The 129,587-nt window shown below is 46.6% G+C and overlaps 5 protein-coding genes and 1 long non-coding RNA gene across 12 annotated transcripts; 4 read left to right on the top strand and 2 right to left on the bottom strand.

The window, feature by feature from the left end:
- Positions 1–13,282: 13,282 nt before the first annotated feature.
- Positions 13,283–54,291, top strand: LOC310711100 (uncharacterized protein). Its single transcript, XM_083512573.1, has 18 exons — positions 13,283–13,563; positions 14,602–14,816; positions 15,893–16,020; positions 16,954–17,063; positions 17,909–18,108; positions 19,048–19,290; positions 20,901–21,184; positions 22,708–22,920; positions 23,348–23,450; positions 28,233–28,333; positions 41,339–41,448; positions 42,294–42,493; positions 43,809–44,051; positions 45,662–45,945; positions 47,491–47,703; positions 48,131–48,233; positions 48,501–48,694; positions 53,641–54,291. The coding sequence occupies exons 2-18, from the start codon at positions 14,621–14,623 to the stop codon at positions 53,938–53,940; spliced, it is 3,225 nt and encodes a 1,074-aa protein (XP_083368699.1). The 5' UTR covers positions 13,283–13,563; positions 14,602–14,620; the 3' UTR covers positions 53,941–54,291.
- On the bottom strand, positions 28,635–31,455 carry LOC310712532 (guanylate-binding protein 7-like). The gene is made up of 3 exons (XM_083515687.1): positions 31,167–31,455; positions 30,107–30,300; positions 28,635–29,318 (listed from the first exon to the last, which is right to left on the bottom strand). The coding sequence occupies exons 1-3, from the start codon at positions 31,279–31,281 to the stop codon at positions 29,247–29,249; spliced, it is 381 nt and encodes a 126-aa protein (XP_083371813.1). The 5' UTR covers positions 31,282–31,455; the 3' UTR covers positions 28,635–29,246.
- A 4,288-nt stretch (positions 54,292–58,579) lies between the features above and the next one.
- On the top strand, positions 58,580–86,934 carry LOC310712455 (guanylate-binding protein 1-like). 4 transcript variants are annotated; one of them, XM_083515527.1, is made up of 11 exons: positions 58,580–58,826; positions 59,699–59,913; positions 60,944–61,071; positions 67,632–67,741; positions 69,351–69,550; positions 70,120–70,362; positions 72,151–72,434; positions 74,579–74,791; positions 76,205–76,307; positions 77,696–77,889; positions 86,281–86,934. In XM_083515527.1, the coding sequence occupies exons 2-11, from the start codon at positions 59,718–59,720 to the stop codon at positions 86,482–86,484; spliced, it is 1,875 nt and encodes a 624-aa protein (XP_083371653.1). In that variant the 5' UTR covers positions 58,580–58,826; positions 59,699–59,717; the 3' UTR covers positions 86,485–86,934. The 4 variants fall into 4 exon arrangements, with proteins under 4 accessions (XP_083371653.1, XP_083371654.1, XP_083371655.1 ...); XM_083515528.1 differs by having other exon boundaries at positions 58,582–59,099; XM_083515529.1 differs by lacking the exon at positions 59,699–59,913 and having other exon boundaries at positions 58,595–58,826.
- An 8,946-nt stretch (positions 86,935–95,880) lies between these two features.
- LOC310712034 (adenosine receptor A1-like) lies at positions 95,881–99,983 on the top strand. Of its 3 annotated transcripts, none has more exons than XM_083514538.1 (3): positions 95,881–96,086; positions 96,755–97,046; positions 97,764–99,983. In XM_083514538.1, exons 2-3 carry the CDS (start codon positions 96,904–96,906, stop codon positions 98,500–98,502), a joined length of 882 nt encoding a protein of 293 aa, XP_083370664.1. In that variant the 5' UTR covers positions 95,881–96,086; positions 96,755–96,903; the 3' UTR covers positions 98,503–99,983. The 3 variants fall into 3 exon arrangements, with proteins under 3 accessions (XP_083370664.1, XP_083370663.1, XP_083370665.1); XM_083514537.1 differs by having other exon boundaries at positions 96,591–97,046; XM_083514539.1 differs by lacking the exon at positions 95,881–96,086 and having other exon boundaries at positions 96,149–97,046; positions 97,764–98,069; positions 98,779–99,983.
- A 336-nt stretch (positions 99,984–100,319) lies between these two features.
- Positions 100,320–102,245, bottom strand: LOC310712568. The gene is made up of 2 exons (XR_014528948.1): positions 101,269–102,245; positions 100,320–101,042 (listed from the first exon to the last, which is right to left on the bottom strand). It is a non-coding gene; the product is annotated as an uncharacterized lncRNA (long non-coding RNA).
- Positions 102,246–103,260: 1,015 nt separating this feature from the next.
- Positions 103,261–113,428, top strand: RPS19 (ribosomal protein S19). 2 transcript variants are annotated; one of them, XM_083515683.1, is made up of 6 exons: positions 103,261–103,346; positions 104,878–104,948; positions 108,319–108,419; positions 110,708–110,891; positions 111,634–111,688; positions 113,362–113,428. In XM_083515683.1, exons 2-6 carry the CDS (start codon positions 104,878–104,880, stop codon positions 113,386–113,388), a joined length of 438 nt encoding a protein of 145 aa, XP_083371809.1. In that variant the 5' UTR covers positions 103,261–103,346; the 3' UTR covers positions 113,389–113,428. The 2 variants fall into 2 exon arrangements, with proteins under 2 accessions (XP_083371809.1, XP_083371810.1); XM_083515684.1 differs by having other exon boundaries at positions 103,344–103,368.
- The last annotated feature ends 16,159 nt before the right edge of the window (positions 113,429–129,587 follow it).

Raw genomic sequence — 129,587 nt, 5'->3', positions numbered from 1 at the left:
AGAGAAGGGAAAACAGCAGCAGTGGTGGACCTTGGGCTCTCAAATTCCAGCAGAGCCCTGTGCGAAGCCAAAATTTGGTTCCTGCTGTGTCTTGGGACTCCATTCTAAATGATAGTTGTGTCCTCTGCGGTGCTTCCAAAGCTCTGCACCCAGGGCGACTGAACTGGTTGTGCTCTCCTAAATGTGCCTCTGGCAGCAGCCTACCCAGCCATTCTGACTGAGGTCCCCCTGCTGCCACCAGTTCCTCCTTTAGGATGACAAAAATGAATGTGTCCCTCAATTTGCCCTGAGACCTGCAAGCTTCCCTGCTGCCTTCATGTGTGGTGGAGGATGCTGCCTTGTTACCAGCGTTTAAATAATAGTCAGCTGCCAGTCCAGTCAGCTACTGTATGTGGACTGTGCCTCAGGTGGCAAAATGTCTTGGGCCAGCCCTGGGAGCAGCCGGTTCATTAGACTTCTAGCCTTCCATTTTGCTTTATCCTGTGTCAAAAGTTACCTCTCCTTTCTCAACTGTACTATTTCCTCAGTGTGATGAGAGCTCCTCAAAAGGAACCCAAAGAATCTTGGGAACTGTAGTATGCCCACACAGAGCTGCAATTTCCAACACCTTTAACAAACTACAGTTCCCAGCATTGGGGGGGGGGGAGTTTTGTGACACCCCCAAATCAGCTGACCATAAATCATAAAGCCGATGCCATGTCTGTGAATAGTTGAAAGGCAGATTTTTACAGCTTTTGAGCCATCTTTCTTTCCTCAGTTTGGAGTTTTAAGTGCTAATGTGAAAATTAGTGCCCCAGAAGGGTGTGGACCATGGGTAGGCAAACTAAGGACCAGGGGCCAGATCTGGCCCAATCGCCTTCTAAATCCGGCCCGTGGACATTCCGGGAATCAGCGTGTTTTCACATGAGTAGTGTGTGTCCTTTTATTTAAAATGCACCTCTGGGTTATTTGTGGGGCATAGGAATTCATTCATTGTGTTTAAACCAAAATATAGTCCGGCCCCCCACAAGGTCTGAGGGACACTGAACCGGCCCCCTGCTGAAAAAGTTTGCTGACCCCTGGTGTGGACGCTATTTTTCTTTTGCCTTCCCCTGTGTCAAAGTTATTTACCCAGCTCTCAACAGTATTGGTTTTTCCCCCAGTGTGGTGTGTGGGCCCTTCAAAAAGCACATCCTCCCACTCCAAAGAATCCTGGGGGCTGTAGTGGAGCCCTCACAGAGCTACAATCCCCAGCACCTTGAAGAAACTACAGTTCCCAGGATTCCTTGGGGAGTGAGTAAGACCTGCTTTGAAAGTGCTTGGAAAGCAACAGAAGCAACAACACAAATCTCAAAGCAGCTGCTTTGCACATGCAGGTCCCAGAGGAAAAGGCTGCAGATAAGAATGGGGCATCAGGATTTTGGGTATCCGAGGCTTGGGATGAGAAGTCTTAAACAATATCTGTATCTGTTTCAGGGAGGCATGGAGAAGGATTCATGGGTCTTTGCCCTGGCCATTCTTCTCAGCAGCACCCTGGTGTATAACAGCATGGGCACCATTGACGAAACAGCCGTGGAGAAGCTCCAGTATCCTTTTGGGGGCACCATCAGTTCCAACCAGCCCCACAAGATTGGGAAGGCAGCTGGATGTCTGTGTAGGACAGCACTTCCTGGGGGGAGAAAGCTTTTGGTGTAGTCGCAAGTGGAGCAAACCTTCCCTTTCCAGGTCTGCCTTGGAACACAAAGTGCTGGGGGAGTGCAGGGGTGGGGTGGGGGCAAGGAAACATGCAGGGCATGTAGCTGATGGGGGTGGGGCAGCCAGCCTGCCAAGGATCAGGTGGGCAGGTCACTGGGGCAGAGCAGGGATGGGGAGCCTGTGGTCTTCCAGGTGTTGGTGGACTCCAACTCCCATCAGCCCCAGGATGGGAGTTGTTTGCTCAGCCACATCCGGAGGGCCAAATGTCCACCCATCCCTGGGTTTGTGCTTTCAGAATGAATAGATGAGGGTCAGACCACCCATGAACTCAACTGGATAGTTGAGTACAGTGGTACCTCGGGTTACATATGCCTTGGGTTACATACGCTTCAGGTTGCAGACTCTGCTAACCCAGAAATAGTACCTCAGGTTAAGAACTTTGCTTCAGGATGAGAACAGAAATTGTGCTCCTGTGGCGTGGCAACAGTGGGAGGCCCCATCAGCTAAAGTGGTGCTTCAGGTTAAGAACAGTTTCAGGTAAAGAACGGACCTCCAAAACGAATTAAGTACTTAACCCGAGGTACCACTGTATAGGGTCCGCATTCTCCACAAAAAAGGAAAACAAACACCTGCCTGGTGTCTCAATCCAGAACAGGACTTCAGTATGGAGAAGCCAAGGGCTTTGACCAGTTACCCCTGCTGTGGTCCTGATTCAGATTGGATCAGGATCTGGGTGCGTATAACCTGGAAAAGAGGAGACCGAGAGGAGACACGATAGCCATCTGCAGATCTCTCAAGGGCTGTCGCACGAAAGAGGGGACAAGCTTGTTTTTTCCGGCTCCAGAGGCTAGGACCTGTACTAATGGATTCAGGTTTCAAGAAAGGCGATTCCGACTTAACATCAGGAAGAACTTTCTGTCTGTCAGAGCTGTTTGACAGTGGAATGGTCTCCCTCCCTTGTGGACTTTCCTTCCTTGGATGTTTTTAAGCTTCTGTCATGGATGCTTTAGCCGAGTTCCCTGCATTGCAGGGGGTTGGACTAGATGACCCTTGGGATCGCTCCCAGCTCAACGATTCTATGGCATATCACAATTTGCATGGCAAAAAGGCACCATTGAAATGACTTGGATCTTTGCCCCACTTTATTTTGCAGTGCTTATTGCAGGTATGAGGCTCCTGGTCAAGACTGGGATTGCAGGGAGAGCAAAGGGTTAAATGTCTCCTGTCCCAGGATCCTGATCTGTATCTCTCACACTGCACTGACAATTTGTGTGTGAGTGGCACACCTTGCATTAAATGGCAGGGCTACACAGTTAAGGTCCTGTAGTTTCACCTTCAGCTGCAGTTCCTGTTGGGAACTCCCTGAAGTGTGCTTCATTGGCAGGCAGCTAAATAAGGGCATCTAGGAACCCCGGAAGCAAGCAGGAATGGGAATGGGCCCAATTATGTGTAAAGCAAGATATGCCAGGAGGGGTTAGGGCCAGGTTCAGCTGCAAAGCCTTGCCCAGACTGTGGGGGTCAGATGGGATGGCCAGAGGTGCAGTCACCAGGGGCTTTAACAAATGAACCAGGGTCTGCTAGTCCTCACGATGACGAGGTACAGATAGGGAACCCTGAGATGTCTGGGACTCCATCTGTTCCTGACGAAACCCCTAGAGCAGCCCCTCTACCACAAGTAACACCCAATCCAGAACCTGCAACACCTGTTGTCAGGAGATCAAGTAGAAGTTGTAGGACCCCACAGTACCTGAGAGATTACGTCTGCTGTGCTCACTAGGGGGGGAGGGGTGTTGTGTATTGAGTCAAAGGATTTTATATCTGTATTATTATTGTCTGTATTTGCATTAGGGTAAAGTAACTGCCTTTTGGTTCCAGAGGGTACAGCTACTATTGGTTCATTTAAGCTGCTGTATTTGGATCCTCTGTCTTATTGGTTCCCTCCAAAAGGCAGGACTGTGATTGCCTGATATTGTTCCCTCCAAAATGTATCCTTTCTTGCTAGTTCCCTGTCCCTATAAATGTAGCTTTCCTCTCCCCAGTCTTTAGTCTTGTTGCTTTAATAAAGAAGTGTTACTAGAGAACTGTCTCCAGCATGTTATATCAAGAGAGCTGAAATCACAAACCCCACGTCACAACAACTGGCGACGAAGGTGGGATCCGGAATGCTGAGGAGCGGTTAAACGCAGCCCTGCCTCAGAGTCCGGATTGCAGCTAAGAACAAGACTCACTGGCCAGCTGAGAAGACGACCCTGCCACAGGACAATGGAGAGTCCAAGGGTATTGGAGCCCTTCCAGCCTTCAGAGCCCCACACGTGGGAAGACTACGTCGAACGCTTCGAGTTCTTTGCAGAGGCTCAAGGGATCACCAAATTATGAAAAATGGAGCATGCCATTGTGTCAGCGATGAAAGCATTGCTTTGACTGGGCTTGATTCATTGACAATAATTTCTGATCAAATCCCACAAGCCTCTGCACCTCTGCCATTTTCTTTCTTTACAACTGACAGGCACGCATTCTAAACACAGACCAGCTGTTCACCAGGCATCCTGGGTCATAAAGATAGAAGGTAGCTTTTGTTAGTTTTGTTAATCTAAGGGCCAGGAGGAGAGTTCACAAGGAGATGATAAAGATGCCTATCTTTCCTTGCCATCCTTCCTTTCCTGCTGTTTATGACCTCCGGCGTTTGCTAAAGGCATTCCTCCTTGATTCCTATTTTATTTACTCTGAACTACGTATGCATACTCAAGTAGGAAATATGGTAGTTTCTTTGTAGTTAGAAGGATTTCTTCTGATCTGACTTTGTCCCATGTGAGGTTTTTTTAAATGCTCAGAGAAAATCTGATTGGTTCTTACGAACACTGTGTAAAAAGTTCTTTTGTGAATATAACGACCTGGGCCAAGGGGTGGACAGATTATTATTGGCGCTTTGTCACACACGACCTCGAAACAGTTTACATAAAAATTAAGCGTTATCATTAAAAACACAGATTAAAAATCACAGCAGAAGATCAGTGACACAAACAGTAAAACCGCAAAAATCGGTGCTGTAAAGCAAATGTTTAATGTTTTACTGTGGCTTGGAAGTTGCCCACCTCATCAAGGTGTCAATGAACTCAGGGTTTGGGGAAACCCTGATCTGGACTTTTGAACAGGGTCCCAATCTTGGGTTTCCAGCTGGTTCTGGACTACAATTCCCATAATTGTAACCATTGGTCCTACTAACTAGGGATGATGGGAGTTGTAGTCCAAAAACAGCTGGAGACTCAAGTTTGGGAAACCCTGCTTTAGAACCTCACCATGCTGTTATCTTCTGGACACCAATTAAAACCTTTGGTGTCCCCACACTTACAGTGGCATTTAATCTGTGGCATTCATAAATTATAATATAGCGCTTCTGTTTCCCCAAATCTGTACCTTCAATTTCTTTCTCTTTGCCACTCAAGGCATCGTCCATGTGAAGGTTAGATTTTGCCACCGTCTCCTTGGATTTCATGAATTCTTCAAGAGCTCTGTCTGCCTGATAATACATTGGGAGCAAAAGTTATTAATTTTGCCAAAAGATGAGGAAACTGAATATTCTGTCCTGTTGGGATTAAAGACCCAAAGGTAGTATATGAAGTAAGCGAGTAGTTTATTGACACGCTGAGAAACTGATGTTGTTTACTCACTGAAAGATATATATCCAGCCTGAAGGTCCCAGGCCACAGAGAGGTTAGGCTGGCCTCAACTAGAGCCAGGGCTTTTTCGGCTGTGGCGCCAATCTGGTGGAACGCTCTGTCACAAGAGACTAGGGCACTGCGGGACTTGACATCTTTCCGCAGGGCCTGTAAGACAGAGCTGTTCCACCAGGCCTTTGGTCAGGGCACAGCCTGACTCCCTCCTTTGGCAATCTTCACAGAACTTTAGCCTAATGGTTGCCATCAATTTGAGTTGAATTAATTTTATAATGAAATGATTTTAGAATTTTGTACTATTTTATTGTTGTTAGCCGCCCTGAGCCCGCCTTTGGCTGGGGAGGGCGGGATACAAATAAAATTTATTATTATTATTATTATTATTATTATTATTACAGATAGGTAGCCGTGTTGGTCTGCCATAGTCAAAATAAAAAAATTCCTTCCAGTAGCACCTTAAAGACCAACTAAGTTAGTTCTTGGTATTAAGAACTAACTTAGTTGGTCTTTAAGGTGCTACTGGAAGGAATATTATTAATTATTATTATTATTATTATTATTATTATTATTATTATTATTATTATTATTATTTTAGAACAGAAGTCCTCACAAAACAACAACTATATCCCTTAAAATGAGCCAGAAAAGAACAGTAAAAAAAACCACACCAGTGATGTAACTGTTAGGATTCTTGCTCTGTGTTTGCAGTCATGAGATTGTTGTCTATCACATGACAGTGTATGTTTTCATTCCACAGTGTGGGAAGTGACAGAGAAAGGATGTTTTGGTATTACTGTGTTCCATGAAGTGGGACTATTGTCCTTTGTTCTTTCTTTTTGCTGTCTGATGAGAAATAGGAAGGAGCTAAAGCAGACTGCACCGAGTATATTATATAAAGTAAATAAAGTAGATTAGCCAAAATGCTGTGCTACTGTGTTCCGTTACGCAAACTGCAAATACTCTACAGGATCCCTAAGTGTGCTGATGCTTCTTGATATCAGTGGCTGTGATGTTCGGGCTTAAGAAAGCATTTGAAGCTCCCAAACGATCAACCAGGAGGGAGAGAACATGCCAGTCGGGCATGTGTCTCTGCCATGGTCCTACACACAAGAAGGACGATCCTAACAATAACAATTGATAAAAGTTAATAAAATGTGGATCGGCATTAAAAATGTTTTGAAGTATTTGTAAAACTCACTAAGGAGGGGACAATTTTCAGACACATTTGTGATTGCTATCAATCCTGCAATGAGAAGATTCCTCTTCAACCAGTTTAGTACCTTTGCATCTTTACCACCAACTGGTGAATTCAGTGGGACATACTCCCAAGTAATCATGCATTAGATTGCACTGTAAGTCTGCCCTCAGTCAGCAACAGGATCCCCACCTCTCTGAGTGTCACAGAAGTGCTGCTCCTCCTGTCCTACCTGAACCCCTTTTCCATCAAATGCATCATACTTCTCCTCTATTTCGTTCATCTTGGCAAGGAAGTGCTTATAGCCTTCAGGCACTGCGTAAATCCCCTCCTGGATCTCAGATACCAGGTCCTGGGAAAGAAGGCGCAGCACATCACGGCAGCGGTCCAAAGACACCTTCTCATTTCTTTCGCAGAATGCCTTCTTTTTCTGATTCAACTTATTCTACCGGACGAAAACAGAACAAAGCACCAGAAAGATGACACGTTAGCAATGATGAAACGTTTCCTCCCCAGTGTACTATACAATGGGAAGACATACTAAGGCCACATACTAATACGTTTTTATATTTGTTAGAAGCTGCCCAGAGTGGTCGGGGCAACCTGGTCAGAAGGGAGGGGTACTGTTGTTGTTGTTGCTGTTTACACTACAAAATTCAATCAGTGTGAGATTGACTTAACTGAAATAGTTATGTCAAGACACCCCCCCCCCAAAATGTGGGAACTGTCTGCGACTGCAGTAAATAATAATTTATTACTTATATGCCACCCATCAACAGTAACCACTTCTGGGCAACTTCCAAGCCACAGTAAAACATTAAACATTTGCTTTACAGCACCGATTTTTGTGGTTTTACTGTTTGTGTCACTGATCTTCTGCTGTGATTTTTAATCTGTGTTTTTAATGATAACGCTTAATTTTTATGTAAACTGTTTCGAGGTCGTGTGTCACCAAAAGTGATGTATAAGCATATTAAATAAATAAATGGGCATGGGCTAAAGTGCAGGCAGCTGACAAGGCACTAAAGAGAACACACCTCAAGCTCCTCTTGAAATTGTTTAATGTTGTCCCCAAAGGCACGGGCTATGAAGACGTCAATGGCCTCCCTCTCACACTTGGCATGTGCCCTCAGCAGCTCTTCAAGAGTGTCGGTCGGCAGCTGCAGCAGCTGCTGCATCCGTTCTTCATAACAGGAAATGGAGTCATGCACAGCAGCCGAATTCTCGATCTGGGACAAGGCCAGCACTGCGTTTTGCAAGCAGGGCACGTCCCCACCGTTGATGGCATTGACATAGGTCTTTGCCAGGCTTGCGAGCACTGAAAAGGGAAAGATTGTTGAAGCCAAAGAATCAGAGATAATCGATGTGGAATGCACGGCTTGATTAACTTCCTTACGTTGAGAAAGAATTTGCAGACCCAAACGGCCTTGAAGTGTCCGCCCACATCATCAAGAGAGTGAGGACCAAGTATTCTCTATCTCTTGTGGGCAACTTCCACTGCACACCAACCCCTCTCGCTCTCCAGGCTTCAGCGAAAGCCTGCATTCTCCCCATAGGACGCACACACATTTCCCCTTCATTTTTGGAGGGGGGAAAGTGCGTCCTATAGGGCGAAAAATATGGTATGTTGTAAGCCACCCAGAATGGCTGAGGAAACCCAGCAAGATGGGTGGGATATAAAATTTAATCATCATCTCCAGCTAGGATAAAGTGTTTTCAGAGAGCCCCTCTCCAGCATGCTGGGAAATGCATGTTTATTTTGTAACCAAAGGCAACGTGGGCCTTGTGACCCAAGACAGGCCTGATTCCACCGTGAGTTTGTATCTGTTGCCCTCACTCATCTGTTTTCTCAGTTGAACAATGACTGTGTACTCCTTGTCTCTCTAGGGGCTGCTAAGACAGAGGTTTTTGCTGATGGCCATGGAAACAGAAGTGGAGCTCCTAAGTCTCAAGGCATAAAGGAACAATACCTCAGGGCTTATGCTTACTGCAGAAGCTGTCCACAGTGGAGTTTTGAGGACCAAATAAAGAGGCCTGGAAGTCAGGACATAACCGCAAGGCTGGACAGTTGGAAACTTCAAACTAGTGCAGATTATGGCAGCCTGCTTGTTAACTGGCATGAGCTGTTGAATACCACATTGCCTGTTTTGAGCCATCTGTACTGCTTGAAGTATCATTTCTGCAATCACTTTGAAGTGCTGATTATGACTTTTAAAAGGTGATCAGCCTGGTTTCCTCAAGGGATGTCTCCTCCCATATGAGCCTCCCTCATAGGAAGAACTTACAACAATGGCTTGGTCCAGCTTCTGTCTAATGAGGAAGTCATAAGAGGAACTGCTTTCCAAGAAATGGTTCTACTGTCACAGCCTTCCTGCTGGCTAAATAAGAAAAGCAAAGCAATAACCCTGTTTATTTCAGCTGGCCTGTGCTGTTTTGTGTTTCTTTCTCTTATTGCCCAGCTTCAATGGGGCATTGTGTTGTTGTTGTTGTTGTTGTCGTTGTATTTTAAATCTGTAAACCACTGTGATATAGTTTATGAACAGATATATGTAAATTTCAAATAAAATAAATGTGCAGTCCTGAGTGTGTCTATTCTGAAGTCGTATTAATTTCAGCAGTTACTCTCAAGTAAGTATGCATAGGACAGGCTGCATTCTTACACCATATATAGAATCATAGAATCATAGAGTTGGAAGAGACCACAAGGGCCATCGAGTCCAACCCCCTGCCAAGCAGGAAACACCATCAGAGCACTCCTGACATATGGTTGTCAAGCCTCTGCTTAAAGACCTCCAAAGTAGGAGACTCCACCACACTCCTCGGCAGCAAATTCCACTGTCAAACAGCTCTTACTTTCAGGAAGTTCTTCCTAATGTTTAGGTGGAATCTTCTTTCTTGTAGTTTGGATCCATTGCTCCGTGTCCGCTTCTCTGGAGCAGCAGAAAACAACCTTTCTCCCTCCTCTATGTGACATCCTTTTATATATTTGAACATGGCTATCATATCACCCCTTAACCTCCTCTTCTCCAGGCTAAACATGCCCAGCTCCCTTAGCCGTTCCTCATAAGGCATCGTTTCCAGGCCTTTGACTATTTTGGTTGCCCTCCTCTGGACATGTTCCAGTTTGTCAGTGTCCTTCTTGAACTGTGGTGCCCAGAACTGGACACAGTACTCCAGGTGAGGTCTGACCAGAGCAGAATACAGTGGCACTATTACTTCCCTTGATCTAGATGCTATACTCCTATTGATGCAGCCCAGAATTGCATTGGCTTTTTTAGCTGCCGCGTCACACTGTTGGCTCATGTCAAGTTTGTGGTCAACCAAGACTCCTAGATCCTTTTCACATGTACTGCTCTCAAGCCAGGTGTCCCCCATCTTGCATTTGTGCCTCTCATTTTTTTTGCCCAAGTGCAATACTTTACATTTCTCCCTGTTAAAATTCATCTTGTTTGTTTTTGCCCAGTTCTCTAATCTGTCAAGGTCGTTTTGAAGTGTGATCCTGTCCTCTGGGGTGTTAGCCACCCCTCCCAGTTTGGTGTCATCTGCAAATTTGATCAGGATGCCCTTGAGTCCATCATCCAAGTCGTTGATAAAGATGTTGAATAAGACCGGGCCCAAGACAGAACCCTGTGGCACCCCACTAGTCACTCTTCTCCAGGATGAAGAGGAACCATTGATGAGCACCCTTTGGGTTCGGTCAGTCAGCCAGTTACAAATCCACTGAGTGGTAGCAGAGTCAAGACCGCATTTTACCAGCTTCTTTACAAGAATATCATGGGGCAACTTGTCAAATGCCTTGCTGAAATCAAGGTAGGCTACATCCACTGCATTCCCTTCATCTACCAGGCTTGTAATTCCCATTGTAGATGTGCACCTGATTTAGGGAATAATAACCATTGGGAAAAGTTTGAATAGGTTCATGGAAAGCGAGGGAGAGGAGGGTGCTTGGTGCTACAGTCAAACCTCAGTTGTCAAACATAATCTGTTCCGGAAGACTATTTGACTTCCGAAACGTTCGACAACTGAAAGCGGAAGCCTCAATACAATAGGAAAACTCAAAACGGAAGCTGCGTAGCATGTTCGGCTTCCGGAAATCATTCGAAAACCGGAGCAGTTAATTCCAGGTTTTCGGTGTTCAGGAACCAAAACGTTCCAAAACAGAGGCATTTGGGAACCGAGGTTTGACTGTATCTTTCCCGTAAGGCTGTGGCAAATATTACAGCCAAGAACAGAACCAACCAGATCCCATGCCCAGCAAAGTGGAAACACAGAAAACCAGCAGCCATTTAACATCATCTCCTTCATGTCCACTGAGCTCTCAACTGTGGAGTTAGCACTTTTGCAAGTGCCTCACATGATGTTTGTTCTGGTCTTGCAAGGAATTCTTTACCAGATTTAGCTGTTGACAGAATGATGCCTCCCTTTGTCTGCAATAGATAGGGAGGGTCCCTGACCATGGCTCTGTTTGTTCAGATCTTCTTCTATTGTGTGTGTATTTGGGACTGTTTGGGTGAAGTCAGGACCCACGCAGATAGCAAACTATCTCCTTCCCTCGTTTCCCAGCCCCCAAATGCCAAGGGTTTAAGTCAAGCAATGGAGCTATGGATGTGTGGAGTTTAGCATAGGCACAAACTCCTAGGGGCCGAGGTCCATTTGCCCACCCCCCTTAAAATATGTGAGGGGTCCAGCTCCCCCCCCAACAAAAGTTTAAATGGTGTGTGAGCACCATACCATGTGATCGATTATGTGGAGTGGGGCTTACCTGGGCCCCCAATATTTTATTCAAGTTGGCACCCCTGTAGTGTAGTAACTACAAAGTGGGCCATATGCCGTGGCAGATTGGGGTTATAGGGACACCCAGCAGCTGCCCGACGTGTATCACTTCCCACTTGCTTCTGTGGACTTGCATTTGTCAATTTACCTCTCATTCACTTTGGAGAGGTTCTTTCTCAGCTCTTCATGCTCTCTCTCTCTCTCTCTCTTAAGGACCCTGAGCTATTTAGTGTCTTAGGAAACTGGCCCGCCCCTCCGCCCACACACCCATTGCTTAATTCTTTCTCAAGCTCTGGGAGGAAGACCTTTCATTGCCTGCAGACAGCCACCCAATCTTAAACAACTCCTCACCCACAATAATACAACAACCTGACTTAACATGGACACTGGTACCAGAGCCTGCAATAAAGCCAGATGCCAACTTTGCTGTCACATACACCTGGACAACACCATTACTGGCCCCAACAACATCAAACATACCATCTCAGGACTATTTAATTGCTCATCTTCTAACATTGTGTATGCCATCAAATGCCAATAGTGCTCTTCAGCTCTCTATATTGGATAAATAGGCCAAACCCTATGCCAGGGGATAAATGGGACATACAGTGGTACAGTGGTACCTCAGGTTACAGACGCTTTAGGTTACAGACACCACTAACCCAGAAATAGTACCTCGGGTTAAGAACTTTGCTTCAGGATGAGAACAGAAATTGAGCAGTGGCAGCATGGTGGCAGCGGGAGGCCCCATTAGCTAAAGTGGTGCTTCAGGTTAAGAACAGTTTCAGGTTAAGAACGGACCTCCAGAACGAATTAAGATCTTAACCCGAGGTACCACTGTATCAGGAATCACAAGACAGAGAAACCAGTAGGAGAACACTTCAATCTCCGAGGACATTCTATACAAGATCTCAAAGTAGCTGTCTTATTACAAAAGAATTTCAGAATAAGTTGCTGAATTGCGACGCAGGTGGTGCTGTGGGTTAAACCACAGAGCCTAGGACTTGCCAATCAGAAGGTCGCCGGTTCGAATCCCCGCGACGGGGTGAGCTCCTGTTGCTCAGTCTCTGCTCCTGCCAACCTAGCAGTTCAAAAGCACATCAAAGTGCAAGTAGATAAATAGACCTCCAGCGGAAAGGTCAACGGCGTTTCCGTGCGCTGCTCTGGTTCACCAGAAGCGGCTTAGTCATGCTGGCCATATGACCCGGAAGCTGTACGCCGGCTCCCTCGGCCAATAAAGCAAGATGAGTGCCACAACCCCAGAGTCGGCCACGACTGGACCTAATGGTCAGGGGTTCCTTTACCTTCACCAAACTTAAAACCATGGAGATACCTGGTATGAATAGAGACATTGGATTCTTATCTCATTATACATGATAAAGCTATTTTTAGCCATCTCACCCCTTGCTTTTTCCTGTAAGACCAATTGCAGTCGTTAACCACACCTATCAGGCAATCACCCATTCCCACCACCCTTCTGAGTAATACCCCTCCCCACCCTCTCACTATATATAAGCAGTGGCGTAGCGTGGGTTGTCAGCACCCGAGGCAAGGCAAGTAATTTGTGCCCCCTAACCCGTGGATTTGCGCCCCCTAACCCGTGGATTTGCGCCCCCTAACCCTAACCCCCAGATGTTGCGCCCGGTGCGGGCGGCCCCCCCTGCACCCCCCACGAAACGCCACTGTATATAAGGGTCTGGTGACTTCTGTTTCAGTGTATCTGAAGAAGTGTGCATGTACACGAAAGCTCATGCCAATAACAAACTTAGCCGATCTCTACGGTGCTATTGGAAGGATTCCGCCCTCCCCCCCAATTGCTTAATTCCACCTGCCTTTCTGTTTGCTCGTTTCCCAGAATCGCGCTCCTTTCAGAGAAAGAGGGGCGGAGCCCGGGCACTTTCGCTTTCGGTCCTCGCATATATTGAAGCCCTCGCCAGGGCAATAAAGGAGGCTGATTGGTCGCCACGACCTCCCATTTCCTGAAAGAGCAGCTGGGGCGCTGCAAGAGTTTTCGAGCCACAAAAGCGTCTTGCAATTCCCGAGTTCTTGCTCTTACCCCGAAGGCGAGGCTTGAGCTTCTCCTGCCGTCCCCTCCCGCCGTCTCCGCTGGGAACTCCGAGCAGCGCTCTCTCCCTCTTCCTGCCGGCCTGCCAGCTCGTCTGCAAGAGAGAACCCGCAACAATCGAGTCCGGTCAAGACCCATCCTCCCGAGGCCCGTCCCTGCAAAAAAGAAAACAACACCAAAAAGTAAGAAACGGCAGCTTCGCGATGTCGCTGTTGTTGTTAACCCCTAGCTCTCTTTTCTTTTTGCAAGGTAAACACGGCGCGGGAATCTTAGCCGAGGGAGTGTAGGAGCCAATTCGGAGGGGCCGAGGGGTTTTTGCTCCCCCAATAAAATATTTGAGCCCTCACCCCCACCCCAAGTTGAAGGGCATTGTCATTCAAATGGGGTGTGTGCACCGTGTCATGTGATCGATTATGCAGGGTGGGGCTTACCTGGGCCTCCCCAATATTCAAGTTTTGACACACCTGCAAGGAAGGGAATCCTAGCAGCGGGGAGGTGGCTGGCAAGGAAAGGAAAGGGTTAACCAAACATGTAAGTCCCGTGCCGCGCCCTCCCCGCCCCCCGCACTGACCTTTGCAGTGGAGACTTTTGCTTTCAAGCCTGCAGCGTGCAGCTAGAACTTTTGCTTCAACTTTTGCCGATAGTATAAATAATACGTGGCTCTTGCAACAGAGGCACGGGAGGGGCGGGAATTAAAATGTTGGCACGCCAGAATGTATTCTTAAATGGGGAGGGGGGCACTTCTGCCGGCTTCACATCAGTTCCGATAAAATGAAAGCCATAGGTGTGGTGCTGGGGGGGAATGGTGACAGCATGGACAAAGTCTATTTCCAGGTGTGCATGAAAGAAAAATGACAGCATCTAGGACAGATGTAGACTTGTCACAACTATCCTGAGAATGTCCAACTGGGTAACTTTCAGGTTCCAGAAGATATCTGGGATCCCAGTGAGGCGAAACTGAATCGTGATTTGTGCCCTTCCTGAACTCTTTTTCCAGTCAGGTTTCACTCATTCACAGGCTCACAGGCAGAGACAAACTTGAATTGAATTGGACTACAACTCCCACCATCCCTAGCTAGCAGGACCAGTGGTCAGGGATGATGGGAACTGTAGTCCAAAAACAACTGGAGACCCAAGTTTGGGAAACACTGACTCACTAATAGGCAGAGACACACTTGAGTTTCCACTGTGTTGTGAGCTCCTCTGTTTTCCTTTTGCAGACCCATCATCTTTTGCACGATGGCCCCAGGGCAGGTCCACATGGCGGCTCCTGTTTGCCTAATTGAGAACATGCTGGACGGGAAGCTTGTGGTGAACCGGGAGGCTGCAGAGGTGCTTGCCAGGATCCGCCAGCCGGTGGTGGTGGTGGCCATTGTGGGGTTGTACCGCACTGGCAAGTCCTACCTCATGAACAGGCTTGCCGGCAAGAGAAAAGGTGACTGGCTTCATGAATATTCCCCGTTATTCAAGGGAAGGGCTGGAGTCTAGCAGCTTCGCATGAGGAGCAAGGCAGTGGAGTCTGGTGTGTCTGGAACAGGGTATCAGAGCCCCTGGGTTTTCTGCCTAGCCTGGGGAGAAGCATGGAGGAAGAGGTGTAAATTAATATTTATACAGAACCAGAGGGGAGATAGGACTTTGAGGCAGAGGTTTGGGGTCCCCACTCAGCAGAATTCACAGGAGGGTCCAGAAATACGACAGGTTATTTTTTATTACGTATATATATACCCCAAGTTTCCTCCAAGGAGCTCCAGGTGGTATTCAGTTTTCCCCATATACATTTTATGCTCACAGAAACCCTGTGAGGTAGTTTCAGCTGAGAGACAGCAACTAGGGTAGGCAACCTAAGGCCCGTGGGCCAGATGCGGCCCAATCGCCTTCTCAATCCAGCCCTCAGACAGTCCTGGAATCAGAATGAGTAGAATGTGTCCTTTTATTTAAAATGCATCTCTGGGTTATTTGTGGGACATAGGAATTTGTTCACCCCCCCCTTCAAAATATACTCTGGCCCACCACAGGGTCTGAGGGACGGTGGACCGGGCCACAGCTGAAAAAGGTTGCTGACCCCTGAACTAGCCCAATGTCTCCCCGTGTGGACTCCAACTCTGTTCTTCCACATCCTAGTCCCAAGTTCAATGTGCACGACACTTTACAGCTTACATAGGTTCTTCTTTGTTATGTGCACTTAAGTTTTCATTCACTAAGGGGACAGGTGCTAGGGGTTTAAACCAGAAAGAGTTCAACATCTGATCCCTCTTTACGCAGAAGTCAGGTCACATCTGCACCATAAACCTAAAGCCTGGGAACTGTAGTTTACTACTTGCTGAGCTACTGTTCCCAGCACCCAAGCAAAATACAGTTCCCATGATTCTTGGGGGGTGAGTGTGCTTTAAAGCTATGATGGGGCTGTGACAAATGTTTCATTGAGTTCAGTGGGGTTTCCCAGTGCCCTGCGCCTTAAGCCATGGCACCTGTTGTTTTCTCTCTCTGAATCATTGCCTGCTCTTTCCTCAGGTTTTTGTTTGGGTGCCACAGTGCAGGGGCTCACGAAGGGCATCTGGATGTGGTGCCTCCCTCACCCCCACAGGCCTGACCTCACACTGCTGTTGCTGGACACAGAAGGGTTGGGTGATGTGCAGAAGGTGAGCTGGGGGAGATGGTAGCTGGGATGACAGCGGAAGACTAGCCCTTTCGAAAGAGCCTTGTGGCAAAATATGCTGACCTGGTGTTAAGAATACCACAACACACACAGTAACTAGCTGTAAAGTAACATAACATTATATAATAACATTACAGTGGTACCTCAGGTTACATACGCTTCAGGTTACATAAGCTTCAGGTTACAGACTCCGCTAACCCAGAAATAGTGCTTCAGGTTAAGAACTTTGCTTCAGGGTGAGAACAGAAATCGGGCTCCGGCGACATGGCGGCAGCAGGAGGCCTCATTAGCTAAAGTGGTGCTTCAGGTTAAGAACAGTTTCAGGTTAAGTATGGACCTCTGGAACGAATTAAGTACTTAACCCGAGGTACTACTGTATATATAATTGTCATATCAAAAAATTGCAAACCACAGTTCCTGGTGGCAATAACATATCATATTACTATTAACCTTCTATATGTTTTTATTGTAACGTCCAAGGATAGTCAAGTCCAAAGATTGCCAAGTCCAACGATTACAACGTACGGTTCCTGTGGGCAATGACATTTCATACTGATATCTTCCTTCTGCATCATCCTATGTCTTAAGAGTGTAACAAACAGAACTACTTAGTAACAATAAGGCAGCTGATGATAGACCAGTTCTCAGGATACAGCCTTGTTTCACCCATTGGGCTTCTTCAGTGACAAGGTTTCCAGGAGGTTTTTTTCAGCCGAAATAGTCCACAGGAACGCAGAAGTTGCCAGTCAGAGACAAGTGTGTGTTGTGGTATTCTGAACATGATTTTTGTAATGAAGCAATTGTGGTGTGTGTTGACCTGGTGTTAATGGCAATGGTGTCTACCAGAGAGGTGGCAGAACTGAGTTCCGGCTGAAACCCCCCCTGGTGGTATCTGATATTTATATTTCTGTTTCAGGGAAACACACATAATGACTCGTGGATCTTTGCCCTGGCCATTCTGCTCAGCAGCACCCTGGTGTACAACAGCATGGGCACCATTGACCAAAATGCGCTGGAGAACCTGCAGTATCCTTTTGGGGCATCGGAAATCCCAGCTGGACTTGTGTGCTTGGCCTGGAGGATCTAGGAGGAGGCAGTTGAAGGTTGTCCCCCTAGGAGTTTCACTCCATGGGAGAAGCAGGTGGGATGAACTCTCCTGTTCTGAGACTCCATGATGCTTAGAGTGGTCTGCATGATGCTGAGGAACGATGGGGTGGTGCAGGAGGAAACACAGAGGGGATGCAGCCGATAGAAGAGGCAGGCAATCTCCCAGGATCGGAAGGTGGGTGAGGAGCTCATTGGGACACGCTGTGAGGGGGGTGGATCAGTGATTTACAGCTGCAAATTGGGAACCTCCACAGATATGTTTTACAGATAGATAAGGGGGTGGGGGTGCAGGCAGGAACTCCAGAAGGCATAAAATTAGGAATTGGCCTTAAGGTGTGAAAATGAGAGATGTCAGCCCCTTGCCACAAAACCCTGCCTAAATTACAATTGCAATACAGTCGTACCTTGGTTGCTGAATGCCTTGGAACTCGTGCATTTCTGTTCCCGAGCGATCGAAAACTGGAAGTAAGTGTTCCGGTTTTTGAATGATTTTCGGAAGCCAAATGTCTGGCACGGCTTCCGATTGGCTGCCAGAGCTTCCTGCAGCCAATCAGAAGCTGCATTTTGGTTTCCGACCGTTTTGGAAGTTGAACAGTCTTCCAGAACACATTCCGTTCCACTTCCAAGGTATGACTATATGTGGTCTTTCTGTAGTGTAAATCTCTCTGCTCAAAAGCTGTATCATCATTTCCGGCCAGCCCACAACTGCAGGTTCAAACAGGCCCCAAACCAGCCCTGGAATTGTTTTCCTTAGCATTCCCCAGCTACGTCACTGAGCTGACAAAAAGGATTAAAGCCAAAGCTTCCTCCGGGGAAGATGAAGAGGAGGAGAACTCTGCCGAATTTGTCCGTTTCTTCCCAGACTTCATCTGGGCAGTGCGGGATTTCACACTACAGCTGGAGATAGATGGACACCCCGTCACTGAGGACGGGTACCTGGAGAATGCATTGAGACTGCAGAAAGGTACAGTAACTGCAAGGGGGGAAATGCAGTGTCTGAGATGGAGAGAGGACACCGCTAGTTTAGAGGTGCACAACTGATCTAAGTCAAAAAGGCCTAATATTCAAGTGCGTGAATGTATCCAGTCACATAGCCACTGAGGGCTAAAGAGGTTTAACTCATTTCCCCTGTGCTACATGGAGCAGGACACAGAGATATATCCCACCGGGTCCTGAGGCACATGTCTCTGGCTGCAGACTGCATTAGTAATAACTCTTCAAGCTAATCCTCAGTTGTGTTCCCAGGGAGGTTTACAAACGCCCTACAACAATTACAATGCCAATACCCAAATTGTAAAAGCTAAAAGCCACAAAATTGTGAAAATCCTCATAGCACCAGGTTAGTTGCTTGTACAGTTGGACTGGGCTCCCTGAAACTCCTATGGCATAGGAGTCTTACCCGCTAATCTCAAATATACACATGTGAGCTGTAAGTGCGCTATGAAGAGGGAAATATATACAGTGGTACCTCAGGTTACAGACGCTTCAGATTATAGACTCCACTAACCCAGAAATAGTACCTCAGGTTAAAAACTTTGGTTCAGGATGAGAACAGAAATCGTGCTCCGGTGGCAGCGGGGAGGCCCCATTAGCTAAATTGGTGCTTCAGGTTAAGAACAGTTTCAGGCTAAGAATGGACCTCCGGAACGAATTAAGTACTTAACCCGAGGTACCACTGTACTCAGAGCAAGGCCATAACATTGGAGTGCTGAAACAGAGAGCAATATCCTAACTCTGTTTACAGCAAGCCCTGGGACCTCAGGTGTCAGTCGAGTTGGCATGGAGAATTGAATGTTTACAGGGAACCAGGTGAGTTTGCTCCACCAGGGAGATGGTTGGCACATTTTCTGTGGAATTTGGTGATAGTAACAGATTGTCTTGTGTACTCTCACTTCTCCCCCAGGTAATAGTGAGCAAATCCAGAGGTGCAACATGCCCAGGTCGTGTATCCGCAGATTCTTTCCTTCGCGGAAATGTTTCACGTTTGACCGCCCAGCTAGCAGGAAAAAGTTGTCTCGGCTGGAGGAACTGGAAGAAGATGATTTGGAGGAAGATTTCTTGGAGCCGGTGGCTCATTTCTGCCAACACATCTGGGAGACATCTCGACCCAAGACAGTCCCGGGAGGCCAAGTTGTGACAGGGAGAAGTAAGGAACATTTTTAAAAGATTGTAGGCTGGGGTTGGTGGGTAGGGAACCATTCTGAGTAAAGTAATTAGTTTTACCCAGTGCCATTCTAATAATACTAATAACTGGTCTCAGTCTGGGAACCCCATGGATGGGGGGCTTTTTCCTCCAGAGCAGTTTGGGGGTGTAGGAAGCTGTCAGCTTAAGGTGAATGGTGTTACTCAGCTACCAGTCAAGAAGGGATCAGGTGACATCAGAAACCAATAGTGACCCACCTGACTGTAGAAAATGCTTTAGTTTGCCTTGCTCTGCAGTTTGATAATTTCTTTGTTCACGTCCAGGCTGAATTGTATGTAAACTGCTCACTTGATTGCCTGCTGAACATCATTTAGCTAGAATTTATTTTGAAAACTATATACACAGAATAAAATACAGTAACGATTCTGTGATGGAACCCAAATTCTACTTTCAGAGAAATTTGCTTGCGCCCTTTGTGCAGAAAGCAACATTGTATGCATTGTTTTAAACTCTTACATCATTTATTATGCTTCTGCAGCAAGCAAGGACTTGAACCCATGACATTTGGCTACTAAAAAGCCTGTTCACCCCCTCCCCTTTTATTTATTGAGAATTGATAGACCCAAACACTTCCATGCCTATTTCTGCAGAGTTAATTCCCCATGGTGCCGCTAATATAGGGGCTTTGTTCTTTGTTTTGTTGATGTTTTATTTCTTGTATTCAATAAAATATTGGTTCTGAGCTGGGTTCTGAGCCCAGTTGTACTGTTTCGTACTTATCACAGTGTGGCCCCACGGCTGCAGGATACACACTGTGCTGACAATGAGTTATGGATTGGGCTGCTTCCAGTTTTGGCAAGAACCAGAAGTATGGAAGGCAATAATACATATGCAGCATAGAGGTAAAGGCAAAGGGACCCCTGACCATTAGGTCCAGCCGTGACCGACTCTGGGGTTGCGGCGCTCATCTCGCTTTAATGGCCAAGGGAGCTGGCGTACAGCTTCCTGGTCATGTGGCCAGCATGACTAAGCTGCTTCTGGTGAACCAGAGCAGCACACGGAAACACTGTTTACGTTCCCGCCGGAGCGGTACCTATTTATCTACTTGCACTTTGACGTGCTTTCGAACTGCTAGGTTGGCAGGAGCAGGGACCGAGCAATGGGAGCTCACCCCATCGTGGGGATTCGAACCACCGACCTTCTGATCTGCAAGTTCTAGGATCTGTGGTTTAACCCACAGCGCCACCCGCGTCCTGTAGCATAGAGAGGTAATAATAATTAGGAATGAGATGAGGGTGCAGGGCGGAGAATAGTAATCTCTGCTTTTTAAGCATTCCCAAGTGCTTCCTTCATATTTCAGGTTATTTTCTACAGGCATGAGGGCTACAATATTACTTTTAAAAACATGTCTTCTCAGCCTCTTGTTTTGTGCAGAATATCTATTTCTTTTCTTTTATGAGAACAGTGGATGATGTGTCCCCAGTTATAGTACAAACGTTTGAAAGATGTTTGACTCGGGATACATTTCCTTGGCGTACAAAAGTTAAGCAGGATGGGCATCCCTGTTCTGCCATTTCTGATCTGGTGACTTTGCCCAACTCTTCCCTCTTCAGTGCTTCAGAACCTGGTGAAGACCTATGTCAATGCTATCAACAGTGGGGATTTGCCCTGCTTGGAGAATGCCGTGCTGGCCCTGGCAGAGATTGAGAACGCAGCAGCTGTGTGTGATGCCATTTCCTGTTACGAAGAGCGGATGGGGCAGCGGTTGAAGCTGCCCACGGGCTCCGTCAAGGAGCTGCTGGCGGTGCACACAGAGTGTGAGAGGGAAGCCACTGGCATCTTCATGGCCCGTGCTTTTGGCGATGCGTTGGTAAAAAAATCACAAGAGAAGCTTGAGGTAAATCTGTTCTCTTTTTTTAAAAAAAAAACCACACCTCTGCCAGCGTGGGATATCAGGGAGTCTCCTCTGCCTGAAGTTGTGTTGAACTGCTGCCAGTCAGTGCAGAAAGAGTCATAGAATTGTACAGTTGGAAGGGGCCACGAGGGTCCTCTAGTCCAACCTCTGCAATACAGGGATATTTTTACCCAACATGGGGCTCAACGTGGTTGCTTAACATGAGACAGGATTAAGAGTCTGATGCTCTACTGGCTGAGCTGCCCCAAGGATAAACCATACTGGTCTGACTCTGTATGAGGGAGCTTCCTGTGTTCCTACATATATGTTAATTGGCTGAAGGAAACGTTTAGAAGAAAATAAGATCTGGAAAAAATAAACAAAACTTAGCAGAATACAGTGGTACCTCAGGTTACAGATGCTTCAGGTTACAGACTCCGCTAACCCAAAAATAGTACCTCAGGTTAAGGACTTTGCTTCAGTATGAGAACAGAAATTGCGTGGTGGCAGCGGGAGGCCCCATTAGCTAAAGTGGTACCTCAGGTTAAGAACGGACCTCCAGAACGAATTAAGTTCTTAACCTGAGGTACCACTGTAAACACTTACCTAGCGTAGCTCTGAGCCTCACAGCTAGGAGGGCCTTCCAAAACTCGCAGAGTTTTCTAAAAATCTCACTTCAGAATGGAGACAGCCTCTTGTTATCCAAAGGCAAAAAGGAACATAGAAAGGTGGCATAAAGCAGGCCAGTGTAAATTAAGCTGGTGTAAAATTATACACCAAACTCCATTGAGCTACTACTTGCCTAGCAATCTTAAGCCTGGCAGAGGTAGAACAAACCTTTAAAATAAGTGTTTGAACTGCACCATCCCCTTGGCCGTCTGAGTTTTCATTGGGTTTCCAGGTCATATGACTGAGCAGAATAGACTTAGGATTCCCCCCCCCCGGTCCTGCCCCCATCATGCCCCTTAAATGCCCCCCTTTCAGGCTTTAGGCCAGCTCGAGATGTGAGTCATGGCTGAACCGGGATCAGGGGGATACTCTGGAGTATCCCTGACTGAACCAAGCATGAGGGAGCGAAGCCAGCATAGCTTGCTTGTGTGGGGAACTTCCTGGCTCAGCCAGAGATCCGCTGGATCCTAGCCCGTTCATCATGGAGCATCTTGCTGTAGGATTGCTCGCTTAGTTACCTGTGAAAGACACATTCTCCAGATGAAATGGAAGACAAACACATATCCCAGAAGACTGGTAGGATTGCAATTTGATTGGGTACACACTTAGTTTTAAACTTTAGGAAGGGTGGAGCCAGACAATTTAAACTGGCCTACATTTTAGAAATGCAGCCGTTCTAGATCATTGGTGTCGTAGCCAGTTCCCACGATTTTTGGTGGGAGTGGGGACAGCTAAGTCAATTGAAATTTGTACTGTAGTTTTGATGTGGCCTTGTTAGTAAGTCTTTCCACTGAAGAGGAAAAGCTTTTCATCATTATTAACAGATCATCTTTCTGCCAATTTTCTGTCTCTTGTAGCAAGAGCTGAAGCAGAAAAAGGAAGAGTTCTGCAGGAAGAATGAGCAGGCGTCTTTTGACCGCTGCTTTGCCGTGCTGACGGATCTTTCCCAGGAGCTAGAAGATGAGCTCCGGATGGGAATTTATTCTGTGCCTGGTGGCTACCAGCGTTATCTGAAGAAACGGGACGAAATAGAGAAGAAATACCACTTGGTACCTGAAAAAGGAATTCAGGTAGGGCAGGAAGCCAGCATTTCTGTGATATCCAAAGAATGAGCATTCTTATACTGACTGAGGACAGATCCAAACTTTAGACCTGGAGTGCAATACTGTGAATATTTTCTTGGGAGAAAGCCCCACTGAATTCAATAGGGCTTGATTCAAAGTGAATTAGTTTGTTTGTCTACTTACCAAAATGAATAAACTCTGTTCAATGAAAAATATATTAAATTGGTTTACATAAAATAGTTTAAAAGACGTTTGACTTGTAGGCTATGTGAGAAGGATTAGGGACCACTATTATCAATTTCTCAGCGCCTCATTAAGATACAATTATTAATTTACTATACACCAATTTTTGCCCTTAATCACAATATATAATCTCGTCCGTCCCCCCATTATACTGTAAAATGAATAACTTTTGCTCTCAATGTGTTATCAGGCAGACAAAGCTCTTGAAGAATTCCTGAAATCCAAGCAGACGGTGGCAAACTCTCTCCTTCAGATGGACCACGCCCTGACCGACAAAGAGAAGGAAATTGAAGGTGCATATCTAAATTATATGTATTAGAAAGTAAACGTCCTGGCCTTCTCTGGCTGGGCTCTGAGTTCCCAGGGAAGGGTTACAGTTGTGGTACCTTTTTGCAGAACGGCATAGCGACAGATGTAGTATTCTCATCTTCAGGCAAGGAGAGAACATTGAACAGAACACAGGGTGAAGGGGAGATAGCGGCGGGGGATGGCAGCCCCCTCAGTATTCATGTTGTCTCTTTTCCTTCGCTGGCCCCCAGCCCAGCGCGCTAAGGCCGAAGCAGTCCAGCTGCAGCAGAAGCTGTTGGAGCAGGAGCAGGTCAGACTGAAGCAAATGGTGGAGGATGAGAACCGAAGCCACAATGAACAGCTCTGGCTGTTGAAGGAGAAGATGGAGAAAGAGAAGAAGTTGATGGAAGAGGAAACAGAAAAGATGATACAGCATAAACTCAAGGTAAAGAGAGCTGAGTCAGATGCAGACTGACCCACTGGAAGATTCAATATTTAGGCCAGGGGTGGGGAGTCTGTGGTCCTCCAGATGTGGCTGGAGCCAACTCTCTCCTTTCCCAGTCAGTATGGCCAGTGCTCATGGACCAGAAAAATCTGGAGGGTCCCATTTCCCCTGCTCCTGCTTTCTTTTTAGGATGATGCATAGAAGCCGAATTCTTCCTCCATTCAAGGCCAGATCTAGTTCACAGATAGCCTCCTTTACCCTTCTAAATGTCTCAACATAAACTATACATTCCCGGATATGCCATCACCCTCTTTATACAGGCCACATAACCCTATGTCTTTCAAGCAAAATCAAGAACAAATTACCGTATTTTTCGCTCTATAACACGCACCAGACCATAACACGGACGTAGTTTTTAGAGGAGGAAAACAAGAAAAAAATAATATTCTAAACGAAATAGTGGATATATGATTTTTGTGGTTCATGCTGTGGCCACAGACATGTGATCTGACAGTGAGTTTGGAGTAGCCCAATGCAAAAATCCTGAGGATCCATGTGGATGCATGCTTTGTAACCACGGAGGAGGGAAGGAAGAGGAACCATGGATCCTCTGCTCACGACTGCAGCAGATCCCCCCGCCACCCGCAGGCATTCACTCCATAACACGCACAGGCATTTCCCCTTACTTTCTAGGAGGAAAAAAGTGAGTGTTATGGTGCAAAAAATACAGCATTTAATGCTTTAAAGGTGATTGCCGTCACCTTGATTTGTGCCTGGAAAATCCCTAACTAGAGAACCTGCTTTAAAATGGGCATAATATGCTCTTACAGGCAAGAAAGCTGCACTGTCTGGGAGCTTTTCAGTGACTCACTGTGGCTTGGTAAAACCTAGGTTCCATATATTCAATAGACGTTAGCTGGCGTTTCTACAGTACTTTTCCTGAGTGTTCAAACAACTTCTTATACAATTCCTTTGTTCTCTTTATAACAACCCCTTCAGGTGGGTCAGGATCTAATTTTGCCCATACAGTATAGGATGGAATAGTCCGCATAGTACCCTCCAAATGTTAGTGGCCTCCAGCTCCCATCGGCCTCAGCCAGTGGTCATGGATGATGAGAGTCCATTAATATTTGTAGCGTTGACTGTATCTCTTATCTGTGAAGGTATGGGTCCAGCTGGGATTGAGAGATATTGGCTTGCCTGAGGACACAGAGCAGGACTGAGCTGAATTTTGTTTGTTGCGCACAGCCAAGCTTCTGTTGCTGTTAACCACGTCATTTTTGCACAAATCCCTATATGCTCAAAATAAAAAAGCAGGTTTTGTTTGGAAACAGTTGGTTTTATGGGAGGCCATTTGGCAACACAGTGGGAAATGCATTGGTTGGCTACGAAAACGCAACTGCCACACAAAGTGGTCCAGGTCTGGCCTGATCCCATCCCTGTTCATAGATGCTGACCCATTTCTTATCCATCCATCAACTAAACTGTCTCTGTGTGCTTCTCAACTTCCCAGGAACAAGAGGAACTGCTGAAGGAAGGATTTCAGCAGAGGGCCAATGGGATGGAAGATGAAATCCAACGTCTCAAAGAAGAAAATAATAACTCCAAGGCGGCCCTTATTCTGTCTGCTATAGAAAAAGGGGGGGCAGCTGTATCATCTATAGCAGCACAGTTTTTGCACTACCAGGTGCACCGTATCATGTTTTCCAGTGCTCTAAATCAACAAAAGAGTGAAAGTGCACCACAGAGTGTAGGAAGCACACCAAGGAGTGAAAACCCACTGTTGCAAAATGAGAGTCAGACAGACAAGTAGAAGGTGTCAAGCAAGTAACTCTGCCAGGTGAAAAACCTGGGAGCTCTTCTTTTATTGAATGTTAACAAGCATTGCAATGGGTGTGCTAGTTGCTGATTGGTTGTTACGAAGACAAAGAAACTCATTTCTTATTGGGTAGTATAGTTACAAGGAGGGATTAAATAAGTATGTTAATCTTCAATACATCAAAGGGTAAGAAAGAACTTGAGCTCAGACACTTATGACAACTCCTTATCAAATTAAAACTAGAGATTGATTATAGCATGACTTAAAGCAATTACTAATTATTTAGCATAACATAAAGAATATAATTGGGAGCGAATAAACATCACCTTTTTGACCTGTGCACAATGAGGAGAGATCTTTGGTATGTGGCCTTGGTACGTTACACACTTAGTAGCAAGAAGAGAAATTGTTAGCAAGAGAGAGGATTATAAATGAGATTTCCCAGAATGCAATAGGAAGAAGAAGAAGCAAGGCTTCCCATGATACAACAGTTTATGTTCGAAGACTTCCATTCAACCCACCCAGGAATGTAAGGAGCACACCAAAGAAAAAGTAGTTCCAGCATGGGAATAAATGGGGCTAGTTGTCCTTACTTTTCTGCTGGCTTCCCTATCTTATCACCACATCCACACCTTCATTGCAGTGTTATGTACAGATCAGTGTTTGAAATTCGCCAAGCGCATTTTGCACCCGGTTACTGGCCACTTTAGGACCAGGGGAAGGTGGATGCCTGGGGATCCTTGGCTCTTGCCTGTTTTAAACATCCTGTAGAATTCTCTGTAATATTTTATCTGCACAATCAGAACAAATTTCAGGAACCAAAAAGTTGTATTGAAAAATATGACTTTTGAGCTGCCTGGCCCCAAAATGGCAACCAGACATTCTGTTTTTGGCGACTGTAACCTGTTAGCATTTCCCGCCTCCAATGCTACAGATGAGATTGGTGTAAATCACATGCCTGTCTGGGAAGAGTGTGGGAGCAGAAGGCGGTCTTATCTCTTCCGCTGTATGTACTGTTTTAAGGAGCCATTTGGCGCCCAGCTTATATATCTGAGTTTCTAACTGGCTAGAGAACTGTGAATTGTTGTGTCCAACTTGTTTTCTTATATGCTATTTCTTTTCAGGCATGCAAAGCTGTATAGAAAATAAATAAATAAAATAAATGGCCTGGTTTCTGCTTATAGCCTTATGACTTTATGCCTCCTTCCAGCAACTCCTGCAGCCAAGCTGGTGCCAAACACATTGCTCTGCTTTCCTTTGGACCACATTAGTGAGGCTGAGAACCAGGGTCTTGTCGTCTGGGCAGCCCAGGACCTCCATGCACACTGCCCAGGGTTGCATCATGGAGAGCTCACTTCAGTGCTTCTAATGCAGCAAAAACAACACAGGAGACAGACGTTTAAAAGTTACCGGTCTCTGCAGCCACAACCAGTGCTGTGATTTTCCAGCGGGTTGGCTTCACCCCCGGAGGTGCACTCCAGTGTCTCTTGAGACAGATGCCAACAAATGGCACATGCAGGGGAAATAGCAGAGGACAGGCATGAAAACTGGGCAAAAGCGGGGAATTAGGCAAAACCACAGAGTACTAAAAAAAAGCCTGGTTGTCACTCACTGTTTTCTGTTCAGGGATTAATGGGAAGTTTTTTCGCTGTATGAAATGTGAAACTTGATCGCTGATAATCAGGCATTTGAGACTGTACAAGTAGATGACTGGCCCAGCCCTGTCAATAGGCGGAGTGACACGGGTGCCTCCGTAGGCAGGTGGTGGTGAGAAGGGAAAACAGCAGCAGTGGTGGATCTTGGGCTCTCAAATTCCAGCAGAGCCCTGTGCAAAGCCAAAATTTGGTTCCTGCTGCCTCTTGGTAAGGGGGAAATACGGCACAGCAGAGAAAGGAAAGGAATACGTACGTCAAGCTTGTTAGGAGACGGTAAATGTTCGCTGGTTTGCACAGACTGTTAACTGCTTCCTAGGAAACAGGAGGCCCATTAGAACCAACAAGATAATCCTACTGCCCAAATTGGAAGATGTGGGGAAAATAAAAACAAACCCAAAGCAACCCAGTCTCTAATTCTGTTTCTTAGCTCTTAATTTTGTCATGTTTAAGGTTGTGAAATTTCTTGTACACATTAGAAATCAAAGCAGCCACGAATGCTTCTCCATTTGCTAGCCCACTGCACTCAAGAAGTTCTCAGTGAACTAAATCCAGCAGAGATAAAGAGTTTTTAATAGATAACAAATTGGATAATTAAAAAAGATGTGGATTACACAGAGTAGTAGAAAAGCAAACAAACCAGGAAAAGCGTGGAAGGGAAGTCATTTGGTATTAGTATACATGCTGTGTTTGGTACGAAGCTGTAAGTGGGACAGAGGGAGGGGGTTAAATAGGCTCTCTCTTCCTGTTTCTGTAAATGCAAATAATAATTTTTTAAAAAGTAGTTCTCAGTAAACTGGACCTGTTGTTCTGGTCCCATCAAACTGGAACCACAGGGATTTAAAGAATGATGGGTTTCCCTCCCCAAAAGATGTCTCCTTCCCCTTCCTCACAAATTGCTGCTGCAGTCGCTGTTACCTGTGCGGGGAGTGCTATAGTGACAAGTGGCAGTATGACAAGTACTACAGCGATGTATTTAAAACATCTGCCAGCACATGAAAAGTGGGGACATAAACATGATAAAAACTAAAAGGAAATACCCAGGTGTTCCTGTCAAGAGAAGAGCTATGTTTAAACACAAATCTGCATTTTCAACAAGGTAAACTAACACATAATGATATATGTATTGTGTGAACACTCCCTTAGCCAACCATGGTATGAATTCAGTGTTATGAGATATGGTGTAAGAATGCAGCCTGTCCTATGCACACTTACTTGAGAGTAACTCTGCTGAAATTAATATGACTTCAGAATAGACACACTCAGTATTGCACATTTATTTTTTATTTTTTTATTTGAAATTTACATATATCTGTTCATAAACTATATCACAGTGGTTTACAGATTTAAAATACAACAAACAACAACACAATGCCCCATTGAAGCTGGGCAATAAGAGAAAGAAACACAAAACAGCACAGGCCAGCTGAAATAAACAGGGTTATTGCTTTTCTTTTCTTATTTAGCCAGCAGGAAGGCTGTGACAGTAGAACCATTTCTTGGAAAGCAGTTCCTCTTATGACTTCCTCATTAGACAGAAACTGGACCAAGCCATTGTTGTAAGTTCTTCCTATGAGGGAGGCTCATATGGGAGGAGACATCCCTTGAGGAAACCAGGCTGATCACCTTTTAAAAGTCATAATCAGCACTTCGAAGTGATTGCAAAAATGATACTTCACGCAGTGCAGATGGCTCAAAACAGGCAATGTGGTATTCAACAGCTCGTGCCAGTCAACAAGCAGGCTGCCATAACCTGCACTAGTTTGAAGTTTCCAATTGTCCAGCCTTGCGGTTATGTCCTGACTTCCAGGCCTCTTTATTTGGTCCTCAAAACTCCACTGTGGACAGCTTCTGTAGTAAGCATAAGCCCTGAGGTATTGTTCCTTTATGCCTTGAGACTTAGGAGGTCCACTTCTGTTTCCATGGCCATCAGCAAAAACCTCTGTCTTAGCAGCCCCTAGAGAGACAAGGAGCACACAGTCATTGTTCAACTGAGAAAACAGATGAGTGAGGGCAACAGATACAAACTCACGGTGGAATCAGGCCTGTCTTGGGTCACAAGGCCCACGTTGCCTTTGGTTACAAAATAAACATGCATTTCCCAGCCCAGCATGCTGGAGAGGGGCTCTCTGAAAACACTTTCTCCTAGCTGGAGATGATGATGATGATGATTATTATTATAAATTTTATATCCCACCCATCTTGCTGGGTTTCCTCAGCCACTCTGGGTGGCTTACAACATATATAAAAACACAACAAAGCATCAAATATTAAAAAAACAAAATATCCTACGCCGGCAACAAACAAACAAACAAATCAATAATAATAACAATAACAATAATAAACAGTTTACAGTTATACCCAAATTAAAATAACCGCCAACCCCAACAAAACATTTAACCAACATCAACCCGACAAAAAAAAACACAGAGAAACCAAAATTGGAACCGTTTAAAACATTTTAGCCAATTGCCCCAACCCAAGAGCTGTTCCAGCAATGTCCCTCCAGCTTCCCAGGAGCCTCTTTTGGGAAGGACACAAAGCGGCTTCAAATCAGTGTGAAGGTAAGTACAAATATGCATCCATGAATACAAGGGAACAATACAAAAATGAAATTAAAACAACAGCGACAATGTAAATGGAAAAACAATTGTACTGTGTATTTTGAGTCCATGGATCACAATAAAGGGTGTGTGTGTGTGTGTAAATAAAAAACAATACAGTGCCATGCATTCCTCTCATTACCTTGCGGAAATCCCTCTTTCTCCTTTCAGCCTCCTCTTTCATCTTCTTCATCTCTTCCTCCCACTCCTCCTTCAGCCGCTGGATGCCTTCCTCATTATGTCGCTTGTTATCCTCCATCATTTGCTCCAGGTTGGCCAGCTCCTGCTCCAAAAGCCTCTGTTGCAGCTGGGTTGCTTCAACCTGAGCACGCTGGGCTGTGGTCCAGGGAAGAAACAGAGGCAGTGATTTGCTGGCAGTCAGATCAGGCATCCAAGGTGAATAATCTGGAGGAACCCTCTACGCTCATATGAACCTGGCTGTCTGTGTGCGCTATAATCATCTGCTCAGGCCTCCCTCTGGGGCTTGCCATTGCACTGGTGGATCTAGGCCAAGATTTCCCCAAGTGGCAGATGTTAATCCCCTGGGATCAACAGGAATGTGCAACAGGTAAATAAAGACCAAGGGGCAGAAAGGTGGTAGAAAAGGGCCTAGGAAAACACAAGAGGTTTACAAGGTATAGAAAAAATAAATAGGAACTATTTGGGTACAGGGTCCACCTTCCTTGCCAGTGAGGAACCCCTGAATTTAATAAGATGGTTCCACAATACAGTACAATAGTATTCTCAGAGCATGCTGCTTTATTGCTAAAAAGTGATGCATAGGTGCAGTGTTTTACTTTTTAAATAATCGTTTTTGCAGCGTTTTTGCACTTTCCCCTCATTTACATTCCTAAGAAGCAGTCAATTACAACTTTATAAACTCATCAAGGTGTCAATGAACTCAGGGTTTGGGGAAGCCCTGATCTGGACTTTTGAACAGGGTCCCAATCTTGGGTTTCCAGCTGGTTCTGGACTACAATTCCCATAATTGTAACCATTGGTCCTACTAACTAGGGATGATGGGAGTTGTAGTCCAAAAACAGCTGGAGACCCAAGTTTGGGAAACCCTGCTTTAGAACCTCACCATGCTGTTATCTTCTGGACACCAATTAAAACCTTTGGTGTCCCCACACTTACAGTGGCATTTAATCTGTGGCATTCATAAATTATAATATAGCGCTTCTGTTTCCCCAGACCTGTACCTTCAATTTCTTTCTCTTTTCCACTCAAGGCATTGTCCGTCTGAAGGATAGATTTTGGCACAGTCTCCTTGGATTTCAGGAATTCTTCAAGAGCTCTGTCTGCCTGATAATACATTGGGAGCAAAAGTTATTAATTTTGCCAAAAGATGAGGAAACTGAATATTCTGTCCTGTTTGGATTAAAGACCCAAAGGTAGTATATGAAGTAAGCGAGTAGTTTATTGACACGCTGAGAAACTGATGTTGTTTACTCACTGAAAGATATATATCCAGCCTGAAGGTCCCAGGCCACAGAGAGGTTAGGCTGGCCTCAACTAGAGCCAGGGCTTTTTGGTCTGTGGCTCCAATCTGGTGGAACGCTCTGTCACAAGAGACTAGGGTCCTGCGGGACTTGACATCTTTCCGCAGGGCCTGTAAGACAGAGCTGTTCCACCAGGCCTTTGGTCAGGGCACAGCCTGACTCCCTCCTTTGGCAATCTTCACAGAACTTTAGCCTAATGGTTGCCATCAATTTGAGTTGAATTAATTTTATAATGAAATGATTTTAGAATTTTGTACTATTTTATTGTTGTTAGCTGCCCTGAGCCCGCCTTTGGCTGGGGAGGGCGGGATACAAATAAAATTTATTATTATTATTATTATTATTATTATTATTATTATTATTATTATTATTATTATTATTTTAGAACAGAAGTCCTCACAAGGTAACGGAGAGAAATCATTACAACTAAAAACAACAACTATATCCCTTAAAATGAGCCAGAAAAGAACAGTAAAAAAAAACACACCAGTGATGTAACTGTTAGGATTCTTGCTCTGTGTTTGCAGTCATGAGATTGTTGTCTATCACATGACAGTGTATGTTTTCATTCCACAGTGTGGGAAGTGACAGAGAAAGGATGTTTTGGTATTACTGTGTTCCATGAAGTGGGACTATTGTCCTTTGTTCTTTCTCTTTGCTGTCTGATGAGAAATAGGAAGGAGCTAAAGCAGAATGCATCGAGTGTATTATATGTAAATGAAGTAGATTAGCCAAAATGCTGTGCTACTGAGTTCTGTTACGCAAACTGCAAATACTCTGCAGGATCCCTGAGTGTGCTGATGCTTCTTGGTATCAGTCGCTGTGATGTTCTTGCTGAAGAAAGCTTTTGAAGCTCCCGAATGATTGACCAGGAGGGAGAGAACATGAGAGTAGGGCATGTGTCTCTGCCAGGGTCCTACATACGAGTAGGACGATCCTAACAATAATAATTGAAAAAAGTAAATAAAATGGGGATCGGCATTAAAAATGTTTCAAAGTACTTGTAAAACTCACTAAAGAGCCAGTGTGGTGTAGTGGTTAAGAGCGGTAGTCACGTAATCTCGGTAACCGGGTTCGCGTCTCCGCTCCTCCGCATGCAGCTGCTGGGTGACCTTGGGCCAGTCACACTTCTGTGAAGTCTCTCAGCCCCACTCACCTCACAGAGTGTTTGTTGTGGGGGAGGAAGGGAAAGGAGAATGTTAGCCGCTTTGAGACTCCTGAAGGGGAGTGAAAGGCGGGATATCAAATCCAAACTCTTCTCTTCTGCTTCTTCTAAAGGACCCCTAACAATTAGGTCCAGTCATGGCCGACTGTGGGGTTGCGGCGCTCATCTCGCTTTATTGGCCGAGGGAGCCGGCGTACAGCTTCCGGGTCATATGGCCAGCATGACTAAGCCTCTTCTGGCGAACCAGAGCAGCGCACGGAAACACCGTTTACCTTCCCGCCAGAGCAGTACCTATTTATCTACTTGCACTTTGACGTGCTTTCGAACTGCTAGGTGGGCAGGAGCTGGGACCGAGCAACGGGAGCTCACCGCGTCACAGGGATTCCAACCGCCGACCTTCTGATCAACAAGCCCTAGGCTCTGTGGTTTAACCCACAGCGCCACCCGCATCCCTCACTAAAAAGGGGAAAATTTTCAGACACATTTGTGATTGCTATCAATCCTGCAATGAGAGGATTCCTCTTCGACCAGTTTAGTACCTTTGCATCTATACCCCCAACTGGTGAATTCAGTGGGACATACTCCCAAGTAATCATGCATTAGATTGCACTGTAAGTCTGCCCTCAGTCAGCAACAGGATCCCCACCTCTCTGAGTGTCACAGAAGTGCTGCTCCTCCTGTCCTACCTGAACCCCTTTTCCATCAAATGCATCATACTTCTCCTTTATTTCGTTCATCTTGGCAAGGAAGCGCTTATAGCCTTCAGGCACTGCGTAAATCCCCTCCTGGATCTCAGATACCAGGTCTCGGGAAAGAAAGCACAGCACATCACGGCAGCGGTCCAAAGACAAAGGGACATCATCAATAAGGAACAGCAGCGGGACACAGTGCTGGGATAAGGGACTTTCCCACCAAATTAGGGGCAGTTGACAGCTATGCACCTGATGCCTGCTGGACTGCTAACTTCAGCCATCTACAATGGTCAGGCCAACAGCTCCTTACACCTTCATGTTGCTCTGGTGACAAAGTGTCCCTCCACCACCAGTTTGACAGCTGTTATTGATACCATAACAAAGCTGGGCAAAGCTATATTGGGCTTGATTCAAAGTGCAACACAGGTAATTGACCAACACGAAAGGGTTGACGAGCACAAATTAAGACCTCTGTGACATTGCAGCACAGTCAATACACTGCTCCTTATGGCTTCAATGAAAGAAAGCTTCCTACATTCCCCAAGCCTACAATTTTGCTGAAGCTTCCTTACTCGTTCCAGTCACAACTCAGTCTCCTGGGATCATCTTGGGTCGTGACGTCTCCCAGATGTGTTGGCAGAAATGAGCCACTGGTACCAAGAAATCTTCCTCCAAATCCTCTTCTTTCAGTTCCTCCAGCAGATGCAACTTCTTCCTGGTAGTTGGACGGTCAAATACGAAACATTTCCGTGAAGGAAAGAAACTGTGGATGCATGATCTGGCCATGTTGTGCTTCTGGATGTGCTCAGCATCACCTAGGAGAAAAGATGAAGAAGGGGTGTAGGTATGGGGTGGTGGTGCAGTTCTTTGTTAGTATTGTGCCGACCTAAAGTTCCAGAATGCACCTCTTGCAAAACAGTGACAGTCTGCAGGTGTCATTTGGTTTCTCTAATCCAGGTGTAGGGAATCTGTGGCCTTCCAGATGTTGCAGAACTACAACTCCCAGCAACCCTGGCAAGCATACTCTGTCATCAGCAGGTGGCGATGCCCAGAACACCTTTCAAAATAAAACAAAATCTCCCTGCTGAACAGAAAACTCTAATCGATTAGAAGGAGGTAAGTGGAAACAAGAAGGGCCAAGGAAGGATCTGTCCTGATGTTGCATTTGGTTTCGGCCACCGCACCTTGCAGAAATCTCAAGGCATTCTCCAGGTACTTGTCTGCACTGATAGGGCGTCCGTTTAGCTGCAGCTGCAGTGTGAAATCCCGCAAGGCCCAGATGAAGTCTGGGAAGAATCGGCCAAATTCGGTGAAATTCTCCTCTTCTTGGCCATCCCCGGAGGGATATTTTGCTCTGATTGCTTTTGTCAGCTCGGTGACATAGCTGGGGCTTGCTAAGAAAAAGGACTGCAAGGTTAACGTTGGGCTTTGCAATCTGAACTTCTCCCAAGTCATGCATTGACTGTGGGCACACAGTAGTGGTCTGGTGTTGCGTTCCAAAAGCAAGGAAGGATTGGACTCTGATTAATAAAATACACACGAGGCTTGACCATAAAGACTCTGGGACGAAGCGCCAATAATAATCTGTCCACCCCTTGGCCCAGGTCGTTTTATTCACAAAATAACTTTTTACACAGTGTTCGTAAGAACCAATCAGATTTTCTCTGAGCATTTAAAAAAACCTCACATGGGACAAAGTCAGATCAGAAGAAATCCTTCTAACTACAAAGAAACTACCATATTTCCTACTTGAGTATGCATACGTAGTTCAGAGTAAATAAAATAGGAATCAAGGAGGAATGCCTTTAGCAAACGCCGGAGGTCATAAACAGCAGGAAAGGAAGGATGGCAAGGAAAGATAGGCATCTTTATCATCTCCTTGTGAACTCTCCTCCTGGCCCTTAGATTAACAAAACTAACAAAAGCTACCTTCTATCTTTATGACCCAGGATGCCTGGTGAACAGCTGGTCTGTGTTTAGAATGCGTGCCTGTCAGTTGTAAAGAAAGAAAATGGCAGAGGTGCAGAGGCTTGTGGGATTTGATCAGAAATTATTGTCAATGAATCAAGCCCAGTCAAAGCAATGCTTTCATCGCTGACACAATGGCATGCTCCATTTTTCATAATTCCTCACAGCAATCCCATCTGACCCCCACAGTCTGGGCAAGGCTTTACGGCTGAACCTGGCCCTAACCCCTCCTCGCATATCTTGCTTTACACATAATTGGGCCCATTCCCATTCCTGCTTGCTTCCGGGGTTCCTAGATGCCCTTATTTAGCTGCCTGCCAGTGAAGCACACTTCAGGGAGTTCCCAATAGGAACTGCAGCTGAAGGTGAAACTACAGGACCTTAACTGTGTAGCCCTGCCATTTAATGCAAGGTGTGCCACTCACACACAAATTGACAGTGCAATGTGAGAGATACAGATCAGGATCCTGGGACAGGAGACATTTAACCCTTTGCTCTCCCTGCAATCCCAGTCTTGACCAGGAGCCTCATACCTGCAATAAGCACTGCAAAATAAAGTGGGGCAAAGATCCAAGTCATTTCAATGGTGCCTTTTTGCCATGCAAATTGTGATATGCCATAGAATCATAGAATCGTTGAGCTGGGAGCGATCCCAAGGGTCATCTAGTCCAACCCCCTGCAATGCAGGGAACTCGGCTAAAGCATCCATGACAGAAGCTTAAAAACATCCAAGGAAGGAAAGTCCACAAGGGAGGGAGACCATTCCACTGTCAAACAGCTCTGACAGAGAGAAAGTTCTTCCTGATGTTAAGTCGGAATCGCCTTTCTTGAAACCTGAATCCATTAGTACAGGTCCTAGCCTCTGGAGCTGGAAAAAACAAGGTTGTCCCCTCTTCCGTGTGACAGCCCTTGAGAGATCTGCAGATGGCTATCGTGTCTCCTCTCGGTCTCCTCTTTTCCAGGTTATACGCACCCAGATCCTGATCCAATCTGAATCAGGACCACAGCAGGGGTAACTGGTCAAAGCCCTTGGCTTCTCCATACTGAAGTCCTGTTCTGGATTGAGACACCAGGCAGGTGCTTGTGGTGGGTTTTTTTTGTGGAGAATGAGGACCCTATACTCAACTATCCAGTTGAGTTCATGGGTGGTCTGACCCTCATCTATTCATTCCGAAAGCACGAACCCAGGGATGGGTGGACATTTGGCCCTCCAGATGTGGCTGAGCAAACAACTCCCACCCTGGGGCTGATGGGAGTTGGAGTCCACCAACACCTGGAAGACCACAGGCTCCCCATCCCTGCTCTGCCCCCGTGACCTGCTCACCTGATCCTTGGCAGGCTGGCTGCCCCACCCCCATCAGCTACATGCCCTGCATGTTTCCTTGCCCCCCCCCTCTGCACTCCGCCAGCACTTTGTGTTCCAAGGCAGACCTGGAAAGGGAAGGTTTGCTCCACTTGCGACTACACCAAAAGCTTTCTCCCCCCCAGGAAGTGCTGTCCTACACAGACATCCAGCTGCCTTCCCAATCTTGTGGAGCTGGTTGGAACTGATGGTGCCCCCCAAAGGATACTGGAGCTTCTCCACGGCTGTTTCGTCAATGGTGCCCATGCTGTTATACACCAGGGTGCTGCTGAGAAGAATGGCCAGGGCAAAGACCCATGAATCCTTCTCCATGCCTCCCTGAAACAGATACAGATATTGTTTAAGACTTCTCATCCCAAGCCTCTGATACCCAAAATCCTGATGCCCCATTCTTATCTGCAGCTTTTTCCTCTGGGACCTGCATGTGCAAAGCAGCTGCTTTGAGATTTGTGTTGTTGCTTCTGTTGCCTTCCAAGCACTTTCAAAGCAGGTCTTACTCCCCAAGGAATCCTGGGAACTGTAGTTTCTTCAAGGTGCTGGGGATTGTAGCTCTGTGAGGGCTCCACTACAGCCCCCAGGATTCTTTGGAGTGGGAGGATGTGCTTTTTGAAGGGCCCACACACCACACTGGGGGAAAAACCAATACTGTTGAGAGCTGGGTAAATAACTTTGACACAGGGGAAGGCAAAAGAAAAATAGCGTCCACACCAGGGGTCAGCAAACTTTTTCAGCAGGGGGCTGGTTCAGTGTCCCTCAGACCTTGTGGGGGGCCGGACTATATTTTGGTTTTTAAAACATAATGAATGAATTCCTATGCCCCACAAATAACCCAGAGGTGCATTTTAAATAAAAGGACACACTCTACTCATGTGAAAACCTGCTGATTCCCGGAATGTCCACAGGCCGGATTTAGAAGGCGATTGGGCCAGATCTGGCCCCTGGGCCTTAGTTTGCCTACCCATGGTCCACACCCTTCTGGGGCACTAACTTTCACATTAGCACTTAAAACTCCAAACTGAGGAAAGAAAGATGGCTCAAAAGCTGTAAAAATCTGCCTTTCAGCTATTCACAGACATGGCATCGGCTTTATGATTTATTGTCAGCTGATTTGGGGGTGTCACAAAACTCCCCCCCCCAAATGCTGGGAACTGTAGTTTGTTAAAGATGTTGGAAATTGCAGCTCTGTGTGGGCATACTACAGTTCCCAAGATTCTTTGGGTTCCTTTTGAGGAGCTCTCATCACACTGAGGAAATAGTACAGTTGAGAAAGGAGAGGTAACTTTTGACACAGGATAAAGCAAAATGGAAGGCTAGAAGTCTAATGAACCGGCTGCTCCCAGGGCTGGCCCAAGACATTTTGCCTCCTGAGGCACAGTCCACATAAAGTAGCTGACCAGACTGGCAGCTATTATTTCAATGCTGTAACAGGGCAGCATCCTCCACCACACATGAAGGCAGCAGGGAAGCTTGGAGGTCTCAGGAGGGACACATTCATTTCTGTCGTCCTAAAGAAGGAACTGGTGGCAGTAGGGGGACCTCAGTCGTAACTGCTGAGAAGGCTGCTGCCAGACGCACATTTAGGAGAACATGACCAGTTCAGTCGCCCTGGGTGCAGAGCTTTGGAAGCACCGCAGAGGATACCATAACTTTTATTTAGAATGGAGTCCAAGAGGCAGCAGGAACCAAATTTTGGCTTTGCACAGGGCTCTGCTGGAATTTGAGAGCCCAAGGTCCACCACTGCTGCTGTTTTCCCTTCTCTTCCTCACCACCCGCCTACTGAGGCACCCGTGTCACTCCGCCTATTGACAGGGCTGGGCCAGTCATCTACTTGTACAGTCTCAAATGCCTGATTATCAGTGATCAAGTTTCACATTTCATACAGCGAAAAAACTTCCCATTAATCCCTGAACAGAAAACAGTGAGTGACAGCCAGGCTTTTTTTTAGTACTCTGTGGTTTTGCCTAATTCCCCGCTTTTGCCCAGTTTTCATGCCTGTCCTCTGCTATTTCCCCTGCATGTGCCATTTGTTGGCATCTGTCTGTCTCAAGAGACACTGGAGTGCACCTCCGGGGGTGAAGCCAACCCGCTGGAAAATCACAGCACTGGTTGTGGCTGAAGAGACCGGTAACTTTTAAACGTCTGTCTCCCGTGTTGTTTTTGCTGCATTAGAAGCACTGAAGTGACCTCTCCATGATGCAACCCTGGGCAGTGCATGGAGGTCCTGGGCTGCCCAGCCGACAAGACCCTGCTTGTCAGCCTCACTGATGTGGTCCAAAGGAAAGCAGAGCAATGTGTTTGGCACCAGCTTGGCTGCAAGATTTGCTGGAAGAGGCATAAAATCATAAGGCTATAGGCAAAGACCAGGCCATTTATTTCATTTATTTATTTTCTATACAGATTTGCATGCCTGAAAAGAAATAGCATATAAGAAAACAAGTTGGACACAACTATTCACTTAGTTCTCTAGCCAGTTAGAAACTCAGATATATAAGCTAGGCACCAAATGACTCCTTAAAACAGTACCCTGTGGCACCCCACTAGTCACTCTTCTCCAGGATGAAGAGGAACCATTGATGAGCACCCTTTGGCTTCGGTCAGTCAGCCAGTTACAAATCCACTGAGTGGTAGCAGAGTCAAGACCGCATTTTACCAGCTTCTTTACAAGAATATCATGGGGCACCTTGTCAAATGCCTTGCTGAAATCAAGGTAGGCTACATCCACTGCGTTCCCTTCATCTACCAGGCTTGTAATTCCCATTGTAGATGTGCACCTGATTTAGGGAATAATAACCATTGGGAAAAGTTTGAATAGGTTCATGGAAAGCGAGGGAGAGGAGGGTGCTTGGTGCTACAGTCAAACCTCAGTTGTCAAACATAATCTGTTCCGGAAGACTATTTGACTTCCGAAACGTTCGACAACTGAAAGCGGAAGCCTCAATACAATAGGAAAACTCAAAACGGAAGCTGCGTAGCATGTTCGGCTTCCGGAAATCATTCGAAAACCGGAGCAGTTAATTCCAGGTTTTCGGTGTTCAGGAACCAAAACGTTCCAAAACAGAGGCATTTGGGAACCGAGGTTTGACTGTATCTTTCCCGTAAGGCTGTGGCAAATATTACAGCCAAGAACAGAACCAACCAGATCCCATGCCCAGCAAAGTGGAAACACAGAAAACCAGCAGCCATTTAACATCATCTCCTTCATGTCCACTGAGCTCTCAACTGTGGAGTTAGCACTTTTGCAAGTGCCTCACATGATGTTTGTTCTGGTCTTGCAAGGAATTCTTTACCAGATTTAGCTGTTGACAGAATGATGCCTCCCTTTGTCTGCAATAGATAGGGAGGGTCCCTGACCATGGCTCTGTTCAGATCTTCTTCTATTGTGTGTGTATCACTTCCCACTTGCTTCTGTGGACTTGCATTTGTCAATTTACCTCTCATTCACTTTGGAGAGGTTCTTTCTCAGCTCTTCATGCTCTCTCTCTCTCTCTCTCTCTCTCTCTCTCTCTCTTAAGGACCCTGAGCTATTTAGTGTCTTAGGAAACTGGCCCGCCCCTCCGCCCACACACCCATTGCTTAATTCTTTCTCAAGCTCTGGGAGGAAGACCTTTCATTGCCTGCAGACAGCCACCCAATCTTAAACAACTCCTCACCCACAATAATACAACAACCTGACTTAACATGGACACTGGTACCAGAGCCTGCAATAAACCCAGATGCCACCTTTGCTGTCACATACACCTGGACAACACCATTACTGGCCCCAACAACATCAAACATACCATCTCAGGACTATTTAATTGCTCATCTTCTAACATTGTGTATGCCATCAAATGCCAATAGTGCTCTTCAGCTCTCTATATTGGATAAATAGGCCAAACCCTATGCCAGGGGATAAATGGGACATAAATCTGATACAGTGGTACCTCAGGTTACAGACGCTTTAGGTTACAGACACCACTAACCAAGAAATAGTACCTCGGGTTAAGAACTTTGCTTCAGGATGAGAACAGAAATTGAGCAGTGGCAGCATGGCGGCAGCGGGAGGCCCCATTAGCTAAAGTGGTGCTTCAGGTTAAGAACAGTTTCAGGTTACGTACGGACCTCCGGAACGAATTAAGTACTTAACCCGAGGTACTACTGTATATATAATTGTCATATCAAAAAATTGCAAAGCACGGTTCCTGGTGGCAATAACATATCATATTACTATTAACCTTCTATATGTTTTTATTGTCGTAACGTCCAAGGATAGTCAAGTCCAAAGATTGCCAAGTCCACCGATTACAACGTACGGTTCCTGTGGGCAATGACATTTCATACTGATATCTTCCTTCTGCATCATCCTATGTCTTAAGAGTGTAACAAACAGAACTACTTAGTAAGAATAAGGCAGCTGATGATAGACCAGTTCTCAGGATACAGCCTTGTTTCACCCATTGGGCTTCTTCAGCGACAAGGTTTCCAGGAGGTTTTTTTCAGCCAAAATAGTCCACAGGAACGCAGAAGTTGCCAGTCAGAGACAAGTGTGTGTTGTGGTATTCTGAACATGATTTACATAATGAAGCAATTGTGGTGTGTGTTGACCTGGTGTTAATGGCAATGGTGTCTACCAGAGAGGTGGCAGAACTGAGTTCCGGCTGAAACCCCCCCTGGTGGTATCTGATATTTATATTTCTGTTTCAGGGAAACACACAGAACGACTCGTGGATCTTTGCCCTGGCCATTCTGCTCAGCAGCACCCTGGTGTACAACAGCATGGGCACCATTGACCAAAATGCGCTGGAGAACCTGCAGTATCCTTTTGGGGCATCGGAAATCCCAGCTGGACTTGTGTGCTTGGCCTGGAGGATCTAGGAGGAGGCAGTTGAAGGTTGTCCCCCTAGGAGTTTCACTCCATGGGAGAAGCAGGTGGGATGAACTCTCCTGTTCTGAGACTCCATGATGCTTAGAGTGGTCTGCATGATGCTGAGGAACGATGGGGTGGTGCAGGAGGAAACACAGAGGGGATGCAGCCGATAGAAGAGGCAGGCAATCTCCAAGGATCGGAAGGTGGGTGAGGAGCTCATTGGGACACGCTGTGAGGGGGGTGGATCGGTGATTTACAGCTGCAAATTGGGAACCTCCACAGATATGTTTTACAGATAGATAAGGGGGTGGGGGTGCAGGCAGGAACTCCAGAAGGCATAAAATTAGGAATTGGCCTTAAGGTGTGAAAATGAGAGGTGTCAGCCCCTTGCCACAAAACCCTGCCTAAATTACAATTGCAATACAGTCGTACCTTGGTTGCTGAATGCCTTGGAACTCGTGCATTTCTGTTCCCGAGCGATCGAAAACTGGAAGTGAGTGTTCCGGTTTTTTAATGATTTTCGGAAGCTGAACGTCTGGCACGGCTTCCGATTGGCTGCCAGAGCTTCCTGCAGCCAATCAGAAGCTGCACTTTGGTTTCCGACCGTTTTGGAAGTTGAACAGTCTTCCAGAACGGATTCCATTTGACTTCCAAGGTACGACTATATGTGGTCTTTCTGTAGTATAAATCTCTCTGCTCAAAAGCTGTATCATCATTTCCGGCCAGCCCACAACTGCAGGTTCAAACAGGCCCCAAACCAGCCCTGGAATTGTTTTCCTTAGCACTCCCCAGCTACGTCACTGAGCTGACAAAAAGGATTAAAGCCAAAGCTTCCTCCGGGGAAGATGAAGAGGAGGAGAACTCTGCCGAATTTGTCCGTTTCTTCCCAGACTTCATCTGGGCAGTGCGGGATTTCACACTACAGCTGGAGATAGATGGACACCCTGTCACTGAGGACGGGTACCTGGAGACTGCCTTGAGACTGCAGAAAGGTACAGTAACTGCAAGGGGGGAAATGCAGTGTCTGAGATGGAGAGAGGACACCGTTAGTTGAGAGGTGCACAACTGATCTAAGTCAAAAAGGCCTAATATTCAAGTGGGTGAATGTATCGAGTCACATAGCCACTGAGGGCTAAAGAGGTTTAACTGATTTCCCCTGTGCTACATGGAGCAGGACAGAGATATATTGTTAGGATATTTCCGTTCCACCTTAAAAGGGAGCAGGCTTTGTAAGTAACAGAGTCTGCGCATGTCCTGTTCACAGGATGTTTATGCTTGCTGTTTCCTTTCGATTTCAGTTGGTCAGAGACGCTGACACAGAACGGTCATGTTTTTCTTTGTTCTGTTCAACGCTAAATAAACTGTAAATATGCTCTTCTGCGGTGCAAGCTTTCTGGCTGTTTTATCTGCTGATAATCAGTGTGCACAAGCCTGGAATGTGGCAGAGGCTTCGTGTCGCTAACTGCTGGATCTGCCTGTCTACGGGAGATCGATGGACGTCCGGCAGCCGGCTTGGGGCCATGATGGACAATATCTCCCCGGCAGTTTCCCAACATATATCCCACCGGGTCCTGAGGCACATGTCTCTGGCTGCAGACTGCATTAGTAATAACTCTTCAAGCTAATCCTCAGTTGTGTTCCCAGGGAGGTTTACAAACGCCCTACAACAATTACAATGCCAATACCCAAACTGTAAAAGCTAAAAGCCACAAAATTGTGAAAATCCTCATAGCACCAGGTTAGTTGCTTGTACAGTTGGACTGGGCTCCCTGAAACTCCTATGGCATAGGAGTCTTACCCGCTAATCTCAAATATACACATGTGAGCTGTAAGTGCGCTATGAAGAGGGAAATACACATACAGTGGTACCTCAGGTTACAGACGCTTCAGGTTATAGACTCCACTAACCCAGAAATAGTACCTCAGGTTAAGAACTTTGGTTCAGGATGAGAACAGAAATCGTGCTCCGGTGGCAGCGGGGAGGCCCCATTAGCTAAATTGGTGCTTCAGGTTAAGAACAGTTTCAGGTTACGTACGGACCTCCGGAACGAATTAAGTACTTAACCCGAGGTACCACTGTACTCAGAGCAAGGCCATAACATTGGAGTGCTGAAACAGAGAGCAATATCCTAACTCTGTTTACAGCAAGCCCTGGGACCTCAGGTGTCAGTCGAGTTGGCATGGAGAATTGAATGTTTACAGGGAACCAGGTGAGTTTGCTCCACCAGGGAGATGGTTGGCACATTTTCTGTGGAATTTGGCGATAGTAACAGATTGTCTCGTGTACTCACACTTCTTCTCCCCCAGGTAATAGTGAGCAAATCCAGAGGTGCAACATGCCTAGGTCATGTATCCGCAGATTCTTTCCTTCGCGGAAATGTTTCACGTTTGACCGCCCAGCTAGCAGGAAAAAGTTGTCTCGGCTGGAGGAACTGGAAGAAGATGATTTGGAGGAAGATTTCTTGGAGCCGGTGGCTCGTTTCTGCCAACACATCTGGGAGACATCTCGACCCAAGACAGTCCCGGGAGGCCAAGTTGTGACAGGGAGAAGTAAGGAACATTTTTAAAAGATTGCAGGCTGGGGTTGGTGGGTAGGGAACCATTCTGAGTAAAGTAATTAGTTTTACCCAGTGCCGTTCTAATAATACTAATAACTGGTCTCAATCTGGGAACCCCATGGATGGGGGGCTTTTTCCTCCAGAGCAGTTTGGGGGTGTAGGAAGCTGTCAGCTTAAGGTGAATGGTGTTACTCAGCTACCAGCCAAGAAGGGATCAGGTGACATCAGAAACCAATAGTGAGCCACCTGACTGTAGAAAATGCTTTAGTTTGCCTTGCTCTGCAGTTTGATAATTTCTTTGTTCATGTCCAGGCTGAGTTGTATGTAAACTGCTCACTTGATTGCCTGGTGAACATCATTAGCTAGAATTTATTTTGAAAACTATATACACAGAATAAAATACAGTAACGATTCTGTGATGGAACCCAAATTCTACTTTCAGAGAAATTTGCTTGCGCCATTTGTGCAGAAAGCAACATTGTATGCATTGTTTTAAACTCTTACATCATTTATTATGCTTCTGCAGCAAGCAAGGACTTGAACCCATGACATTTGGCTACTAAAAAGCCTGTTCACCCCCTCCCCCTTTTATTTATTGAGAATTGATAGACCCAAACACTTCCATGCCTATTTCTGCAGAGTTAATTCCCCATGGTGCCGCTAATATAGGGGCTTTGTTCTTTGTTTTGTTGATGTTTTATTTCTTGTATTCAATAAAATATTGGTTCTGAGCTGGGTTCTGAGCCCAGTTGTACTGTTTCGTACTTATCACAGTGTGGCCCCACGGCTGCAGGATACACACTGTGCTGACAATGAGTTATGGATTGGGCTGCTTCCAGTTTTGGCAAGAACCAGAAGTATGGAAGGCAATAATACATATGCAGCATAGAGGTAAAGGCAAAGGGACCCCTGACCATTAGGTCCAGCCGTGACCGACTCTGGGGTTGCGGCGCTCATCTCGCTTTAATGGCCAAGGGAGCTGGCGTACAGCTTCCTGGTCATGTGGCCAGCATGACTAAGCTGCTTCTGGTGAACCAGAGCAGCACACGGAAACACTGTTTACGTTCCCGCCGGAGCGGTACCTATTTATCTACTTGCACTTTGACGTGCTTTCGAACTGCTAGGTTGGCAGGAGCAGGGACCGAGCAATGGGAGCTCACCCCATCGTGGGGATTCGAACCACCGACCTTCTGATCTGCAAGTTCTAGGATCTGTGGTTTAACCCACAGCGCCACCCGCGTCCTGTAGCATAGAGAGGTAATAATAATTAGGAATGAGATGAGGGTGCAGGGCGGAGAATAGTAATCTCTGCTTTTTAAGCATTCCCAAGTGCTTCCTTCATATTTCAGGTTATTTTCTACAGGCATGAGGGCTACAATATTACTTTTAAAAACATGTCTTCTCAGCCTCTTGTTTTGTGCAGAATATCTATTTCTTTTCTTTTATGAGAACAGTGGATGATGTGTCCCCAGTTATAGTACAAACGTTTGAAAGATGTTTGACTCGGGATACATTTCCTTGGCGTACAAAAGTTAAGCGGGATGGGCATCCCTGTTCTGCCATTTCTGATTTGGTGACTTTGCCCAACTCTTCCCTCTTCAGTGCTTCAGAACCTGGTGAAGACCTACGTCAATGCTATCAACAGTGGGGATTTGCCCTGCTTGGAGAATGCCGTGCTGGCCCTGGCAGAGATCGAGAACGCAGCAGCTGTGTGTGATGCCATTTCCTGTTACGAAGAACGGATGGGGCAGCGGTTGAAGCTGCCAACGGGCTCCGTCAATGAGCTGCTGGCGGTGCACGCAGAATGTGAGAGGGAAGCCACTGGCATCTTCATGGCCCGTGCTTTTGGCGATGCGTTGGTAAAAAAATCACAAGAGAAGCTTGAGGTAAATCTGTTCTCTTTTTTTTAAAAAAAAAACACACACCTCTGCCAGCGTGGCATATCGGGGAGTCTCCTCTGCCTGAAGTTGTGTTGAACTGCTGCCAGTCAGTGCAGAAAGAGACATAGAATTGTACAGTTGGAAGGGGCCACGAGGGTCCTCTAGTCCAACCTCTGCAATACAGGGATATTTTTACCCAACATGGGGCTCAACGTGGTTGCTTAACATGAGACAGGATTAAGAGTCTGATGCTCTACTGGCTGAGCTGCCCCAAGGATAAACCATACTGGTCTGACTCTGTACGAGGGAGCTTCCTGTGTTCCTACATATATGTTAATTGGCTGAAGGAAACGTTTAGAAGAAAATAAGATCTGGAAAAAATAAACAAAACTTAGCAGAATACAGTGGTACCTCAGGTTACAGATGCTTCAGGTTACAGACTCCGCTAACCCAAAAATAGTACCTCGGGTTAAGGACTTTGCTTCAGGATGAGAACAGAAATTGTGCGGTGGCAGCGGGAGGCCCCATTAGCTAAAGTGGTACCTCAGGTTCAGAACAATTTCAGGTTAAGAACGGACCTCCAGAACGAATTAAGTTCTTAACCTGAGGTACCACTGTAAACACTTACCTAGCGTAGCTCTGAGCATCACAGCTAGGAGGGCCTTCCAAAACTCGCACGGTTTTCTAAAAATCTCTCACTTCAGAATGGAGACAGCCTCTTGTTATCCAAAGGCAAAAAGGAACATAGAAAGGTGGCATAAAGCAGGCCAGTGTAAATTAAGCTGGTGTAAAATTATACACCAAACTCCATTGAGCTACTACTTGCCTAGCAATCTTAAGCCTGGCAGAGGTAGAACAAACCTTTAAAATAAGTGTTTGAACTGCACCATCCCCTTGGCCGTCTGAGTTTTCATTGGGTTTCCAGGTCATATGACTGAGCAGAATAGACTTAGGATCCCCCCCCCCCGGTCCTGCCCCCATCATGCCCCTTAAATGCCCTCTTTTCAGGCTTTAGGCCAGCTCGAGATGTGAGTCATGGCTGAACCGGGATCAGGGGGATACTCTGGAGTATCCCCGACTGAACCAAGCATGAGGGAGCGAAGCCAGCATAGCTTGCTTGTGTGGGGAACTTCCTGGCTCAGCCAGAGATCCGCTGGATCCTAGCCCGTTCATCGTGGAGCATCTTGCTGTAGGATTGCTCGCTTAGTTACCTGTGAAAGACACATTCTCCAGATGAAATGGAAGACAAACACATATCCCAGAAGACTGGTAGGATTGCAATTTGATTGGGTACGCACTTAGTTTTTAACTTTAGGAAAGGTGGAGCCAAACAATTTAAACTGGCCTACATTTTAGAAATGCAGCCGTTCTAGATCATTGGTGTCGTAGCCAGTTCCCACGATTTTTGGTGGGAGTGGGGACAGCTAAGTCAATTGAAATTTGTACTGCAGTTTTGATATGGCCTTGTCAGTAAGTCTTTCCACTGAAGAGGAAAAGCTTTTTCATCGTTATTAACAGATCATCTTTCTGCCAATTTTCTGACTCTTGTAGCAAGAGCTGAAGCAGAAAAAGGAAGAGTTCTGCAGGAAGAATGAGCAGGCATCTTTTGACCGCTGCTTTGCCGTGCTGACAGATCTTTCCCAGGAGCTAGAAGATGAGCTCCGGATGGGAATTTATTCTGTGCCTGGTGGCTACCAGCGTTATCTGAAGAAACGGGACGAAATAGAGAAGAAATACCACTTGGTACCTGAAAAAGGAATTCAGGTAGGGCAGGAAGCCAGCATTTCTGTGATATCCAAAGAATGAGCATTCTTATACTGACTGAGGACAGATCCAAACTTTAGACCTGGAGTGCAATACTGTGAATATTTTCTTGGGAGAAAGCCCCACTGAATTCAATAGGGCTTGATTCAAAGTGAATTAGTTTGTTTGTCTACTTACCAAAATGAATAAACTCTGTTCAATGAAAAATATATTAAATTGGTTTACATAAAATAGTTTAAAAGACCTTTGACTTGTAGGCTATGTGAGAAGGATTAGGGACCACTATTATCAATTTCTCAGCGCCTCATTAAGATACAATTATTAATTTACTATACACCAATTTTTGCCCTTAATCACAATATATAATCTCGTCTGTCCCCCCATTATAGTGTAAAATGAATAACTTTTGCTCTCAATGTGTTATCAGGCAGACAAAGCTCTTGAAGAATTCCTGAAATCCAAGCAGACGGTGGCAAACTCTCTCCTTCAGATGGACCACGCCCTGACCGACAAAGAGAAGGAAATTGAAGGTGCATATCTAAGGCAATGAGTATATGTTATAAATCATATGTATTAGAAAGTAAACGTCCTGGCCTTCTCTGGCTGGGCTCTGAGTTCCCAGGGAAGGGTTACAGTTGTGGTACCTTTTTGCAGAATGGCATAGCGACAGATGTAGTATTCTCATCTTCAGGCAAGGAGAGAACATTGAACAGAACACAGGGTGAAGGGGAGATAGCGGCGGGGGATGGCAGCCCCCTCAGTATTCATGTTGTCTCTTTTCCTTCGCTGGCCCCCAGCCCAGCGCGCTCAGGCCGAAGCAGCCCAGCTGCAGCAGAAGCTGTTGGAGCAGGAGAAGGCCAGACTGAAGCAAATGATGGAGGATGAGAAGCGAAGCCATGATGAACAGCTCTGGCTGTTGAAGGAGAAGATGGAGAAAGAGAAGAAGTTGATGGAAGAGGAAACAGAAAAGATGATATGGCATAAACTCAAGGTAAAGAGAGCGGAGTCAGATGCAGACTGACCCACTGGAAGATTCAATATTTAGGCCAGGGGTGGGGAGTCTGTGGTCCTCCAGATGTGGCTGGAGCCAACTCTCTCCTTTCCCAGTCAGTATGGCCAGTGCTCATGGACCAGAAAAATCTGGAGGGTCCCATTTCCCCTGCTCCTGCTTTCTTTTTAGGATGATGCATAGAAGCCGAATTCTTCCTCCATTCAAGGCCAGATCTAGTTAACAGATAGCCTCCTTTACCCTTCTAAATGTCTCAACATAAACTATACATTCCCGGATATGCCATCACCCTCTTTATACAGGCCACATAACCCTATGTCTTTCAAGCAAAATCAAGAACAAATTACCGTATTTTTCGCTCTATAACACGCACCAGACCATAACACGCACGTAGTTTTTAGAGGAGGAAAACAAGAAAAAAATAATATTCTAAACGAAATAGTGGATATATGATTTTTGTGGTTCATGCTGTGGCCACAGACATGTGATCTGACAGTGAGTTTGGAGTAGCCCAATGCAAAAATCCTGAGGATCCATGTGGATGCATGCTTTGTAACCACGGAGGAGGGAAGGAAGAGGAACCATGGATCCTCTGCTCACGACTGCAGCAGATCCCCCCGCCACCCGCAGGCATTCACTCCATAACACGCACAGGCATTTCCCCTTACTTTCTAGGAGGAAAAAAGTGAGTGTTATGGTGCAAAAAATACAGCATTTAATGCTTTAAAGGTGATTGCCGTCACCTTGATTTGTGCCTGGAAAATCCCTAACTAGAGAACCTGCTTTAAAATGGGCATAATATGCTCTTACAGGCAAGAAAGCTGCACTGTCTGGGAGCTTTTCAGTGACTCACTGTGGCTTGGTAAAACCTAGGTTCCATATATTCAATAGACGTTAGCTGGCGTTTCTACAGTACTTTTCCTGAGTGTTCAAACAACTTCTTATACAATTCCTTTGTTCTCTTTATAACAACCCCTTCAGGTGGGTCAGGATCTAATTTTGCCCATACAGTATAGGATGGAATAGTCCGCATAGTACCCTCCAAATGTTAGTGGCCTCCAGCTCCCATCGGCCTCAGCCAGTGGTCATGGATGATGAGAGTCCATTAATATTTGTAGCGTTGACTGTATCTCTTATCGGTGAAGGTATGGGTCCAGCTGGGATTGAGAGATATTGGCTTGCCTGAGGACACAGAGCAGGACTGAGCTGAATTTTGTTTGTTGCGCACAGCCAAGCTTCTGTTGCTGTTAACCACGTCATTTTTGCACATATCCCTATATGCTCAAAATAAAAAAGCAGGCCTAGTTTGGAGACAGTTGGTTTTATGGGAGGCCATTTGGCAACACAGTGGGAAATGCATTGGTTGGCTACGAAAACGCAACTGCCACACAAAGTGGTCCAGGTCTGGCTTGATCCCATCCCTGTTCATAGATGCTGACCCATTTCTTATCCATCCATCAACTAAACTGTCTCTGTGTGTGTTATGTAGTGTAGTTTCACCCTGGGCCAACAGGGGGATACTGTATATAGTTTTCACTCAGGTCTGTAGATAGTTTTCACTCAGGTCCGCGGCAGTTATTTTAGGCGGGAACTCTGAGCTGTTGTGGTTACAATGTTGTCAGCCGGCTGCCTATAAATACAGGCCGGCTGAGCTGTTCGCAGTCAGTTCTATACCAGCTTACCATAATAAAGAGCTACTTGAAGAAATCGCTGTGCCGGCTGCTATGTCAACCCACGACTTAACACTGGCGACGAGGATGGGATTGATGGACATCAGAGCACAGCCAGATGCGGCCAGCCTCTGAACTGAGCTGAATCACTGAGCTGAATCACAGAGCGAAATCACTGAGCGAAATCACTGGGCAGAACCAATTCAGAGCTGACTTTTCTGGCCAGAGCACTGTGTTCCATCCATCGCCCTTCACGCCGGCATCGGAATCATGGCTTCATTTGTGCCTCTACCGCCGTTTGCGCCAGCCTCTGAATCATGGGACTCCTACCTCGCTCGGTTCGACTGCTACCTCCAAGCCAACGAGCTGACAGCAGTATCAAAGGATCGGAAGCGGGGCCTATTCCTCAGCCTCTGTGGGCCTGAGGTGTTTGAGACGGCCCGAGCGTTGGTTGCGCCTGAAGCAGTCCAGGCAACACCATGGGACACGATCCAAGAGAAGCTCCGCAACCACTACGCACCAAAGCCGTCCAAGATTGCTGCCCGCCATGCGTTCTACCACCGGAACCAGGCAGAGGGGGAGTCAATCAACAACTACACCACCGCCCTGCGACAGGCTGCAATGCACTGTGAGTTCCGAGACTTAGACGATGCCCTGATGGATCGAATCGTCTGCGGGGTCCAGGACATCCATCTGCAACGGCGCCTCCTAGCCAAGCCAGACCTCACGCTACAGAAAGCCATTGAGGAGGCTGTGGCCTCAGAAGCTGCTGAACGCTCCGCCCAGGAGATCCGCAAGTCCAGCAGCCCGCGTCTTGCTAGGGAGCCAGTTCCGGTGCATCATGAAGAGGCCAGCAGTGAGGAGGCATCCTCCAGTGAAGACGATGACGTGCACCAGACAAAGCGGGAGCGCAGGAAGTTCCAACAGAAGTCCAAGGGCCAACCGGGATGTGCTGGCTGCGGAGGCAACCATTCCCGTGCCAAGTGTCGATTCAGAGACGCCATCTGTAGGAAGTGTTCCAGAAGGGGCCACATCACTAAGGTCTGCCGATCGGCTCCGTCTGACACCCCCCCTTCATCGACTCGCAAGTCCAAGTCTTCACTCCAGTCTGCCAAGGAAAGTTGTTTCGCTCTCACCAACTGCCGCTGCCCGTCTGGAACCACGATTGGCCAAACCGACTCGCCTACGCGACGCAAGCTGAACGTCACGGTGCTCATTGAAGGAGCTCCATGTGACATGGAGATCGACACCGGGTCTGCACTGTCCATCGTGTCATGGAGCACCATCAAAAGACTGGTACCCAGAGTGTCCAAAAGGCAACTCGACTCTCACCGCGTACACCTGCGAGACTACCAGGGAAACGACATTCCCGTGGTAGGCGTTGGCCGGTTCCGGATCGCCTTCAAGGATTTTTCGGGCCTGCTCCGGTTGGTGGTGGTCGAAGGTCAGCGGCCAAGCCTCCTAGGGCTAGACTGGTTTGATGCCCTCGGCCTGGAAGTCACCGGCATCAACTGCATCTCTAACGCAGAGACTGAGGGTCTGGTCAAAGACTTTGCCGAGGTTTTTGACGGCACCTTGGGCCAATATACAGGTACGCCCATCTCCTTTAGCCTTGATCCACAAGTCGCCCCCATCAAGCTAAAGCCACGCCGGGTTCCCTTTGCTCTCAAGGCTAAGGTGGACGAACAACTGGACAAACTGATCGCCCAAGGAGTTTTGGAGCCGGTTGACCACGCAAAGTGGGAAACCCCCATCGTCACGCCTGTCAAGCGTGCCAAGAGTCGAGGCCTGCACCACCGGCAGCTAAGGGACACACCAGGGAGACGCCAAAGACACCCTGGTCGAGGGTGCACATCGATCTGGCTGGCCCCTTTCACGGCCGGACCTTTATGTTAGTGGTGGACGCCTATTCCAAATGGCTGGAGGTCGCCCTGATGCCCACCACCACTACCGAAGCTGTCATCCGGGTGCTGCGAGGCCTGTTTGCAACGCATGGGTGTCCTGATGTCCTTGTCTCTGACAACGGACCGCAGTTCACGTCAGGCACGTTTGAGCGGTATCTTTTGGGACTGGGCATCCGCCATGCCCTAACGGCACCCTTTCATCCATCCAGCAACGGGCAAGCGGAAAGAATGGTGCGCTCGACAAAAGAGGCACTGGCGCGCCTGGACCGGGGAGACTGGCATGAGCGGGTCGCCGAATACTTGTTCGTGCAACACATCACCCCTCATGCGGCCACAGGGAGGAGTCCTGCTGAACTGCTTATGGGCCGCCGCCTCAGGTCACCGCTCGACCGGCTACACCCAGACTTTGCCGTGGCTGAACCCCCAGGCTGTGCCAACGCACCACGGTCATTTGTCCCAGGAAACCAGGTCTTTGCCCGGAATTATGTGGGGGACATCCCTTGGGTGCCAGCCACAGTAGTGGGAGTCACTGGACCTCGCTCGTACCAGGTGGCACTCGAAGACGGACGCTTGTGGCGACGGCACATAGACCAGCTTAGGCGCAGGGTTGGGGACTTGGACACTACCGAGGTGCCCCCAACTGCGCTTGCGGCTCCAGAAGAGTCACGTACAGATGGCGAGGCCCCACCTACACCTCCCTCGCAAACTGCCAGCGTGGAGCCGAACCAAGCCGTTTCAGAACAGACTCAGACCACTCCACTTGCGGAGGCTCCACCCACAGCAGCGGATCCAGGGGAGTTGGTTCCAACGCCACCTAGGGTCGCACCACAGCCTCAGCGAGAACTGTGTGGCCCTCCGGACTTGGCTACCAGTCCCCGGCGGTCTGGCAGAGTTTCCAAGCGCCCAACTTATTTAAAGGACTATGTTGTTGGACAGGTATCACTGTTGGTCTAAGTATGGGAAATGTAACCGATATGCTTTTGTGCTTAATTGAACCATTACGCGTAGTGCTGTATATAAGGAAACCATTACGATTGTAACTAACGCCTTATCTCGGTGGGGAGGGGTGTTATGTAGTGTAGTTTCACCCTGGGCCAACAGGGGGATACTGTATATAGTTTTCACTCAGGTCTGTAGATAGTTTTCACTCAGGTCCGCGGCAGTTATTTTAGGCGGGAACTCTGAGCTGTTGTGGTTACAATGTTGTCAGCCGGCTGCCTATAAATACAGGCCGGCTGAGCTGTTCGCAGGGAGTTCTATTCCAGCTTACCATAATAAAGAGCTACTTGAAGAAATCTCTGTGCCGGCTGCTATGTCAACCCACGACTTAACAGTGTGCTTCTCAACTTTCCAGGAACAAGAGGAACTGCTGAAGGAAGGATTTCAGCAGAGGGCCAATGGGATGGAAGATGAAATCCAACGTCTCAAAGAAGAAAATAATAACTCCAAGGCGGCCCTTATTCTGTCTGCTATAGAAAAAGGGGGGGCAGCTGTATCATCTATAGCAGCACAGCTTTTGCACTACCAGGTGCACCGTATCATGTTTTCCAGTGCTCTAAATCAACAAAAGAGTGAAAGTGCACCACAGAGTGTAGGAAGCACACCAAGGAGTAAAAACCCACTGTTGCAAAATGAGAGTCAGACAGACAAGTAGAAGGTGTCAAGCAAGTAACTCTGCCAGGTGAAAAACCTGGGAGCTCTTCTTTTATTGAATGTTAACAAGCATTGCAATGGGTGTGCTAGTTGCTGATTGGTTGTTACGAAGACAAAGAAACTCATTTCTTATTGGGTAGTATAGTTACAAGGAGGGATTAAATAAGTATGTTAATCTTCAATACATCAAAGGGTAAGAAAGAACTTGAGCTCAGACACTTATGACAACTCCTTATCAAATTAAAACTAGAGATTGATTATAGCATGACTTAAAGCAATTACTAATTATTTAGCATAACATAAAGAATATAATTGGGAGCGAATAAACATCAACTTTTTGACCTGTGCACAATGAGGAGAGATCTTTGGTATGTGGCCTTGGTACGTTACACACTTAGTAGCAAGAAGAGAAATTATTAGCAAGAGAGGAGATTATAAATGAGATTTCCCAGAATGCAATAGGAAGAAGAAGAAGCAAGGCTTCCCATGATAAAATCACATGCCTGTCTGGGAAGAGTGGGGGAGCAGAAGGCGGCCTTATCTCTTCCGCTGTATGTACTGTTTTAAGGAGTCATTTGGCGCCTAGCTTATATATCTGAGTTTCTAACTGGCTAGAGAACTAAGTGAATAGTTGTGTCCAACTTGTTTTCTTATATGCTATTTCTTTTCAGGCATACAAAACTGTATAGAAAATAAATAAATGAAATAAATGGCCTGGTCTTTGCCTATAGCCTTATGATTTTATGCCTCTTCCAGCAAATCTTGCAGCCAAGCTGGTGCCAAACACATTGCTCTGCTTTCCTTTGGACCACATCAGTGAGGCTGACAAGCAGGCTCTTGTCGGCTGGGCAGCCCAGGACCTCCATACACACTGCCCAGGGTTGCATCGTGGAGAGGTCACTTCAGTGTTGCTAATGTAGCAAAAACAACACGGGAGGCAGCAGCTAAGTTACCGGTCTCTGCAGCCACAACCAGTGCTGTGATTTTCCAGCGGGTTGGCTTCCCCCCCCGGAGGTGCACTCCATTGTCTCTTGAGACAGATGCCAACAAATGGCACATGCAGGGGAAATACCAGAGGACAGGCAAGAAAACTGGGCAAAAGCGGGGAATTAGGCAAAACCACAGAGTACTAAAAAAAAAGCCTGGCTGTCACTCACTGTCTACTGTTCAGGGATTAATGGGAAGTTTTTTTCACTGTATGAAATGTGAAACTTGATCACTGATAATCAGGCATTTGAGACTGTACAAGTAGATGACTGGCCCAGCCCTGTCAATAGGCGGAGTGACACGGGTGCCTCCGTAGGTGGGTGGTGAGGAAGAGAAGGGAAAACAGCAGCAGTGGTGGACCTTGGGCTCTCAAATTCCAGCAGAGCCCTGTGGAAAGCCAAAATTTGGTTCCCGCTGCGTCTTGGGACTCCATTCTAAATAATAGTTGTGGCGTCCTCTGCGGTGCTTCCAAAGCTCTGCACCCAGGGCGACTGAACTGGTCGTGCTCTCCTAAATGTGCCTCTGGCAGCAGCCTACCCAGCCATTCTGACTGAGGTCCCCCTGCTGCCACTAGTTCCTCCTTTAGGATGACAAAAATGAATGTGTCCCTCAATTTGCCCTGAGACCTCCAAGCTTCCCTGCTGCCTTCATGTGTGGTGGAGGATGCTGCCCTGTTACAGCATTGAAATAATAGCTGCCAGTCTGGTCAGCTACTTTATGTGGACTGTGCCTCAGGTGGCAAAATGTCTTGGGCAAGCCCTGGGAGCAGCCGGTTCATTAGACTTCTAGCCTTCCATTTTGCTTTATCCTGTGTCAAAAGTTACCTTTCCTCTCTCAACTGTACTATTTCCTCAGTGTGGTGTGAGCTCCTGAAAAGCACCCGAAAGAATCCTCTTAATCCTGGAGAAGAGTGACTATTGGGGTGCCACAGGGTTCTGTCTTGGGCCTGGTCTTATTCAACATCTTTATCAACGACTTGGATGATGGACTCAAGGGCATCCTGATCAAATTTGCAGAAGACACCAAACTGGGAGGGGTGGCTAACACCCCAGAGGACAGGATCACACTTCAAAATGACCTTGACAGATTAGAGAACTGGGCCAAAACAAACAAGATGAACTTTAACAGGGAGAAATGTAAAGTATTGCACTTGGGCAAAAAAAATGAGAGGCACAAATACAAGATGGGGGACACCTGGCTTGAGAGCAGTACATGTGATAAAGATCTAGGAGTCTTGGTTGACCACAAACTTGACATGAACCAACAGTGTGACGCGGCAGCTAAAAAAGCCAATGCAATTCTGGGCTGCATCAATAGGAGTATAGCATCTAGATCAAGGGAAGTAATAGTGCCACTGTATTCTGCTCTGGTCAGACCTCACCTGGAGTACTGTGTCCAGTTCTGGGCACCACAATTCAAGAAGGACACTGACAAACTGGAACGTGTCCAGAGGAGGGCAACCAAAAAGGCCAAAGGCCTGGAAACGATGCCTTATGAGGAACGGCTAAGGGAGCTGGGCATGTTTAGCCTGGAGAAGAGGAGGTTAAGGGGTGATATGATAGCCATGTTCAAATATATAAAAGGATGTCATATAGAGGAGGGAGAAAGGTTGTTTTCTGCTGCTCCAGAGAAGTGGACACAGAGCAATGGATCCAAACTACAAGAAAGAAGATTCCACCTAGAAGAAGAAGAAGAGTTTGGATTTGATATCCCGCCTTTCACTCCCCTTCAGGAGTCTCAAAGCGGCTAACAATCTCCTTTTCCCTTCCTCCCCCACAACAAACACTCTGTGAGGTGAGTGAGGCCGAGAGACTTCACAGAAGTGTGACTGGCCCAAGGTCACCCAGCAGCTGCATGTGGAGGAGCGGAGACACGAACCCGGTTTCCCAGATTACGTGACTACCGCTCTTAACCACTACACCACACTGGCTAAACATTAGGAAGAACTTCCTGACAGTAAGAGCTGTTTGACAGTGGAATTTGCTGCCAAGGAGTGTGGTGGAGTCTCCCTCTTTGGAGGTCTTTAAGCAGAGGCTTGACAATCATATGTCAGGAGTGCTCTGATGGTGTTTCCTGCTTGGCAGGGGGTTGGACTCGATGGCCCTTGTGGTCTGTTCCAATTCTATGATTCTATGAATCTTGGGAACTGTAGCATGCCCACACAGAGCTGCAATTTCCAACACCTTTAACAAACTACAGTTCCCAGCATTTTTTGTGGGGAGAGAGTTTTGTGACACCCCCAAATCAGCTGACAATAAATCATAAAGCCAATGCCATGTCTGTGAATAGTTGAAAGGCAGATTTTTACAACTTTTGAACCATCTTTCTTTCCTCAGTTTGGAGTTTTAAGTGCTAATGTGAAAGTTAGTGCCCCAGAAGGGTGTGGACCATGGGTAGGCAAACTAAGGCCCAGGGGCCAGATCCGGCCCAATCGCCTTCTAAATCCGGCCCGTGGACATTCCGGGAATCAGCAGGTTTTCACATGAGTAGTGTGTGTCCTTTTATTTAAAATGCATCTCTGGGTTATTTGTGGGGCATAGGAATTCGTTCATTATGTTTTAACCAAAATATAGTCCAGCCCCCCACAAGGTCTGAGGGACACTGAACCGGCCCCCTGCTGAAAAAGTTTGCTGACCCCTGGTGTGGACGCTATTTTTCTTTTGCCTTCCCCTGTGTCAAAGTTATTTACCCAGCTCTCAACAGTATTGGTTTTTTCCCCAGTGTGGTGTGTGGGCCCTTCAAAAAGCACATCCTCCCACTCCAAAGAATCCTGGGGGCTGTAGTGGAGCCCTCACAGAGCTACAATCCCCAGCACCTTGAAGAAACTACAGTTCCCAGGATTCCTTGGGGAGTGAGTAAGACCTGCTTTGAAAGTGCTTTGAAGGCATTGTGTGTAAATTAAAGGTAAATGGACCCCTGACCATTAGGTCCAGTCGTGACCGACTCTGGGGTTGCGGCTCTCATCTTGCTTTATTGGCCGAGGGAGCTGGTGTTTGTCCACAGACAGCTTCCGGGTCATGTGGCCAGCATGACTAAGCCGCTTCTGGCAAACCAGAGCAGCACACAGAAATGCCTTACCTTCCCGCTGGAGCGGTTCCTATTTATCTACTTGCAATTTGTGCCTTTGAACTGCTAGGTTGGCAGGGGCTGGGACCGAACAACGGGAGCTCACTCCGTCGCGGGGATTCGAACCGCCAACCTTATGATCGGCAAGTCCTAGGCTCTGTGGTTAACCCACAGCGCCACCCGCGTCCCCAGCGCCATCTGCGTCCCTGTAGCAGCCTGTATAATGCAAATAGGACGAAGGAAGGTCTAGTTGGGAGAGGACTCCCCCCCCCCCAAATCCTAGTACCGTAGTTGCCGCTGCCAGCCAGTGTAGGTAATACGGAACCAGATCGGTCTGACTCGGTACACGGCAGCAACCTCCTTAACGCACCATCTCTGCCACTTAAGAGGCGCACGGCCCCCTGTCAGGGCTGCTTTAGTTGAGACTGCGGCATTGCAGGGGGGTTGGGCTAGATGACCCGCGGGATCCCTTCCACGTCTGCAATTCTACGATCCCAAGAAAAGCATGCAACTGCGGGAAAGCTGAATTCACGGTATCGCTTGCCTTTCCGAGAAAAGGGCAGCCGGCGAGCTTTCGCTTTCACTTTTTGGCAACGGGAAGCCAGTTTTTCGGGGAAGGGTGACCCGGGTAGTGGGTGCAATTTCTGAACCTTTTTCCTGCCCCGCAACCGAGACAAGAGGCGGAGCTTGGGGGATCGCTCCCTCTCTGAAGACCCAAGGCAAGCGGAGAGCGCTTTGCAAACCGCCCGGGAAAACTTCGAGCTGGGGGAGAAGGAAAAAAAAAAGCGAAACATTGTAGCTTTGGTTTCCTCGCCGCTCCTCTCTTTTTGCGAGGTAAACGCGGCGCTGGCATGTGGGCGGGAGCCAAAGCTGGCGAGGCTGGGAATCCGCGCGGGGTAGTGGTTGGCAAGGGAAGGGTTAAGCATTTCCTCCCTCCGCCCCAAATCGCCCCAGGCCTTTTCAATGGAGCCTGCGGAAGGGGGCTGGACGCCCGCGCGGCGCCTGCAAGAACTTTGCTCCCTTTCGCTAATATTAATGCTAACACATATCTCTTGCAACGCCCCCATCCCAGTAACTGCCACTGTGTCCTGCGGTGCTTACTTTCAGGTAAGCGTATGGGGTTCAGTTTCCGAGCTCTGAATAAACTTTCATCGAGTTTATGTTTCAGGTTTCATTCACTAGAAAGTAGTTATAAGCTGATAAACTTATATTAAGAATATCTTTTTAAAGTGGTGCTGCACTGTTGATTTGCCAGTATGATTCACAAATTGAACTGATTGCGGGGTGGAAGGAATCGGGGCTCCCACTATTGTAGATAAACTTTACTTTTAAAGGAAGTTTTGTGTTGTTATTTAGAGAGGTAGTTAGAGAGGTACTGAGATATTTCTGTCAGCTTCTGGGGCTTGAGCCAGGAACACCCTTGTTGACTGCGGCTCACCTAGCAACCTCCTGCCATTGGCTTTGTGTTCTCAGGCCTTAGTTCTTCAGGAAGAGAGCTAATGGCACACACCCTTGAGACAAACAACAATGGCAGCCTGGTGTCAGCAGCAACTTGGCCAGCTCCTGCCCTGCCCTCGGAGGTACCAAGGCAAGAGGTTCTTTGGAGGCCTCCTGCTGCATCAGGGCTCCCTCTGCTGTGCCAGCCAGGGTCAGTGGCGGCGGCAGTAGGCTGTGGCATAATGAGCGCCTCTGTTTTCCTTTTGCAGACCCATCTTCTCTTGCACGATGGCCCCAGGGCAGGTCCACATGGCGGCTCCTGTTTGCCTAATTGAGAACATGCCGGATGGGAAGCTGGTGGTGAACCGGGAGGCTGCAGAGGTGCTTGCCAGGATCCGCCAGCCGGTGGTGGTGGTGGCCATTGTGGGGTTGTACCGCACTGGCAAGTCCTATCTCATGAACAGGCTTGCCGGCAAGAGAAAAGGTGACTGGCTTCATGAATATTCCCTGTTACTCAAGGGAAGGGCTGGAGTCCAGTAGCTTCACATGAGGAGCAAGGCAGTGGAGTCTGGTGTGTCTGGAACGGGGTATCAGAGCCCCTGGGTGTTCTGCCTAGCCTGGGGAGAAGCATGGAGGAAGAGGAGTAAATTAATATTTACAGTGGTGCCTCGCAAGACGAAAAGAATCCGTTCTGTGATTCTCTTCGTCTAGCGGTTTTTTCGTCTTGCGAAGCAAGCCCATTGAAGGATTAGCGGTTTAGCGCTATTAGCGGCTTTTAGCGGCTTATCTGCTGATCGGATCAGCTGATAAGCGGCTTAGCGGCTTAGAAAAAGGGGGGGAGGGAAAAAAACCAGCAGGAACTCGCAAGACATTGTCGTCTTGCGAAGCAAGCCCATAGGAAATTCGCTTTGCGAAGCACCTCCAAAACGGAAAACTCTTTCGTCTTGTGAGTTTTCCGTCTTGCGAGGCACCACTGTATATAGAACCAGAGTGGATGGGAAGGACTTTGGGGCAGAGGTCCCCACTGAGCAGGAAGCTACCTTAATATGACAGCTAACCCACGTTGCCATCTTAAGGGGTATCCTAGGACTATTACCTAACTGCCCCACTGAAGAAACATCAGCACAAGTGGCACTTTGCAGACTCCCTGGCACCAAAACGATAGGCCCCTCCTGTGAGTATATTGCAATATATATTTCAACAAGAGAGCACAGTTCAATAAGAAGGAGAATCAATGTGAACAATGGACTCAATAGGTCCTGGTTTCTCCTCAAAGTCCTGTGAGGTGTCTTGAGGATGTCTGGAACCCTGTGGCAGCTGGGCCTTGAGCCAAAGAGAGTTTGTCATCTGATCCTAGGTATCTTTACTCAGAAGTAAGTTCCACAGAGTTTAGAAACTCTGTGCAGGATCAAAGCCTTCAACCTTGGCACTCCTTGTTTTCTAGAGTGGTTGGGGCAACCCAGTCAGATGGGTGGCATAATAATGGTGATGATGATGATCTGCTCCTCCCACAGGTTTCTGTCTGGGTACCACAGTGGAGGCGCTCACCAAGGGCATCTGGATGTGGTGTCTTCCGCATCCCTACAGGGCAGACCTCTCACTGGTGTTACTGGACACAGAAGGATTGGGTGATGTGCAGAAGGTGAGCTGGGGGAGTTGGCAACTCAGGTGGGGGCCGCAGAAGCCCAACACATTCAAAAAAGCCCTGTGACAAAATGCCCTGGCCAAATATTGATAGGGGTGGCCGATACTTATGCCAGTTATATCCCCGTGTTACACATGTTCCTGTAACCCAGAATTTGTTAGTAGGTTAAAAGCAAGGGTAGATATAGCTGGCTGTTTCTGCCCCCCCAAGTTGTCCCCACCCCAAACATGCCATTTTAAAAGATGGCCGCACCCACTTTTATAATTTGGCCACACCTACTTTGACATGTGACTTCCAGAAAGTTGGCCATACGCCAAGGTGGCGGCCCTTGGGGGAAAGTGAAGAAAGTTAGCCTCTTTTGCTGGAGGGGCCAACATTTGTTGCGAAACTAAAGGGTTCTTGGTGCAGGTATTGGTGGTTTGCAAATGGGGCAGGAATCATGTTTACCAGAGTGACAATTCATTGACACAAGGTGCAGCTCTGAAAAACATTTTAAGTACACAGAAAATGCTGCCACTCAAGGAAGTTTACAATGAACTATAATGCTTCACTGAAGAATGAGAGTTCTCGATGAAGGCATGATATTTTAATATGCCAGTGGGGTCATGTTTAATAATGCCCTATAGGTGTTTTATATTTATAGTTTTCCTGGGACACATTAGACAGCAAAAATGATATTGAAACATTTAATGTTTTGGATCAACAAAGGTTTCAGTTTCAGGCTTGTTTCCAGCAATAACTGCTCTGGGTGTGTCAGGGCACATTTTCCATTTGCCAGAGTTGTGCCACACAAGGTAATTAGTCATCACAAACACAAACAGTGATTCTGCAATCAACTGTGTGGGCTGTGTTTGCTTCGTCTTGAAATGATAAAAAATCCCCCTGAAACTCGTGGCCTTAATGATAAGCAGTCTTGCATTTATTTGCTCATTTTGCAAGCTGCACGCAGGTTTTTTGGTCTCTGCACCACCTAAATGGCAAATGCTGCTTCTTCCATGGTGTGTGTGTGATTGAGAGGTAAGAAGAACAAGAGTGTGTTGGCTTTTTTGCAGTATGGTAGCGCTGCAGAGAGCTTGCTGGGGTGACCATGCATTAAAAAGAAAGGACTCAAAAATAACTTAAAGAAGGTTTTAATAAGAAAAACAAAAACTCCATTAACACTAAATACATCAACAAACCAGACCCAACCACCAACCCATCCCCCAGGGTAATGGGAGAGCTAGGTGCTGCTCCTTATATACTCTACCCAAATGCTGGCACGCCTTAATCAAATACAACTCAGCAGCACCTGCTATGTTTCACAGCTGTAAAGCTGGGTCTCGTTATCTTGCTCTGGCCCTTGCTCCGGCCCCTTAAAGACATACACATGGAGTGGAACAATGATGAACCTTTACATTTAAAGAAACCATTCAACATTTCCCCTGCGGTTCATCATTGTGGAACAAAAACATAAAGCATACTTTGTACATGTTTTTCATGTGTAACCTTTGGAAGTGCTTTAGTAAAAATGTCTGCAATTTGATTGTCACCTGGAACATATTTAAATACAACCATTTCATCAGCAATTAGTTTCTTTACAAATTCTAAACGTAATCTTAAGACTCTAGTGCGCTGCGTATTGGTCTCTGAACACAGGATAGCAAGTCCACTCTGGGAATCAAGGTAAACTCTTACTGGTAGTGTTACTTGCATCTGTAGGTCTGCAAATACTTGCAGATACCATTCTACATCACGAGTGGCCTGAACACATGCACATAATTCACTCTCTGTTGTGGAGAGACAAATAATGGTTTGTGTCTGGGACTTCCATTCAAATGGACAACCGTTATAACAAAACACCATACCAGACACACCCCTGCAATTATTTTGTTCCACTGCATGAGATGCATCGCAGAAAATTTCAAAACCTTTATCAATACTGGATGTAAACTGCAACCTATAATGTTTGGTATGTTTAAGGTACATTACCACTCTCTTAAGAGCAGAGAAACATTGTGTAGTGGGCTTTTCCACAAATTTTGCCAGAAAGTGAAAAGCATAAGTTATATCTGGTCTTGAGATTCTTTGAATGAAATTTAGCTTGCCTATAGCAGAACGATACAAAGTTTTGTTAGGAAATGGCTTATCTTCACCTGTAAAGGTGAAACCACACACCATAGGTGTTTCCTTCCCATTTGCATTTTCTAAACGTAGCATTTCAACTAGATCATCAATTTTTGCAGTTTGATGAACCAGAAAAGATCCATTTTTGCCTTTCTCAATTTGCATGGATAAGTAGTTTTTAGCTATGCCTAATTCCACCACATCAAACTTCTTCTGTAACTGTGAAACTACCTGTTCATATTCCTGTTTAGTTTTTGTAGAAATTAATACGTCATCTACATACACACATATTTTTGTTACAGAGTTTGCCCTTTCCTTTATAAACACACAATTGTCTGCCTTTCCTTGTGAAAAACCAATATCTAGCAATTCTTTTGCTAAAGTTTGGTGCCAATTCCTTCCACTTTGGTGCAGACCATAAAGGGATTTATTTAATTTGCATACCAAACCTTCAGCAGCGTCTATGCCTTCAGGGACACGCATAAAAATTTGTTCTTTTAAATCTGCAAACAAATATGCAGTTTTTATATCTAGGTGATAAACAGAATGTCCACGTTGTGATGCATCTTTTAACAAAAGCTTAACTGTTTCATATTTTACACTTGGCGAATAGCACAAATCATAATCTTCGCCTGGAATTTGTTGAAAACCTCTAGCAACTAGTCTTGCCTTGTACCTTACAACTTCATTTTTGTCATTCATTTTAACTCTATAAACCCATTTTGAATCAATAAGTCTCATATCTGGGGTTTGTGGTACAAGAGACCAAGTGTTATGCTCTTTTAAAGAAGCTATCTCAGAGTTCATAGCTTTATACCAATTTACAGCTTGGTGCATAGGTAAATTCTGAACATCATTGTAGCTTTTTGGCTCAAAAACCACCTTATTGGCATACATAGTATTAAAATGTTCATCTGCAAAACGTTGTGGCTTCTGCCTCTTTCTGTCTGAACGTCTCAGTCCGGAAGGAGAGTCAGACTCCTCAGACTTAATGGGACTAAGTGAACCACTAGTTTCAGGTTGTAAAACATCATTGTCAGACTGAAGAGGTGCCTGTAGGCTAAGCTCACGGTCAGAAAACTCAAGAGAATCAAACCTCCCCTCAGGTGCTTGTGGCTTTAAATCATCAAACAAATTATCAGATTCAACAGGCTTTTTGTCTTTTTCTATTAATTCAGAATCACCATTTCCTGCTGCTGCTGCTCCTGCTTCCTCTTCTTCCTCAGTATCATTTATACCATCAGTATCTTGGAAAACAGCAACCCCATTCCAATTTACAGTTTGTATCATGCTTCTGGTAATATGAAATTTGCCAGTTGCTGGTATGTAAATTCTGTACGCCCCCTGCTGGTAGCCCATTAATTTTCCCTGAACACTACGCTCACCCAATTTCTGCTTAGCAGGATAATGCATAATTACATCTGAACCCCAAATGCATAGGTATTTCAGATTAGGGCGTTTTTTTAAACAGCTTCTCATAGGGGGTGACATCTAAACCAGAATGATAACAGCGATTTCTAACATAACAAAAGGCATTAAGCGCTTCGGCCCAAAAGACTTTGGGCAGATTAGCATCGTGCAGATAAGTTTTAACCCCTGCCTGCAGGTCACGCTGCACAACTTCAACAAGCCCATTTTGCCAGGGACTTCGGGGGCAAGATAACTCATGAGTAGTCCCCTGCGCTTCCAGGAATTTCTCAAAATCCTCAGAAACAAATTCCCCGCCCCGGTCAGAAAACAGGTTCTTAATAGGTTTGTTAAAGTGCGTTTTTACCCAGTTGCAAAAAACCTTGTACTTCTCAAATGCTTGGGACTTCTCAGCTATTGCATAAGTCCAACAATATCTACTATACTGGTCTATCAGAGTAAGCCAGTACTTAGAACCTCCTAATGATGGTGGGAGTGGCCCAACTAAATCACAATGTACACGCTCAAATGGCTCAGTTACTTTCCTATCTGAGCACCTACCCTTGCGTGCAACCTTAATCTTATTCTTGCAACAGGATAGACATTGCATAAAGAATTTACATGGTTTTAAGTCGAGGCCATTGACAATATTCTTTGTCTTAATTACATCAGCAAAATTCAGGTGTCCCAGAATTCTGTGCGCCACGTGGATACACCCAGAATGTGGCCTTACATTCCTCAACCCCTGGCTTAACTGTGCTGCTCTGCAATTTATAGGCGATTGGGAGTAGGTGCGAAAATACAGTCTATATAAACCATCAGATTCCCGGGCATACAATAGACGTTTGTCCCCCTCGAAAAACTCACACATAGACTTTAAGAAACGCACAGTTATGCCTTGACGGGCAAAGCACCTTACTGATAATAAATTGTCCATTGACGGGCAGTAAATGCAGTTCGCTATTGTAATGTTTAAAGAGTCAAGTTTAACAGTACCCCTGCCAAGCGACTGCAAGACTTGTGAATTGGCTAAATTTACATTACCAATTTCCTCTTCGAAAGAAATAAACAAGCTTCGATCGTTGCAGATATGCTGAGATGCAACTGAGTCGATAACAAAAGACTTCCACTTGGCATCTTTAATTCTTTTACGATCTTTAGTCCGAGCGTGAAAAGCTCGCGGCTCGTTTCTGTCTTTACGGTACGATGTCGGCTGCTGGGCTGACGACCGTGACTGATGAACAGAAACAGGCTTGGGAGTACTTTGCTTTCTTTTGGATCTGCAGTCCCTTGCAAAATGTCCTTGCTTATTGCAGAACCAACAACGCTTTGCAGCTTTAAATGCAGTTGTATCACCACAGGTTTGCATATGGCGTTCCTCATTCTTTCTGGAAAAAGGAGTGCTTATGGCACAAGCCTCCCTTCTATCCAACTCGCCCATTAATCTTGCCGTTACCCCTTCCACAGTTAATTGTGCTGGTGGAACGGCAGATATCTGGCTAGCTATACCATCAAAGTCCTCATTAAGGGAACAAAGGATGATAAAAACATACTGAATATCAGGTATCTCCATGTCCCTTCGAATTAACTCGCCGCGTATTGCCTCCAGACGTCTCAAGTGTGCTGCCAAATCACCACCAGGCTGCAACTTCGTCTGGTACAACTGCTTGAAAAAGGTCAATGCAGACGCTGACTCTTTTCTAACATGCACTGCTGCAAGACTGTCCCACATTTCTTTGGCAGTTTTCTTATTTCTTATATAGACTACTTGCTGGTCGCTGACTGCCAAATTAATTATCGCCCTGGCTTTCGCATCTCCTTTCGACCAAGCATTAGTTACAGGGTCAGGAGGGTCATCAGTTACATAGGTCCATACTTCTCTAGAGGTCAAAAGCGCCTCCACCCGAAAAGACCATAAACTATAGTTCTCATCTGTTAGCTGTGGGAAGACCAGAGCCTTCTCAGCTTCAGGAACCCGGTCAACCATTCTGGATATCTTCCAGACCCACAAAAACTACGCTAACAGGAGAAGGAGTTTTCAAACCTTTCTCAGAGTCCAAAAATATGCAGTCATCCACTCAGCAGCTGGGCCCATAACCAAAGATGTTGGCTTTTTTGCAGTATGGTAGCGCTGCAGAGAGCTTGCTGGGGTGACCATGCATTAAAAAGAAAGGACTCAAAAATAACTTAAAGAAGGTTTTAATAAGAAAAACAAAAACTCCATTAACACTAAATACATCAACAAACCAGACCCAACCACCAACCCATCCCCCAGGGTAATGGGAGAGCTAGGTGCTGCTCCTTATATACTCTACCCAAATGCTGGCACGCCTTAATCAAATACAACTCAGCAGCACCTGCTATGTTTCACAGCTGTAAAGCTGGGTCTCGTTATCTTGCTCTGGCCCTTGCTCCGGCCCCTTAAAGACATACACATGGAGTGGAACAATGATGAACCTTTACATTTAAAGAAACCATTCAACAGAGTGGTGCAGTCCTGGAAATTCTACCGATCATTATTTCTGGCTCTGCCCACCACTGGCAGCATGTACCCTGGCTAGCTTTCGCCGTGGTTCAGCAGGTTTAACCACTCTTACCTTGTGTGCTAGAATTTACTCTTTATATTAACTGAAAGTTTAAATTCTCAGGATACTGAGTTCCTGTGCCCCATCACCAAATTCTGGTACAAGCCACTTTGGAGGCTGTGTGACAGGCTGAGTGTCATGGATGTAAAAAAACCTCCTAAACATACAGTAAACACATCTGTTTGGTGCTTGTGGGGTAGTTGCCAACAGTTAGGCAATATGCCTCTGCAGGGCTTCCAAGTGCAGTCTAAGATGCTGCAAGCAAGTTATGATCTGCATTCGTTTCCAATAATTCCTTAACCTGGTGCAACAGGAGCAGCGGAAAAGCAACAACACAAACCTCGAAGCAGCTATCTCTGCACATGCAGCTCCCAGAGGAAAGAGTGCAGCTGGCAATGGGGCATTGGGATCTTGGGTGATGGACTCTTGGGATGTCCTAGAAAGGCCCATTTTATGTTTCAGGGAAACACACAGAACGACTCGTGGATCTTTGCCCTGGCCATTCTGCTCAGCAGCACCCTGGTGTACAACAGCATAGGCACCATTGACCAAAATGCGCTGGAGAACCTGCAGTATCCTTTTGGGGCATCAGAAATCCCAGCTGGACTTGTGTGTTTGGCCTGGAGGATCTAGGAGGAGGCAGTTGTAGGTTGTCCCCCTAGGAGTTTCACTCCATGAGAGACAGATCTCTTGATGCAGAAGCAGGTAGGATGAACTCTCCTGGTCTGAGACTCCATGATGCTTAGAGTGGTCTGCATGATGCTGAGGAACTATGGGGTGGTGCAGGAGGAAACACAGAGGGGATGCAGCCGATAGAAGAGGCAGGCAATCTCCCAGGATCGGAAGGTGGGTGAGGAGCTCATTGGGACACGTTGTGAGGGGGGTGGATCAGTGATTACAGCCGCAAACTGAGAACCTTCAGAGACATGTTTTTATAGCTGCCAACGTTTACCTTTTTTAAAGGGAAATTCCCTTATTCCGAATAGGATTCCTCGCAAGAAAAGGGGAAAGTTGACAGCTATACATGTTTTACAGATATGGGCGGGGGGCAGGCAGGAACTCCAGAAGGCATAAAATCAGGAATAGGCCTTAAGGTGTAAAACCGAGAGGTGTCAGCCCCTTGCCACAAAACACTGTCCAAATTACAATTGCGATATGTCGTCTGTCTGTAGTGTAAATCTCTGCTCAAAAGCCCTATCATTATTGCCAGCTAGCCCACAACTGCAGGTTCAAACAGGTTCATCGTTTGGCTGAATTCAGGTCCAACGCCCCAAACCAGCCCTGGAATTATTTTCCTTAGCACTCCCCAGTTATGTCACTGAGCTGACAAAAAAAGATTAGAGCAAAAGCTGTAGGTGTCGTCTTTGGGTTCAGAATCAAATGGAATGAACTCTCCTGGTCTGTCTCGGAACAAATAGAACCATAGAATCGTAGAATTGTAGAGTTGGAAGGGACCCTGAGGATCATCTAAGCCTGTGTTCCCCAACCTTGGGCCTCCAGCTGTTTTTGGACTACAACTCCCATCATCCCTCGCTAGCAAGATCAGTGGTCAAGGATGATGGGAATTGTAGTCCAAAAACAGCTGGAGGCCCAAGGTTGGGGAACACTGATCTAAGCCAGCCCCCTGCAATGCAGGAATATATAGCTGTCACATACAGGGATCGAACCTGCAACCTTGGAGTTATCAGCACCACACACTGACCAACTGAGCTGCTCAGGAACTGGGTGAAGGGCAAAGAAACATAGAGAGACATAGCTGATGGGCAGGATAGGCAAACCCCAAGGATCAGGTGCTGGGTGAGGAGCTCATTGAGACACAGTGTGAGAGTTGGGAACCCCCGAGGACATGTCTTACTGAGAGGTGGAAGGAGTAGGGGAGCTAGGAATCCTAGAAGGGGTGGAGTCAGGAATTGACCTAAGGGTGTATAATAAGAGCTGTCAGCAGGGCATAAGGCCACGATGTTAAAATAAGTCCCTTGCCACAAAGCTCTCCCCAAATCACAACTGCAAGATGTGGTCAGTCTGTAGTGTAGAAAATCTTGCTGCACCTGCTAGGAGGTCATCTCATTCTCCAGCCACTACTGCATCTACAGACAGGTCTAGCCAGTTCATGATTTGGCTGAAGTTCATATTGCAAATCCCCAGACCAGCCCTGGAAGTGTTTTCCTTAGCGCTCCCCAGCTATGTCACTGAGCTGACAAAAAAGATTAAGGCAAAAGCTTCCCCTGGGGAAGATACAGAGGAGGAGAACTCTGCCGAATTTATCCGTTTCTTCCCAGACTTCATCTGGGCAGTGCGGGATTTCACACTACAACTGAAGATAGATGGACAGCCCATCACGGAGGACGGGTACCTGGAGGAGGCATTGAGACTGCAGAAAGGTACAATAACTGCAAAAAGATAAAGCAGCGTCTGAGATGGGGAGGGAAAGCTGGGGCTTGTTAACAGCCTAGAGGACACTGTTAATTTCGAGGCATACAACTGATGTAAAGAATAAAGGGCCTAAAATTCAAGTGGGTGCATATGACCAGTCATGTACCCATTGAGGGCCAAATAGGTTTAACAAGTGTCCCCATGCTACTTGCCTGATGGAGCACACATATGGGTACATCACAACAATACATCAAAACTGCATACTGCCAAGTGTGCCATGTTGCTTGTGCATTTGGGCTGGGCCTCCTGAAACCCCTCTGACCTCGATGCCTTGCCCAATAATCTCACATATACATGTGTACATGCTCAAAAGCGTCATTTATACCATCACATTTGCAGTGCTGAGACAGAGAGCAATATCCTAACTCAGCTTACAGTAATTCCTGGGTCCTCAGAGGTTGAGTCAGCATGGAAACTTGAATGTGTATAGGTAACAAAATAAGTTTTCCCCACTGTGGAGATGAATGGCATGTTTTCTGTTAACGAATCGTCTTGTGTGTTCACACTTCTTCCTTAGGTGACACTGAGCAAATCCAGAAGTTCAACATGCCCAAGTCATGTATCCGCAAATTCTTTCCGTCACGGAAATGTTTCACGTTTGACCGTCCAGCTAGCAGGAAGAATTTGCATCAGCTAGAGCATCTGGAAGAAGATGATTTGGAGGAAGATTTCTTGGAGCCGGTGGGCCGTTTCTGCCAACACATCTGGGAGACATCGCGACCCAAGACAGTTCCCGGAGGCCAAGTTGTGACAGGGAGAAGTAAGGAACGCTTTTGCAAGTTTGTAGGTTGGGACAGGTAGCAGTCGGAAACCATTTCAATAGGAGCCATTTCACACTCTTCCGTTGTCTCTCGAGATGGGTGGATGCCAACCAATAAAAACCAATAATTGGCCATTGTACAGAACACCTCAGAACTCTCCAGGTGTTGACAGTACACCTAACACACCTTAGTGCTAGTCAGTGACCTCTGATGCACTTTGGACTTGAGACGTAGATACTTTTGCCCAGTGTAGTTCTGATGGTACTACAGTCGTACCTTGTTTTTCAAATGCCTTGTGACACGAAAGTTTTGGCACCTGAACGCCGCAAACCCAGAAATGAGTGTTCCGGTTTGCGAACTTTTTTTGTAAGCCGAACATCCAACGTGGCTTTCACGGCTTCCAATTGAGTGCAGGAAGATCCTGCAGCCAATTGGAAGCTGTGCCTTGGTTTTTGAACGTTTTCAGAAGTCAAATGGACTTCCGGAATGGATTCCGTTTGAGAACCAAGGTATGGCTGTAATAACAAGTCTCAAACTGGGAACTTCATTGGTGGAACCTTTTCCCCTCTGTCAGCAGAGCAGCTTGTGGATGTTGTGATGTCTGCTGCATAGCAGCGCCACCATTCTAGTTGGTTTAGCGCGAAGGGTGTTACTCCAACCAGCCCATTAGGGATCAGGTGACATCAGAAACCAATAGGGTCCCACTTGGCTGTAGAAAATGGTTGGTTCTGCCCTGACTCCTCAGTTGGAGCAGGTGCAGACTAAGGACTTGCCCAAGGCAGAGCAAAATGTGGATTTGCACATGCTGTCTCCCCATTAATCTAGGAGTGTTCACATGACATATTCTCTTGTCTCAGTGTTCCCCTTATCTCCCACTTTCCCTTCTTTAAAGTACAAGTTTTTTTGAACCTGGCCATTTCATAATTTCCAAGGATCAACTGTGCCCTGCATTTAAAAGGGGAAATTGTCAGTGTTTGAAAAAGAAAAGGTTCTGGCCTCCTTTCTACTCCTTTGCCTAGTCCTCAGACCTTGGTTGGCACAAAAGAGTCTTTGAGAAAGAGTATTCTTGCAGAGTATTGCTGCTTTTATTCTTAAAAAGTCTTCTTCTCCAACCACGACCGACAGCTTTTTACACACACCAAACGCAACCAGCTTTCTACCATCCAACCAACCCACACTAACATTGACCGCTCTCTATATATACAGGTACAATTTGGTTAAAAGTTGCATGAGTCATTGTAGGCCACTGACTCATGCTGACTTAGTTCTTTTAGCATTAAAGAAATAGCGGCCAATTTTTAGCCGTGACAGAAATGTCCAGGACAACAAATGCCCCTACTTTAATGGGGAGACAGGTAAGTAAGTGCAAATCCACATTTTGCTCCGGTGTGGCCAGGACCTCAGTTGCATGTAAACAACTCACCTGATTGCTGAGTTGTGGGAGAGAGCAAGGGAGGAAGGCAAACAAGAGTAACTGGGAGGATGTATGTGTTGGATTTCTACCAAGATCCCTCCCTCCTTTTTCAGCCAAGTGCTATCTACATGTATTCAAGTTATTTCCTGCAGCCATAAGGGACAGAATCTTTCTTTTGTAAATAGAAAATGGGTAGCCACTATGCCTTTTTTATTACGTGCAATATAACTGTTTTCTGCTCTCACTTGGTGAATCTGCAGCTACAGCAGAATACTTGATGCAGACAAACAACTCATGGGTGTTTGGGGCCTGAAATTACTCTTTCAGTGCAAGGAGGTTAGTTCTGTGGCTTCACTGATCCTTCCCTCTTCAGTGCTTGAGAAGTTATTGAAGATCTACGTTGATGCTATCAACAGTGGGGATGTGCCGTGCTTGGAGAACGCAGTGCTGGCCCTGTCTGAGATTGAGAACGCAGCTGCTGTGCACGAGGCCGTTTCCGGTTACGAAGCGCTGATGGGGAAGCAGTTGGCGTTGCCCACAGACACGGTGGATGAGCTGCTGGCTGTGCATGCCGAGTGTGAAAAGGAAGCCAACGCTGTCTTCATGGCCCGTGCCTTTGGCATCGCGCAGGTTAAAAAATTCCAGGAGGATCTTGAGGTATATGCGGTTTCATTTGTGCCTTGTCAATTGTCTCTGCCAGTGTGGCTGGAAACCGAACTTAGGGTCATTTTTTAAAAGTTCCTTCCCTGCTCCTCAGTCTGTTTCACAGGCCCGAAAAAAGGCCTCAAGAATGCTGAAATGTAGACAAATGTAGGTCCTCTGCCCCCACAGATGCACTCCATCTGCACCATACATTTGAAGCAGTTTCATATCACTTTAAACAGTCATGGCATCCCCCTAAGAATTCTGCGCGCTGTAGTTTTTTCAACCACCGTGGAAACTGTAGCTCTCTGATGGGGAATAGGGATCTCCTAACCAGGGCTGGCCGAGACATTTTGGCACTCGAGGCAAACCACAAAATGGCGCCCCCACCTCCTGAAGATCTACATCAGGAACAAGACGGGTGGGGAGAATAAACATCTACGTCAGGCTCTGCAGCCCGTGTGGATTTTGCCATCTGAGGCAGTCGCCTCCCCTTGCCTCACAGGCTGGCTGGCCAGGTCTCTCTTAACAATTCTCCAAACCAACTGCAGCTCCCCAAATTCATGTGAGTCCTATAGCACTTTAAATGTGCAGTGCAAATGGGGTCATGGAACCAGAAACATTCTCAGTGGTCAGAGAGGAAACCCACAAGGAAGAGAATGCAATTAAAAACTGAACTTTGGAGAAGGGCTGGACCACCAGAATAGAGCACCTGCTTTGCATGCAAAAGGTCCCGGGTTCATTCCCCCGCATCTCCAGGCATTTGTGATATGAAAAAAGATCACACTTAGTAAAGCTTATTTAGACAAAATCCTGTTGCATAGCTATAGACGTCATGGCTAGCAGGGCCTTCCATAGCGTACTTATTTATTGGGTTTATATTCCGCCTTTTCTTCCAAGGTGGTTTAAAACACCAAAGCAAATAAAAACAGTAAAGGTAAAGGACCCATGACAGTTAAGTCCAGTCACAGACGACTCTGGGGTTGCGGCGCTCATCTCGCTTTGCTGGCCGAGGGAGCCAGCGTTTGTCCGAGGAAGTTGTTCCAGGTCATGTGGCCAGCATGACTAAGCCGCTTCTGGCGCAACGGAACACCGAAATCAGAGCAGGACACGGAAACGCTGTTTACCTTCCTGCCGGAGTGGTACCTATTTATCTACCAGGGCCGTCTTAAGCATACCTGGCGCCATGGTGCAAAGATCCCTCCGGTGCCCCACCCCACCCCCCGTTTCCCAGAGTTGTTGACCTTTTCCAAGCCTCTGCAGGGATCATTCTCCTCCCGTGGAGGCTTGGGAAGGAAGCTGCACATCCGCCAGCCATATGGTTGATGGGGCGCAGCTGGCAGGTGTGCAGGAGGGAAAGGGGAGGCCGCCGGCAAAGCCGTGCAGCTCCCCCACTCGCTGGGGTGCCCCTGAGAGGCGAGCGCCCTGGCACAGTGCGCCAGTAAGCCCAATGGGAAAGACGGCTCTGTTATCTACTTGCACTTTTTGGCGTGCTTCCGAACTGCTAGGTTGGCAGGAGCTGGGACTGAGCAACGGGAGCTCACCTTGTCACGGGAATTCGAACCGCCGACCTTCTGATCGGCAAGTCTAAGAGGCTCAGTGGTTTAGACCACAGCGCCACCTGCACTATATTAAAAGAAGACTGACAAGAGTCCTCTCATGCTAACTGGGAGCTGATGGTATGTGCACTTCCTGGCTTGGGCTCCTTCACTTCTGCCTGAAACTTAAATGGTTTTCTCAGAGTCTCTTTGTCCAAAATGGAGACCGTTTTATGTTGTCCCCAGGCAGCGACAGACATTGAAATGCAGGCCAAGTTACCTCAAGTCATTTACTTACATAGCCTAGAGAATGCTGCATTAAGCTAGCAGCAAGCGGCACATTTTCCAAGTGAAAACGAATATATGTGCATCTCCCAATAGACAGGTGGTTGAAAATGGCAAGGGGGCCTGGCTCTGAACTCAAGGAAAGATGTGGTTGGACAAATAATAAAACTGACGTCCAGCACAAGCAGTTCCAGTTCGACTGAAATTTGTGCTGTTGATTGTATGTAGGCCTTGATATGCCTTTCCCCCTGCAACAGGGTACAGAACGGGGCAAGTTCCCCCTCGTTGTTAACACACCATCTTTCCGCTGGTTTTGTTTTCGCTTTGTTCTGGCAGCTTCAGCTGAAGCAGAAAAAGGAAGAATTATGCGAGAGAAACAAACAGGTGTCCTTTGACCGCTGCAACCATGTGCTGGTGGAGCTTTACCGGAAGCTGGAAGCTGGAGTCCACATAGGAATTTATTCTGCTCCTGGTGGCTACCAGCGTTATCTAGAGAACTGGAACGAAATGGTGGAGGAATACCGTTCGGTACCCTGTAAAGGAATTCAGGTAGGTACTTGGAAGTACCTGAGCCAACTTTTCCTCAGCATCCAAAGATTCAGGATTCTGGTGCAGATGGAGGGTAGAAGCAGACTGTAGACCAGAGGTGAGGAGCTTCAGGCCAAGGGGGCCAACTGTGACCATCCAGGCTTCTCCTTCTGGTCCTCTGGACTCTCCCCAGGCTACAGCTCCTTAGCCATACCCTCTATGTCCAGGTCACAGCCCTCACTAGCCTTACTTGAGGGTTTCTGCCTTGCTGGAACGTGCCCCTGAACTTTCATAATGTGTCTTGCTTACCTGTATGGAGGACAGAAGGGTGTGTGTGTTTGTGCGTAAAACTAGCATATTGAACAAACTAGCATATTACACATGTTGCTCCTCCCACTTTTACCTGTGGCTCCACCTGCCACTAGCAAGCACCTCTCAGAAGTTTCCTAGTAGGGAAGGGGGTATCAGTCGGGGGGGGGGGCAGGGCGGGAAGGATTGCCGCCCTTACTGTAGATGTAAACTGCAATCCAATGCACGTTTACTTGGGAGCAAGCCCCACTGAATTAAATACGATTTGATTCAGAGTAAGTATCCCACGGATTGCACTGTAAAATCAGTTTAAGAGGCGTTCCTTCATTGCAAGCTATGTGATAGGGATTACAGATCACTAACATCCATTTCTCAGCATCTCACCCTAACTACTATTATTCAGTTATTTGCTACATTAATACACCAAGTTTTTTGTTGTTGTCTTTAATCCCTGCATGTACGGTATTTTTCGCTCTATAGGACGCACTTTTCCCCCTCCAAAAATTAAGGGGAAATGTGTGTGCGTCCTATAGAGTGAATGCAGGCTGCGTGGCTAAGCCCAAAGCCAGAACACGGAGATGGAGCGATGCGCAGCGCTCCGTCTCGCTGTTCTAGCTTGGGGTTAGCTGCGCAAAGCCTTCGCAAGGCAGCGAGGTGCCTTCACCCCGCTGCCCTGTGGAGGCTACAAAGGCTGTACGAAGGTGGGGGAAGGCTGCAACGCTTCCCCCCCACCGCCAGCCCCACAAGCTCGGGGGGCAGTGGGAAGGTGGCGTGCCACCTTTGCGCTGCTCCCTGACTTGGTCTTTGGGGCTGGCGGTGGGGGAAGGCAGCACTCCCCCCCCCCGCCAGCCCCAAAGAGCAGGTCGAAAGGAACCCAAAGCCTCCGGAGCCCAGCGGAAACTCCCGCTGGGCACCGGAGGCTTCGGGTGAACGCACCTTGAACGCATAGAACGCACCTTATTTTAGAGGGGGAGAACAAGAAATCCCCCCCTGTTCTCCCCCTCCTATGGTCCGTTGCGTCCTATGGTCTGGTGCGTCCTATAGAGCGAAAAATACGGTAATCTGCTTTGACTTTCCCCCATCTTTGCATTCAATTAATAACCTTTGCTTCCGATCCTTTATCAGGCAGACTGTGCTCTTGAAGAATTCCTGAAATCCAAGGAGACTGTGGCAAAATCTCTCCTTCAAATGGACCGCGCCTTGACTGCCCAAGAGAAGGAACTTGAAGGTGCAGAACTGGAGGAGGGGACTTTGCACATCATAAATTATATGTTATTGTTCTGGCCTGCTCTGGTAGGGCTCTCAGCTCCTAGCAAAGCAGGTTATATTATTGTAACAGGTGTGGTGTTGTCACATTGAGCAGCATAAAACCCCAAAAGCACTGGGTGAAAGGGAGATGTCTGTGATCTTAAAGGGCGCTTGTCTTGTTGTGTAGCCAGAGGCTCTTATGGCTTGGGGTAGGAGGAGTGATCAAGGGATACCCTGAGAGAGAGTATTTTAATTCTGAAGTGTCCCTGGGAAAGGCGTATATTTTGGTCTGGAAGGACCTGATACAGTGGTACCTTGGGTTTTCAAACTTAATCCATTCCGGAAGTCCGTTCCAAAACCAAGGTGCACTTTCCCATAGAAAGTAATGCAAAATGGATTAATCCATTTCAGACTTTTAAAAACAACCCCTAAAACAGCAATTTAATATGAATTTTACTATCTAACGAGACCATTGATCCATAAAATGAAAGCAATAAACAATGTACTGTACCATAAAATAAATGAGACAGTATTGTAGACGATAAAAATTAAAATAATTTTTTTCTCTTACCTGCACTTATTATAGACATTGTTTGGATGGCGGACTTTTATCCATTTCCACAGTCAATCAGTCAGTCAGTCAGTCAATCTGTCTGTCTGTCTGTCTGTCTGTCTGTCTGTCTGTCTGTCTGTCTGTCTATCAGTAGCTGAACTGGGTTCCATACAGCCACAAAACAAATAAACCGAAAAAGCCTCAAAAACAGAAACGCAAAATAAATAGCAAAAACAAAAGCGCCAAGGTACCTTGGTTCTTGAACTTAACCTGTTCTGGAAGTCCGTTTGACTTCCAAAATGTACGAAAACCAAGACGTGGCTTCTGATTGGTGCAGGCTCCCTGGAAACAATAACCAACAGCTGCATCAGACATTCGGTTTCCGAAAAACATATGAAAACTTACTTCTGGGTTTTCGGCGTTTGGGAACCAAAGCATTTGAGAAGCAAGGCGTTTGAGAACCAAGGTACCACTGTAAAGAAAATGGAGATCCTTCATCCAGATTGCCTTCAAAGTTTTAAAGAGTATTAAATATAAGACATGTAAAATCTTGGGTACATAAGAGATGCCTAAAAGATAACAATGGAGGCAGCCTGATGAATATGTCCAGGGAATGTCTTCTCAAGTCTGGATGCCACCACAAAGCAGGCCCTGTCCCCACCTCAGCTTGGAAGTTGGAAACACTCAAAGAGTGAAGACTGTAAAACCAGCCAAGTTCATAGGGTAGCAGGGGGTGGTCCTCCGGATTATGCTCTTTCAATGCTTTCCTGTCTGCCAGCAGCTCAGGTTGTCTCTTTTTCTTCGCTGGCCCCCAGCCCAGCGCGCTCAGGTCGAAGCAACCCAGCTGCAGCAGACGCTGTTGGAGCAGGAGCAGGCCAGACTAAAGCAAATGATGGAGGATGAGAAGCGAAGCCACGATGAACAGCTCCAGCTGTTGAAGGAGAAGATGGAGAAAGAGAAGAAGTTGATGGAAGAGGAAACAGACAGGATGATAGAGCAGAAACTCAAGGTAAACAGAGCTGAGCCGGATGCAGATGCTCGCTCACTGCAGTATATAATCTTTAGGTCAGGGGTGGGGAGCTTGTGGTTGGGTCCAGCTCTCATCAGCACAAGCCAGCATGGCCAGTGCTCAGGGGCCAACAAGGTCTGGAGGGTCATATTTTCCCAGTTCCTGTTTTGGGGCATCTTATTAAGATGGTGCTTGGGAGCGGAACCCTTCCCTCCACTCAGAGCCAAATCTATTCACCCCTACCCTTCTCAGTGACTCCCCACCAGTCATTTATTTACCCTAAGATATCCTCACCCTCTCAGTGCAGGTCACATGTTGTTTAGGTAAAGCTTGTGTCAGGGGTTCAGGAGCAGAGGCACAGGAAAGGGAGGAAACAGAGAGCGAGGGGGAGGAATCCGAAGGAAATATGAGCGATGACAGCGGCCCGAGATCTCTGAGTCTTTCCAGTGAATCGGAAGATTCACAGAAAGGGGCGTCAGTGGTCAGAGCAAGGGGGGCGCCTAGGGGGACACCCCAGGAAGAAGGGACCAGAGGGGACTCAGAGAGCAGCAGTTGGAAATCGGGACCAGCTTCCCCACCAGAGCGCAGTAGGGGGGAGGGGTCCCAGGTATCGGGATCAGGCGGCTCGCCGCAAGCGGGAGGGCATGAGTCAGGATTGGCCACACCTCCATCGGGGAGCGAGGAAACGGTCAAGAGGAAGGTTGAAGGCTGGGCGCGCGCGCCAAGTTCAAATGCACAGGAAGGCGGCACAGTAAGCAGCCCGGATAGGGAGCCAGGTCCTAAAGCCCGCCGCAAGGAGGGAGAAGAGTCCGGGGGGTCAGCGTCAGAAGAGTCCAGGAAGGAAGAGACCACGGGGGGCAGAGGGACCCAGAGGAGGAAGGAAAGACGGAAGAGGTGGAGTAAGGCTAGAGTATTAAGTTGGTGTACAGGAGGCGGAGACTCAGACGGAGCTTCGCCGGTCTAGCTTCTAAGACGTAGAGCTGCGCGCTGCGGCTTGGAAATGGAAACTGTAACTCAATAAAGACTTTTGTACAGTACTGCCGGCTAGCGTGGTCCTCTGTGAGCTGGGACCTGGAAGCAGCTCTGACAGTAAGCTCCGTCTCCCTTTTGCACCAAAAGCCTCGCAGCGTGAGTGGGCGCAGCGAGGGGTGAAGATTGGTGCTTCGCGAGCTCACGAAAGTCGGACGAGATGAATACTGAACAGCAGATAGCAGCCCTGCAAAATGCAGTGACACAACTAAACGCCGAGATACTCGCATCCAGGAAGAGGGAGGAGGAAGCAGCTGCCGCCTACAAGGATCTCCAAGTCAGGTTGGAAGTGCTTACAAAGCAGGGGCAACCGGGACCCAAATCGGAGGGAATTGGGCTGGGGAGAAGAGGAGGCAGCCTTGTATCTCATTTCGATGGGAATTTACAGCAGTACCCCAACTTCCGAGCAGATGTGCAGTTTGCGCTGCAACTGCTGGACAAAGACTTTAGAGATGAGCAAGAGAAGGTGGGGTTTATTCTATCCCATTTGCATGGAGATGCTAAAGCGTGGCTGCGCAATCTGTGGAGAGATAAGGATCCGGCGCTCTGAAGTGCGGATGCCTTCATTAAAGCGATGGATTCGTGTTTTTTATCAAATATAGACGTTGATATCGCCAGAAAAGAGATACATGGGCTGAAACAAGGGAGGGCCAGTGTGAGGCAGTATCATTCCCGCTTTTTTGCACTGGTCAGTGCCCTGGAATGGGACAAAGATTCAGCTCCAGTCAGAGACCTTTTCTGGGAAGGGTTGAACAGTGCCGTAAAAGACGAAATTGCGAGGGGGGAGAGACCCCGGAGCACTCAGGAGATCGTTCAGAGGGCGCTGACGATTGGGGTGCGTCTAGAAGAACGTCCATGGAACAGAGACGAAGGGCGTGGAGGACGCGAGTTGGCAAGAGCGCCTTCCTTCTTTCCCAGGGATGCAGCGCGTGCGCACTCCACGCCTCCGCCAGGAGGAGGAGGGGAACCTATGGAGGTTGGAGGTGCCAGGGCTCAGTCAGCAACCAGAGCCCTAGCACCGGGAGCAGTCAAAGCGAAGCCTCCTAGAGGGAACAGGAAGTGCTACCTCTGTGACAGTCCTCAGCACATGGCGAAAGAGTGTCCCCAGAGGCTCCACAAGCACACTGCAGCCTCCGCGACGGTAACAGAAGCAACTCAGCAGAGAGAACCACAGCAGGGAAACGACGGAGTCTGGCTGGAAACAGAGGCACTGGGGCCCAGCCAGACAAGTCAGTGAAGCAGTCCCCAGAGATTTTGCAGCCCACAGACCCCCTCCCGCCCAAACCAGTAGTGCAGCTCACCGCATCGCTCCAGCTACCCAATGGACTCACAATGGAAGTGCCAATTACCATTGACTCTGGTAGCAACGCGGACTTTATAGGACAGGATTTCATCGAGCAGCACAATATAACGCTACTGCCAGCCACGCTGCCCCTGAAGGTTGTCACGGTGGATGGCAGGGAATTGCTAGGGGGGCAGGTGGTGAAGCAAACGCCACCGATGGTGATGCAAATTGGAAATCACAGGGAAGTCATCAGCTTTAATGTCACACCAACTGTCGGACACGCCTGTAGTATTGGGCATGAGTTGGCTGGACAGGCACAGTCCAACGTTGGCTTGGTACCAGCGGCAACTAACTTTCGGCTCCTCTTACTGTGCAGAACACTGCATCCTGCCCAGACCGGAGGGGGACGACGAGGACCACAGCTGCAATTAGGCACGCTGCAAGCAGTGCCCCACAAGTACGCAGAATTTTTGGAGGTTTTCTGCGAGAAGGAGGCGGACAAGCTACCTCCCCACAGGCCCTATGACTGCAAGATTGACCTCCTGCCAGGGGCGACGCTGCCGACAGGGAAACTGTATTCCATGTCTGAAGATGAGCTACAGGAACTCAGGGAGTTCATAGATCATAATTTGGAGCGCGGGTTCATCCGGGAGTCCAAGGCAGTGGGGGGGCAGTCCCGTATTCTTTGTGAAGAAAAAGGACACGCCCCAAAAAAGACTTGTGGTGGACTATAGAATTTTGAACTCGAAAACCAAGCCCACGGCTTTCCCCATGCCCAAGATCGACGACCTCCTCGCGACGGTGCGCAAAGGACGCGTGTTCACCAAGTTGGACCTGCGAGGGGCGTACAACCTTATTCGCATACGGGAGGGCGACGAGTGGAAGACAGCCATGTTCACGCCCCTGGGCACCTACGAATACAGAGTTATGCCATTTGGATTACAAAATGGCTCCCACTGTTTTCAAGCTTTCATGCATCACGTGTTAGCGGGGCTCCTCTACAAGAAGTGTGTCTGCTTCCTGGACGACATCCTGATATTTTCAGAATCGCAGGAGGTTCACGACAGAGACGTCAAGGAAGTTCTGCAAAGACTACAGGAGCATAGACTGTACGCCAAGCTGGAGAAGTGCCAGTTCGACATGACGGAGGTGGATTTCCTGGGCTACAAATTGTCGGACAAGGGGCTCGCCATGGACAGCGCCAAGGTTCGCGCAGTGTTGGACTGGAAGAGCCCGCGCAACCGGAAGGAGGTCCAGCGGTTTGTCGGCTTTGCTAACTTCTATCGCAAGTTCATCAAGGGGTTCGCGATGCAGACGGCGGCCATTACCGACACGCTCAGCTCCAAGAAGAAGAAGTTCATCTGGACGGAGCAGGCGGAGCAGTCCTTTCGGAAACTCAAGCGTCTCTTCTCGTCCGAAGAGCAGCTACTGCATGTAAATCCCAGCAAACCGATGAGGGTTGAAACAGACGCCTCAGACAGGGCCGTGGGAGCAGTCCTGTTGCAGCAAGACCCGCATGGGGATTGGAGGCCGTGCGCCTTCTACTCCAGGAAGCTCAGCAAGTCGGAGCAGAACTACACCATCTGGGACAGGGAGTTGCTTGCCATTCATGCAGCATTCAAGGCGTGGAGGCACTTCCTGATCGGAGCCAAACACACAGTGCAGGTCCGCACGGACCATAAGAATCTGGAGTACTGGCGCACGGCGAGGTTCCTGAACCAGAGGCACATACGTTGGGCGGAGTTCTTTGCGGACTTCGACTTCAGGATAGAGTACGTCCCAGGTGACAACAACGTCATGGCGGATGCACTGTCCAGGAAGCCGCAATACCTCGAGGAGACGACGCCAGTGGCGGCCAAGCACATTTTCGCACCAGAAGCGTGGGCGTGCGCTTCGGCAACCGTAGACCTGGATGCTGTACGTCGCGCGCTGCAGGAAGACTCCTTCGCACGAGCGAAGATGGAGGAGGTGCACAGGGGCACGGCGAAGGGCGACGAGTTCCAGATACACGAAGGGTTGCTCATCTGCAAAGGGGCCCTCTACGTGCCAGGAGACGAACTCCGCGCTAAGGTACTGCAGCAGTTGCACGACGCACCCACCGCCGGGCACTTTGGCACAGAGAAGACGATAGAATTAGTCGCCAGAGACTTCTGGTGGCCCAAGATGCGGGGGGAAGTCGCGGATTACGTCGCGAGGTGCGACATCTGCCAGAGGGCTAAGCCAGTGCATAAAACGCCGGCGGGACTGCTGGAACCGCTGCAAACTCCGCTCGAACCGTGGGAGAGGGTGGCCCTGGACTTTGTCACGGATCTGCCCAGCTCGAGGGGCAAGACAGCAGTGCTAGTGGTGGTGGACTTGTTAACCAAAATGGCACATTTCATTCCGTGTGCGAAGGTGGCCACGGCGGAACAGACCGCCAAACTGTTCATAGATCACGTGTTCAAGGTTCACGGTCTGCCACGGTCTATACTGTCCGACCGGGGGCGACAGTTCACCTCAAACTTCTGGCAGAAGCTGATGGGCATCCTGAACGTCAAGATCAACCTAGCGTCGGCGAGACACCCGCAGACCAACGGACAAGCAGAGCGGGTCAATGCCATCATGCAGCAGTACCTGAGATGTTACGCAAATCAGCAGCCTGCAATGTGGGTGGACTACCTGCCACTCGCCGAGTTCGCCTACAACAACACGAAGCACGTGTCCACGGGGGTGACGCCGTTCTTCGCCAACAATGGGAGGCATCCCAGAATCTTCCCGGGATTAGAGAGAGTGGGGGAGGGGGAGCCACAGGCAGCGGACGCCTTCGCGTCAGAGTTGCAGGAGGTCCACGAACAGCTTCGAAGGCAGTTAGAGCTAGCTAAGCACGCATACAAACTGCAGGCTGACAGACACAGGAGGGTTGGGGAAGAAATACAGGTGGGAGACTAGGTTTGGTTGGCAGCCCAGGCAGTGCCGGCCAGATTGTTAGCGAAAAAGAAGTTCGGACATAAGCAGCTAGGGCCCTACCAAGTCGAGGCACAGGTCAATCCGGTGGCTTTCCGGCTGACACTTCCGGAGGGATCCAGGATGCATCCGGTATTCCATAGATCAGTGCTCACTCCCTACAAGGCACCTCACAGATTTCAGGAGCCAGGGACGGCACCGAGCCCGCTCAGGGAAAGGACCACGCAGGGGGGGGGTCGCCAGAGGGGGAGCCCATCAACGAGGTCACAGAGATTTTAGACTCAAGATGGGGGGAAGAGGGAGTAGAATACCTTCTCGCCAGAGAGGGCACCCCAGCCAGTGCCAACAGCTGGGTGCCGGGCTACGCTTTGGAGGAACCTCTGCTCAAAGACGAGTTTCATGCCCTCTTCCCACACAGGCCCATGCCAGCCGAGTTTTTCAACGACTGGCTTTTCACACCCACGCTTTCAGCCAGCACATTCCAGGGGTTCGACTCGGACGAGGAACCGACACTGGACACACGTTCCCCGGAGGGGTCACCCTCGGGATCTGCCTCAGAACCCTCGTATTGGTGGGATGATCGACCAGAGGAGCAGTGGCGCAGGAAGTGGATGGAGGGTCCCGGGCGAGCAACGTACCCAGAAGAGACCGAGGGAGTGACGGACATGGACGTGTTCGGGGAGGACCTTGGGTTCGAGCACGGCGGCACAGAGATGGAAGCAGAGGAGATCGACGTCGGCGAGTGCAAGGAGGAAGAGCCGGACTTATCCAGTTGGATGTACGCCACGGGAAACGAACTGTATCCGGCACTCACCCCCATAACAACGGAGCACCCAGCACCCACACCTGAAGGAGGGGAGGGGGGAAGGGGGGCTTCGAGGGGGGGATGGATGTCGGGTTCAGGAGCAGAGGCACAGGAAAGGGAGGAAACAGAGAGCGAGGGGGAGGAATCCAAAGGAAATATGAGCGATGACAGCGGCCCGAGATCTCTGAGTCTTTCCAGTGAATCGGAAGATTCACAGAAAGGGGCGCCAGTGGTCAGAGCAAGGGGGGCGCCTAGGGGGACACCCCAGGAAGAAGGGACCAGAGGGGACTCAGAGAGCAGCAGTTGGAAATCGGGACCAGCTTCCCCACCAGAGCGCAGTAGGGGGGAGGGGTCCCAGGTATCGGGATCAGGCGGCTCGCCGCAAGCGAGAGGGCATGAGTCAGGATTGGCCACACCTCCATCGGGAAGCGAGGAAACGGTCAAGAGGAAGGTTGAAGGCTGGGCGCGCGCGCCAAGTTCAAATGCACAGGAAGGCGGCACAGTAAGCAGCCCGGATAGGGAGCCAGGTCCTAAAGCCCGCCGCAAGGAGGGAGAAGAGTCCGGGGGGTCAGCGTCAGAAGAGTCCAGGAAGGAAGAGACCACGGGGGGCAGAGGGACCCAGAGGAGGAAGGAAAGACGGAAGAGGTGGAGTAAGGCTAGAGTATTAAGTTGGTGTACAGGAGGCGGAGACCCAGACGGAGCTTCGCCGGTCTAGCTTCTAAGACGTAGAGCTGCGCGCTGCAGCTTGGAAATGGAAACTGTAACTCAATAAAGACTTTTGTACAGTACTGCCGGCTAGCGTGGTCCTCTGTGAGCTGGGACCTGGAAGCAGCTCTGACAGCTTGGATCCAACTCATGTAGTGCTTCTTCACAAATCCCTGTCTAATAATAATAATAATTTATTTGCTGGTATACCCCGCTCTCCCCAGCCAACACCAGGTATAAAAACAATTGATTAAAATACAAAATTCAGCCTCATTTCAGTAGAAACTCAAATAAAAAACTTTTTGGGGATGAAAACGTCAAATCTTCACCAAGGCCAACTATCCAGACTGGTCCTATGTGGGCCGGAAAAATCCAGGGAAGTCCCCAAATAAGAGTTCCATCACAGAAGGAGAAAGGAAAAAGGAAAGAGGGGGAGGGGATCAAGATGATTCCAAGCCAAAGGCCAGGCGGAACAACTCTGTGTTACAGGCCCTGCAGAAAGAAATCAGATCCTGCAGGGCCCTGGTCTCATGAGGCAGAGCGTTCCACCAGGCTGGAGCCAGTGTTGAGAAGGCCCTGGCTGAGGCTAATCTGACTTCCTTAGGGCCCGGGACCTCTAGGGTGTTGCTATTTTTGGACCTTAAGGTCCTCCGCAGGGCATACTGGGAGAGGCAGGCATACCGGGAGTATGTTTATTATTATTAAGTTGATTTAAGTAGCTTTGAAAGGGAGGGGAGGTTGAAAAGTCCACCCGACAGCTCCCAGAGTCTTTTACTGATATAAGTTGGCAGATATTTTCATAGGTTGAGCCTTTTTATCAGGGTAATTTTGTCACTAGAGCTCCTACTCACACAGCAGAGACTCAGTTGAGACTTGACCCGGCACCATCTTCCATTATTATTATTATTATTATTATTATTATTATTATTATTATTATTATTATTATTATTGAAAACCAATTCTAACTTGGAGACAGTCTATTTTCAGGTTGTGTACACACAACATCTTATTCTAGAATTGATGGAGACTGATTCCTTGTTTTTTATACATAGTCAACAAACAATCTGCACATTTTTATCCCTGATAAGTGTTTCTTGAGAAACCGCTGCAATTCCAAAAACAAAAGCTCATTGCAGATTGATTATGTGCTACCCCCCAGTGTGTCCACCCAAAAACAGACGTAAATGGTCCCAGCCATGGGGCGTATGTTGGTGTGTGTATCTATAGCTGCTCAATGACATTGTGGGTGAGCGTGTTTCAAGATCGCACTCAGTACTTTCGTCCTTCATTCTGCTGGGGCATGTGAAGTAGCCACACTGACCCTTGTGCATGGTAGGATCTAGAATCAATCTGGATTGAAAGCAGCATGTTGAGGATGAGCATAAACAATTCTAGATTGAGCAAAACAACATTTTTTGTGCTATGAACAGCTGGGTGTGTACGCAGCCTCAAAGGGTGCCTCTCATTTGGCAGCATGCTGGGAAAATGTACATTCTCATATCCAGCTAGTGTAGTGGACATTCTGCTCCAGTCCTGGACTTATTCTATCCTGTGTCTGTAATTTTCTGCCCTCGCTCTTCGATTCTTAGTTGAACGAGTCTCTGTGTGCTCCTTACCTTTCCAGGAACACAAGTTGCTGCTGAAAGAAGGAATTCAGAGGATGGCAAGGAAGATGGAGAGTGAAATCCAACATCTCAAGGAAGAAAAGAAAAGCTGGGAACAGGTGTTGTCTCTAGTGGAAAATTTGATCCCAGTTGTGTCATCTTTGGTGACGCACAGTGTGTATCTTGCAACAGTTTCTCGAACTTGGAGCACGCCAAAGAAATAGTTCCAGCGTGGGGGGTGGGATTAGAGCAGATTGCAAGGTTGCATTTGAATGTATTATTAGATGCATTTGCACAAATCAGGAAGCATGAGAGCTGTATCTATACACCTTTAAAGCACATTCAAACCATGTTCTTTCCCTCAAAGAATTCTGGGCACTGTAGTCACAGAGTTAAAAATTCCCAACAATTCTAAACAAACTACAGTCCCCAGAATTCTTTGAGGGGGTAAATGTGCTTCCAGTGTGCTTTAAAAGTATAGTGTGTGTGCAGTGTTAGTCTTTTGTCCACTGACATTTACTTAGAATAAAGATTATGCAGGGAAATGTATTCTGGGTGGGTCTCCTAAGAGAAAGCCAGCTATTAGCTTGTGTGTGTATGTTTTTGGAACATGGTTGTGAATGCCAAAATGTGAAGTAATGTTACATTTTTAACATATTAAGTCTGAGCTTCACAACTTGGAACCCCTGCTCTGGAGTTCCTTTGTGCAGAACTAAAAATAGGATAGGCTATTTCTAGAAAGAAAACAAGCCGGCCTTGCATTGCCCTCTAGTGGGCAGAGACGAGATGGTGATTGTCTACATAAAGTGTGTCTACTTAAATACAGTGGTACCTCGGGTTAAGTACTTAATTCGTCCCAGAGGTCCTTTCTTAACCTGAAACTGTTCTTAACCTGAAGCACCACTTTAGCTAATGGGGACTCCTGTTGCTGCTGCACCGCCACTGCACGATTTCTGTTCACACCCTGAAGCAAAGTTCTTAACCTGAAGCACTATTTCTGGGTTAGTGGAGTCTGTAACCTGAAGCGTCTGTAACCTGAAGTGTCTGTAACCCGAGGTACCACTGTATCAAGGATCACACCTTCACACCTAAAGCCAAAATTGTGTATAGTCAAAACACATTGGGTTCAATGGCAGGTGGGATTGCCAAAGTCATTTCCCTCCGAGCCCCACCCCCTTAAAAAATAAAAATCCACACACATAAAGCTGAATGCACACAAGTTAAGTTTGCATAAGTAGCGGTCTTGCTGTATTTGACTCAAGCAGCCTTCAACCAACCTGATCCCCTCCTGATGTTTTGGGACTACAACTCCCATCATCCATGACTATTGGCTATACCAGCTGGTGGGAGTTGTGGTTCGCAACATCTGGACGGCACCATCTCTGGGATGGTTGGTTTAGGAGCATCTACAATGATTATCACCTTGACCTAGTGCATTGTTGTTAAATTTGATACCTTCTTTCTCCCTTCCTCATCTTCTGCAGCCAGGCACAACTTAAACTGATTCCCTTCTGGAATCCATGGTGCGCAAGAAATCAGCTCTGAAATATATGCAGTAGCAGAACATGCTCAGAGCCAGTTTCCCTCTGTGCTGCGCAACAACACCCTGCTGCATGTATCCAGGGTTCAATCTTTGCCCCTGTGGTGGGTGGATGTGCTGGAATTGCAGCCTGCAGTGCTGATGAGCTGGGTTTATCCACATGAGAGTAAAATGTGAATTTGCACCGGCATTTCTCTCCAATAAGGGACATGGGTGGCACTGTGGGTTAAACCACAGAGCCTAGGACTTGCCAATCAGAAGGTCGGCGGTTTGAATCCCCGTGACGGGGTGAGCTCCCATTGCTCAGACCCTGCTCCTGCCAACCTAGCAGTTCGAAAGCACATCAAAGTGCAAGTAGATACCGTATTTTTCGTCCTATAGGGCGCACCGGCCCATAGGACGCACCACGGTTTTTTGGGGGGGAAATGAATAAAAAAAAATTATCGCCCCCCCCGCCACAGCTGCCGCCCCAAGCCTTGCGCACACCAGCCCGAAGCACGGGGCACCCTCCGGAGGGCTCCGCGTGCTTGCAGGCCGCCGCCCCAAGCCGGGCGCGCGAGGCTTGCAGACACTCCCCTGAAGCCGGGCGCGCCCGGCAGGACCTCCTGCCAGGCGCGCAAGTCTTGGAGACACCCAAAGCATGGGGAGCCCTCCGGAGGGCTCCCCGTGCTTCGGGCAACAGGCTGCCGCCCCAAGCCTCGTGCGCGCTCGGCGGGACCTTCTGCTGGGCCCGCAAGGCTTGCGGACACTCGCCGGGGCTGCAGGCTGCTGCCCACAAGCCTTGTGAGCCCGCGGGAACTCCCGTCGGGCTTGCAAGGCTTGCGAATAGCTTCCTGAAGCCTGGAGAGCGAGAGGGGTCAGTGCGCACCGATGCCTCTCACTCTCCTGGCTTCAGCGAGAGCCTGCATTCTCCCCATAGGACGCACACACATTTCCCCTCCATTTTTGGAGGGGGAAAAGTGCGTCCTATGGGGCGAAAAATACAGTACATAGGTACCGCTCTGGCGGGAAAGTAAATGGCGTTTCTGTGCGCTGCTCTGGTTTGCCAGAAGCTGCTTAGTCCTGCTGGCCACATGACCCGGAAGCTGTACGCCGGCTCCCTCGGCCAATAAAGCGAGATGAGCACCGCAACCCCAGAGTCGGCCACGACTGGACCTAATGGTCAGGGGTCCCTTTACTCTCCAATAACATAGGATTGCCCACATGACATCTTTCCCTATCCCAGTGTTGCTCTGGATCTTTCCCCTTTTAAATATGGGTGGTTTTTTAAAAAATTGTTGGAAAGTCCAAAAAGGCTAGGATTGAAAACCTCCACATTTAAAATGGAGGTTTGGGACAACACTGGGATGAGGTCCACATTTTGCCCTGGGGTGGACAAGCCCTCTTTCTCAAAAGAGGGGGAGCACCTGTGTGATTACTGGTTGCTACCAGAGGTTTGCGGGGTGGGGGTGGGGCGGGGAGAGGCAGTTTGGGCTGGTTGCTACAAGCCTCTTTAAATATGCATTGAGGCTGCTCCTACCTAGTGCAGCAGTGGCAGCTGGAACTTTTACTGTATATGCACATTAATCGCCATATAGGTACATGCCAAATTACATAACACATTCCTTTAAAAAAAAAAAAACATTTTCAAAGTTTTAAAAAGTAAAAAACAATTTTAATGCACACACTCTTACACATGTTTACATTAAACCATAGTCTATGTCAATACTTTTATGGGGTTCCCTGAACCCCCGGACTTCCCTCTACCCCTCCCTTGGCTTCCAAAATTTATCTTCCTTTTTTAACTGCATCTAAATGCATTTATTTTTGAGTTATGGTGTTGGAGGAGGCTCTTGAGAGTCCCATGGACTGCAAGAAGATCAAACCTCTCCATTCTTAAGGAAATCAGCCCTGAGTGCTCACTGGAAGGACAGGTCCTGAAGCTGAGGCTCCAATACTTTGGCCACCTCATGAGAAGAGAAGACTCCCTGGAAAAGACCCTGATGTTGGGAAAGATGGAGGGCACAAGGAGAAGGGGACGACAGAGGACGAGATGGTTGGACAGTGTTCTCGAAGCTACCAGCATGAGTTTGACCAAACTGCGGGAGGCAGTGGAAGATAGGAGTGCCTGGGGTACTCTGATCCATGGGGTCACGAAGAGTCGGACACGACTAAACGAATAAAAAACAACAAAATGCATTTATCCAAAGTATTATATTTCATTTTTATCCTTTGTTGTTCTAAATCACAAATGCTATGTCAATCCTGCTAACATTTTTAAATTTTTACAGTGTTCTTTAATATAGTCTATAAAGTTATGCCATTCTCTGTTACAGTGAGGGGGGAAGGTATTTGATCCCCTGCTAAATTTGTCCGTTTGCCCTCTGACGAAGAACTGAGCAGTCCATAATTTTAATGGTAGGTTTATTGTAGCTGTGAGAGACAGAATAACAACAGGAAAACCCCCAGAAACCCAGAAGACAAAAGTCAGAGATTGATGTGCATTATAATGAGTGAAATAAGTATTGTTCCCTTTGCAAATTTAGCAGGGGATCAAATACTTTTTCTTGTCACTGTAAATCTGTTACCCTCTTGGTGCCTGATCTTCCCTGTCAGCCTTACTGTCTCCGCATAGTCCATCATCTTCATTATCCGTTCTTCTTTCGATGGGGCTCTTTCTTCTTTCCATCACCGGACAAATAGCATTCTTGCTGCTGTCGTCACATACATAGACAGCACTTTCTTATCCTTTGGTAACTCTTCTCATATTATACCTAGTAAAAAGGCCTCTGGTTTTTTTAACAAAAGTTATTTTAAACATTTTTTCCAGTTCATTATAAATCATTTCCCAGAAGGCCTTAGCTATTTTACAGATCCACCACATATGATGAAATGTACCAACATATGTTGGTCGAGTTCTTATACATTTTTGCTAGTCTTGTAGGAGTCAAATACCATCTATACATCATTTTCATTTAATTATCTTTCAACGTACAGCAGGCTATAAATTTTAAATCCTCATTCCATTATTGTATATTATATTATATCCCACATCTCTTGCCCAGTGTATCATTACAGATGTTACTTCCTCATCTTTTGTTTCCCATTCCAGCACAATTTATACATATTTGACAGAAAATAACTCTTTCATTATTTTCCAACAATTCTTTCTGCATTATCAAAAGTTCTTTACCAAAACTGACTCCTTTATCCAACCTGAAAATCATTTAATTGATGATATAGGAGCCAATCAGTTAACAGATGTCTTATGTCTTCAAACTTTTTTTACTTTTAATTGATTTTCCTCCTCAGTTAGCAACTCTCTATACTTTGCCCATTCTTTTTCCATACTTATTTTTTTAACTGACAATGCTTCTAATGGTATACTTTCCAAGGGGTTTTCTGCCATTATTACCAGGTCGCCCGCAACACAAAACACATTCCATGTAAGTAGAATTCATTCCTCAAGAGCATTTGGAATATTGAAACAAGCACAGAGTATAGTAGCTTGCTTGTTAGCAGGAACAAACTGTTACCTATCTTACCTGTTTTGAATCATCTGCCTGGACCGAGAATTTGCTTCTGGACCCGGTTCTTGCTTTTAAAGCCATCAATGGCTTTAGGGGCTCTGATTTTCTTTAGCATTGCCACCTCCCATGTGAGCCTCCCCAGCATTTAATATATTTTGATGGGGCCTGGGTTGCTTCAGATTCTACCTTATGGGGAGACTAGATTGGCCACTACCAAGAACAGGGCCTTCTCTGTTGTAGCACCAATGCTCTAGAACTTAGAATCATAGAATCATAGAGTTGGAAGAGACCACAAGGGCCATCGAGTCCAACCCCCTGCCAAGCAGGAAACACCATCAGAGCACTCCTGACATATGATTGTCAAGCCTCTGCTTAAAGACCTCCAAAGAAGGAGACTCCACCACACTCCTTGGCAGCAAATTCCACTGTCGAACAGCTCTTACTGTCAGGAAGTTCTTCCTAATGTTTAGGTGGAATCTTCATTCCACGACAGTATCACCACTGCCTCCCTGTTGGCCGACTAGATAAAAACGTACTGATTGCAGTTGGTCTTTGAAAACTGCCGTATCCCATGTTTTACGGCTATTTTGTGATGTTATTTCTGCTTGGTTTGAAGAATGGTCGTATTTTGAATATGTAAACAACTGTGGTGTATTTTGTGAACAGGCGTATTTAAATAACCTTAAATAAATAACAGTGCAATTATATTAATCCGTGAATTGCCCTGTTGTGTTCAATGGAACTTACTCCCTGGTAAATTTGTATAGGTCTGGATTGCATCAAACTGAGTGCTCATACACTAAACATCATGACGGCAGTACATCATTCTAGTACGGATGGGGAGAGTTTAAACAATCATAACTACATGGGTCCTTGGGAGAAAGGCGATGGCAAACCTAGACAGCATCTTAAAAAGCAGAGACGTCACCTTGCCAACAAAGGTCCGTATAGTTAAAGCCATGGTTTTCCCGGTAGTGATGTATGGAAGTGAGAGCTGGACCATAAAGAAGGCTGATCGCCGAAGAATTGATGCTTTTGAATTCTGGTGCTGGAGGAGACTCTTGAGAGTCCCATGGACTGCAAGAAGATCAAACGTATCCATTCTTAAGGAAATCAGCCCTGAGTGCTCACTGGAAGGACAGATCGTGAAGCTGAGGCTCCAATACTTTGGCCACCTCATGAGAAGAGAAGACTCCCTGTAAAAGACCCTGATGTTGGGAAAGATGGAGGGAACAAGAAGAAGGGGACGACAGAGGATGAGATGGTTGGACAGTGTTCTCGAAGCTACAAACAAACATGGGGTCACGAAGAGTCGGACATGACTAAACGACTAAACAACAACAAACTACATGGGTGTCTTTAATAGCTACAGGTTTTTGTTTAAACATATATCCTCTCTGCAATATTTGGGTGCTTCCTTCTTGCTCTTAAAATATTTACATCCTTCACTCCTCCTCCTTCTTTGGCCAATGTTTTAAATACAGCGCTGTAGTATTTGTCATACTCCCTATCTGTCACTAGGTGTTGCTGTCGTGCATCCTGCACAGCTAATAGCAGCGCATCAGCACTTTGTGACAAAATGGGAAGATACATCTTTTGGGGAAGGAAACCCATTGTTCTTGAATTCCCTGTGCTCCTGGTTCCAAGGGATGAGGCAAACTGGAACAACAGGCCTTGTTCACTGAGAACTTACTGAGTGCAGTGAGTTAGCAAATGGAAAAGCATTTATGGCTATGTCACATTCCGTTTATTTCAATGTGCCTTGCAAACTCCCCAGTGGGCTGCTCCTGTGATTTTTAATGAGCACAAGAAAAGCTCGCAACATTAATATAAAATTAAGAACTAAGAAATGGGGAATTGGTGAGAGATGAGATTGCTTTGCTTACAAAAATAAATAAATATCTACCCCTTCCAATTTTGGCAGCGGGATTATCCTGTTTCTTCTAATGGGTCTCCTGTTTCCAAGAAGGGCAGTTAGCAATCTGTGCAGACCAGAGAACATTGACAATCTCCTAACAAGCTCGCTTGACATACTGATGCATTTCCTTTCCCTGATGTCCTATACTTCCCCCTCTGATGTGCCATATTTCATTCTGGGAAATGGCCAGAATGGATGAGGTTCCAATTGAGATGTGCACCTGATTTTAGTGAATAGCCATCGGGGACAGATTGAATTTGCTCATGAAGGAGGAGGGGATCCATCGCTATCCATACCTCCAAGTCTGTGGCAAGTGCTAAGAACCAGATTTCTGTGCACTGCAAAGTGGGAAAGTAGGAACTTGCTGGCCATTTAATGTCACCCTAAGGACAACAATAGGGACGCGGGTGGTGCTGTGGGTTAAACCACAGAGCCTAGGGCTTGCTGATCAGAAGGTTGGCAGTTTGAATCCCCACGACGGGGTGAGCTCCCGTTCCTCGGTCCCTCCTCCTGCCAACCTAGCAGTTCAAATGCACATCAAAAGTGCAAGTAGATAAATAGGTACCGCTCCAGCGGGAAGGTAAACGGCGTTTCCGTGCGCTGCTCTGGTTCGCCAGAAGCGGCTTAGTCATGCTGGCCACATGGCCTGGAAGCTGTATGCCGGCTCCCTTGGCCAATAAAGCGAGATTGAACGCTGCAACCCCAGAGTCGTCCACGACTGGATCTAATGGTCAGGGATCTCTTTACCTTTAAGGACAACAATGGAGTTGATGATGGAGGGGAGGTAACAGAAGCAGCAGCAACAAAGGCAGGCAGGGAAAGACCATGGGCAAGAGAAGAAGCAATGAGGTAGAGAGGTAAAGAGAAGGAAGCTGGGGGAGAGAAAAGGCTGTATGGAGTTGGGCAAGGGAGCAGCAGTGAGTGAGGAGAGCTGGTGCGAACAATAATAATAAATTTAATAATATTTTTTTATTTGTATCCTGGTCAAGGCCAGGCTCAGAGTGGCTAACATCATAAAAACAACACAATAAGCATAAAAACAGACATCAATTACGTAATTAAAATACATCTTAAAATTAATTCAGACAAGTTAAAATTTGGGCAGGTGGCAATTATCAGGGTGGAATTGAGAGTGGTTAATAATTGTCAGGACCAATTGTTTCCACTGATCATACAAGGACCCGTGAGCGGGTTGGGGGCCTCCTTCGGGCTTGTTTTATACAAAGGAAAGTAAGTCAAACTGCACCCCCCCCCCAGGCCTGGCGGAACAGCTCCGTCTTGCAGGCCCTGCAGAAAGATGTCAAATCCCGCAGGGCCCTGGTCTCTTGTGTGTGAGCGTTCCACCAGGCCGGGGCCACGGCCAAAAAGGCCCTGGCTCTAGTCGAGGCCAGTCTAATTTCCCTGGGGCCCAGGATCTTCAAGGTGGTGTTGTTAGCAGACCGTAAGGTCCTCCGTGGGGCCTAACAGAAGAGGCGGTCCTGTAGATACGAGGGTCCTAGGCCGTATAGGGCTTTAAAGGTTAAAACCAGCACCTTAAACCTGATCCTGTACTCCACCGGGAGCCAGTGCAGCTGGTATAGCACTGGGTGAATGCGATCCCACAGCAGGGACCCGGTAAGGAGTCTCGCTACGGCATTCTGCACCTGCTGGAGTTTCTGGGACAGTTTCAAGGGCAGCCCCACGTAGAGTGAGTTATAATAATCAAGCTTGGAGGTGACCGTTGCATGGATCACAGTGGCGAGATCAAGGCAAGAGAGGTAAGGGACCAACTGCTTAGCACGGCGGAGATGGAAAAATGCCGCCTTTGCTGTAGCTGTAACCTGCGCCTCCATAGAAAGGGAGGCGTCAAAGATTACACCCAACAAGCAGGATGGTGTGATCTTTGCAGAAATGCAATTGGTGGGGAGGGTGACAAAAGCCAGGAAAAGTTAATGGGAAGGAGCTCAGTGGCAGCGCTACTGACTTGCATGCAGAAGACCCCTGGTTCACTTTTCTCACTTGAAACCCTCGAGAGCCACAGCAAGTCAGTGCAGGGAATACTAAATTAGCCAGACCAAAGGTCTGACTGTATAGAAGGCAGCTTCCTAGGTTCCTAATTCCTAATCAGGATCAATTCCCACAACTGAGACAGTGTAGTGCAGTACTGGGGCCTGAGAGATCAGGATTCAAATTCCCATTTGGCCACAAAGCTCACCAGGCGACCTTGGGCCAGTCATCGTAATCTCTACCTACCTCAGGGTTGTTGTGAGGATAAAACATGAGAAAGGGGAGAAGCATGTACGCCGCCTTCAAGCTCCTTACAGTTACGGTGTGATATATAAAATAAATAATAAACTAGCTCCTTCCAACCCTGTTTACAGGGTAACTGTAAAAGCAGTTTGAAATATACTCAGAGTCGAGAGTGGATTTCATGCTCTTTCTTCAGCTCATAGTAGTGAGGAGGAATGAAAGTCCCCTCAAAGTATCTGCTTTATATACATTATTTACACAATGCGCTGCACGTGATTGGCTAATCAGGTTGTGGATTCACTTCCATCTGGAGCTGGATTGGGTGGCTCCTGCAGGCCAATCATACTGCTGCATTCTGAATCCTATTGTTCTAGGACCAATCAGACTGCTGCATTTTGGATCCTATTCAACTCAGTACATAACACAATTGCCAAAATGTGTTACACACACACTAACACACACACACACACTGCTGGTTGGGGAACGTAAACATACATAAATATGTGTGTGTGTCTGTGTGAATGAACACGTGAAATCCGAAAGCTAAGAGCCATCTGCGAGGACGGGAGACTCCACTCTACATTTCCCATAGGATACATTTGAAGTGTGGATGCCTGGAGCTTTGGATTTGTGGGTATTCTAAATTCTAAAAGAGATAGCTCAGTCGGTAGAGCGTGAGCCTCTTAATCTCAGGGTTGTGGGTTTGAGCCCCACATCAGGCAAAAGGATTCCTGCATTGCAGGGGGTTGGACTCAATGACCCTTACGGTCCCTTCCAACTCTACCATGCTGTGACGCTATGAGAAGCTCTGATAATTCCCATCTGTAATACATTTGTGTGTGTGTGGTTTGTATTGCCACTGCTTCCACACATCCCATTTCATTTAAGCTCTCGCATTGATTGCCTTGCCTCAGAGACGTGCTTCCCTAATCCACGAGCATTAAATGGACCACATAAAAAGCCATATTGTGCCTGGGCTGATCTGATCTGTTTGCTAGCAGAACGCTCAGCAAACAGAGACAGGTTCAGATTATCGATAGCAGGGCAGAGCTGGGACTGCCACATAAGGGAAGGATGTGTCATAAGGCACACAGAGAATGATTTCTGAACATGGATCCTTGATGTTCCATGTAGATCAAAGAGAAGAAACTGTCCCATGCCTGGTTCCTGGTGGGAACCATTCTGCTGAAGGAGGACATTCCTCTGCAGGGACAACAGAATTACTGTGTTGTCCGGTGAAAGGCCGTTTACAATAACAACCTTCATGGACATGTATTTTGGTTTCTTCGTTCTTGAAGGGGTCCTGGCGGTGGCCATTATCTCCATCAACCTGCTGGTTTGTGCCACTGTCTACCTGCACAAGGAGCTGAGATGCATCACCAACTACCTGATCGTGTGCCTGGCAGTGGCCGACCTTGGTGTGGGAGCCCTGGCCATCCCCTTCTCAATGGTACTCAGCATGGAGTATGTCCTCTGTTTCTACACGTGCCTCTTCCTCACTTGCTTCCCACTGGTCACCACCCAGTTCTCCATCCTCCTCCTGCTGGTCATTGCCATCAACGCCCACCTGAAGATCAAGCTGCCCAACAGGTAAGCCAAGGGTTCTTTCTTCAGCATCCAGCCTGTGAAACTGAGTGAGTGCATGTGAGCCAACAACATCTATGCACATGACCAACTTCAAATGTGGATGCATCATTTATGCTAGTGGTTCCCAACCTTTTTTCTTCCATGGAACACTTGAAAATCGCTGATGGTTCTGGTGGACCACTCAAATGATTTTTCTGCCAGTTGTAGGAATGGCAATGTATTGTGCTCGATGCTATCTGCTTTGCAATTGCATTTTTATTGCTTCTTTTATTTCTCATTTTGTATTTTACTGTGTTACCATTTGCATTGCATAGAATTCCACTTGTAACAATAAAACGCAAGAAATAAAAGGAGCAGTAAAAATACAGTTCAAAATCTATATGAGAATATATAATTATTTCATTTCATAAAATTTATACACGACTTGACTGTAAAAAGAAAACCCTCAAAGCAGTTTACAAAAAGATAAAAACAGTAAAATCAAGAAAAATTTCCAGCCGTACTTTAAAAAAAGACAAAAGTTAAAATACTAAAACAGGTTAAAATTACCCTGACTTTCTAAGCATCTGGGTAGGCTTGTCTAAATAATGTTTTTAGACAATGTGATTAGAGTAGCAATGGAAGAGCTACTAATGGAGGCAACACTTGTTTGTTGACCGTAGACAAATGACACCTGACTCCATAGTCACATGACACTCACAAGGATTATTTTCTGGACAGCTACGCCGTGCACGTGAAGAAGGGAGGGATGGTGATCATTGTGATCTTCTGCTGGCTGCTGTCTCTGCTGATAGGTCTCTCACCAATGATGGGCTGGAACCGCTTCCAGCACTATGTGGAGACCACCAACAAGACGCTGCCTTTCAGCTTCCCTTCCGAGAGGAAGGCCTTCGTCATCATCGCCCGCGACCTGCCCTACGGAGGCTTCCTCTCCAAGGTCTATCCACGCCAAGAGAACCTCAGCTACTCTGAGATCCACAGCGGACACCTGGGCCTCTGTTCCTTCACCTCCATTTTCAGCCCTGAGTACGTGGTCTATTTTAACTTCCTGATCTGCACCCTGCTGCCCTTGGCCGCCATGTTGGGCATCTATGCTGACCTCTTCCGGGTAGTCCGTGGCCACTTCCAGTCCCAGGCTCCTTGGCCAGGCAAGAAAAGGGAGCTGCAGATGGCCCGCACCCTCTTCCTCTTGGTGGGCATCTTTTGCATTTGCTGGATCCCGCTGCATGTCATTTACTGTGTCCAGCTATTGTGCCCCGACTGCCAGCGCTATGAGTCACTGAACCGCCTGGCTGTGTTGCTCTCCCACCTGAATTCCTTGGCCAACCCACTAGTTTATGCCCTGAGGAAGAAAGACTTTGGGCTAGCCCTCCGATCTGTATTCCTCCACCGTGTTCTGCACTGGCCCAGGCTGAAGGCCTGCTTTTGTCCCAACCCCAAAGTCCACCCCCAGGCCTGAAGGAGGACAGAGAGCCACTCCTTCTAGTAGCAGACTAAGGTGGTGAGTGCCGACAACAACAGAGCCAAAAACAGGTCCAATGAGGGTGGGTTCACGATACCCTTTGCAAAGGTGTTCCCACCTTGGCTACAGACGAATTGGGAATGGCTTCAAGGACTTACAGCATGCCTGGATAGCTAAGTCAGTTAGAGTGTGGTGCCGATAATGCCAAGGTTGCAGGTTTGATCCCTGTATGGGACAGACAAGTACAGACAAGTACCTATTCCTACATTACAGGGGGATGGACTAGATGATTCACAGAGTCCCTTCCAACTCTACAGTTCTATGATTCTATGACTCCAGTTGGTGTGAAGCTGGCTTGAGAAACAACACAGCCAACAGCAGCCTTTTATATCAAAGTACAGTCCCAGTGGTCATTTCTCCTCTGGTCACTGCTACGGGTACACGATTTGACCGCGAAACACCATGGTGCATCTGCAGCGGCACAAGTGGATGCCTTCATCTGCCCCAGCTGCAACAAAACATGAACATGTCACTCCTGCATCGGCCTCTACAGCCAGAGTAGGCACTGCAAACATCAAAGAGTTTGACCTCACCCCCAAAGACGAACTCCTCCATTGTTTCCCCAAGACTGATAGATGCCAAACAAAAGGATACATAGGCATTTTGGATGCAGGTTCTGCCCAGACAAGATTAAAAATCCAGCACGAACTGCAGTGAGTGCACAGTAATTGTTAGTATGTAGGCAGCCTGAGAAACAGGAGGCCAGCTATTAATATGCTCAAGGGAACTCTTTTGAGGTTTTACAGAATGACTTTTTTTTTGCTAAAAGCAAACAAGCAAACCACCACCAACAATCTGGGCAAAAAACTCCAAAACAAGCCCAATGTGGACTAGACTTAATCAGTAGCCACAATATGTTGGATGCCGGGCACGAGAGAGATTCAGTTCAGTTTGCATTTATAGGCAAACCTACCTAATTTGCATTTTCTGAAACAATCTGTGCGCTGAAGCAGCTGTCCTTTGAAATCTGCACTTCTCGGAGTTTGCAGTTCTCCAGCCCAGCGATGTGTACAAAAATGTATATGCCAGGGTACAGTGTGCATAAAAATGTATATTGCAAAAAATGTATTATGTAAGGGAATTGCTTTAGAAAAATGTCGTTGCTGGGCAAAATTGCATCCAGAGATGTGTGTATTAGGAGAAATTCACATTAAATTGCTGTCGATTTTCATGAAGACGTAAATATAGAGAGGAGACTGATGTGGAAATGTGGAGAACTGATTCTTAAAGAGTGGAAAAGTGAGAAACCGAAATTGCCAGATTCACCAGTTACTTGTTGAATGCCAATTGGAAAGAAAAATGGAAAAGCACCATGCGCATGTGTGCATGCAATGTCCCAGGTCCCAGGATTCTTTGTGTGATGTGCTTTAACTGTGCAGTGTGTATGCAGCCAGTATGCAGCCTGTGGGCATGTGGGGCAGTCCACACAGCTCTAACCACTGGCCACCCTTCAGCATTTGCCCCCTGAAGCGGTTGCTACACTCTGCCCACCTGGTAGGGCCAGCTCTACCCACCAATCACCATCCATAACTACGTCCCTGCCTGTCCCCTTGGTCCAATCTACACCACTGCCCAGGAGGAGAGGGCAAGGCAAGGTTGAGGCTCTTCCTCCTTCTCTGTTGCGTCCGAGAGCAGGAAAGTAAGAGGAGCAGGGCCAGAAGGCACTGGGAATTGACCGTGAGGTCCTTCCTGTGTGGCACACCTGACAATGCCCAGCAGCGATGCTGCCTTTGAATAAGCCAATGAAGACAAGACTTTAATAAGAGCCTTTAATTACGGTGAAGCTGGAAGAATTTTTGTCAGGTGCAGCTTGTCAAACCAGAGTGGGAAAAGCTGATACCTGGTGAAATTTCCTCTTCTGTGTGATGTGAACATTTAAAGGCACAAGAGGAGCCCAATTCTCCTTTGTCCCTCGCCTCCCTCCCTTTGTGCTTCTCCTCTACCTTTGGGCACCATCAGCTAAGTGCAATTGAGAGAGGCCCACTTAAGACAGCAATAGGAAAATCGCTTCCACCCACAAAGCAATTATTGAAAATGAGGGAGCTGAACTGCAGAGAGCTATTGAATATTGCAGCATTAAAGCACATAATGGACATCAGGAACTGTCGATAAACCCATTATTTAAACAAAGACTGTGGCTCGGCCCTCGGTATTTTTAGAACCTTAAATTAAGCTAATGAAATTGATTCTGTTTAAAACTCGGCGCAATAAACCTCACTTTTTATCTATGGAGGTAAAATAGTCAAGAAGGAAAAGAACCATGGAAAATTTGGAAGGAGCAGGTATGAGAGAAAGATGGTTTCAGTTATTGATTGTTGGTTCTCGTGATACCCAGGGTGCTTCTGCAATCTCCAGTCTCCAGTCCACAAATAATTTCAGTCCAGGGTTATCCGTGTGTGATAAAGTTCTCCTCATGAGAATTGCCACCTCTATTATTATTATTATTATTATTAATATTATCAGCAGCAGCAGCAAGTCTATGTGTCTCTTGGAGCTATGAAACAGGCATAAATCACATTTGTGTGGCAAGCTTCAAAATTAATTGCCACCTGTTGCTGCTATCAAATATTAAAAACGGTGCCCCTTTTCCTCATGGAAATGAAGGCAGTTGATAGGGAAACTGTAGCTCAGCCCAGATTGAGCAATGTGCAATTCCTCTGCCAGGGGATAATTTAATATACCTTTTAAGCGATGTAACGAGACTGGAGTTGTAATGGGGTATAAAAAAACAAATGGAACTGGCCAGTCTTATTTTCTTGTGGTCTTGCCTGTATTTTGAGGGGACCTGTGCCGATCCAAAACATTTTGTTACCTGGAGCAGAGCCCAAGTGCCCTTTCCCTCTGGAAAAAGAGGTACCAGAACTCACAATGAACACTTCCCTCGTTCTCTTGGAATGGCAACCTGAGAGTTGTTGGAACTTAGTTCTGGCGAGTTCCAGCTGGGGGGAAAAAAGAAGCAGCCCTGGTACTACATAAATCATAGAATCATAGAACTGTAGAGTTGAAAGGGACCCTGAGAATCATCTAGTTCAATTCCCTGCAGTGCAGGAATACACAGCTGCCCATACAGGGATCAAACTTGCAATCTTCGTGTTATCAGCACCATGCCCTAACCAACTGAGCTATCCAGGCTGAAGCATGTCGCTTCTCCCTACTGTATGGTAGGGCTGGCCCTGGATTGGACCAGATTAAGGGGGGCATAAATTCTCTATTTAAATGTCTGTCCAGTTTAAAGAACAATAAGGAGAAGCAGTGGCCTTGAAGTTGTTCATCAACTGCAGATGAAAAGAAGACTGACTAGGTAGAAGCTAGTCAGACTAGACTAGGTAAAAGCCTATGCAGATGCTCAAATTTCCTCTAGCCTCTAAGGCCTGTAATTTCAAGAATCTTCTTTAAAAATGAATGCATTACCATAATTGAAAAGGAAAGGTCAGGAGAACCAAATCTCTTCAGAACATTTGGAGATTATTTGAAATGTGTACAACAGACATTCCAAAAGCTTTTGTGCCTTTCATAATTTGTAGTCCAAAAGTCCAAGAAGGTGCCAGAGTAATAAATGTATTGTCACTCAAGAGAGTTGTATATGGTGGTGTAGTACAGGCAGACCACAGGAAAACCGAATTAATTCTTTGCATCAGTCTTCACTGCAAAGGTTGCACACACACAAATGCTTGACTCCTTTTTTTCTGGAAGAATGTCTGAAGAAGTCAAATACAGGTAACAAAGAGATGAAGCAGCATGGTTAATGAAGAGAGTAAAAATTAGCAACTTGCTGGGTTTGGATGACACATAGCCAAGAATCCCATAAAAGTGTCAAATTTCCAACAAAACTATGTAAATTCCTTTCAGTCCTTTGGCAACACCATTTTTTTTTAAAGCATCTGGAGAGAAGCAGAGAAATGAAGCAGAAAAACCCATTATGCCTAACCTGCCTAAGCAAATTGGTAGATAACACTATTAAAGCCAGAACTATTAACTATATAGGCAAAGAAGTATAGCTGAATAAAAATCTGTATATTTTCTGCAACGGGAAGGCGATGCAAGAATTATTTAAGAGTACGTAAGTCACCTGCCACACGTTTTCAATGGGGTTCCAAGGTTGTTTTGGCAGTCGTAACGGTAGTTTGTATTACTTCCCTAGCAACCAGGTTAACAAAGAGGCTTGTGAGCACCTTAAAAACTTCGGCTATTATATGAATATTGTGGACATAAGACAAAACACTTTTAGCTTGTTGTGGAAATACCATTATTAAAAAATTCGCCTTATTTCGTCTGTTGTTATAATTGTTTATATTTATTTATTTTAGCTTATAATATATAAAAACTTTATCCTCCCAAAAAATCTCAACAAATTTATATAAGTATTATTATTAATAATAAAAGCAATAACCTGTATCACTTGCAAACCTGTTTCCTCTATAAAGCACCAATCAACGCTCAAGTCAAAAGAAAAAGTGAGATTCTAACACCCCTCCACCCACCAAATTACTCACGAGGCGAACGATGGAGACTGGGCTAGACCAACTTCCGCCCTTTTGTGGGCGAAGTACAAAACGCTTCCTCAGCTTCCGCTTCCGCCGCTGAGGTTTGTGAGCGGGGGTTAGAACTAAAAGGCGGTGTTAGAACTATGCTCCTCCCGCGCGCCGCGGTGATTGGGTGTCCCAAGTCTCGCGGCCCACTATTGGCTTACAGAACCTCGCGACGCCCGGAGCCCTTGTGAGTAGCGGGTGGGTAACCCCTCTCGTTCTCTTTTTTTCCTGGAGCGCAGCGGCAGGAGCACGGTGAGCGGCCTCGGGGAGCGTGGTGGGTAGGCCTGGGTCCTCTCGGGGAAGGGCTTTCGGCGCGCCCGAAGGCTGGCGGCCCAGTCTCCCGCCGCCCCTGGTGCGCCTGGCCTGGCGTCTCCCGGCCCGCTGGGCCAAGAAAGTGTGGACGGGGATGCTCTTCCAGGAGGCGCGGGGTGGCGGGGAGCCGGCTTCCATGTCTCATGGGGCGGAAGAGGAGAGACGGGGGCCTGGCTTGCGCTAAAAGCCCCGTCTTCTGGTTACCAAAGCCATAATAAAGTATACACCCCCCCCCAAATCGCCACGTCAACTTTAAAATGTGCTTTGGGCACAAGGCGAAGAAAATTTATGTATTATTAATTGCGATAACAAGTAATTTTCCAAATTGCGCGTCAAGTTTAAAATGTGCTTTGCGTTATTCCCTTGGGCACAAGGAAAAGAAAGCTCATTTCCAAAACTTGGGACAGGCTAAAAGAAATGCATGCTGAAATAGTGTGTATGGTTTCTTAGAATTCTGTTTTCAGTTTTGCACAGGACTGCAGCCGCCTTGTTTAATTCTCTGTACATTTACTTGAAAGTAAAGCCTGCTGTTATAAAATTAGTTAAAAGGTTTTTGTTCCCCATTGATCCACACCTATGGAAGAGATACAAAAATAAAAATGGGCCTAAGTTGGAGAGGATTTAAAAGGGGAGAATGTAATTATTACCCTGATTCGTAAAAATGCTTTGTAAATGGCGAACGAGCCTTAAACTAGAATATATATTGAGCAGGAAACCTGTAGGCATTTCAAAACTAGGAATATAAATGTTCTCCCTGCTGCAGCCTTCATCCATTTTAAACAAAAGTAAAATAAATAAAATAGGCATTATTGTTGATAATAAAGTTGTCATTGGGTTATATGGTGTGCTGCAGAGTAAAATGCACAAAGCACCTTGGCCTACATATGTATAAATACTTCAGTAAGTATGAACCACCAACCATATTCTAAGATGCAGCTCAGAATTTGATAGACATGGTGCAAATGGAAAAGAGTGTGAAGGAAATGCAAGTGTAGGAGCAGATGCAGATTGATGGGGCTTGATGGATATTGCTGTGATAACCTATAGCTCTTGAATTCCTGACCTGTAGCAGAGGTTAGAAAATACTTCTCTTGCAGTCCCTAACGTAACTAGCAGTTAGGGCCAAGTGTCCCCCCCCCAAGGAGGAAAGTAAGCTCCTTGCAGCCTTCTCTGGCTGGTAGATTGGGCCAGGTTTGTTGTGATTTTTGCCATAATGTTCTTCCTGGGAGGCAGCCTTCCATTGGTCCTTGGGATGGTTCCAGAGATCAAAATGTGCCTCCCTTCAGCTCTGGATAAACTTCCTAAAGGTGAGCACTTCAGGTAGGGTTGCCCTCCCCCCAACCTCAAAAGCTTGCCATGACTTTGCTTGGTCTTAATATTTCCCAACTTTCTGTACTGGGAGTTTTTTCCTTCTGAACTGGCATTAATGCATACTTGTCTTCGCTGCTTCCCCCACCCCTCTCTTCTATAGATGCCTGGAGTAACTGTAAAGGACGTGAACCAGCAGGAATTTGTGAGGGCGCTTGCAGCCTTCCTCAAAAAGTAAGTTGCCTGAAAAATGAATTGGCATTTAAGAGCTAGTCCCATGGATTTGATAAGGGGATTAACTGCACTTGTTAGTTAAAAAGAAGGGAGCACAGTCTACCTGCCTTCTTCTGCTAATTGCTTTGTGTATGTCTTTACTGTTCTAAGAGTGCAACACTGAGCCAAACATAAGGAAATGCTCCCTTTGGTGTAGTGATGGCTCATCTAATGGAGCAGCCTGTCTAGTAACATAATTTTTAAAAGCTACTTAGGTGCAGCTAGTTGTGCCAAAATGAGAATTGCAAATAAGAACTCAAAGCCATTGAAAGCTTTGCAGTGTGGATAGATGGCATCTTGTGGACAGCTGGGGTTCCTGATTTCAGCAAATATCCCTTTAGTAACAGGACATTTGGTTTGAGGTTTATACATTCATGAGTCTTGGCAGACACAATGCTTGAAATGTGTATGTGATAAGGGAGTTTCTCCCTCCATAAAACTAAACTTTAAAAAATAAACTGACTTCCCCTTTGATCAGTGATATCCTTTTATCTGATCAGGTTTTAGTCAATCTAATTGTAGTCTTAAGCATGCCTTGTGGGATCTGTAAGTGGAGGTGCTGGCATCCAGGCCATCTTTTGTCCTGAGCACAGATGCATCATTTGCCTCGTTCCTGGGTGTGACTGTAGATGCAGCTGTTCATCACTTAGTTGTATCTGACTGTGTTTTCTTCACAAGGTAGAGAGTATGTGTTAGTTTTTAGATAGTTTTAAGGTAGATTGTGCTTTGCTTTGGCAGTCTTGTGGCAACAAACAAGTTGGATGATAAACTTTCAAATAAATAGGAAAAAAGCATGGATAAAACAGAGACACTAATGGGACAAAGGCTAAACTTGCTCTTTGTTCCTCCATCCAAACTCCAGATCCAGGGTGGGTGTTGTCTTCTCTTGATTTTGTTCATGGTAGCAGCCTGTGCACTTGGAGGTACTAGAACTCAAATGGAACCATTAAAAACAGACTCGGTTCTCATCCATTTCTCATTTGCCTAGCCCTGCCCTGGGTTCTGTTTTATGGTCACAGCTTTATTTTTATTATTCTGATTGTTTATAACCTGCCTTTTTTCATGATTGGATTCAAGGCAGTTTACAGATAAAAACAATAACTCTTTAAAACATAGAAAAACCAATAGTTAAAAATAGAATTAAACATTGATATAATTGAAACTATATACAACATATATAAAATCTGTTTAAAACATACAAGTAATTGCAATAAAAGCAGCACAGCACCAGCCCACCCTTTCATTAAAAGCAGTTAATTCCCGAAGGACCGTTGGAATTGTTGACAGCAAGGAGGGAGCCAGCCTAGCTTCTCTAGGGAGGGAGTTCCAAAGTCAGAGCAGCCACCGAGAAGGCCTTCTCCTGCATCCCCACCAAGCATGCCTGAGATTGTGGCGGGACAGAAAGAAGAGCCTTCCCAAAAGATCTCAAAACCAGGCAGGTTCACATGAGGGAATACTGCCTTTCAGGTACTGTGGACATAAGCTATGTGGGGCTTTACAGGGGATAACCAGCACTTTGAACTGTGCCCAGAAATAGACCAATAGCCAGTGGAGTTGTTCCTAGTATAACCAGTCTCATAACCAGCCCCGGTCAACAATCTAGCTTCAGCTCTTCGAGTCAATGGACATTTCCGAGCACTTTTCAAAGGCAGCCCCATGGTAGAGTGTGTTACAGTAATCCAGATTACTGTAAACCCTGAAACCACATATTCTAATAGCTTACCCCAAAATAGGATATTGGAGGCTGGCCAATAATTATCCGGTAAAGTGGAATTCAGGGAGGAATTTTTCAATAGGGTCACTATAACCACTGCCTTCAGCCAGTCTGCTGTTGGCCCTTTTGATGAGCCAGATAGGGCAAAGATCTAGCACACATGTGGTAGCTCTCACATTTCCAGGCTATATAACTTGAAAAGTATCCATTAACACTGGACTCGTATCAGTTATAGCATCCAAGTCAGGACAGATCTGAGCAATTTTGTCACCAAAGTGCTTGAGCAAATAGTTCACAGTGGGCCATTGAGTGGTCCACGTTTTCATGTGGGCCTACGTGTGAGAGACCCCTGACCACTCAAAACAGCTTTACAGGATGGCTCTTCGCTGACACATGAATAGGTCTTCAAAGAAGAGATTCTAGCCTGTGTTTGGTCAGGCTTATTCCAAGTTTTCTGCCAATATCAGCTACACATCTTCAAATACACTCAAACGCAGCAGACTGCAGGAGAGGGCACCTGGTCAGGGGGATGCAGTCATGATAGACCACTGCGATTCTGGCCTCCCCCCCCCCCCCCGGCCTTGCTTGCTGTTGTACAGAGAATGCCGGTGGGCAACTTCAGCTAATCAAGTCTCTTAATTCAAGCTTAATCAGCATTCTTTTGCAGGATCAAGTCCTGGGTAGCGGTTGTATCCCATTCACTGACCTGGCAGCATGTAATGGAACATCGATTAATTAGCTTTTATTTTTATATGGTTATGTTTGTAGGAAGACGCTTTAGGGTCAGAACAGTCCTTTGAGGATTTGACTAAGGAATAGTGACTCTGCTGGTTTCATAAGTGGTGGTTTCAAATACAAAAGCTATTGGCACTGCCTTAGAAGAGGCCTTTCTCCTTTTTTCACAACAGGAGAGAGTTCCTCCTTTGATTCAGGTGCGGGGAACATCCATAGCTCAGTGGTAGAGCATCTGTCTTGCATACAGAAGGTCCCTGGTTTAGAACAGTTCTCTTTCTTTCTTTCTTTCTTTCTTTCTTTCATTCATTCTTTCAGAGGTATTTTTTTAAAAGTTGCCCCACTCTTCAGCCAAAAGGGACTCTTAAAGTGGTTTTCACATCAGTAAAAACAAGACAGGACCCTGCCCTTAGGCTTACGAAAAAGACATGACACAAAAGAAAAGTTAATTGGAAGGGAGTGGGAAAAATGCAAACTTAGGTACCAGTTGTTTGTTACAAGGTCTACTAATAAGCAGCTGGGATTGAAACCAAAAGAAGCCAGAAAGTTGCTGGGCTGCTTGCTTGCATTGTTGGAGTGTCTCTGTCTCCCTTCTCTGCCACAGGTGGCAGGTGACGAGGGAGGAGGGACTGGACACCCCTCATCTCTTTTTGCCTCCCATTTGCTGCAGCTTGATGGAATTGCCCCAGTCAAGTGAAGTCTTAAGGCTGGAAGCTGTTCATGCAGAACATGTGAGGGTCTAGCAAATGATAGTTCAGTGAGGCATGGGTTTGAGCACTTGTCTTCTGGTGACGAGCCCTTTGGGCAAAAGTGATAGCTTGGCTGAAATAAAACTACTGCTGCTTATTTGTATGGTGATAACTGGTGTTTGAATTGTTCTTGCAGGTCAGGTAAACTGAAAGTACCTGAATGGGTGGACACAGTCAAGCTAGCCAAGCACAAGGAACTAGCTCCATATGATGAGAACTGGTTCTACACCAGAGCTGGTAAGGAACTGGGCAGATAAAGTAACATGCACATATGGTGCAACGTCTTACTTTTTAAGAACAAAGTTCATAATTGTTTTTAACAATCCATGATTGTCTGCATAAGTGTTGCGTTGCATATTGCATCAGAGGGACCAAGATAGATCCTGCCACTCAGATCTATTAAGGGCACCACTTTTGGAATGAGAATGTTGTAGGATAAGTGCAGTGCATTAACTCACTGGTTTGGCACCTGACAACTTCATGAAAATGAGATGCAAATTACGTTGATTATATACAGCTAATGGTAATGCTTGCCATTTATACAGCAAAATGTAAGTGCTTGAAGCAGTTCACGTACATCATTAGCAGCAGCATCAATGCACATGGTACTTTATAGGCATTTTATAAGTGAAAATGGGTCCCTGCCTCCAAGGAGCCTACAATAAGAGGGATAACATGGAGAGTGAGACATGTAGGACAAAGAGTGGATATGAGCAGATACAGTTAACATGTGTAGCTTAGTGTCATTATCCCAATAATCCTTCAAATTCCGCATGCCTCTTTATCCAGCATAGTTGAAAATGCTTGAGTTTGGTGTGCAGTTAGGGGGAGGTTGGAGATGACAACTTCTTGGGGGATAGCTAGTGTTCTGCTCAAGGAAATGAGCCCTCTCGGCACCATAACAGAAAACCATTTACTATTTTCATTGATAGGGCGAGTGTGTCTTCCCTGATGTAGACCATGAAATAGTTAACTGTGTGCTTGTGATGGTGCATTATTAGCTCCCCTGTGCCAGCCACGCCTACTTAGATAGATGACACATTGGATAGACATTATGCAGCATTCACATGTTTCATTAAGAGCAAGTTACTGGGGTTCTAAAGACATGAATCAGTTGCTTGCTTTCACTTTCCTGATCTTCTCAGGATTGTTACTAGAGGTCTTGCCACCTCACCACACCCAATCTCTGTCAGTGCTGGGTGCTGAGGCAGTGCGATTTTTCACAGGCTCAAGTCATGTGCCTTTTGATTTGCTTGCCCATAGAAGGAGGAAGACACAAACAAGTGTTGGTAGCCGGCCAAGCAATCTGTCTTGGTTTTCTTCCCGCTGCCCCCCAAGGCCCAAGATAGTTTTGTTCCTGACTTTAGGCAGCTCCTAGCAACAGTTGGAGAGCTTTAGAGTTGCTCTTTGTGGAGATTTTGCACTGTTCATTCACATGTCGCTAGAATGCCTTCTCAAATGCACACATCTGTTTGTATTCATGGTAAATAACGCAAACCAATTATCTATCTTTTCATGTCTCGCTTTCTAAATGCCCCTCCACTGTGGCGATGATTTACAGGGAAGCTCTAAAGTCCAATGTGCTTTTCTCTCGCAGCACTACCGCAGTGATGTCTATTAAGTGCCGTATTCCCAGATGTTGTCTTGCTGCTGTAACTGTTTTAGCAAAATGAAGGCTTGAGAGGTTGCCTTGCGGCAATATGGCCTTAGGCTGTGTCTGTTTTTGTCTGCTTGAACGGTGGCCTCAAAGGACAAAGCAGGTGGCTCTGTACAAAAGCAGCCATGGCGGTGAAAAGTGCTCTGCCCTCCGTGCTACTTTCTGCACTAACCTGTAGTCCTGTTCAAGGTGTAAATTGGGTTTTTTTATACCATTTCTTGTTCTCAAGCGATGTTAACAGTATGGTGCTCTGTTGTTTCTCTGGAGTTGCCACACTGTGTGTTTGGCTAAAGTTCCTCCAGCTGGATGATCTTAGACTGACAACAATTGTGCTCATTAACAGTTCGCATGCTACTGTTGGCTACTTTTGTGTGGTTGGTTCCTTCTTTAACGGGAGTAATGCATTCAAGCATGCAGCCAACTTAGTGTGAGCTCAGAGACTTTGGCTTCTCATTCTGGAAATGTTGCCCGGCTGGAATTGGGAGTTCTCGGCTCGAATATCACACTGCTCAAATGAGTAAACCAGCCTTCTTCAGATCAGTGCCCTCCAGATACTTGGAGCTTACAAACCTGTTTCAGCTCCAGCCAGAACAGCTGATGGTTAGGAATGGTGGAAGACGTTCTCAGAAACATCTGAAGGGCACCAGGTTTGAGAAGCGTGGAGTACCCTATTCCTGTGAGTAAAAACACGAGTGGTTTGCAAGGCAACCTTTTGAACCAGGAGGGTTTTGATAATGGGTCAGTCAGTGTATAGAAAACTTTGCGGCTGTATCTTGTGTAGGAAGACAAAGCCAACATGTTTTGATTGAAATAAACAGGAAGAAGAGTCAGGAAGTGATGTGTTGTTTGTGTTTGTGTTTGTTTGCAGCATCCACAGCTCGCCATCTGTATCTCCGTGGTGGTGCTGGAGTCGGTTCCATGACCAAGATCTACGGGGGCCGCCAGCGCAACGGTGTAATGCCCAGCCACTTCAGCAGAGGCTCCAAGAGCGTTGCTAGGAGGGTGCTGCAGGCTTTGGAAGGGCTCAAAATGGTGGAGAAAGACCAAGATGGGTGAGTCTCGGTACTGAAAGGACGCAGAGAACTTGTGCGACTCGGTACCTCAAGAATTACACTTGTAAGGGAGAAAACTGCTGCAGGGTATCATGGCCGCCTGCCCCACTTGCAAAAACTTCAGGTTGTGGTCAACACATTTTTACTTGGAGTAGGATCTCTGAAGTCAACAAGCCTAACCACGTCGTGTCCATTGACTTCAGTGGGTCTACTTTGAGTAGGAGTATAATTGCCTACAACCCATAACGTGCCACAGCTGACAACATGCAGAGGTCCGTTCATCAGAACTTGCTTATATTATTCACGATGGCTGCATAGAGCCTTCATGTTCAGAGGCAGTGTTATCACTCAGTATTAGTTGCTTGGGAAAACAGCAGAAGGTGGCCATGACCTTTGGTGCCCTATGATTTGGCCACCAGGAAGCCTCTGACCAACCATGGATCAGAATTGCTGGACTAAGTGCACCCTTGGTTTCATCAAGGAGAAGCCTTATGTTCACTAAAGGTTCCATCGATCCATACTTTCACGTGTGGATTAGTTATGTGCTGCATTGCCTATTGGAAGGAGCTGAAGCCTAGTATATTTATGTGCGGCATTTAGGGCTATGGGGGTGAGGTTGTACACGTTCCTTGAAAAAGATCATAAATCTGCTGGGTGGTGGTAACTAGGGCAGAGAATGGCCCACAGTAGCCACAGAATTGCCTTTCTTAAAATGCTGATATTGGTTACTGCTTTCTTTCAGAGGTCGCAAACTTACTCCTCAGGGGCAACGAGATCTGGACAGGATTGCAGGACAGGTAACCTTTTTTTTTTCACATGAATAATTTCTACGAGAGTAGCTGTGTTCGTCTGTTGCAGCAACACCAAGGAAAAGCCTTGTGGCACCATAAAGCATTCTTGTAAATAGCTCCCTGCCTGCAAGCCGTAAGAATTCTATTCAGGGAACCAACCTGGACATTTTTTTAAAGTCCCACCCCCCCCCCTTCTCAAGGCACAGAAAAATAACCTATTCAATGTGGGCAGGCTAGATTGTGTAAAAATTGGAGATCACTTAATTTTGTAGAGTACTTTTGCAAAGGTGCCTGTTGCATAAGTTTTATTTAAAATATTTTAGGGTTGCTTTTTGGCATATGCCTTTCCAATGTGGTTTTACAGTCAAACAATTAAGGAAAAGGAAAACAACAGTACAAATTTTTAAATTCTGCTGTTGTTTAGGAAATCTTATTCTGAAATAAATGCAAGAGGCTTTAAGATACTAGAAGCATCTTCTGTTTCTGCCACAAAAAACTGTTCTCGGTTGCAGGGTAGGAGAAGGAATGCTGGAAATGAATCATATTTCCCCCCAGTTGCTTTGGCTTGAAAGTGTTCCTATTACTTAAAGAATTGCACTATCTTACTTGAAATGCTTCACAACGAAAGGAAAATTGAACAGAGAGTGAGTGAGTTAGGATCAACAACTTGCGAGATCATTTCAGCCAAAGTTCTGCTGTGGCATAAAGCGAATCCCTAGCAGCCTGCCTCTCTTCAAAACTCATTAGAAAGGGCTGTGTTGTGTAGATCTCCGCAGCTTTAGATTTGTTCCTTAAAAATTTACTTGATAATCTCTCCTCAATAAAACTCTTTTTAACAGCCCCAGTGCCATCAGATAAAGTGCCTGAATGATGTTGCATTAACTAGCTCTCTGTTGACATTTACAATGTACTGTGGATGAATTATTCCTCGCAAACGGTTGCCTTTACAAATACATAGAAGTTATTAAGTGCAGCATGTCCAAGCAAGTACCAGAATGAAAAATCACACAGAGTTGATAGATGTCTCTCATTTCTAGCAGTTGAGCTAGACTGTGAATCTGAGTATCTTGAAATTTTCCCTTATCGGTTCTTTCAAAATTACAGCGCTCCATATAAAAAAGAGCACATTGAAGGAACTCCAGTTCAGCTGCTAGTTAGCCGATTTCAGTTGGTGACTGAATTTATCGTTATATAATTCTGAAGGGGCAAGCCTTGCGTTCTGTAAGGAGGCATGGATTTCTCATCCAGAGGCTGTGGGTGATGTAGACCAAAATGTGTATGTAGAACCCAGCTCCTCCTAGGCTGTTTTATGTGCCATCTATATAAACTGTCAGTGTTCAGGCCAATGGATTATGCCTTTCTTCATAGAATTGTAGAGTTGGAAGGGGTCCCAGTGGTCATTTAGCCAAACCCGCTGCACTCCACAGACATGACAGGAAGCATGTCATGGTGCTATGTAACATTGAGTTGTGCCTTTTCCCCTGCCAAAGATCAGCAGCTTTCCCGCCTTGGTGTTTTCAGGATGTTTTGGAATATAACTCCATCATCCCAGCCATTGACAGTGCTGGCTGTGGCTGGTGGGAGTTGCAGTCCAAAACATGTGCAGAAAGTTGGATTAAATGTAAGTCCTGCATGGTATTTCCTCCCTAATGCAGACCTTTTCCTCTCTTCTTTTCTAGGTGGCAGCTGCAAACAAGAAACATTAAAGTGAATTGCAGTTCAGAAATAAAGGCCTTTATTTACTGATGTTGCGTGTGTTTTTCTGAAGGCTTCACTTCTCCCACCTTACTCCCTGCGCACCCTCTGGTCTTTTTTGTAGTATCTGAATCTTGACCTACCATTTCATAACATAAACCACCATTTCAAACCTTTCTTCGAAACAATGAGGACTAAAATCTTCAGGATGAAAACGTCATGCCAGCTGCAAATATCCCTGCTTACATGGGCAGCTGCAGCTATATGCAAAAAATTTATATGCAAGTGTGGATATAATTACTGCCTTTTAAAAAAGCACTGCCTCCCTGAGAAATACTCTGTGCTCAAGCACAGTTCATTCAGATTAGGGATGCAGTCTTTAATTGCTAGATTAATAAACTAAAGCTCTTGCTGTTGTGGGTCAATTTTAATTGGTGACAGCAAACTTTAATTCGTTAGAGCTGCTAGTAAGGGCACACTCTTCTTTTATTTATTTTTTTAGCTATTTTAGTTCCAAGGTAGAAAAAATATTAAAAGATGGCCTTTCTGAAAGTTCTTATACATATCCTTCAATAGTGAGGTTTTGGTGATTCGAAAATAAAAATTTAATTGGTTAGAAAGCAGAAGATTCTGTAATCGGTTCACAACCCTCTGATTTGCGTCTTGTGTATTCCATATGGAAAACTTATGCTTGTTTGATGAAAACAGTTGCCAAATTTAATTAAAGTGGGTACCTTTGCCCTGCCTTTCCAGTGCAATTTTTTATTGGATTAAACCCCTCATCAGAAAATGAATTCTCTTTTGCCACTGTTCTTACACTCGCTGCTGACAACTCGCTTTTAGGTCTTGACATTCTGGTAGGTGTTGGAACTGAGATGTTAATTTTAGCTTGTGATGCCCTTGCCCCAGACTTCCCTGGTGGCAAACTGCTTAAATGTGAGAAATTTACTCAATGAGAGCTATAGGCAACACAAATATTCTGTGGCCAGGTGTTAATTTGGAGAATATGGCGGTTGGATATGAACTTTATTTGAAATAAAAAGTTAACTGGGAGAGTGGTGTATTTCTCTTTACCTCTGCTTCCTGGTCTTTATATTCCTGCTGCAGTTCTAGGGTGGATAAGAAGAGCCAGCTGGATCAGGCCAGTGGCCCTTCTCTAACAGTTGCCTTTGGGAAATCAGCAAGCAGGATTCGAGCAGGAGCGCTCCTGCAGTTTCCAGTAACTTGTTCAGAAGCGTTACTTTCTCCACCTAGAGACAGCATAACCATCATAGTTAGTACCCATTGATAGCTTCCATGAATTTGTCCAGCCCTCTCTTAAAGCCATCCAATTTGGTGACCATCACTGCCTCCTGTGGGAGCAAGTTCAATAATTTAACTTGCATAAATAAAGTACTTTTACCTGTTTCATCATTCCAGCTTTATTTTTTTATGCAACCCTCAAATCTGTTCCTTTTAAAAAAAATAAAACAACACTTAGAGACTGCATGAGTTGTGGGTTAGCCCCAAGGGCTTTTTCCTCCCTGAAGTTTATGAATGATTTAAAACATGGGAATTTGGAATAAAACTGCCACCTCAGCCTTAACTGTGACTTTGACGGTGGCGCTGAAGCCCAAGAGTGTTTCTCTGCAGCTTGATGCTAATGTACACTTCTGGAATGCCTCTCAGGAGCTCAGCACTTTACAAACTCAATTAAGAATTTGCGCCACTCCTGGGAAAATGGGGGGTATCTCAAGCTGCTGTGCAGTAGAGATGAGGAAATTTGGCATAATCTGATAGTGTACACAAAACTTGCCTGTGTAAGCCATTGTATCTCGGTGAATCAACACACCAGGAAAACACAAACTTTAAATCTGTTTTTATTGCGCTGCCAACTCCCACCTCCAAATTAGAGCTGTATTTGCACCACCTGCCTCACTGATGATGTTCAGATGATGCGTTACATTCTAAGGTTGGCATCCTGGGTGCTGTATGGAGGAATCATAGCCACTGCTAGTTCTGGAATTTACATTTTTGTGCATGTGTTTTTGCATGATATAAACATACTCAAATCTAGGGGCATCCAGTGCAGGTTTCTTCCTAACATTTAAACCTTGTCTTCAAGAGACTTTCGATGAGAGCAGATAGACAAAACTGCTAGCACAGTTGGTACAGCACGAGACTCAATCTCAGGGTTGTGAGTTTGAGCCCCACTCTGGAGGGACACGGGTGGCGCTGTGGGTTAAACCACAGAGCCTAGGGCTTGCCAATCAGAAGGTCGGCAGTTTGAATCCCCACGATGGGGTGAGCTCCCGTTGCTCAGTTCCTGCTCCTGCCAACCTAGCAGTTTGAAAGCACGTCAAAGTGCAAGTAGATAAATAGGTACCACTCCGGCAGGAAGGTAAACGGCGTTTCCGTGCACTGCTCTGGTTCGCCAGAAGCGGTTTAGTCATGCTGGCCACATGACCCGGAAGCTGTACGCCGGCTCCCTCAGCCAATAAAGTGAGATGAGCGCCGCAACCCCAGAGTCGGCCACGACTGGACCTAATGGTCAGGGGCCCCTTTACCTGGGTGAAGGATTCCTGCGTTGCAGGGGGTTGGACTAGATGATCCTCGTGGTCCCTTCCAGCTCTAGAATTCTGTGATTCTACTTTGAGATTGCTGTACCAAAGGAGAGCAGACTTTGGCTCTGCCATTAGCCTGTTGACACAAATTCTAGTGGATGTGTGTGTGTGTGGTTAATCCATTGCTGAAATTACCTCCTGTGTTGGAAGAAATATGCCTCTGAATACCAGTTTTGGGGAAACTCGAGCAGGGAGAGTGCTCTTGTGCTCAGGTCCTGCTTTTGACCTTTCTATAGGCATCTGGACGCCCCCTGTGAAAACAGGATACTCGGCTAGATGGGCTGTTGGCCATCTAGATGGGAGAGCCAGTGTGGTGTGGTGATTAAGAGCGGTAGTCTCGTAATCTGGGGAACTGGGTTCGCTTCCCTGCTCCTCCACATGCAGCTGCTGGGTGACCTTGGGCTAGTCACACTTCTTTGAAGTCTCTCAGCCCCACTCACCTCACAGAGTGTTTGTTGTGGGGGAGGAAGGGAAAGGAGAATGTTAGCCGCTTTGAGACTCCTCAAATCCAAACTCCTCTTCTTCTTCTTCTTCTTCTTCATCTAGCCTTCTTAGGTTCTTTTTAAATTTGTTGTGACAGAAACTCTCATAGAGCCTACTTCATTGAATGTTGCAGGTTGACAGATGTGTGAGTGTGTGTAAAACGCACGTGTGGGTATAGAGAAACTGTTGTGAAGTGTGGGGACAAAAGGTTGTCAAAGGCAAGTTCTTGAATTTCACAGTCTCTTCGTCCGGTTTAATTCCCCTCCCTTCTACGTTTCTGCCTGTCTATTCGAAATAATTCAAGCATCAGACAAAACGAGTGCTAGCCCACAAAAGCTCGTGTGTTACAGGGCAATGCTATATGCTGGCTGAGAAACGAGCCCCGTTAGTTTATAGAATTGCAGTCATGGGTAAGTTTATAGAATTGCAGTCTTAGTTTTAAAGGGCTGTGTGTTTGTCGTCTTGAATAGGGGACACGTGCCAGGATTGCCAACTCTTCCACTGTCCTTGCTTCTCTGCCTTTCAAAAGCCTGTAATGCAGGAATGAAACGGGTGAAACCTATCCAGTCTTTACTGGGGCGAAAAGCTCCACAGAAGAGGCAGGGGCTTAGACACGCCTGATCAGCCCCACGGGGTGCTTACCGATTAATATGTGCCTGGAGGTAGCATGAGTGGAATAAGAAAGTGGCAGCGTAAGCTATAATTCTGCATAAATGCAAATTAAATAATAGATATCTAGGCTACCTTAATAGCCTCTAGAGTGCAAGAACCATATGCCACAGGGCTGACGTTAGATGTTGGTGGCATAGGCCTCTATTCCCGTCGGGCTGTTTTCCTGCTATACTTTTCTCCTTTCTGCACGTAATTCAGTCTGCTGCTGATTTTTCTTCTCATTTCTCTTCCAAGCCAGGCCACTGAGGTTTTCCTATGGGCGGAGGGCAGTGTTGGGAAACGGCTGCTTCGGTCCCCCTTGGCAAAAAAAGGGCACACTATGTCAAAGGGGCAGAACAGACTGTTCTCCCTTTGGCACCAGTGTAGCTTTTGCAGTAAAAAGCGTCTTGGAAATCCTGTCAGAGGAGGAGGAAGGCGGCGTTCTGGGGGTGTTAGGAGGAGTTTGTCATTTGTTGCTGTCAAGGACTGCCAAAGGTAGATGTTGATCCCTGACATAAGCTAATGAGTTGAGCTCCTGGGGAGCCAGAGTTTAGGCACCCCCTGGTTTAAAGGCGTCTCTCGTCAATGCAGGTTGGGATCCATGAAAAATTGGCTCTCAGTGGCCAGGACAAGACTTGCCTGTTAAACGCTGAGCGGGAAAGTGTGGCGATGTTTGTGCAGGGGACTGAGCGGAAATCGTGTGGAACGGGTTTTTAATATGCTGCAGTCTCTCTCCAGCCGTCTTTTGAGAGGCCCTTCTGGAAATAATTAGAGCTGCTAAGAATTGTTAATTCAATATACGTAACAGCGGGGGCCTGATGGGCCTCCCCCCACCCCACCTGTCGCTCCTTTGCCACCCATAAAGAGGCATTAAAATGGGGGAGATTTACAGCCTTCAGCGGAGAGGAGCGTTGCAAATTTTTAAATGGCGCCTTCGACAAGCGGCAGGCAACGAAGTAATGCGTTTCTGATAGTGGCGCTGATCTGGAAGTGGGATTTGAAAGGGACGCAGCAGCTGTTGTTTACAGCTGCTCAGCTTGAGTGGAGGGGGCTGAGATTTATCACTTGGGGAAGCAGAATAGTTTGGAGGGGGCCTGATGCCTTCAGTCAGTCATTTTTGGATGTTTCCTTTTAATGGCACCCTATAGCTCTGGGATGGGCCCTCGTTTGCCAGAGCAGAGAGCTCTTGCTCCCCACCCCAGCTGAAATCATTATTAAAGCTGGAGATAAGGGAGAGGAGGGAATATATCTTCATCAACAAGGCAGGGTTATGATTCATCCTAGAGTTGGAGCCAACATCAGCACACGGCCCGGCGTGATTGAGTAAACAACTCTGATGATGTTTCCAGCATCATTACAATTTCATTGGGATTAGTTTGGTTTAAATATCAGTGTACTGAGGATGGGGGCGCATTTCAAATGAGTGGATATTCATGCCGACAGGCACCCATTCAAAATCCAAAGCAGTTCCTTGGAATTTGCATCTTGAAGAGATTCTAACGTTTGCCTTTGTCGAAATTTGGGAGGCTGCTACCGACGGGGGCGAACGGCACGTCCTCCTCAACTGGAGTACGGCTTTCAAAACTGAATATCCCTCACCTCAGCCACAACGCTTGTTTTCTGAATTTGATGTTTTTCCTTGTGTGTTCAAAGCCAAAATTAGCAATTCTCTAACTTAAACATTTCAGATTTCAGATGTCGTTGACATTTAATTAAGAGCGAGTGTGACACATGTAGGGTTGGCAGAAGCTGGGCTCTGGAAGGGATGGTGGATCTTGGAGAAGACTTTCTCCTTGAGCTGGTGTGGGGCCTGGCATTATCCACAAGGTGGCACTCAAGTGAATGCATTTCAGGCTAATTTCCTAGGCAAGGGAGATGTTGTGATAGGGCCTTTTCTTTTCTCTTTTAAAGGGCAATAGATTTAAGGAGGGAAGCCTCACTGAGGAGTGTTAGGTAGCCTCCACCCAAACAGAGGAAAGCGTGTCATTCAGGAGCTTGAGGCTTAGCTGAGGCAAAAAAGTCTCCAGAGCATTGCTGAGGAAAAAGGTGTGAGATGTTGTAGCTGAAGGCCTTTCTGCTCCCATTCTAAGACACCACCTGCCGCCTGAAGCCACATTCAGGTAAAAGGACGGTGAAATGTTGACATTTGAAGCGCCATTAGGCCTAGCTATGGGGAAAGGCCTGAGGGGGACACCAAGGAGTCCTCAGTGGCTGAGTGAGGGAAATGTCTAGGGCGCCGAGGTCCACTGCTGGGAGAGGGAAAGCTGTACAATAATTATATTTAAATTGTCAATATGAACTGAAATGGGCCACACAAAATAGGTAACCAATATTGCATGTCTGGGAGTGTCATCGCACCATAAAAAGGGGCCACCTGTTGATTTCTGCAGATTTGGATCTGATGTATTTAGAGAGGTTGCATGCCACACTTCTTAAAGTGGCTGTTAAAGGCAGAAGAGCAGACCTGGTTGGGTTTTTTCCTAATCCTTTGGCAACCCTACACCATTCAGAGGTGAGGTGAGGCAATGACAGAAATTTCCATGACTCCAGAAGAGGATAGTTGTTTGATTTAGCTGTATAGGTTGCCAGAGCAATTATTCTATTGATCCAAAGCTGATGTTGGCTTTTGAGGGGTGTCCTGGTGCAATTGTTACAAAGTTACTGCTGAAATGGTTGCTCAGGACCAGATAGTTCCCTCTCTCTCCCTCCCCCCCATCTATCTATAGTTATCTATGTCTATTAGCACTCCCTTGCAATTTGGGGGAATTGCATATGAACCGTGACCACAGTCCCATTATTCCATACAGAAAGTAGTCACTTTTCAATTGTGTGTGCTCTTTCCTTTCCTGTTTGTTTAATGATTCTCATTGAAAGTACTGTAGTAAGATTTGTCAATATATGTGATTTTTCTTGGGGACGCGGGTGGCGCTGTGGGTAAAACCTCAGTGCCTAGGACTTGCTGATCGTATGGTCGGCGGTTTGAATCCCCGCGGCGGGGTGAGCTCCTGTCGTTCGGTCCCAGCTCCTGCCCACCTAGCAGTTCGAAAGCACACCTAAGTGCAAGTAGATAAATAGGTACCGCTTTATAGCGGGAAGGTAAACGGCATTTCCGTGCGCTGCACTGGTGCTGGCTCACCAGAGCAGCTTTGTCACGCTGGCCACGTGACCCGGAAGTGTCTTCGGACAGCGCTGGCCCCCGGCCTCTTAAGTGAGATGGGCGCACAACCCTAGAATCGGACTCGACTGGCCCGTACGGGCAGGGGTACCTTTACCTTTACATTGCTCTTTCCTTTCCCGTTTGTTTAATGATTCTCACTGAAAGTACTGTAGTAAGATTTCTCAATATATGTGATTTTTCTTGCTTTCAACCCCTCCCGCACTGCTGCCTTAAACATTCCCTGGGGTCTGTGGAAAATGTCAGGTCAGTTTTTAAAAGTATTTCCCCCCCAGTTCTGCTAGCTAGGCATAAAGGCTTGAAACCCCGAATACAACTTACCTTAAAAGTCTCAGTAACCAGGATGCCCACACATGTGTGTTTTTATGTGCAAAAACACACACATGCCAGCCTGCCAAACACTTTCTCTCCAATCTAATTTTACACACAAAAATGTTCCCCCCGCCATTTGAAACTGTCCTCCTTAAGCACTTGCACAAATTTTAAAGACTGAAGTTATCATTCTAGTAAGCTCTAGTATTCATAGTTGGGGATGGGAGCAATCCATTGGCTGCTTTTTTATACCTTTAAAAGCCTGGACATTTTTACTGAGCTCTAATCTCAGAATGTAAGATTTCTAATATGGTGTTAACAAATTGGCACACAGAGCATTGGAACAGATTGGGGTGCATGAACAATTTCTTATCTTCTTTAAGCGGAAATCCATAAGGAAAGCTTTCTTTCTGTTAACAGCTGCACATAATTAAAAAAAAATATGCATATCATTTATTTTGAGGGCTACAAATGTGTACTTATAAACACTTAGAAACATTTCCAGCCAGTTGCTTTTAGTGAGAGGATGACGATGCAAGGCTTAGCACTTACGTTGGTCTCTTGTCAGTTGATCCAGACAAGAATAAGAGCCCTGCTGAATCATACCAAGCCTCTATTTAATCCAGTTTCCTGTTCTCCAAAGCGACCACACAGAAGCCCCCAGGAAATCCACAAGTGAGGCAAACAAAAATGTTGTTCATTTCTGTCATCCATTGTTCAGCTGTACACTGTCCGTGATGGGTGGGCAGGAGTCGTGTTTGGTGTCCATTGAGACTAGTGGAGTGTAATGCAGGAGGCTAACAGTAGGTGGAGCTAAAGCCAATTTGCTCTTTCTTCCTCCTTTCTGAGCTTTGCTAAGGCAACATTGAAACTCATTAGGAGGAAATTGATAGCCAGTGCCGCCCCCTGGACAGGTTGTAAGTAAGGAGGTAAGCTGGTTGAGGACAGATTGGAGTTTCTGGGGTGGTGGTCGTCCATCTGCTCTCAGGACTAGCCTCCATTGATGGGCAAACAGTTTTTCCCCTGTTGAAGGCAACTTTCTCTTGGGGATAATCTGTCAGGGGACACGTACTGGCTATGGACTTGGGTGGGGCCGGAGCACAAGATGTATGCGGCTATCCCCTTTTCTTTCTACTTTCTCCCATTCTCTTTCTGCTAACCCTTCCTCCTGTTTATTCCCTATTTTAGGTCAAGGGCTGCATGAAATGGAGCTGAGGTCCACAGTTTGCCTATCTGTGCTGTTCATGGATGTTCCATTTACCTATTCTTGTTAGCCTGTATATCTAATCCCTGTTCCAAATTATCTAAACTAATGATCCTCACAGCATCTTGTGGCATTAAGCCAGTGGGTTAAATCCAGAGGCACTTATGCGTGTTTGATGCTGAGTTAGTTTTACCAGTATTGGGATACGATTAACGGTACTGTTCTGAAGGCTTCTGGTTGGTATGTGAACATTTGCCACGATTGCAAATCTATCAGTTGGAGAGAGCCACATGGCCTCTGGGCACCATTGCTGGCCTCCTGCCCCATGGTGCAGGGCTCAGTTCTATACACACTGTCACAAATGCTCATGAAACATTCCATCATGGCAGCTGAATGCATTTGGTTGGTCCTGGGATGGGAGCCAGCATGTGTAGCATTTTCAGCTTGTGCCTTATGATTGTGTGAATTGGTGCTTAAATGACACCGATGCTAGGCAGGGGAGCAGGCGAGTATTTTGATCGGAAATGCTGGAAAGCAGGGAAGCTGTTGCTGTTGTTGGAGAAGTAAGGAGAGTATGTATGCTATTAAGTGGAAATTGCTATTGAAGTTACACCCACACCATTTAGAACACTCTGATACCACTTGCACAGTCATGATTTCCCTCAAAGAACCTTGGAAGCAATACTTTGTTAAGCATTCTAAAAGTTATAGCTCTGTGACTGACAAACTACAATTCCCAGGATTTTGGGGTGGGGGGAATGACTGTTAAATGTCTGGTGTAGATGCAGCCTAAGTTGTTTCCACTCCTTTGTTTACTCACTTACTGTTCAGAGTTAGGTTGTAAGCTTTTTAGAACAGGAGACTTTGTTTTTTACTTTGCAAAGCACCGTGTACGTTGGTGTACTTTATTATTCCTCCTAATAGCAAATTTGGGTGCTGAATGCCACCAGGATTGTAGCCAAAATGGGAGACAAGGAAGCATCAGCATGCTTGGAACCACAGGGTATGTAGAAATAGAAAAACATCTTCTGTGGTTCAAGTGAAAGGAGTATTGAAGGAAACTACGACTGTGTAAATTTTCCTGCCTTAAAATACAGCTAGGTCATTTTTGTTCTCAATTTAGACGAAAGCTGATTTAGAGGAAAACACATTAAAATGCAGTATTTCATAAGAAATGGCAGGATAGAGAAAGGATAAATATAAATATGGCTAGCGTTGTGTTTACACAGCTTCCTGAACCAGCAGTTGGAGCACTCTGGATGCAAAGTGAACAAGAGAGTGGATACAGCTTTAGGTGGGAAGAGGATGGGTGTTAAGGGGTATTAGTACAAATTGTCAGGGATTTATTTTTTTAAAAAAATACACCTTAAAGTGCCAGAAGGGAAGTCTTTGCATGCTTGGGGAATGTCAATGTTTTTGTGGGGGGGACGGACGGACCTGAAGTGTAGGTGGGTTCCCATGAGGCAAGACACAGCAATAACAGCAAGAACCTTTATTGAACTACATAACTGGGAAACAGGGGCAAAGCAACTGCTTATATACATTCCTGAAAGCCTGGGCCACTCCCACTCCCAACGTGATTGGCTGTCTAAACTTCCAAGCTGCGAATCACGACTTGGAGTTTAAGGGCCAATGGCAGAGCCCCAAATCCTGAATGTTCTGTGATTGGATATCATGTAGCGAATCAGAACACATGAGCTCAGAATCCTTAGTCCAGACTCAAGCTCAGGCAAACACAGACCGCTGAATACATAACAGAACCTATGAAGGCAACTCTTAACAGAAAACAGCCCAAAGAGGACTAAGGTATGCTCAGTACTCTCAGACAGTGGACGGGGACAGTTGGAGAAAGGGATGTGGAACGCCTTGCTTTATGAGAATGGCTGTCTGGAACCCTGAACAGGAGCACTCACTTCAGGAGAGAGGACGCACAGTCTGCAACATTTTCTTGCTGGCCCCACTTAGAGATGTAAATGGTGAGCAATGCAGTTCTGAGGGCCCCCCTGCACCCTGAGTTTACTAGGCTCTGGAGCTGTTTAACATGTAGCCTTATTGGAGTTCACCGATTGGGTCTGCGTTGCTCCGGGACAGGAGGAAGGAAGTCAAATGACACCGAGTTGGTTCAAAGAAAGAGTTTATTCTGCTCTCCGGATAGCAGAAGGCACTTGCGTGATCAAGTCCACAGCAAGTCCAAAGAAATGACAGGTTTCATGCAGTTTATATATCCTCCAGGCACCCTCTCACTCCTCCCCTAGGAGCCCAACCACGTCGGCCTACGTATGCAGGTTGACATCACATATGTTCCTGCTCTGGTACTCTCAACCATAAAAGGATCTTCCTCTTCCTACTCTTATCTGGGGCGCAGAGGTCACCATTTCCGGGAACACGCTTCTGGCGTTTTTCCCAGACATCGGTCTTGCGCGTATTTTGTGGTCAGCACATAAGATAAAGTTCTGACATGTTTTCTTTGTTCCCCTAGAGAGCCAAGGCCATCCCTTGCCGTGACTGATAAAGGAGAGAGCTTGTTTATGTTTTTGCTCAACGGCTCGAGTTTATGCATTTTAGCTAAGGAAAAATAGGGATTTTGGTGCAGTTTAAAACTGCCTGCACAGTCAGTTTTTGGGTTTTGGGAAACCCATTCCTTCAAACATGCTGCTCAAAGAAGGCAGTTGCAGGTATGAAAGTTTCTGAAAGATTTGCCACCACCATTGCAAGGTATCTGAAACAACAGACTGCATTTCTTCTTCCCCTTTGCTTGTGTGACCACAGTACACCACAACTTGTGCTTTCAGCCTCATACCCTTGGTATCTTTGTGGGCTTGCTGATTGGGTGCTTGAATTCTCCCTTCCATTCAGTTTGATTGGCTGTTTTGCATCTCCTGTTGTGGCTGGCTGATTGGCTGTTTTTACATTCGCCCCCTGTTGTGGGGTCTGATTGGTTGCTGCAGCCCCTGCGGTGTGCTGATTGGCGTAGGAGGGAGGCTTACATACATGGCAAGGTGTGTATATGAGAAAATATGGCTTGTATTTTCTCTCTCTGACACAAAAACACATATAACTAATTAATTTCCCCCCACACTTTTGGCTCACATCTTATCTAAATTGTTTTGGTAGCCACACGATCAAAATGACTTCATGCAAATCACCACAAAGCTCGTTTAAACAGCTCGTTTTGTTCGCACAACTAGGGTGGTTAAAGAGTGGTAAAATAATTGCCAGGCCCTCCTACACACCCCTTCAATTCATGCTTGAATACTAGTCTTCATTAATGCTTTTGAGCATGGAACTATTCTAGTCAAAATCATTTGGCGCCAGAGTCTGAGCATATGAAGGTGGCGCCTGAAAAACTGCAGGTTCAGGAGGAAGTAATGGGAGACTTGGAGACGGTCACCCTTTCCTGAAGCAGTAGCCAAAAGGAGGATGGTCTGGTATTAACAATAGCCAGCATCCCACCTGTATTATAACTCCTCTCGTTGCTATGATTCCCTAGGCCCTGTAAAGGTCAAAACACTGCCAAGCTTTCAGCATTGGGACAACTATATCTCTTTAATAGATACGTCAAAAATAAATTTCTGTTTATCATGCCAATGGGCCGCAGGGAGTTGAAAAGTTGCATTTGTCAAAATACCGTCATGTTCACAGCTGTTAAAGATACAGCATTCCTAACGTTGAAAGTTTGACCCACATTGCTATATTGTGATCCCTTTTGCTCTCGGTAGCACCATCCAAAACACAGTGATGAAGTGGGGCTGCTCATTTTATGTCTCTGCGGCAGCTCATCCATCAGTGGGCCTCCAGGAAAGCAAAGTGTTATGTACTGAGTTGAATAGGATCCAAACTGCAGCAGTCTGATTGGTCCTAGAACAATAGGATTCAGAATGCAGCAGTCTGATTGGTCCTAGAACAATGCAGCAGTATGATTGGTTGGCAGGAACCACCCAATCCTGCTCCAGATAGAAGTGAATCCACAACCTGATTGGCTTACAGTAGAATTCCGGAATTAGCCAATCATGTGCAGCCCATTGTGTAAATAATGTATATAAAGCAGATACTGTGAGGGGACATTCATTCATTCCTCCTCACCACTATGAGCTGAGTAAAGAGCATGAAATCACTTTGCAACTCTGAGTATATTTCACAAAGCATGACCTCTGCCACAGCTGTCAATGACAGCCTGTAGAACAGTTGGTGAGGTTCTTTCACAGGTGGAAGTCCCCCTGGTGACGTACCTGAGGTATCCCCTGCCTCTGGACCTTGGCAGCCAAGATCTCACTTTGACCTTCTGCACATCTTGACTGCATGGTATTACCAGCCTCCTGTGCTGCCCTAGGTGAGATTTAAGACTCCCATTTGCAATTATATGCCTTGGACATACGCTCAATGCAGGGAATGAACTTGCCTTGCTATTATAATGATTTTTTAAATAGGCTTTCATATTGAGAAAGCGCCGCTTATGCACCAGGAAACGTGGTCCCTGATGTGCTCTGCATACAGCTGCGATGGTTCAGGCAAGAGGCAGGCATCAATACATTAGGTACCACAGCTGTTAGTGACTATGTGCCTCTACACGCACACGGAGACACACGTCTCACTTTATTTATTTATATTTTCGTGTGGGAAACAAACATCCACAATCCTTGCCTAGGAACAGAGGTGGCCTGTTAACGTCTCTCCTTCCTTGAAAATGAAAGGGAAGGCTAACATATCATTTTACTAATCAGTTTACTTGTCTCATTTTTGCTGAGAGCCTTTTAGTAATAATCTTCATTAATCTAATAGGTCATATATCATCTCACAGATTTTGGACGTTCTGCTGCACTAATGGGAAAAAAAAGAAAATCAGGCACTTTCTGTAGGTGGCTGAGATCAAGATGGGTGGAGCAGTGGCACGCCTCAAAAGCCATAAAATCAAAGTTAGCTGAATAAATTGGAAAGAGGCTTTCGTGTATTGTGGGGTGGGGAGAGAAACTGCCGCAAGCGGGAGGGTAAAAAATTGAGTTTTACAAAGATTAAAGGGACAGGGAGAGGGAGCCTGGTTGCTGGCTGCTATTTTTCAGTGCATGGCCAGGCTTTGCTGAAAGAGCTGCTTCCCTTGCAAAAACTGGGACACACTTGCAAACACCCCCTTGCACCAGTGGCTATTACCCAAGAGGCCTCACCTGCCTTTGTCCTCATTGCACACTGAATCTCCAGCTTTGCTAATATTAAAATGGCCATGTTCCTGTGAGCAACCTGTGTGTTTTTGCTTATGGCTGGAGAAGAGGCTGATCTGGGTAGCTGTCTGTTGAGCTTTATATTTTAAAAAATGGGGTGTTGCCTTCATTCCAGCATCCCTAGCTGTGACTTGAAACATGCACAGCATCTTGGAGAGCACAATCTAATTAAGTCCTGCTACCATTTCCTACATTCTTTCTGAAGGCTGAGAACAATGTATGTGTTGCGGCTTTAGTGTCAAGCCAGTTCCTTCTCTCTCTTACCCCCCCCCACCTCGTTTAACATCCAGCATGATGAAGGGTCCTGGAAAACTCAAAATCTTCATCTCTGTTTTGTGACTTTTGCGCGGTCCTAATGAACGAACGGCCCCACTGTGGTTTTTGCTGGGTTTCTTATGGGCCAACGGTGTTACCTTTTTGTCCCTTCCTCCCTCCTGCCTTCTCCCCTCCCCAATCCGATGTATGCTTTATCTGAATTGCTGTGCTGTAGATTGTTTGTAGAATGCTGTTTTTTAGTTTTGTAACTAATTGTATTGCCTTGGTTGTATTTTATGGGTTTAATTGTTTATGTCAGCTGCCTTGGTAGTGCTTTGCCCTGAAGGCCAGCAGATCAATCTGGAAACAGAATAAATAAGAAAGAGTGAGGGTTACAAAAAAGGCAAAGCCAACAGGTAACAAAAAGATTCATTATCAAGCTGATTTCCAAATTCCCCAATGCGTTATAAAACGTGTGTGTACTTTCTTAGAGTTGTCGTTGAGGATTTCCCCCAAGAAAACAACATTCAGATTGATTTTCATCTTCTGTGGCCAGAATAGGGAACCTGCGGCTCTCCAGCTGTTGCTGGACTACATCTCCTGTCATCCCTGATCATGGGCTGCTCTGGCTGGGGCTAATGGGAGCTGGAGTCCAACAACCTCTGGAGGACTAGAGCTTCTTCATCTAGTATAAATATGGCATTCCATTCCTGCTTGTTTCACCAGCTATTACAAAAGAGAAAGAGGTGGGGTGTCAAGGAGAGGCTGCTCTCCCCAAGCTTTATTCCAGGGGAAACTGGACAGTATGCCATTCACATTCCCTGTTTTCCCCAAACTACAACCCAGAGTGACCCAGTGAAGCTGAATACCAGACAAAAGGAAATACATATTTGCATAGTGCCCATTTCAGTGACACTAGTTTTAACCTGGAAAGCCCTTATGGTTCAGGACCCCTATATCTTCTGAAACCTACTTGGACCCTTGGATTATCTGCTGAAGCCCTTCTCTGGGTCCTCTCCTGAGGGCGGCTCAGAAGGTGGAGGGAGAGGACTTTTTTGATTGTGTCTCCCCATCTGTGAAATACTCTCATCTACCTGCCGCTTTCTTTGACATCTTTTCAGGGCCAGGTAAAGCCCCACCCCAGTGTTTGATGGACTGAGCTGGTTTTGTTCTGCCAGAGCTTTCTGTGACTGTTATGGAGGTTATTCCTGTGTCTGTGCATGTGGATTGTAGGCGTTCATATTGGTAATATATTTATGTTTATGTTCTGAAATGTAAGTCGCTTGGAGATCTTGGTAGCAAGTGTCTAATAAAATGAATAAGTAATAATATTTAGCTTCTATAATTTGACACCACAAGGTATGACAGCCACCAACTTAGATGGCTCTGAAAGGGGATGACACATTCATGGAGGGCAAGGTGATCCTCTGTCATGGATGCTTTAGCTGCATTGCAGGGGGTTGTATTAGATGACCCTTAGGTCCCTTCTAACGCTACGATTCTATGAGTCTTAGACTATAAATGGCTACTAGTCATGGTGTCTGTATGTTACCTCCAGGGTCAGAGGCACAATGCCCATGAATATTACAGTGGTGCCTCGCAAGACGAAATTAATTCGTTCCGCAAGTTTTGTCGTCTTGCGATTTTTTTCGTCTTGCGAAGCATGGTGTTGGGAAAGTTTTGGAAAAGCTTCAAAAATCACCAAAGTCTTTAAAAACCTCAAAAAAGGCTACCACACCGCGTTCTATGAGTTGCTCCTCGAAGTCAAGACGCAACTGTATTAACGGTGTTAAGAAAAAGGAAACAAACTTGCAAGACGTTTCCGTCTTGCGAAGCAAGCCCATAGGGGAAATCGTCTTGCGAAGCAGCTCAAAAAACAAAAAACCCTTTCGTTTAGCGAGTTTTTTGTCTTGCGAGGCATTCGTCTTGCGAGGTACCACTGTAGTCACTGGGGAAGAGTTGCAGAGGGCTTCTGCTCTGGCGTGATGCTTCTGGGCTTCCCACGGGCATCTCGTTGTCCCATGTATGTAATGGGATGCTGGCCTAGATGGTCCTTCAGTCGAATCTAACAAGACTCATTTTCTCACACTTTTATTGGGAGCTGCAGACCTGGCCCCTGGTGTGTGCTGTGATCCTGTTGTGGTGTCTCGTTTGCTCTTTGCAGTGGTATTAACTTCCTAGAAGCTCTTCCCGAGCGAGGAAGAAGTTATTGTAGCAGAAACTTAAATCAAAAGCCCAAACACCCAACAATAAGCCAGGGAGGAAGATTCAATCAGCATATGAACTGCTTTCCATGCAGAAAGCAGATTTTTTT

This window comes from Podarcis liolepis (genome assembly GCF_965112155.1).
Source record: "Podarcis liolepis genome assembly, chromosome: 7".
Taxonomy (NCBI): Eukaryota; Metazoa; Chordata; class Lepidosauria; order Squamata; family Lacertidae; genus Podarcis; species Podarcis liolepis.
Note: the sequence above shows the minus strand (reverse complement) of the source record. Positions and strands in the feature narration are given on the sequence as shown.

What these genes read in the sequence shown, in the direction of transcription:
- LOC310711100 (XM_083512573.1), top strand. Translation starts at nt 14,621, where the DNA reads ATGGCCCCAGGGCAGGTCCACATGGCGGCTCCTGTTTGCCTAATTGAG. An exon ending in AATCACAAGAGAAGCTTGAG is followed by an intron (nt 21,185 to 22,707) that starts GTAAATCTGTTC and finishes TGTCTCTTGTAG; the next exon opens with CAAGAGCTGAAGCAGAAAAA. An exon ending in CCAAGTTGTGACAGGGAGAA is followed by an intron (nt 44,052 to 45,661) that starts GTAAGGAACATT and finishes TTCCCTCTTCAG; the next exon opens with TGCTTCAGAACCTGGTGAAG.
- LOC310712532 (XM_083515687.1), bottom strand. Translation starts at nt 31,281, where the DNA reads ATGTATTATCAGGCAGACAGAGCTCTTGAAGAATTCCTGAAATCCAAG. An exon ending in AAAAGAGAAAGAAATTGAAG is followed by an intron (nt 30,301 to 31,166) that starts GTACAGGTCTGG and finishes CCTGGACCACAG; the next exon opens with CCCAGCGTGCTCAGGTTGAA. An exon ending in GAAAGAGGGATTTCCGCAAG is followed by an intron (nt 29,319 to 30,106) that starts GTAATGAGAGGA and finishes TTGTCTCTCTAG; the next exon opens with GGGCTGCTAAGACAGAGGTT.
- LOC310712455 (XM_083515527.1), top strand. Translation starts at nt 59,718, where the DNA reads ATGGCCCCAGGGCAGGTCCACATGGCGGCTCCTGTTTGCCTAATTGAG. An exon ending in GGCATTGAGACTGCAGAAAG is followed by an intron (nt 69,551 to 70,119) that starts GTACAATAACTG and finishes CTTCTTCCTTAG; the next exon opens with GTGACACTGAGCAAATCCAG. An exon ending in TGATAGAGCAGAAACTCAAG is followed by an intron (nt 77,890 to 86,280) that starts GTAAACAGAGCT and finishes TTACCTTTCCAG; the next exon opens with GAACACAAGTTGCTGCTGAA.
- LOC310712034 (XM_083514537.1), top strand. Translation starts at nt 96,721, where the DNA reads ATGGACATGTATTTTGGTTTCTTCGTTCTTGAAGGGGTCCTGGCGGTG. An exon ending in AAGATCAAGCTGCCCAACAG is followed by an intron (nt 97,047 to 97,763) that starts GTAAGCCAAGGG and finishes TTTTCTGGACAG; the next exon opens with CTACGCCGTGCACGTGAAGA.
- RPS19 (XM_083515683.1), top strand. Translation starts at nt 104,878, where the DNA reads ATGCCTGGAGTAACTGTAAAGGACGTGAACCAGCAGGAATTTGTGAGG. An exon ending in CTTGCAGCCTTCCTCAAAAA is followed by an intron (nt 104,949 to 108,318) that starts GTAAGTTGCCTG and finishes TTGTTCTTGCAG; the next exon opens with GTCAGGTAAACTGAAAGTAC. An exon ending in TGGACAGGATTGCAGGACAG is followed by an intron (nt 111,689 to 113,361) that starts GTAACCTTTTTT and finishes CTTCTTTTCTAG; the next exon opens with GTGGCAGCTGCAAACAAGAA.